The sequence below is a fragment of the Saccoglossus kowalevskii genome, chromosome 2 (assembly GCF_978046115.1).
Source record: "Saccoglossus kowalevskii chromosome 2, keSacKowa6.1, whole genome shotgun sequence".
In the NCBI taxonomy this organism is placed as follows: Eukaryota; Metazoa; Hemichordata; class Enteropneusta; family Harrimaniidae; genus Saccoglossus; species Saccoglossus kowalevskii.
In genome coordinates, this window is record NC_140642.1 from 40433899 (window position 1) to 40578077 (window position 144179).

At 34.1% G+C, this 144179-nt stretch overlaps 1 protein-coding gene across 2 annotated transcripts; it reads left to right on the forward strand.

Annotated features, from left to right (window-relative positions):
- The first annotated feature begins 1802 nt into the window (after positions 1-1802).
- Positions 1803-121305, forward strand: LOC102808232 (DNA repair protein RAD51 homolog 2-like). Of its 2 annotated transcripts, XM_085495546.1 has the most exons (13): positions 1803-1869; positions 3681-3798; positions 4450-4563; positions 11500-11610; positions 19052-19188; positions 19727-19846; positions 41437-41620; positions 71897-71972; positions 75904-76016; positions 77324-77399; positions 83938-84096; positions 117894-118634; positions 120562-121305. In XM_085495546.1, the coding sequence occupies exons 2-11, from the start codon at positions 3715-3717 to the stop codon at positions 84042-84044; spliced, it is 1122 nt and encodes a 373-aa protein (XP_085351672.1). In that variant the 5' UTR covers positions 1803-1869; positions 3681-3714; the 3' UTR covers positions 84045-84096; positions 117894-118634; positions 120562-121305. The 2 variants fall into 2 exon arrangements, with proteins under 2 accessions (XP_085351672.1, XP_085351667.1); XM_085495541.1 differs by lacking the exon at positions 117894-118634.
- Positions 121306-144179: the final 22874 nt, after the last annotated feature.

The following is a 144179-nucleotide window of genomic DNA, read 5'->3' on the forward strand; positions in this document are numbered from 1 at the left end:
GGAAACACTGTACACGCTTTGGGGGGGGGGGGAAAGCTTGGCCTGAGGGCATTCCCGAATGCACAACAAATCCTTTTTGGGGATGGTAACTTTACATGTTTAGTCAACTTCCTCTTTCTGGTAGCAACAAAATATATTTACTTGTGTAGACATAAAAATCAAAAGCCAGAATTCATGGCATACAAAAGATATGTAAAATATTTCCTGGAGATAGAGTACTTCATTGCTGTCCGACGGAATAAGTTGACTTCTCATAAGAAGAAATGGGTAAATTTTATGAAAAATGTTACTCAATCCACTTCACAATATGTAGATTAATTGCAATTTGTAATGTACAAACCAGGTATATAAGATGTTAATTTTAGTGCAAACTCCAATAAAAGTTTATAAATACAAAAAAAAAGTGTAACAATGGTAATCTACCAGTATCCATTCTTACTGCAATGTTGCTTGATCTGTTATTCACATTTAGAATGTGCCTACAGAATCTGAGGTGGACTTTTTCAGTTTCTGTCTTGTCCCAGTTTTTGTTCGTACATACTCGCCATATTTCTCCCCCATATGTTAATATTAGTATTTGTGTAGTCTCAAGTAATATTGTTTCTATTGTTATATATTATAGGTGCTTGTGCCCTTTCTGCTCTCCTTGCTTTTTTTGCTAGTGTTGACATTGTTAAGTCCATAGACCCATTACTATTAAAATTAACACCCAGATAGGTGAAGTTTATTGTTTTCTCAATTATATCATTTCCATACCTTATATTTAGCTTCTCTGTATTGTAACTATTTCTATTAAATATAATTGATTTTGTTTTCTTTATGTTTACTTGTAATCCCCATTTGTTTGCATACCTATGTAGACAATTCATGGAATTTTGCAGTCCATCATTACTTTGTGACATAAGGATGATATCATCTGCATATAACAGACATGGAATTGGTGTGTTATGTAATTGTGGTGGAAGACTGTCTTCTTTATTCAATTCGTCAATTAAGTCATTAATGTAGATATTAAATAGCGTAGGACTTAGTGGAGAACCTTGTTTTACACCGTTTTCCAGCTTGAATGTCGGGGTTACTTTATCTTCAAGTTTGACTACACATATATCATCGTCCGCCTGCACGATGTTGTTCCGTTCAAACATAGTGAAGTGCTTTGCCGAAAGGAACATTCACATTCAATATTCAAGATGACGGTATATATTAAAAAAATCATGGCAAGTAAACAAATATTTATCATTATGGAACGGATGAAACGTCGTTTCAGTTGTAATGAAACTATTCCCACAACGATGTTAACATAACTATAACAAAATACAACTGCCAACAGGATCAGTAATTAATGCGACGATGAAGAAACAGAAGATGAATTTCACCATGGTCACTCAGTGACCGTGATTCCACTGAAAAATATCTGGTCGCATTTATGTGTCAGCATCAGAATAACCAAGACGAGAAGGGAAAATGAACGAAAATAATATAAAAAAATGGAAAGCCAAATTTATTAAATGCAACTTTCCATCAAGACAGCAAAATCTAATCCGATAATATTTGGTAATCGTAGTCCTAAATAATTATTAAAAATAGCTAGACGTTTCGAGCAATGGCTCTTTATCGATAGCATAGAAGAAACGTCTAGCTACGTCTAGCTATTTTTAATAGTTATTTAAGACTACGATTACCAAATATTATCTTGTATATATCATATTTATCAGTCCGAGCAGCGTTTATTTATTTATAAACATCTAATCCGAATATATCTAAGAATAATACCCCCCCCCCCCCCGGCATCATTCCTAACGTTGTGAAGAGCGCCCACACTCACCGGAAATGAACAGTTGTTGTTATCCGGCGTGGAATTCTGGCACGGTAGGCAATACTAAATGTTTTCGCTTTCAGCATTAACTTTTTTGTTTCGTTGTAAAATTGCATATCAACTATAACTTCAACTGGTGCAAAATTACTATTCACACCAAAGTACACCGCTACAAGACGGCGGCAATACAGTTTATGATACAATGTAGTGGGTATTTTAAAAATAATGGCGGATGTTTTAAAACTTCGTTTGAAGTTGATGAATTGCGGTGTTGATGTGAACTAGTTTGCACATATCCGTTGTTGTAATCTGCTACTCTCTTTAAGTAGATGGTAATTGACGTTTTAATTCAACGTTCGTGATATGTCTGCTATGCTAACTCCAGCTTCGAGGGGACAGGTGCAAAATAACTAAATAGTGCGATGCATGTTCTGCAGTGTCCACCGAACTCTACCAGATTTGAACTCGGCCAGCGGTAGGAGTCGGCCGATTTATGTTGGGTGTTAGGGACGACGTCAAAAGATCGATGTCGGATAAAAAACTTAATTCCTTTAGTTTTTTTTTCAAACCCCCCTACCCCCCACTGAAACTTAATTGATAAATATTGGTCATGGCGTCAGACTACATTCACTATTAAATACAAATTGATAATTGGACAGTAGTATTGCATAGCAGTTGGTTGTCGGGTGGGTGTAAAGAGAGTTTACAAATGCACCTCATTTGACGCACAGATTTACACTAAAACCAAACTATTTTTCTTTTTTTTTCCTTTTTCGGTTAATTCTGTCCATGATTGGATAGAACTACAAATGCTCCAAGATTTTTTTGACTTCATTAAAAAATAAAATCGTTTTTGTAGGATGGAAACTTTTTGAGGTCAAACCCCCCCCCCCCAAACTAAAGGAAATAAATTTTTTATCCGACATCGATCTTTTCACGTCGTCCCTTCATAGTCTGCAAGTGTTGTTATTTTCAGTCACATCATGGTAAAAAAAATGAAATACTGAACGATGTTGTCGATTTCAGTGATGCAGCAGTGCTGTGTCCTATCACAGTAAAAAATAAAATACTGTACGATACACAAGCACCAGCATTATTCGTGTTGTTTTTACATAACAGAGCCAGCCGGTCACCCATGCAAAGTCTGGTGATTTTTTTTCTGTAAACTTGTGTCACTGACCACTTCACACACTATTTGGCGATTACAACTGGCAGAGTTTGACTATTTTTATCTGGCTTTTTAGAATCTGGTAGAGTTGACTGTATTCTGCAGTGCAAACCCCATGATGAACAGCTTTCTTTCATTCTTTGTCACCACAAGCGCCTATGGTACCCACATCAGATAACGCTGTTTGTGTTGACACCTACTTCTTGCTTCTAAACACTGCAGTATCTCTAGGATGCCTTGTTTCAATGTGTAAAGTGAAATATCCTGACAATCAAATAAATTATTGTGACTGAACACAATAAGACACGTCTAACGATGACACAATTACAGTGTGTATCATGGACGACTGACATACATACGATGGATTTACAAAGTCTGGTCAAAATATGTATAGATTCAATCGATGTAAAGCACGAAACAGTATATACCGGTACTACACTTTCTATGGTTAAATACATTTTTTATCAAACATCGGAGGAGCTGTTCACTCCCATAGTTGTAGTATACAAGTATGTGCTGCTGATTTGACCCCTCCACACATTTTTGCAGTCTGCCAAAAATTCAAATTTTAAGCCAAAAGGTTGATTTTTTTGGGGTGTAGTTTTTTTGCTATCTGTTGACCACTTCCACCCAAAATACAGTTGAGTACCTGACCCCCAGGTGTGTATACTAAGATGTATTTCTCACTTTTACCAGGGATGAAGAGAAAAAATAAGATATAATACATGTCATGGCCAATAGGAAAGTGAAACGATTAAAACTAGACAGTATAATTATAAAAAAGCTGGAAAAACACAATGTATCTACATGCAAGGTAAGACACCTAATAGTTCAGAATGAGATACATGCATTCATGGTTCATTTGACCTTTAGATATACAAAATATTTTATTAACCTGTTAAAAATCTTGGTTCCCATTAATAGAATGTAAAAATTATGTTCTGTCATAACTATATCAAAACTATGTTGATACATACCAGTACTGTAAAACATGTTTAAACAGAACTCCAAAAGGATCAAATTATTTTTATGCATTTGTCAATATAAAATTAAGCGGTCACCTAAATAGATAACTGATAACAGCATATTAAAATATAAATAATCAAAATTACCATGTATTTGCACAAAATTCAGCCAAAACTAAATATATACCACATTTGCTTTATTAGTAAAAAATGAATGTAAACTAAATCATAGATTCAAGATACAATTAGTAATGCAGTTATTGGTTTATGTGTGTTTCTAAATGAGTAGATATGGTAGAAATTTGGTGATTAAATACAATTGGGACAACCACAATTTTGGTAATTTATGGCCTTGTATCTAAAATCAGTCCTATGGGGTTCAAATTATCTAATCCTGGTTGGAGTGCACGTAACAGGTTGGCACATCATTTTGATTCATGTTCAAACTTAAAATTAATGACTTGTCTTTTGATTACTGTCTATATGTATGTTTTCCATAGGATGTTTTGAATAAGACATTTCTAGAATTACTGAAGATCACAGGAGTTAGTTATAGTCAAGTGAATACAGTGTTACAGACTGCAAGTATTTCCTGTGCGCCAAAACCTATATCGGTAAATATGAGTAGTATCTTAACTTTTATTTGCTGGTTCTATATCCTGATGACATTGTTGCTCCACAGTTGATAGTTGTGTGCATTATTATTTCAACTATTTCACAATTATCATAATCAATTCTGTTTTTAATTTGTTTAGGATTTAGGCAAGACTCAGATACGTAATTTTGATATTCTCTGTATTAGTTCCTTTCAAAACAATGTCCATGTGTGTGTGTGCTTGCATAATTAATGTTGTGAGGACAAACATACAGATATATACCAAGGACTATAAAAAACATCCTTGGAAAACATAATTTATATTAATAGTTAGTTCAATTATTAATACATTTGTTATAGCTTAGGGTTAGTAAAGGGGGAATGTATGGTACTGTTTATATTAATATAATTGTACCATACCTACCTCCTTTACTAAACATTTAGAAACATTTCTATGTTAAGTCATAGGATATTCAACTTTTATTTAATTAAACTAAAATTAAAACACAATTCTATTTAGAATTGCAGTGTAATTGAGTTTAATTAGAGTCGCGTTATAATCCAAACATAACAAAACTATATTAAAAGTTAATTTAACTACCAGGTATATATAAAAGTTAATCCAATGACAACATAGCAATACAAGTATGTGTATATAGTACAATCAAGACAATTTAAGTTTTGTGACAATTTAAGTTTTGTGACAATAAGATTGAATACTGTAACATTAAAACTTTAAACTTGGAATTTGCAGTATTTCACGATGCACAATGAGTGAAAGCAGTGAAACTATAAAACATGAACTCTTTATTTCAAATACATTCAAATATATGAAACATTATCTACCTGTCAAAAAGATAATGTACTGAACATGACATTTGTTTATAGAAAAAAATATTCTTTTTTATTTTTACAGCATAAATACTGCTTTAAAAATATTGGGCTACCAGTGATTGATCTTGTAAAAAAAAAAATCATAAGAAGTCTTTAAATATTTGTGACTTGGGTTTTTAAATTACATATGTACTTGTACACTATAAATTTCTGCATGGCACTTATAATAAATATTTCTTAATTCTACCTGTGAGGGCAGTCTTTTGAAAAAAACATGCAGGTAGGTTATATCCAGATGCCTATTACAAATGTTCTGCACAAAAGCTTTTTTCAAATTTTGTAAAATGCAAAAAAAATTCAATTTTCAGGAAAAAGTAAAATAAAAGCGTTATGACAATATTAACAATAAAATATAAAATTAAAGCTGCAAGCAGCATCACAGGGGCCCAAGTATACATGCCATTAATAATGTCAAATGATACACATGATACACAATTAGTTTGAATGATTAGTACCATGAGGTCGAAATGCAGTTGGTTCCATATATTTATTTGAGATATAAAGGTTATTAATATATGGTCATCTGTTATTTTAATCAAATCTCTTGTTCAACATAGTCATGATAACACAGGATTCATCATTCTATCTACAACAGTGCTTGAGTTATAACAGTTATGATTATTAATGAGGTTAGAAGCCCCCACCCCATGCAGTTGGTTCCATATATTTATTTGAGATATTAATGTTATGAATATTAATGAGTTCACATGACCATAAATGGTCATCTGTTATTTTAATCAAATCTCTTGTTCATTGTTGTCATAACACAGGATTCATCTTCCTAACTGCAAAAGTGTTTGAGATACAACGATTATGCATATTAATGAGCTCACATGACCATATATGGTCATATGTTATTTTATTCAAATCTCTTGTTTAACATCATCATAATAACACAGGTTTCATCTTCCTACCTGCAACAGTGTTTGAGATATAACAGTTATGCATATTAATGAGTTCACATGACCATATATGGTCATATGTTATTTTAATCAAATCTCAGGTTCACTGTTGTCATGATAACACAGGAATCATCTTCCTAACTGCAACAGTGCTTGAGATATAGCAGCTATGCATATTAATGAGGTTAGAAGCCCCCCCACCCCATGGGCGCGTAGCCACATGACCTAGCCATGTGCCATTAAGGGGAAAGAATGTATCTAAACAGTAGAATACACGTACAAAATTTTATTCCAATCGGACTAATACAAAACATGTAGTTGCATAATTTCAATTTTCACAAAATCCAAGATGGCGGCCAAACCACGTGACTTATCGAAAATATATTATTTTTTCCATATGGAGTTGACGCCAGGCATGGTAAATATAAAAACATCTAGTAGATTCGTTGAATCACCTCTGAGAAACAAATGCCCAAACTTTTGGTCAATTTTCCTCAAAATCCAAGATGGCGGCCAAACCATGTGACTGATCTGAAATCTTTTATAGGTTTCTGAAAGAGATTGGTATAGAGATGCCATGTAGCAATATTGAAAATAATCGCTCACGTGTGGCATGAGTGAAAAACTACTTCCTGTTGAGAACAAATCCAAAATGGCGGCCAAACCACGTGACCAATCATAATGAATTTCTCAAATCTAAATCTGCTCCATATGTAGAAGCCAAGTACTGAATATGAGAACATTTTACTTGGCGGTTCTGAAGAAGAAGATTTTAAAGTGTTTTTTGCCGTTTTTAGAAAAAACAAAATGGCGGGAAAAGTCACATGACCGCTAAAGTTTTTATTTCTGATATTTATTACACATGAGTTGTACTATATACCATAAAAAAATCTAGATGCCTAGACCCTCAGAAAGTGGTCAAACAACCACTTCCGGTTTTATTTCAATCCAATATGGCTGCCAAACTAATTGGCCAATCAAAATTCTGAAAGCATGTTGCACCAGTTCATATTAGAGACTATCAATATAGAGCAATTTCAGACTATTTGGTTCAGTGGTTTTCTCAAACGGCTTGACGAAAAAAGTTACGGAAGAAAGAAGAAAGAAGATGAAGAAAAAACTGAACAATAAGAATAGGGGCCACGCCCTACAGGCTTGGGCCCCTAAAAACATTGAAACAAATTGATTTAGGATAAAAAATTTGCCAGAATTTTTTTTCTGGGCCTTTGTCATTGCCAGGATTGAATGTGATCAGTGTGCTCTCTCTGTAATGAGATGTCCTGTAGTAGAGTGATGCAACTCATGTCATTGATGCAACAGTTGAACAGTAAATCATGTATTGACATATATCTTAAAAACAATCTTACTTTAATAACTTGTGAAATTTATAGTTTGGAAAGGAAATCTGGGGCAACAACATTTTAGCTTGCCTTCAGATATCACCTACAGCCACATGCAGTACCCGGTATTAATTATTTTAGCCCCTGACTGGACACAGTCCAGGGGCTTAAAGATCAAATTACCAGTATGTTCATCAGTTTGTTCATTTGTCAAAAGCATTTTCGAGTTTTTTTAGCTCCACTGTCGAATTTGTCGCACGGAGCTTATCATATAAGTGATTGTCATCCGTCGTCTGTGCCAACTTTTTAGCTCCGCTGTCGACTTTGTCAAGCGGAGCTTATCATATGAGTGATTGTCCGGCGGCGTCCGGAGTTGTCCGTGTCAATGTTTTACTTTTTCGACTTCTTCTTGAATGCTTTGATACTTGGTGTATATGTACCTTGGGTAGACCTCTCTTAGATTTGTTCATTTCATGATGAATTCTCTAATTTTGGTGAATATTTTTGTAATTTTTGGTAAAAGTGATATTTTTGACTTCTTGTTAAAAACTGCAAGTCCAATTGCTTTGATATTGCATATATAGATACCACATGTGGACCTTTTCAGATTTGTTCATTTTGTGATGATATCTAAAATTCTCTTATTAGCTCCGCTGTCGACTGTGTCGAGCGGAGCTTATCACATGAGTGATTGTCTGTCGTCCGTCGTTCGTGTCAATGTTTTACTTTTTCGACTTCTTCTTGAAAACTACAAGCCTGAATGCTTTGATACTTGGTATATATGTACCTTCGGTAGACCCCTCTCAGATTTGTTCATTTCATGATCATATCTTCAATTCTCTAATTTTGATGAATATTTTTGTAATTTTTGTAAAAAGTGATATTTTCGACTTCTTGTTAAAAACCGCAAGTCCAATTGCTTTGATATTACATATATAGGTACTACATGTGGATCTCTCTCAGATTTGTTCATTTTGTAATGATATCTTTAGTTCTCTAATTTTGGTGAATATTTTTGTCATTTTTGGTAAAAAGTGATATTTTCGACTTCTTGTTAAAAACCGCAAGTCCAATTGCTTTGATATTACATATATAGGTACTACATGTGGATCTCTCTCAGATTTGTTCATTTTGTAATGATATCTTTAGTTCTCTAATTTTAATGAATATTTTTGTCATTTTTGGTAAAAAGTGATATTTTCAACTTCTTGTTAAAAACGGTTTTACCGCAAGTCCAATTGCTTTGATATTACATATATAGGTACTACATGTGGACCTCTCTCAGATTTGTTCATTTTGTAATGATATCTTTAATTCTCTAATTTTGGTGAATATTTTTGTCATTGCTTTAGGTGTCATAGAATGATTTTACGTGGCCCGGTACTTTTCTGGATTCCCCTGGACAATTTGCTTTGTTATGCAAGGCGTGATAATGTAAAAGTAGTTTACAATTACCAAGTACAAGATGGTAGCCATCTTGTACACGGCTTAAAATTAAATAAAGAGTCAAGTTGAGAAAGTTTCCTGCAAATCAGGGAGAAAATAGACTTCCACATCCAAACGATTCGTTGGGGTAACATTAAGCCAACCGCTAATAAAATTCTACCTCATTCGTCGTTTTTGTGTGAACAATCCCTTGTATACGGAACACTTCATTACACGAAAAACATAGAACACTTTTCCTGGTATATTTAAAAGCAAAATCGCCTGTAAGACTGATTAGCTCAAAAAGTATGATGACCATCCCCTACTGTTATATAGATTTTCCCAGAGTAGGCATGACCACAAGACAGCGCCAGGGAGATTAGAAAGCCAACTGTTTAGTCAAAACCCAAGCAGTTAGCCAATTCGCTAGCAAGTTTTCAAATTGGCTGCCCCAATACTTTTGAGATTTGCTGTAAAAAACCCAAGTCCGATTGCTATGGTGTTACACATATAGGTACTACAGATAATCCTCTCACAGATTTGTTCATTTCATTATATCTTCAATTTTGATGAATATTTTTGTCATTTTTGGTAAAAAGCGATATTTTTGACTTCTTGTTAAAAACTGCAAATCTGTTTGCTTTTATGTTATACATCTAGGTACCTCAGGTAGACCTCTTTCAGATTTGTTCATTTTCTAATAATATCTTCAGTTCTTTAATTAAAATGTGCATTGCTAACAGCATGGCTATCTTAGCCGAAAGGCTGCTTTTTCCAAACTTGATATGTAGTTGGTACATTATGATAAACGTTTTCTATTTCGATCAAATTTGAAATGACCATACCTGCATTTTATATGTGTAAAGTATTATCTCTGAGTTGCACACCTATTTTTAATGAAAATCTGTGATTCTCATGTTTCTTTGCATAATTCTACTTGCACCTAAAACTGTCCAATTTAGTACATAGACATTTGTATTGTAATTTGATCTGTGTGGGCTGACATAGATATTATCAGGGGGGATTGGCACGAGAGGGCGCCATCCGATCTGAATGGAACGTTTCAATGTCAGTCATTCACAGCCCATCGTCAAAGCAACAACGCCCCTTTTATGAACATATGAAATAACTTCAGCAATTTCTTTACAGAACAAACCTAAAAAACATTTCATAGAAAAATACACGCTCTAAAATTATGTCTATTGCAAAACAATTCATCCGAAAGCCAGTTTGACGCCACAATTTCTTACTGGAGCCCAAGTTCTATGCATGATTTTATTGCGTTCGAAAATTTTTCCATTTCAAACTGCATGCACACACATTGTGATTTCTTGAAATGCATACTAATTAGGTAACTTGTCACTGATAAAAGCCATTGAAAACATTTTGAGCAATAGTACTAGAGTGAAATATAAACGTGCCTCTGTATTCTCTATGAATTTCGTAATTTGCTATGATCAGGGTAAAGAATAAACCTGTGATTACTTTCAACAGTTTGCTGGAGTCTGATCAAAAACAAACAAATGTCTTTACATTAGTTTTTCAGCTCGTAATGATAGAATCAATCAATTTAAAACTATCATGTATGCTATAGGATAGCATTTTGGCACAATTTTACTGAAAAGACGAGTTTTTCATTGCTCATGAATATTACTTTATGCAAATAAGATGATTATTTCAACCAATCGTGTCATGTAAACCCTGGATATTATAGACTGAGCACATACATGTATGCGTGAATGGCGGCGTTTGATTAGATAACAAAAAATAATTGAGAGCAAAACATAAACTAAAATTCAGAGTTCGATTCTAGTAAGTGTGGTTGTCATAATTACGACATCATGTTAAAAATTACTTTGTTGCAAAACAATGACAGTCCAGCCCAGATTCTTATTCTCTAAAAAAATCAGAGGTGTGAAAACGTCACTCAACACCAATCACCAAGCAATTCAGAAATTTAGACAGTGAAATTGAAAACAAATAGCAGTGTGTAAGTGCTATGTAATTTCCTGACTGACCGGAACTTTGGTTTCTGTGTCACTAGCAAAATTATTGCTACCTCCTACATAACACTAAATAAATGGTCTCTACAAAACAATAATCAGGATCGCAAAAAAGTTAAATCATTTGAAACAACTTCAGAAACATCTATAATTTTAATGGTATCAATACATGACACAGTATAATAAAGTATGGCGCAAGAGTATGTCTTCCTCTCATATTTTGACAATTGGTGGCACACTTTCACCTCAACATGTCATATATCTAGAATTTACTGGGTATGAGTAATATAATTTTTTGAGAATCGTACAAAGTGCATTTGGCCCACTTGGGCGTTTGGGGTATGATTCTGGAAGGCTTGAGGTAATACTGAGATTATTGTGACATTTGCAGGCATTGGATTTACTACAGCAGGCTGAAGAAGAAGCAGCATTCATGACAACATCTTTCAAACAACTAGATGAAATATTACATGGTGGTCTCCCTACTAGCAGTATTACAGAGGTAAACATATCAATGTCCACACTGTCCTTGTAGTAAATTGGAGGTTGGTGACCTTCCAACAGAAAAACATCTGTGGCTTGTTGTGTAGTGTTGAAAGAATTTCAGATTTTTCTTGACAGCTGCTTGATGGAACATTACTGCCTTCTTTTAACTCTGGTATTTAATGGAAAATCAAATCTCAGTGCAAAAACTGAACAATGTCTCACAAAACAATTTGTTTCAGTAATATTCTATTTTTGTTAAATTTTCCAAATAGTCTAAGTATGGTATAAATTAAATTATTTTGTTGTTGAAGTTAAATGATAATTTCAAATCATCTCCTAAGTGTACCCGGAGACCTTGTGATAATACATATATCATGATATTACTACATTTATAGGAAATATTTGGGATTTTACAACTTGGTACTAACTAAAAAATACCTAAGAGCTTGTTCAACCATTCAGAATTTTACCCATTTAAGATGCAAGATTTTAGCAATAGTGTATGCGTATTTTGTGTTATGCCCAGTATATCTTAAAGCAGCATAAGGGAAACAGATGACATGTGACTCAAAATGGTCCCATTGGAAGGGGATATAAGCATGGGCATAACTATTATGTAATACTCTTGCCCACTTCAAAAAATGCTACATGGTGACTGTAGCTGCTAATGTCTCACCAGAAAATAATGTCCACTGAGTGGATAATCTGTGTGTGTAGACTGTAGCTTCTATTATATCACCAGGAAATAATGTCCACTGAGTGCATAATCGGTGTGAGTAGACTGTAGCTTCTATTGTATCACCAGGAAATAATGTCCACTGAGTGGATAATCGGTGTGAGTAGACTGTAGCTTCTATTGTATCACCAGGAAAAAATGTCCACTGAGTGGATAATCGGTGTGAGTAGAATGTAGCTTCTATTGTATCACCAGGAAATAATGTCCACTGAGTGGATAATCTGTGTGAGTAGACTGTAGCTTCTATTGTATCACCAGAAAATAATGTCCACTGAGTGGATAATCTGTGTGTGTAGACTGTAGCTTCTATTGTATCACCAGGAAATAATGTCCACTGAGTGGATAATCAGTGTGAGTAGACTGTAGCTTCTATTGTATCACCAGAAAATAATGTCCACTGAGTGCATAATCGGTGTGAGTAGACTGTGGCTTCTATTGTACCACCAGGAAATAATGTCCACTGAGTGCATAATTGGTGTGAGTAGACTGTAGCTTCTATTGTATCACCAGGAAATAATGTCCACTGAGTGGATAATCGGTGTGAGTAGAATGTAGCTTCTATTGTATCACCAGAAAATAATGTCCACTGAATGGATAATCTGTTTGGTGTGATAAAATTGAATTACCATGACTCTAGAATCTCAGTCAGTATACAAAAATTGTTGCATGACATGTGCATTTTGAGTAACTTGATTCAAACTCTAGATGGCGCTGTTTGTGAATTATATACTGTACCCTTATGTGAAAATTTCATACAATACTGTTTTTCATACTGCTGAAAGTATTGTATCCAAACAAATTAGTGGTGGTCTGAGAACAACCTGGTACAGTTTAGTATAATTGTAAATTATGGTATATGTGAATTGACAGCTAGGATTAGGCAGTTTTATTGTTTTATATGATAAGTCTTTTTAAGAACGTTTTTGTTGACTCGCCTGTTCTGCAGCACTCTCTATGGTAAATATGAATATGAGTATCATGAATTGTAAGCTGCCATCCATGCTAGCTTTACGATCTGACAAGTTCCACACAACTATAATATGCACATGACCATGATGTGACCATGATTTTTTTGCACAAGTGTGCACAAACTTTACTCTTTTAGAAGTGTTCCACTCCCATGTTTCATACTGTTACTGCATATCATAAATAATTACCGGATTCTGCCGTCAATTCACCCTGCGCCTTTAAACAGCAGTTTGAGTTTTAAAAATATAAAATGAGACCAAGACATTTTTCGGCAGTTTTTTAAGGTGTTGTATTAATTTTTCATGATGCTTAAAAGTTTCACTGTAGTCATTGACGCCCATCCAAGAGTATGATGTTTATTGCGACTAGCGTGAATGGGAAAGTTTGTTTCGACAATGAGCTGTTATCACTGTAAACAATCTTAAATTATTCTTCAAATGCTCAGTTTATCTTTTGACTATATTTTTTATTAGCTCCGCTGTGTGATTGTCCGTCGTCGTCCATGTCAACCTTTTACTTTTTCGACTTCTTCTTGAAAACTACAAGCCTGAATGCTTTGATACTTAGTGTGTATGTACCTTGGGTAGACCTTTCCTAGATTTGTTTATTTCATAATGATATCTTCAATTCTCTAATTTTGGTGAATATTTTGTCATTTTTTGTAAAAAGTGATATTTTCAACTTCTTGTTACAAACTGCAAGTCTGATTGCTTTGATATTATAATAGTAATAATAATTTATTGACACAACATCGATATAGTACAATAGGCAGTATGGCCACTAAATACAACTATTAACTACATTTAAAATAGAATTAACATATTTGGTGTAAGGTATCATAAGATGAGTATCCAAAGCACTTAACAAATAAATGAATTTAAATTCTTGATTTAGTTTTTCAAATTCTGGAAAGCTAATATTGTGAGAAAAAAAAATTTCTCTATTTGATTTAATATCTGAGTTTGAACAGTTCATAACATAGTGTTTTGCATCACCCACTTCAGATGAGTCGCACAATTTGCATATTCTTTGTTTTTGATGGATATTATTGTATCGCCCTTTCTCAATTGGCAAGTTATGAAATTCTTAATTTTGTAATTGCTGATCTTATTTTATAATTCAAAATTACTTTTAGATAATTTTCAAATTTGTAATTTTTCTTTACCAGTAAGTATGTCTTTAATTTGTTGCCAACATTTTGATTGTTGTCTTTATTGAGTTGCATTCATTATTATATGTATCTTTAAGTTTATTTTGAATAATTCTTTTTATGTTTTTAGAATTTAGATTATTAGCTTCCCAGAGTTTGTTACATTTAAGTATTTCTAATATGTGTTTTATAAAAGTTTCAAATGATTTCTGTCCTTGTTCGTGTAGATCCAGTTCATTTTGTAAAGCTATCTTTGTCAGAATCGGGGACTTTCCATGTGCTATCCTTGCCCAGTAAGAGAACACGTTAATTACCTCCAAATGTATGGGGTATCGACCTAATGCACCCTGTGATGCAATGTTTGAGCTTCTCCTGTGGACTCCTAATGTATTCTTGCAGAATTTTAAATGTAGTTTTTCATATTCCAAATTGTCATTTGTGATTGATTTGAGTGTCCCTTTGTGTTCGAAATTGTTGATGGTATAGGCACCCCATATTTCACTCTCATATATACAAACTGGTTTTACCATGCTGTCAAATAAATAACATAGTGTGTTAAATTGGGTATTGGCATAAATATTGAATTGTTGTCTAATTGAAAAGTAGCTTTTTTGTGCTTTCAGAGTCAATGATTTAATGCAGGTTTTGAAGTTACTATTTGAGTTAAAATTGATTCCTAAATATGGTAATTGATTGTCAATCTGTATCTTTTTATTATCAATATAGAAACTCTCTGAATTATCAATTAGTGTACCCATCTTCCAATCTAACACATGATTTTAACTCCTTATACATACTGTTGATGACTTTGAAGAACTTGTCACTCACCCCATTTCTGTACATTTTGTAAAACAGTTCATTCCTCCAAATTGTATCAAAAGCTTTTGCCAAATCCACAAAACACATATAAAGAGGCTGTGATTTTTTAATAATTTTGCCATTTTTTCTAATTTTGTTATGGTTATTCATAATAGACTTGAGAACAAATACATGATCAGAGGTCCTGCAGTTCTTAAAGCCAATTTGATATTTAGATATAATATTATAATCATTAAAGAACTTGTTTAGCCTGTTATTCAGAATAATTGAAAACAATTTTCCTAAACGGCTCGTTATTGTTATACCTCTATAGTAATTGAAGGATCATCTTTGTTACCTGATTTATATATTGGTACAATATATATCCTTTACTCCAAAGGAATGGGTATTTTTCGCCTTGTAGTACTGTATTAAATATTTTGAGTAAATGATGTTTAATGTACATGAAACTGGATTTTTTCATCTCGTTTGTAATTTTGTCAAATCCACATGCTTTTCTATTTTTCAATGTTTTATTTGCCTCTTTGACATCCTTTTCCACTATTGGTTTATCCAGTGTCATGTTGTGTACTTTATCTTTCCTCTTCTCTAATTCTTCTAATTTCTTTATAATTGAACCTTCAAATTTGTTATCATAGTTTTGATCATTTGTAGAATTCAATTTTTTATAAAAATTAAACCAGCATTCCGGAGTTATCAAATTGTCCATACTTTGTTTTCCTGATTGTTTCTTATTGAATGACTTGATCAGATCCCACAAATCTTTATTGTTACAATTTCTGTCTTTTAGATGAGCAATTTTTTTCATAATTTGAAACTTTTGTTCATTTTTCTTTTTTTTAATCATTTTTCGTAGTTTTTTCGTTGTCTTATAGTATACCTGTCTCATGTTTAATCCCTTTGGATTTGCTTTCATCACTTTCCCTAAACAATTAACTTCATTTCGTAGTTCACTACATGTCTTATCAAACCATGGTTTATGTTTGCGTTTACATTTGGATGCTGATATGACCTTCAGTGAAGATTCACCAGCACTCACTAAAATATGTGTTAACTTATTTATGTTACAATTCAAATCTATGCTATTATCATTCATTTGATTAATTAATGAGTCTAATTCTAATTTAATATTTCCGCTACTTAATATGTTTTGAAATAAGCCACTTGATCTATCACTCCAAACAAATTTATCTACTAAATTTTGTATCTTATGTTTCATATTACAAACCTTACTGGTAGTTGTCTTCAGACTTATAATTAGAGAAATATATATATATTAAATATATCAGTACTACATGTAGATCTCTCTCATATTTGTTCATTTAATGATGATATCTTCAATTCTCTAATTTTGATGAATATTTTTGTTATTTTTGTTAAAAATTGATATTTTCGACTTATTGCTTTGATACTATACATATTGTTCATTTTCTAACAATATCTTCAGTTCTTTAATTAAAATGTGCATTGCTAACAGCAGAGCTATCTCAGCTGACAGGCTGCTTGTTTGAAAACAAATCATGCCTCTTTCCCATCAAAATCCAAGCCAAAAAATCTTACAACAACATCGGCAAATTTCTTCTGTCCTGTGCACAATAACATTAACATATTTAAATGGGCTATGGTAATTTGAACATGTTGGCATCATCCATCATTTTGATTGTATTGTATTGTATTTAAATTTTAGGCAGTCTACTTTTTAATCCAGCAAGAAAAAATGTATAAAATTTTAGATTAGCATCTGCAATAGTTTTAGGTGGTCCAACTGCCGGCATTGAAAGTCGGCATAGGCGGATTTTTCAATGAAAATACAAGTCCCCCAAAAATATCTGATGATAAATTTTTTGAACCCCAAATAAGGGCCCATCAGGGCGATTCTTCGGATGGGCGAATTTATGTTAATCCCACATATATTGAAACATTGAACTGCCAAATATTTTCCTCATGGTGCCAAGCTCTTTTCAAGCTGTAATTTTGTCTAAATTTTATCTAAATTTAAAGTTAATTATACCATTTGTGAGTGTGACACTTCGGAAATGTTTCAACATCTTGACATACACTACATTGATCCTGAAAACTGCAGACATTCGCAGTTATTCTCTTATTTGGAAGGGTTACCAAGCATGATACCTAACATTCACTTGTCTTTGTTTTTTTAGTTTGCATAAATACAATATAAACATATAAATGTCATTTTTACATCAAAATAAGAGTTTTGTATGAAATTACTCATTGCCAATAAATTAGGAAAATTACATACACAGATAAAAAGTAATGTTATTTATTACTAGATCTACTTAGTATGTGCAATGTTTGTATTACAGACTAAGGTAATGTATTATTGCATGTCAAACATTATATTCAATTTATAAGCTTATACAATGTAGCCAGCTTTGTCATTGACTTTTGTTTCTAAACATTATTTATTTCTGCATACCAATGTTCTCATTATATATTTCGTTCTTCAGGTTACAACTCTTACATTGAATTGTGACAGCTTCCAATGACCCTTGACCCCTAACAGAATTTTTTCCCATGATTACCACATGTTGAGTTGTTTTCTTCCCACACCATAGCTGTGGTATGTTTCCTCTTTCTTGTTAGCCTTGGGTGGGTGACACAACCTGCTGTTTGTAGACTCATTTCTGTATGTATGTATTATTAATTCTATTTTTATGCATAGGACTTATAATTACCTTGTTTTACATGGCAACATTTTATTGGAGCCCAACAGCTCAGAGCCAGCAAAAATTTCTGCAAACCATGCAGCTAGAACACAGTTTGGCTCTAAAGATCCTAAGGGTTGAACTCAAAATAGAATTGAGCCCTGACATGGCCCTGGCCCAGTAAATGATAACCCAGTATCAAGGGTACTATTCCAGCTCTACTATAAACCACAAGTGTATAAATGCAGAAAATCTCCTGTTAATTGCTGGTAGGAAATGTTGCTGTGTAAACCTAGCAGTTAATATCTAGATATCTTGTGCCAATTTAATAAATAAAGAAATCAAAATTGCATTCCACTTGTGTGTTTGACAGACGTTAGTTTTCTGGTAACGCAATTATATTTCATATTAAAAGTTTAAAGTTGTTATGATATACTCGACACTATCAATTTGTGCAGTTCGATAACTTGGGCATGAAATTCCACAATAGTCTGTGACTCACTCTTTTGATTGAAGACCCCAACATTTTGCGGTTTTCCCTGAATTGCGATTAAAATACAAATAAATATAATGTGCCTTTCCTGTACAGTAAATTGATTATCGTTTTCACTGTTCTCTCTGTATACATGGCAGGCAGAGCTGGTTTACATTACACAATAATGATCATGAAATAAGATCCTTATGGAATGTTTATATACACAGCTATATTTCTATCTTCCCCTAATTATTAAGTATCAACCACCCATATTGAATTTCCAAATTACATAAAGTCAACCAGCCATGGTAAAGGTTTTCATTGTGTAATTGTCTCCAAGACAAGATAGGGGAAGACATTTTTGTAACCATTAAATTGACTAATTTATTTAATTTCACCTATGTTAAAGTTTCCTATAAATTCATATTGCCCAAAAATTGGAAAGGCTAGAAATATAATAAATGAGAATATTTCAATTATTTCAAATGTCAGAAATGTAACAATCTTTTTTACACCGCTGTTGACAGTTGTTTTGTTTATAATCCTGGAATTCTAACTCCTGTTTTAACTCTACATAAAATACCCCGTTCTCTATACAGTTAATATCATCATCTGATACAAACTTTTTATTTGGTGTTGTAGATTGCTGGACCTGCTGGTTGTGGTAAAACCCAATTAAGTATCTTATACTGTGTCGAGGCACTATTTTCTGCTTCTACAGATGGCAAAGATGCTAGTGTTATATACATTGATACAGAAGGTGCATTTTCTGCTGAAAGGTTAGGTGAACTTTCTCTCTTTCTTTTCAGTTGATTTATAGCAAAGCTTTAATTCTTGGTTACTTTCCTTAGGAAAATATGAAGTAAGCTAAAAGTTTACCTCGAAACAATGCTATCCACTAAGACGTAGCAGCTTTTGGATTTATCATTGCTGGGACTAGAGGTGTAGCCATGTGCCTTGATTTCAGTAACAGTATGATGTATCAAACCTTTGACATTTTGTATTTTTCTAATACCCTAATGTTTGATTCACCCAGTATTTCAATAATATTGATCAAAAATTATAAACAATATCATTATACATTTGTTTCATCCATAATTTGTTATGTTATGAACACACAACAAATATGTACATTTTTGATAGAAATGTCAGTGAGAGACTTAAATTAAATAGCGCCCTCTATCGCCAGATAAGAAGTACTGTAAATAATTCTGCTTTTGACAAGAGGCCACCTGCTAATAGTTGATTATTAAAGATGTGTGTTAACACAAACATGATTTGTGTTTGTAACCTTGTTTCTTATTTTCCTGTCTGTAGATTAGTTGAGATAGCCCAGTGCAGATATCCAGACCATTTCTCCACAAATGAGGCACTGATTCATTTAACCAACCATTTGTTCATTTATCTAGAGACTACATGCAGCAGTCTTCTAAAAAGGTATATACACACTCTGGTAGATGCAATTGTTGCATCTCTATGTTAGGCAAAGAACAACCAAATCTCTGTTTCTCATTGCTGCCCACCTGCACCTGGAACATTTTTAGTCTTTTGGTTCAACAGCTGTGTGGATCGATATTTCAGAAACTATTTATTTCCTTTTTTAAACTGGGTGGGATAATAGCAATGAACAAAAATGGAGGTAGATGCAAATCGTACAAGATAATATACATTTTGTGAAGGTTGGCCTTTCTGCTCGTCGAATATTAAACACTTGGGTGAGCACACACAAGTACATGAATGCATGAAGTGTAGATTTTCAAGTATTTTTCCCTGCATAATTTAATTTCCAGTGTTATAAAACTCTCTCTCGTCCATGCTTTTGCATTTTTGGACTAACTAGTCAATATTTACAATTCTGGTGTTGGATTGTGGGCTGGGAATCATGTTAGGCTAAATAAATTACAGTTACAGTATTTCTGGGTACTTTTACATTGAAATAGATACTTGGTAGCCCCCCTCCCCTTACACTGTCTGAATATTACACTAAAGTGCCACACAATCCCAATACAGTATCTTTTCTCCTACGACTGCAAAACAAGTACATAAACATGGATGTTGCATTTGTGCCATGGACTACCAAACAACAAGCCATCATTTCTTCCAGCTGTATGCAGGAGTGTACACAAATAAATGCCTTGTCTCTGCTATACTTGAAACATTAAGTGGTTAACCATAAAAAAACCTAGGGGATAGATTTTTAATTCACTACTGCATAACTGTCCCAAAGAGTGATTGTATTGTTGTTGTTGTTGTAATACAAAGTACAGTGTAGGACATTTGGCAAACTACAAAATTAAATGTGTAAGTTCCTGGTCATTACTAATGGAAAGAAGTTTAGTTTTCACAGTGAAAATGCCTTTCATTGAAATAAAAAATTCAGAGTTAGTTAGATCCACCATTTTTTCTAAGCTATATCAACAACGACCCTAAAAAAAAGTCCACCTTCTTATATAATTCCATTGATATGAGAAACTGATTTTTTTTTTCTGGACTAAACTGTGCTGAGATTCTGTAGCGAATTATTAGTACCAGATTTAATGTATTTTCATTGAATATTAATTTCCGTAATACTTGATTAATTTATGATTATCCCTTATGGTCTATGTCATGTAAATGTTTGCACTTGATTTAGAACTGATTGACCCAAACAACTATTTAGATTTCATTACAAATTAATATTTCAAACCACTTAGTATAAGTGTCTGTTCAAATATTTGAATGAATTAACTGTCATGATACATCTTTTATGTCTATATTACATTAGCACACCTGCAAACTCGTTTTACTTTCCACTTAGTATTTTGGGTAATACATAAACAGTAATTGACACTGTCCATTAGTGATGTATACATCATACTTGGTAATACATAAACAGTAATTGACACTGTCCATTAGTGATGTATACATCATACTTGGTAATTCATAAACAGTAATTGACACTGTCCATTAGTGATGTATACATCATACTTGGTAATACATAAACAGTAATTGACACTGTCCATTAGTGATGTATACATCATACTTGGTAATACATAAACAGTAATTGACACTGTCCATTAGTGATGTATACATCATACTTGGTAATACATAAACAGTAATTGACACTGTCCATTAGTGATGTATACATCATACTTGGTAATACATAAACAGTAATTGACACTGTCCATTAGTGATGTATACATCATACTTGGTAATACATAAACAGTAATTGACACTGTCCATTAGTGATGTATACATCATACTTGGTAATACATAAACAGTAATTGACACTGTCCATTAGTGATGTATACATCATACTTGGTAATACATAAACAGTAATTGACACTGTCCATTAGTGATGTATACATCATACTTGGTAATTCATAAACAGTAATTGACACTGTCCATTAGTGATGTATACATCATACATCATACTTGGTAATACATAAACAGTAATTGACACTGTCCATTAGTGATGTATACATCATACTTGGTAATACATAAACAGTAATTGACACTGTCCATTAGTGATGTATACATCATACTTGGTAATACATAAACAGTAATTGACACTGTCCATTAGTGATGTATACATCATACTTGGTAATACATAAACAGTAATTGACACTGTCCAGTAGTGATGTATACATCATACTTGGTAATACATAAACAGTAATTGACACTGTCCATTAGTGATGTATACATCATACTTGGTAATTCATAAACAGTAATTGACACTGTCCATTAGTGATGTATACATCATACTTGGTAATACATAAACAGTAATTGACACTGTCCAGTAGTGATGTATACATCATACTTGGTAATACATAAACAGTAATTGACACTGTCCATTAGTGATGTATACATCATACTTGGTAATACATAAACAGTAATTGACACTGTCCATTAGTGATGTATACATCATACTTGGTAATACATAAACAGTAATTGACACTGTCCATTAGTGATGTATACATCATACTTGGTAATACATAAACAGTAATTGACACTGTCCATTAGTGATGTACACATCATACTTGGTAATACATAAACAGTAATTGACACTGTCCATTAGTGATGTATACATCATACTTGGTAATACATAAACAGTAATTGACACTGTCCATTAGTGATGTACACATCATACTTGGTAATACATAAACAGTAATTGACACTGTCCATTAGTGATGTACACATCATACTTGGTAATACATAAACAGTAATTGACACTGTCCATTAGTGATGTACACATCATACTTGGTAATACATAAACAGTAATTGACACTGTCCATTAGTGATGTATACATCATACTTGGTAATACATAAACAGTAATTGACACTGTCCATTAGTGATGTACACATCATACTTGGTAATACATAAACAGTAATTGACACTGTCCATTAGTGATGTACACATCATACTTGGTAATACATAAACAGTAATTGACACTGTCCATTAGTGATGTATACATCATACTTGGTAATTCATAAACAGTAATTGACACTGTCCATTAGTGATGTATACATCATACTTGATAATACATAAACAGTAATTGACACTGTCCATTAGTGATGTACACATTATACTTGGTAATACATAAACAGTAATTGACACTGTCCATTAGTGATGTATACATCATACTTGGTAATACATAAACAGTAATTGACACTGTCCATTAGTGATGTATACATCATACTTGGTAATTCATAAACAGTAATTGACACTGTCCATTAGTGATGTATACATCATACTTGGTAATACATAAACAGTAATTGACACTGTCCATTAGTGATGTATACATCATACTTGGTAATTCATAAACAGTAATTGACACTGTCCATTAGTGATGTACACATCATACTTGGTAATACATAAACAGTAATTGACACTGTCCATTAGTGATGTATACATCATACTTGGTAATACATAAACAGTAATTGACACTGTCCATTAGTGATGTATACATCATACTTGGTAATTCATAAACAGTAATTGACACTGTCCATTAGTGATGTATACATCATACTTGGTAATACATAAACAGTAATTGACACTGTCCATTAGTGATGTATACATCATACTTGGTAATACATAAACAGTAATTGACACTGTCCATTAGTGATGTATACATCATACTTGGTAATTCATAAACAGTAATTGACACTGTCCATTAGTGATGTATACATCATACTTGGTAATACATAAACAGTAATTGACACTGTCCATTAGTGATGTATACATCATACTTGGTAATACATAAACAGTAATTGACACTGTCCATTAGTGATGTATACATCATACTTGGTAATACATAAACAGTAATTGACACTGTCCATTAGTGATGTATACATCATACTTGGTAATACATAAACAGTAATTGACACTGTCCATTAGTGATGTATACATCATACTTGGTAATACATAAACAGTAATTGACACTGTCCATTAGTGATGTATACATCATACTTGGTAATACATAAACAGTAATTGACACTGTCCATTAGTGATGTTTACATCATACTTGGTAATTCATAAACAGTAATTGACACTGTCCATTAGTGATGTATACATCATACTTGGTAATACATAAACAGTAATTGACACTGTCCATTAGTGATGTATACATCATACTTGGTAATACATAAACAGTAATTGACACTGTCCATTAGTGATGTATACATCATACTTGGTAATACATAAACAGTAATTGACACTGTCCATTAGTGATGTATACATCATACTTGGTAATACATAAACAGTAATTGACACTGTCCATTAGTGATGTATACATCATACTTGGTAATACATAAACAGTAATTGACACTGTCCATTAGTGATGTATACATCATACTTGGTAATTCATAAACAGTAATTGACACTGTCCATTAGTGATGTATACATCATACTTGGTAATACATAAACAGTAATTGACACTGTCCATTAGTGATGTATACATCATACTTGGTAATACATAAACAGTAATTGACACTGTCCATTAGTGATGTATACATCATACTTGGTAATTCATAAACAGTAATTGACACTGTCCATTAGTGATGTATACATCATACTTGGTAATACATAAACAGTAATTGACACTGTCCATTAGTGATGTATACATCATACTTGGTAATACATAAACAGTAATTGACACTGTCCATTAGTGATGTATACATCATACTTGGTAATACATAAACAGTAATTGACACTGTCCATTAGTGATGTATACATCATACTTGGTAATACATAAACAGTAATTGACACTGTCCATTAGTGATGTATACATCATACTTGGTAATACATAAACAGTAATTGACACTGTCCATTAGTGATGTATACATCATACTTGGTAATACATAAACAGTAATTGACACTGTCCATTAGTGATGTATACATCATACTTGGTAATACATAAACAGTAATTGACACTGTCCATTAGTGATGTATACATCATACTTGGTAATACATAAACAATAATTGACACTGTCCATTAGTGATGTATACATCATACTTGGTAATACATAAACAGTAATTGACACTGTCCATTAGTGATGTATACATCATACTTGGTAATACATAAACAGTAATTGACACTGTCCATTAGTGATGTATACATCATACTTGGTAATACATAAACAGTAATTGACACTGTCCATTAGTGATGTACACATCATACTTGGTAATACATAAACAGTAATTGACACTGTCCATTAGTGATGTATACATCATACTTGGTAATACATAAACAGTAATTGACACTGTCCATTAGTGATGTATACATCATACTTGGTAATACATAAACAGTAATTGACACTGTCCATTAGTGATGTATACATCATACTTGGTAATACATAAACAGTAATTGACACTGTCCATTAGTGATGTATACATCATACTTGGTAATACATAAACAGTAATTGACACTGTCCATTAGTGATGTATACATCATACTTGGTAATTCATAAACAGTAATTGACACTGTCCATTAGTGATGTATACATCATACTTGGTAATACATAAACAGTAATTGACACTGTCCATTAGTGATGTATACATCATACTTGGTAATACATAAACAGTAATTGACACTGTCCATTAGTGATGTATACATCATACTTGGTAATACATAAACAGTAATTGACACTGTCCATTAGTGATGTATACATCATACTTGGTAATACATAAACAGTAATTGACACTGTCCATTAGTGATGTATACATCATACTTGGTAATACATAAACAGTAATTGACACTGTCCATTAGTGATGTATACATCATACTTGGTAATACATAAACAGTAATTGACACTGTCCATTAGTGATGTATACATCATACTTGGTAATACATAAACAGTAATTGACACTGTCCATTAGTGATGTATACATCATACTTGGTAATACATAAACAGTAATTGACACTGTCCATTAGTGATGTATACATCATACTTGGTAATACATAAACAGTAATTGACACTGTCCATTAGTGATGTATACATCATACTTGGTAATACATAAACAGTAATTGACACTGTCCATTAGTGATGTATACATCATACTTGGTAATACATAAACAGTAATTGACACTGTCCATTAGTGATGTATACATCATACTTGGTAATACATAAACAGTAATTGACACTGTCCAGTAGTGATGTATACATCATACTTGGTAATTCAGAAACAGTAATTGACACTGTCCATTAGTGATGTATACATCATACTTGGTAATACATAAACAGTAATTGACACTGTCCAGTAGTGATGTATACATCATACTTGGTAATACATAAACAGTAATTGACACTGTCCAGTAGTGATGTATACATCATACTTGGTAATACATAAACAGTAATTGACACTGTCCATTAGTGATGTATACATCATACTTGGTAATACATAAACAGTAATTGACACTGTCCATTAGTGATGTATACATCATACTTGGTAATTCATAAACAGTAATTGACACTGTCCATTAGTGATGTATACATCATACTTGGTAATACATAAACAGTAATTGACACTGTCCATTAGTGATGTATACATCATACTTGGTAATACATAAACAGTAATTGACACTGTCCATTAGTGATGTATACATCATACTTGGTAATTCATAAACAGTAATTGACACTGTCCATTAGTGATGTATACATCATACTTGGTAATACATAAACAGTAATTGACACTGTCCATTAGTGATGTATACATCATACTTGGTAATACATAAACAGTAATTGACACTGTCCATTAGTGATGTATACATCATACTTGGTAATTCATAAACAGTAATTGACACTGTCCATTAGTGATGTATACATCATACTTGGTAATACATAAACAGTAATTGACACTGTCCAGTAGTGATGTATACATCATACTTGGTAATACATAAACAGTAATTGACACTGTCCATTAGTGATGTATACATCATACTTGGTAATACATAAACAGTAATTGACACTGTCCATTAGTGATGTATACATCATACTTGGTAATACATAAACAGTAATTGACACTGTCCATTAGTGATGTATACATCATACTTGGTAATACATAAACAGTAATTGACACTGTCCATTAGTGATGTATACATCATACTTGGTAATTCATAAACAATAATTGACACTGTCCATTAGTGATGTATACATCATACTTGGTAATACATAAACAGTAATTGACACTGTCCATTAGTGATGTATACATCATACTTGGTAATACATAAACAGTAATTGACACTGTCCATTAGTGATGTATACATCATACTTGGTAATACATAAACAGTAATTGACACTGTCCATTAGTGATGAATACATCATACTTGGTAATACATAAACAGTAATTGACACTGTCCATTAGTGATGTATACATCATACTTGGTAATACATAAACAGTAATTGACACTGTCCATTAGTGATGTATACATCATACTTGGTAATTCATAAACAGTAATTGACACTGTCCATTAGTGATGTATACATCATACTTGGTAATACATAAACAGTAATTGACACTGTCCAGTAGTGATGTACACATCATACTTGGTAATTCATAAACAGTAATTGACACTGTCCATTAGTGATGTATACATCATACTTGGTAATACATAAACAGTAATTGACACTGTCCAGTAGTGATGTATACATCATACTTGGTAATTCATAAACAGTAATTGACACTGTCCATTAGTGATGTATACATCATACTTGGTAATACATAAACAGTAATTGACACTGTCCATTAGTGATGTATACATCATACTTGGTAATACATAAACAGTAATTGACACTGTCCATTAGTGATGTATACATCATACTTGGTAATTCATAAACAGTAATTGACACTGTCCATTAGTGATGTATACATCATACTTGGTAATACATAAACAGTAATTGACACTGTCCAGTAGTGATGTACACATCATACTTGGTAATTCATAAACAGTAATTGACACTGTCCATTAGTGATGTATACATCATACTTGGTAATACATAAACAGTAATTGACACTGTCCATTAGTGATGTATACATCATACTTGGTAATTCATAAACAGTAATTGACACTGTCCATTAGTGATGTATACATCATACTTGGTAATACATAAACAGTAATTGACACTGTCCATTAGTGATGTACACATCATACTTGGTAATTCATAAACAGTAATTGACACTGTCCATTAGTGATGTATACATCATACTTGGTAATTCATAAACAGTAATTGACACTGTCCATTAGTGATGTATACATCATACTTGGTAATTCATAAACAGTAATTGACACTGTCCATTAGTGATGTATACATCATACTTGGTAATACATAAACAGTAATTGACACTGTCCAGTAGTGATGTATACATCATACTTGGTAATACATAAACAGTAATTGACACTGTCCATTAGTGATGTATACATCATACTTGGTAATACATAAACAATAATTGACACTGTCCATTAGTGATGTATACATCATACTTGGTAATACATAAACAGTAATTGACACTGTCCAGTAGTGATGTATACATCATACTTGGTAATACATAAACAGTAATTGACACTGTCCATTAGTGATGAATACATCATACTTGGTAATACATAAACAGTAATTGACACTGTCCATTAGTGATGTATACATCATACTTGGTAATACATAAACAGTAATTGACACTGTCCATTAGTGATGTATACATCATACTTGGTAATTCATAAACAGTAATTGACACTGTCCATTAGTGATGTATACATCATACTTGGTAATACATAAACAGTAATTGACACTGTCCATTAGTGATGTATACATCATACTTGGTAATACATAAACAGTAATTGACACTGTCCAGTAGTGATGTATACATCATACTTGGTAATACATAAACAGTAATTGACACTGTCCATTAGTGATGTATACATCATACTTGGTAATACATAAACAGTAATTGACACTGTCCATTAGTGATGTATACATCATACTTGGTAATACATAAACAGTAATTGACACTGTCCATTAGTGATGTATACATCATACTTGGTAATACATAAACAGTAATTGACACTGTCCATTAGTGATGTATACATCATACTTGGTAATACATAAACAGTAATTGACACTGTCCATTAGTGATGTACACATCATACTTGGTAATACATAAACAGTAATTGACACTGTCCATTAGTGATGTATACATCATACTTGGTAATTCATAAACAGTAATTGACACTGTCCATTAGTGATGTATACATCATACTTGGTAATACATAAACAGTAATTGACACTGTCCAGTAGTGATGTACACATCATACTTGGTAATTCATAAACAGTAATTGACACTGTCCATTAGTGATGTATACATCATACTTGGTAATACATAAACAGTAATTGACACTGTCCATTAGTGATGTATACATCATACTTGGTAATTCATAAACAGTAATTGACACTGTCCATTAGTGATGTATACATCATACTTGGTAATACATAAACAGTAATTGACACTGTCCATTAGTGATGTACACATCATACTTGGTAATTCATAAACAGTAATTGACACTGTCCATTAGTGATGTATACATCATACTTGGTAATTCATAAACAGTAATTGACACTGTCCATTAGTGATGTATACATCATACTTGGTAATTCATAAACAGTAATTGACACTGTCCATTAGTGATGTATACATCATACTTGGTAATACATAAACAGTAATTGACACTGTCCAGTAGTGATGTATACATCATACTTGGTAATACATAAACAGTAATTGACACTGTCCATTAGTGATGTATACATCATACTTGGTAATACATAAACAATAATTGACACTGTCCATTAGTGATGTATACATCATACTTGGTAATACATAAACAGTAATTGACACTGTCCAGTAGTGATGTATACATCATACTTGGTAATACATAAACAGTAATTGACACTGTCCATTAGTGATGAATACATCATACTTGGTAATACATAAACAGTAATTGACACTGTCCATTAGTGATGTATACATCATACTTGGTAATACATAAACAGTAATTGACACTGTCCATTAGTGATGTATACATCATACTTGGTAATTCATAAACAGTAATTGACACTGTCCATTAGTGATGTATACATCATACTTGGTAATACATAAACAGTAATTGACACTGTCCATTAGTGATGTATACATCATACTTGGTAATACATAAACAGTAATTGACACTGTCCATTAGTGATGTATACATCATACTTGGTAATACATAAACAGTAATTGACACTGTCCATTAGTGATGTATACATCATACTTGGTAATACATAAACAGTAATTGACACTGTCCAGTAGTGATGTATACATCATACTTGGTAATACATAAACAGTAATTGACACTGTCCATTAGTGATGTATACATCATACTTGGTAATACATAAACAGTAATTGACACTGTCCATTAGTGATGTATACATCATACTTGGTAATACATAAACAGTAATTGACACTGTCCATTAGTGATGTATACATCATACTTGGTAATACATAAACAGTAATTGACACTGTCCATTAGTGATGTATACATCATACTTGGTAATACATAAACAGTAATTGACACTGTCCATTAGTGATGTATACATCATACTTGGTAATACATAAACAGTAATTGACACTGTCCAGTAGTGATGTATACATCATACTTGGTAATACATAAACAGTAATTGACACTGTCCAGTAGTGATGTATACATCATACTTGGTAATACATAAACAGTAATTGACACTGTCCATTAGTGATGTATACATCATACTTGGTAATACATAAACAGTAATTGACACTGTCCAGTAGTGATGTATACATCATACTTGGTAATACATAAACAGTAATTGACACTGTCCATTAGTGATGTATACATCATACTTGGTAATACATAAACAGTAATTGACACTGTCCATTAGTGATGTATACATCATACTTGGTAATACATAAACAGTAATTGACACTGTCCATTAGTGATGTATACATCATACTTGGTAATACATAAACAGTAATTGACACTGTCCATTAGTGATGTATACATCATACTTGGTAATTCATAAACAGTAATTGACACTGTTCATTAGTGATGTATACATCATACTTGGTAATACATAAACAGTAATTGACACTGTCCATTAGTGATGTATACATCATACTTGGTAATACATAAACAGTAATTGACACTGTCCATTAGTGATGTATACATCATACTTGGTAATACATAAACAGTAATTGACACTGTCCATTAGTGATGTATACATCATACTTGGTAATACATAAACAGTAATTGACACTGTCCATTAGTGATGTATACATCATACTTGGTAATACATAAACAGTAATTGACACTGTCCATTAGTGATGTATACATCATACTTGGTAATTCAGAAACAGTAATTGACACTGTCCATTAGTGATGTACACATCATACTTGGTAATTCAGAAACAGTAATTGACACTGTCCATTAGTGATGTATACATCATACTTGGTAATACATAAACAGTAATTGACACTGTCCATTAGTGATGTATACATCATACTTGGTAATACATAAACAGTAATTGACACTGTCCATTAGTGATGTATACATCATACTTGGTAATACATAAACAGTAATTGACACTGTCCATTAGTGATGTACACATCATACTTGGTAATACATAAACAGTAATTGACACTGTCCATTAGTGATGTATACATCATACTTGGTAATACATAAACAGTAATTGACACTGTCCATTAGTGATGTACACATCATACTTGGTAATACATAAACAGTAATTGACACTGTCCATTAGTGATGTATACATCATACTTGGTAATTCAGAAACAGTAATTGACACTGTCCATTAGTGATGTATACATCATACTTGGTAATACATAAACAGTAATTGACACTGTCCATTAGTGATGTATACATCATACTTGGTAATACATAAACAGTAATTGACACTGTCCATTAGTGATGTACACATCATACTTGGTAATTCAGAAACAGTAATTGACACTGTCCATTAGTGATGTATACATCATACTTGGTAATACATAAACAGTAATTGACACTGTCCAGTAGTGATGTATACATCATACTTGGTAATTCAGAAACAGTAATTGACACTGTCCATTAGTGATGTATACATCATACTTGGTAATACATAAACAGTAATTGATACTGTCCATTAGTGATGTTTACATCATACTTGGTAATACAGAAACTGTAATTGACACTGTCCATTAGTGATGTATACATCATACTTGGTAATACATAAACAGTAATTGACACTGTCCATTAGTGATGTATACATCATACTTGGTAATACACAAACAGTAATTGACACTGCCCATTAGTGATGTATACATCATACTTGGTAATACATAAACAGTAATTGACACTGTCCATTAGTGATGTATACATCATACTTGGTAATACATAAACAGTAATTGACACTGTCCATTAGTGATGTATACATCATACTTGGTAATACATAAACAGTAATTGACACTGTCCATTAGTGATGTATACATCATACTTGGTAATACATAAACAGTAATTGACACTGTCCAGTAGTGATGTATACATCATACTTGGTAATACATAAACAGTAATTGACACTGTCCAGTAGTGATGTATACATCATACTTGGTAATACATAAACAGTAATTGACACTGTCCAGTAGTGATGTATACATCATACTTGGTAATACATAAACAGTAATTGACACTGTCCATTAGTGATGTATACATCATACTTGGTAATACATAAACAGTAATTGACACTGTCCATTAGTGATGTATACATCATACTTGGTAATACATAAACAGTAATTGACACTGTCCATTAGTGATGTATACATCATACTTGGTAATACATAAACAGTAATTGACACTGTCCATTAGTGATGTACACATCATACTTGGTAATACATAAACAGTAATTGACACTGTCCATTAGTGATGTATACATCATACTTGGTAATACATAAACAGTAATTGACACTGTCCATTAGTGATGTATACATCATACTTGGTAATACATAAACAGTAATTGACACTGTCCATTAGTGATGTATACATCATACTTGGTAATTCAGAAACAGTAATTGACACTGTCCATTAGTGATGTATACATCATACTTGGTAATACATAAACAGTAATTGACACTGTCCATTAGTGATGTATACATCATACTTGGTAATACATAAACAGTAATTGACACTGTCCATTAGTGATGTATACATCATACTTGGTAATACATAAACAGTAATTGACACTGTCCATTAGTGATGTATACATCATACTTGGTAATACATAAACAGTAATTGACACTGTCCATTAGTGATGTATACATAAACAGTAATTGACACTGTCCATTAGTGATGTACACATCATACTTGGTAATACATAAACAGTAATTGACACTGTCCATTAGTGATGTATACATCATACTTGGTAATACATAAACAGTAATTGACACTGTCCATTAGTGATGTATACATCATACTTGGTAATACATAAACAGTAATTGACACTGTCCATTAGTGATGTATACATAAACAGTAATTGACACTGTCCATTAGTGATGTACACATCATACTTGGTAATACATAAACAGTAATTGACACTGTCCATTAGTGATGTATACATCATACTTGGTAATACATAAACAGTAATTGACACTGTCCATTAGTGATGTATACATCATACTTGGTAATACATAAACAGTAATTGACACTGTCCATTAGTGATGTATACATCGTACTTGGTAATACATAAACAGTAATTGACACTGTCCATTAGTGATGTATACATCATACTTGGTAATACATAAACAGTAATTGACACTGTCCATTAGTGATGTATACATCATACTTGGTAATACATAAACAGTAATTGACACTGTCCATTAGTGATGTATACATCATACTTGGTAATACATAAACAGTAATTGACACTGTCCATTAGTGATGTATACATCATACTTGGTAATACATAAACAGTAATTGACACTGTCCATTAGTGATGTACACATCATACTTGGTAATTCAGAAACAGTAATTGACACTGTCCATTAGTGATGTATACATCATACTTGGTAATACATAAACAGTAATTGACACTGTCCATTAGTGATGTATACATCATACTTGGTAATTCAGAAACAGTAATTGACACTGTCCATTAGTGATGTATACATCATACTTGGTAATACATAAACAGTAATTGACACTGTCCATTAGTGATGTATACATCATACTTGGTAATACATAAACAGTAATTGACACTGTCCATTAGTGATGTATACATCATACTTGGTAATACATAAACAGTAATTGACACTGTCCATTAGTGATGTACACATCATACTTGGTAATACATAAACAGTAATTGACACTGTCCATTAGTGATGTATACATCATACTTGGTAATACATAAACAGTAATTGACACTGTCCATTAGTGATGTATACATCATACTTGGTAATACATAAACAGTAATTGACACTGTCCATTAGTGATGTATACATCATACTTGGTAATACATAAACAGTAATTGACACTGTCCATTAGTGATGTATACATCATACTTGGTAATTCAGAAACAGTAATTGACACTGTCCATTAGTGATGTATACATCATACTTGGTAATACATAAACAGTAATTGACACTGTCCATTAGTGATGTATACATCATACTTGGTAATACATAAACAGTAATTGACACTGTCCATTAGTGATGTACACATCATACTTGGTAATACATAAACAGTAATTGACACTGTCCATTAGTGATGTACACATCATACTTGGTAAATCAGAAACAGTAATTGACACTGTCCATTAGTGATGTATACATCATACTTGGTAATACATAAACAGTAATTGACACTGTCCATTAGTGATGTATACATAAACAGTAATTGACACTGTCCATTAGTGATGTACACATCATACTTGGTAATACATAAACAGTAATTGACACTGTCCATTAGTGATGTATACATCATACTTGGTAATACATAAACAGTAATTGACACTGTCCATTAGTGATGTATACATCATACTTGGTAATACATAAACAGTAATTGACACTGTCCATTAGTGATGTATACATCATACTTGGTAATACATAAACAGTAATTGACACTGTCCATTAGTGATGTATACATCATACTTGGTAATACATAAACAGTAATTGACACTGTCCATTAGTGATGTATACATCATACTTGGTAATACATAAACAGGAATTGACACTGTCCATTAGTGATGTATACATCATACTTGGTAATACATAAACAGTAATTGACACTGTCCATTAGTGATGTATACATCATACTTGGTAATACATAAACAGTAATTGACACTGTCCATTAGTGATGTATACATCATACTTGGTAATACATAAACAGTAATTGACACTGTCCATTAGTGATGTACACATCATACTTGGTAATTCAGAAACAGTAATTGACACTGTCCATTAGTGATGTATACATCATACTTGGTAATACATAAACAGTAATTGACACTGTCCATTAGTGATGTATACATCATACTTGGTAATACATAAACAGTAATTGACACTGTCCATTAGTGATGTATACATCATACTTGGTAATACATAAACAGTAATTGACACTGTCCATTAGTGATGTATACATCATACTTGGTAATACATAAACAGTAATTGACACTGTCCATTAGTGATGTACACATCATACTTGGTAATACATAAACAGTAATTGACACTGTCCATTAGTGATGTATACATCATACTTGGTAATACATAAACAGTAATTGACACTGTCCATTAGTGATGTACACATCATACTTGGTAATACATAAACAGTAATTGACACTGTCCATTAGTGATGTATACATCATACTTGGTAATACATAAACAGTAATTGACACTGTCCATTAGTGATGTATACATCATACTTGGTAATACATAAACAGTAATTGACACTGTCCATTAGTGATGTACACATCATACTTGGTAATTCAGAAACAGTAATTGACACTGTCCATTAGTGATGTATACATCATACTTGGTAATACATAAACAGTAATTGACACTGTCCATTAGTGATGTATACATCATACTTGGTAATACATAAACAGTAATTGACACTGTCCATTAGTGATGTATACATCATACTTGGTAATACATAAACAGTAATTGACACTGTCCATTAGTGATGTATACATCATACTTGGTAATACATAAACAGTAATTGACACTGTCCATTAGTGATGTATACATCATACTTGGTAATACATAAACAGTAATTGACACTGTCCATTAGTGATGTACACATCATACTTGGTAATACATAAACAGTAATTGACACTGTCCATTAGTGATGTATACATCATACTTGGTAATACATAAACAGTAATTGACACTGTCCATTAGTGATGTATACATCATACTTGGTAATACATAAACAGTAATTGACACTGTCCATTAGTGATGTACACATCATACTTGGTAATACATAAACAGTAATTGACACTGTCCATTAGTGATGTATACATCATACTTGGTAATACATAAACAGTAATTGACACTGTCCATTAGTGATGTATACATCATACTTGGTAATACATAAACAGTAATTGACACTGTCCATTAGTGATGTATACATCATACTTGGTAATACATAAACAGTAATTGACACTGTCCATTAGTGATGTATACATCATACTTGGTAATACATAAACAGTAATTGACACTGTCCATTAGTGATGTATACATCATACTTGGTAATACATAAACAGTAATTGACACTGTCCATTAGTGATGTATACATCATACTTGGTAATACATAAACAGTAATTGACACTGTCCATTAGTGATGTATACATCATACTTGGTAATACATAAACAGTAATTGACACTGTCCATTAGTGATGTACACATCATACTTGGTAATACATAAACAATAATTGACACTGTCCATTAGTGATGTACACATCATACTTGGTAATACATAAACAGTAATTGACACTGTCCATTAGTGATGTACACATCATACTTGGTAATACATAAACAGTAATTGACACTGTCCATTAGTGATGTACACATCATACTTGGTAATACATAAACAGTAATTGACACTGTCCATTAGTGATGTACACATCATACTTGGTAATACATAAACAGTAATTGACACTGTCCATTAGTGATGTACACATCATACTTGGTAATACATAAACAGTAATTGACACTGTCCATTAGTGATGTATACATCATACTTGGTAATACATAAACAGTAATTGACACTGTCCATTAGTGATGTACACATCATACTTGGTAATACATAAACAGTAATTGACACTGTCCATTAGTGATGTATACATCATACTTGGTAATACATAAACAGTAATTGACACTGTCCATTAGTGATGTACACATCATACTTGGTAATACATAAACAATAATTGACACTGTCCATTAGTGATGTACACATCATACTTGGTAATACATAAACAATAATTGACACTGTCCATTAGTGATGTATACATCATACTTGGTAATACATAAACAGTAATTGACACTGTCCATTAGTGATGTACACATCATACTTGGTAATACATAAACAGTAATTGACACTGTCCATTAGTGATGTACACATCATACTTGGTAATACATAAACAGTAATTGACACTGTCCAGTAGTGATGTATACATCATACTTGGTAATTCAGAAACAGTAATTGACACTGTCCATTAGTGATGTATACATCATACTTGGTAATACATAAACAGTAATTGACACTGTCCATTAGTGATGTATACATCATACTTGGTAATACATAAACAGTAATTGACACTGTCCAGTAGTGATGTATACATCATACTTGGTAATACATAAACAGTAATTGACACTGTCCATTAGTGATGTATACATCATACTTGGTAATACATAAACAGTAATTGACACTGTCCATTAGTGATGTATACATCATACTTGGTAATACATAAACAGTAATTGACACTGTCCATTAGTGATGTACACATCATACTTGGTAATTCAGAAACTGTTGCTAAACCCTTCACTTGTATTGCTTCTACTCTTTATTACACAAATATGAATGATGAGGAATACTCTAAATCACTCAAATTTTGCAAAATATTCAGCATGAAAGCTCGGGTGGGAGGGGTGCGTTACCATTACTTAGGTTTCCATTCTTTATGTTGCAAACTGATTATGGCTTGTAATATTACTCAATCTAAATTGTATGTACATTGTGTACGTGACTAATTTTTCATCAGTTATGCGTTTTTAAAATATATACACCTAATTAGTTTTATGACTTGTGTTTGAATATTTATTCTCTTCAGCTACATGTAAATGTCCCCCTATCCCCCACCCCACCTTATGACTTATTTACATAATGATTTATAGTTTGCTTATTATTTTATGATTATATGAATATTCAATAAATAAAACAAATGCACGCATAGCATTTCAGTAGTTGAGCATGATAGTCTATCAAATACTGATATTCTACACCAACATTATTTTATGCAGTATTATACTTATTATTATGCTTAGTAGCTTCACTACATGTATGCTTAGTATTGAAAGATGCTCATTCGTCAGAATGAATCAACTGCCATCGATATTCTTTGACATCTGGTCTATTTTGTATCATTGGATTTCTATTTCTTGTTACTATGACGTTATATTGTTATACTATATTGAGCAGACCTGTGGGAATCAATCCACTTGATTTTGTTCCATTATGCTGGACTAAGTCTAAACCCTCATTCAAATTACTGTCTGTGGTACTTAGAGAATGAATTTGCAAACTCACTGAGTATGTTGAGTTACTGTACTATTTGCTTGTAATCTTTCATATTTATTATATTATTAGATTGTTGTTTTTGTCCAAAAAAAACATATATACTTTATATAGATTTAGAAGCTGAACACAATTCTTTAGCCGGCAAGTCGTTCCCTAATGGCATATTGACATTATTATTCGTGAATATTGCACTCAAATTCCAGATACTCTGTCGGGGATCACAACTTGGAACAACCTTGACCGGTTGCCCCTTCTATTCGTCATGTGTTTTAGAAAGATCAATGCTTTTTTAGCTCCGCTGTCGACTTTGTCGAGCGGAGCTTATCATATGAGTGATTGTCCTCCGTCGTCCGTGTCAATGTTTTACTTATTCAACTTCTTCTTGAAAACTACAAGCCTGAATGCTTTGATACTTGGTGTATATGTACCTTGGGTAGACCTCTCTCAGATTTGTTCATTTCATGATCATATCTTCAATTCTCTAATTTTGGTGAATATTTTTGTCATTTTTGGTAAAAAGTGATATTTTCGACTTCTTGTTAAAAACCGCAAGTCCAATTGCTTTGATATTACATATATAGGTACTACATGTGGATCTTTCTCAGATTTGTTCATTTTGTAATGATATCTTCAATTCTCTAATTTTGGTGAATATTTTTGTCATTTTTGGTAAAAAGTGATATTTTCAATTTCTTGTTAAAAACCGCATGTCCAATTGCTTTGATATTACATATATAGGTACATGTACTACATGTGGACCATTCTTAAATTTGTTCATTTCATGATGATATCTTTAATTCTCTAATTTTGGTGAATATTTTTGTCATTTTTTGTAAAAAGTGATATTTTCAACTTCTTGTTAAAAACCGCAAGTCTAATTGCTTTGATATTACATAAATAGGTACTACATGTGGACCTCTCTCAGATTTGTTCATTTTGTAATGATATCTTTAATTATCTAATTTTGGTAAATATTTTTGTCATTTTTGGTAAAAAGTGATATTCTTGTTAAAAACCACAATCATTTATGGTGAAAAATGATATTTTTGAATTCTTGTTGAAAACAGCAAGTCTCATTGCATTGATACTATGCATATTGTTCATTTTCTAATGATATCTTCTGTTCTTTAATTGAAATGTGCATTGCTAACAGCGGAGCTATCTCAGCCGAGGGGCTGCTTGTTCGTTCATTGGATAGCTTGAACCTAGTTGTAGGTGGTGGAATGGTTCATTGTGTTTTTAACAAGAAGTCGAAAATATTGCTTTTTACCTAAAATTACAAAAATATTCATCAAAATTAGAGAATATCACCAATTTTCGCCAATTTGTAATGCCTTACAATCATCATTTCGAATTTTTTGTCTCGTGTGAAAAGTAATTTAGTAATGATATAATTTTTTGGGGTTTTGTCAACAGCATGAAAAAAAACCATTGCAAAATTCAAAGAAATCTGATCATTTTTATTATTGGTAGCCAAATACCCTTTGCTAATAATGTGAACTTACACAAAATTCTTATCTAGCATTAGAAAGAGAGAGACATAGTAATGATAAATAATATGATGGACTTTCATAGCCCTGCCATCCTCTTATTTACAGATTTAGTGGTCTGAGCTTACTGCTGTTTGCTTGCATACACACATAGATGTTAAGCTAAAACACAGACACACTGGCTGCAGCTGAGCAATTTACTGTCAAAACCAAATGGTATAAATCACACTCATGGTGAAATATGATTGAAACTGTAATTTATATAGTAATGCAGTAATCTGTAAATGTAATAAGGTTATAACAAATATTTCTAAAAATTTAATTGTAACTTTTTATTTGTTGATAGCCTGTGTGTAGAGAAATAAATTTGTTAATGCCCAATCTGATAAAAACCTGATGTATTGTATGGTGTGTATTTTTTTTTTATTTTATATATTTTATTTTGTTAGTTCTTGTTTATTAAAATTATTTTGTAGTTTTTTTATTACATACAACTCTTATGTATTATTTTAACTACCGCTAAGCCTTGTGTGTAGCTGAAATAAAATATATGAAAATAATTAAATATACATACATGTATTTAAAAACCAATGAATAAAAATGAATAATTAAAGCCCAAACTAGAATCTAATGTTAATCAGATTGGTTATCTCCCTTTTCAAAAATGTAATTTGTGTATATAAATAAATGTTTTGAAAGGTGTTTACTTCATCATTCTTACTTTTCTGTGAAACAGAATCACTTTGTGATCAAATAGAATAATTTGTATATTTATCATTTACACTCATTTTTAATTAGTTGTTTCAATATTGTTAAAAATAAACATAAACCTTTTATAAACTAAAAACAACACTAGAAGACCATTTGACATTTGACCCAGCATATGAATACCATCACTATGGAATCAAAAACCCAAAACTCGTGATCTAATATGCCCATGTCCCTACTACCTTAAATGGATGATTTTATTTGTACTACCCCTGTATTGAAAATTTATATCTGAACGATTTGAATATTAACTGTTTTGAGTAAACTAGCTATGACTTGTATGCATGTCTTCCAGGGGGAATCTTTTAAATTTCTTTAAAAAAAACATTTATTCATACATAACTGAAAACAATTGTTATAAAAATGGTTTCAACTTACAGAAAAATTAAATCCAAAGCCTGAAGTAGCAAGGTTTCAGTATTTTCACTATGTTTTTATTTGTACATGTAGATTCCACAGTCTGGAAGAAGAAATTATTCAGAATAGAGTGAAGTTGATTATTGTTGACTCCATAGCCTCTCTGGTGAGAAAAGAATTCGATAGCAGTCTAAGTGGAAACTTTATACATCGAAGTAATATCCTTGGTAAACAGGCTATACACTTGAAGTACCTTGCTAAATCATTCAACATTCCAGTAAGTCAGTCAATTTGTAACTCTCACTTGGGAATGACTTTTGTATGGGATTCAGGAAACTGCAACAGTGCCACTAGCTCCTCAAGATGACATCATCCTCTTGTTTAACAGACCCTGTCTGAGTAATATGGTTCTTGCTTTATTTACCCCATTGCCACTGTTTGTTGCAGAATGGATTATTTCTGCAGTTATTTTGATGGAACCTTGTTAAGGCATAGACACTAGTATTATAAATGTATAGCAGGTTCTTCTATAATGTCTGTGGACTGTAATTAGTGCCTACATTTTACAGCTGTTGCCAAAAAAAGCTAACTATATTACTCTTTTTTTCATGGTAATGAGATGTTTATATACTCAGACTTGTACATTATATTTGTACGTATGCGCATTCAGAATATAAATGTTGTGATAGTACTGCATTGCTGCAAAATAGGAACAGTATGTTTGTTAATTTCTTCCTAATGTAAATGAACTCACAGCTTGTCTCCAGCCCTACGAACTGTTCAGGTCGTGTGAATACTTACTTTCAGCTCATGATTTTAAGTTCACATGTGTTTCCTGCTATCATGCTGCTTCACGTGTTTGTGAAAAAAATGCATAAAGATAGCAAATTTTAAAGACAAGTCATGCTTTCAAAATGTGAATAAACAAATAAAAAAAATTGCAGTCAGACGTCACTGCAAAGTAACTACAATTAAGATGAATGGTGCCATGCTTGTGATACTGTCAATAGGAATGTTCATAATTTGATGATTTATAGGCAATTCATGAGAAAAAAATTTTGCAAGGGTCGTTGTGAAATTAAATCAGTTTATGATCATTTCAGTTGCGACTCACTTGTGCAAGTATATTTTTCACTTGTGGCGAATATTCAGTGTTTTGCAGCAATCTTTTTTTCTTCCTTTGATGTGGTTTGAGGGAGCAATTTAATTATGTCTGACCCAGGAAGGATATATTTATTTGTGATGAATTAATGGCTATAATTCCACAATGAATCAGTGTGTGTTTAAATAGAATCACAACAAAACCTTAGTTGGAGATGTACATACTTCTGATTGAGAAATCATGATGATTGGTGATCAAGTGTGCTATACACATACCTTTGCTCTAAAAAATGAATATGAAATAATTTTCCAAGAAAATTTCATGTGACAAATATAACAAATATTGTAGTGCAGCTTTTCACAAATTTTTAATCCATAAATATATTAGCAGTGACATTTGATATGACTGAGAATTCATTGCAAACCTAGTCAACTAGTGTTGTACTGAGAATTCATTGCAAACCTAGTCAACTGGTGTTGTTCTGAGAATTCATTGCAAACCAAGTCAACTAGTGTTATACTGAGAATTCATTGCAAACCTAGTCAACTAGTGTTGTACTGATAATACATTGCAAACCTCGTCAACTAGTGTTGTACTGAGAATTCATTGCAAACCTAGTCAACTAGTGTTGTACTGAGAATTCATTGCAAACCTAGTCAACTAGTGTTGTACTGAGAATTTATTGCAAACCTAGTCAACTCGTGTTGTACTGAGAATTCATTGCAAACCTAGTCAACTAGTGTTGTACTGAGAATTCATTGCAAACCTAGCCAACTTGTGTTGTACTGAGAATTCATTGCAAACTTAGTCAACTGGTGTTGTACTGAGAATTCATTGCAAACCTAGTCAACTGGTGTTGTACTGAGAATTCATTGCAAACCTAGTCAACTAGTGTTGTACTGAGAATTCATTGCAAACCCAGTCAACTAGTGTTGTAGTGAGAATTCATTGCAAACCTAGTCAACTAGTGTTGTACTGAGAATTCATTGCAAACCTAGTCAACTAGTGTTGTACTGAGAATTCATTGCAAACCTAGTCAAGTAGTATTGTACTGAGAATTCATTGCAAACCTAGTCAACTAGTGTTGTACTGAGAATTCATTGCAAACCTAGTCAACTAGTGTTGTACTGAGAATTCATTGCAAACCTAGTCAACTAGTGTTGTACTGAGAATTCATTGCAAACCTAGTCAACTGGTGTTGTACTGAGAATTCATTGCAAACCTAGTCAACTAGTGTTGTACTGAGAATTCATTGCAAACCTAGTCAACTAGTGTTATACTGAGAATTCATTGCAAACCTAGTCAAGTAGTATTGTACTGAGAATTCATTGCAAACCTAGTCAACTAGTGTTGTACTGAGAATTCATTGCAAACCTAGTCAACTAATGTTGTACTGAGAATTCATTGCAAACCTAGTCAACTAGTGTTGTACTGAGAATTCATTGCAAACCTAGTCAAGTAGTATTGTACTGAGAATTCATTGCAAACCCAGTCAACTAATGTTGTACTGAGAGTTCATTGCAAACCTAGTCAATTGGTGTTGTACTGAGAATTCATTGCAAACCTAGTCAACTAGTGTTGTATTGAGAATTCATTGCAAACCTAGTCAACTGGTGTTGTACCGAGAATTCATTGCAAACCTAGTCAACTAGTGTTGTACTGAGAATTCATTGCAAACCCAGTCAACTAGTGTTGTACTGAGAATTCATTGCAAACCCAGTCAACTAGTGTTGTACTGAGAATTTATTGCAAACCTAGTCAATTGGTGTTGTACTGAGAATTTATTGCAAACCTCGTCAACTGGTGTTGTACTGAGAATTCATTGCAAACCTAGTCAACTAGTGTTGTACTGAGAATTCATTGGAAACCTAGTCAACTGGTGTTGTACTGAGAATTCATTGGAAACCTAGTCAACTAGTGTTGTACTGAGAATTCATTGCAAACCTAGTCAAATGGTGTTGTACTGAGAATTCATCGCAAACCTAGTCAACTAGTGTTGTACTGAGAATTCATTGCAAACCTAGTCAACTAGTGTTGTACTGAGAATTCATTGCAAACCTAGTCAACTAGTGTTATACTGAGAATTCATTGCAAACCTAGTCAACTGGTGTTGTACTGAGAATTCATTGCAAACCTGGTCAACTGGTGTTATACTGAGAATTCATTGCAAACCTGGTCAACTGATGTTGTACTGAGAATTCATTGCAAACCTAGTCAACTAGTGTTGTACTGAGAATTCATTGCAAACCTAGTCAACTGGTGTTGTACTGAGAATTCATTGCAAACCTAGTCAACTGGTGTTGTATTGAGAATTCATTGCAAACCTAGTCAACTAGTGTTGTACTGAGAATTCATTGCAAACCTAGTCAACTGGTGTTGTATTGAGAATTCATTGCAAACCTAGTCAATTGGTGTTGTACTGAGAATTCATTGCAAACCTAGTCAACTAGTGTTATACTGAGAATTCATTGCAAACCTAGTCAACTAGTGTTGTACTGAGAATTCATTGCAAACCTAGTCAACTGGTGTTGTACTGAGAATTCATTGCAAACCTAGTCAACTAGTGTTGTACTGAGAATTCATTGCAAACCTAGTCAACTGGTGTTGTACTGAGAATTCATCGCAAACCTAGTCAACTAGTGTTGTACTGAGAATTCATTGCAAACCTAGTCAACTAGTGTTATACTGAGAATTCATTGCAAACCTAGTCAACTAGTGTTATACTGAGAATTCATTGCAAACCTGGTCAACTGGTGTTGTACTGAGAATTCATTGCAAACCTAGTCAACTAGTGTTGTACTGAGAATTCATTGCAAACCTAGTCAACTAGTGTTGTACTGAGAATTCATTGCAAACCTAGTCAACTGGTGTTGTACTGAGAATTCATTGCAAACCTAGTCAACTGGTGTTGTCTTGGGAATTCATTGCAAACCTAGTCAACTAGTGTTGTACTGAGAATTCATTGCAAACCTAGTCAACTGGTGTTGTACTGAGAATTCATTGCAAACCTAGTCAACTGGTGTTGTCTTGGGAATTCATTGCAAACCTAGTCAACTAGTGTTGTACTGAGAATTCATTGCAAACCTAGTCAACTAGTGTTGTATTGAGAATTCATTGCAAACCTAGTCAACTAGTGTTGTACTGAGAATTCATTGCAAACCTAGTCAACTGGTGTTGTATTGAGAATTCATTGTAAACCTAGTCAATTGGTGTTGTACTGAGAATTCATTGCAAACCTAGTCAACTAGTGTTATACTGAGAATTCATTGCAAACCTGGTCAACTGGTGTTGTACTGAGAATTCATTGCAAACCTTGTCAACTAGTGTTGTACTGAGAATTCATTGCAAACCTAGTCAACTAGTGTTGTACTGAGAATTCATTGCAAACCTGGTCAACTGGTGTTGTACTGAGAATTCATTGCAAACCTAGTCAACTAGTGTTATACTGAGAATTCATTGCAAACCTAGTCAACTAGTGTTATACTGAGAATTCATTGCAAACCTAGTCAACTAGTGTTGTACTGAGAATTCATTGCAAACCTAGTCAACTAGTGTTTTACTGAGAATTCATTGCAAACCTAGTCAATTGGTGTTGTACTGAGAATTCATTGCAAACCTAGTCAACTAGTGTTATACTGAGAATTCATTGCAAACCTGGTCAACTAGTGTTATACTGAGAATTCATTGCAAACCTAGTCAACTAGTGTTGTACTGAGAATTCATTGCAAACCTAGTCAACTGGTGTTGTACTGAGAATTCATTGCAAACCCAGTCAACTAGTGTTATACTGAGAATTCATTGCAAACCTGGTCAACTGGTGTTGTTCTGAGAATTCATTGCAAACCTAGTCAACTAGTGTTGTACTGAGAATTCATTGCAAACCTAGTCAACTAGTGTTTTACTGAGAATTCATTGCAAACCTAGTCAATTGGTGTTGTACTGAGAATTCATTGCAAACCTAGTCAACTAGTGTTATACTGAGAATTCATTGCAAACCTGATCAACTGGTGTTATACTGAGAATTCATTGCAAACCTGGTCAACTGGTGTTGTACTGAGAATTCATTGCAAACCTAGTCAACTAGTGTTGTACTGAGAATTCATTGCAAACCTAGTCAACTGGTGGTGTTCTGAGAATTCATTGCAAACCTAGTTAACTGGTGTTGTACTGAGAATTCATTGCAAACCTAGTCAACTGGTGTTGTACTGAGAATTCATTGCAAACCTAGTCAACTAGTGTTGTACTGAGAATTCATTGCAAACCTAGTCAATTGGTGTTGTACTGAGAATTCATTGCAAACCTAGTCAATTGGTATTGTACTGAGAATTCATTGCAAACCTAGTCAACTAGTGTTGTACTGAGAATTCATTGCAAACCTAGTCAACTAGTGTTATACTGAGAATTCATTGCAAACCTGGTCAACTGGTGTTGTTCTGAGAATTCATTGCAAACCTAGTCAACTGGTGTTGTACTGAGAATTCATTGCAAACCTAGTCAATTGGTGTTGTACTGAGAATTCATTGCAAACCTAGTCAACTAGTGTTATACTGAGAATTCATTGCAAACCTGGTCAACTAGTGTTGTACTGAGAATTCATTGCAAACCCAGTCAACTAGTGTTGTACTGAGAATTCATTGCAAACCTAGTCAACTAGTGTTGTACTGAGAATTCATTGCAAACCTAGTCAACTGGTGTTGTACTGAGAATTCATTGCAAACCTAGTCAACTAGTGTTGTACTGAGAATTCATTGCAAACCTAGTCAATTGGTGTTGTACTGAGAATTCATTGCAAACCTAGTCAATTGGTGTTGTACTGAGAATTCATTGCAAACCTAGTCAACTAGTGTTGTACTGAGAATTCATTGCAAACCTAGTCAACTAGTGTTGTATTGAGAATTGATTGCAAACCTAGTCAACTGGTGTTGTACTGAGAATTCATTGCAAACCTAGTCAACTAGTGTTGTATTGAGAATTGATTGCAAACCTAGTCAACTAGTGTTGTATTGAGAATTGATTGCAAACCGAGTCAACTGGTGTTGTACTGAGAATTCATTGCAAACCTAGTCAACTAGTGTTGTATTGAGAATTGATTGCAAACCTAGTCAACTAGTGTTGTATTGAGAATTCATTGCAAACCGAGTCAACTGGTGTTGTACTGAGAATTCATTGCAAACCTAGTCAACTAGTGTTGTATTGAGAATTGATTGCAAACCTAGTCAACTAGTGTTGTATTGAGAATTGATTGCAAACCGAGTCAACTGGTGTTGTACTGAGAATTCATTGCAAACCTAGTCAACTAGTGTTGTATTGAGAATTGATTGCAAACCTAGTCAACTAGTGTTGTATTAAGAATTCATTGCAAACCGAGTCAACTGGTGTTGTACCCCTGTACCATTGTGTTCTTGTATTCTCATTACTATACAGCACTTACTATAAATACACATTCCTGATCGTAAAACAGACATTACTGCCTACAATAATGCATTACAGATGTAGAAATGCTTGCACTTCATTTCATGATCAAGGCCTAATAACTTCATCTTTAATTTGAAGTGGTTTATAACACAACAGACATAGACCCAGATTTAGATACTGGTACAACAGATGTGTTTTGGGTCTCTATATTATTTTACTATACCAGTTTTAGTTTTAGTTGATCTTGTATTGTAAACATTCATGTTACCTTTGACAGTTACAAAAAATTATAGAAAACATGTTTCATATACAAACCATGAAGTTGGACTAAATATGATTTATATTATCTTGGTATATGTGTCTACATTTGTAAGATAATTCATGGGGCAACATACATGCAATTTCTATTCAAATTCAGGCAAACAGGCTCTTGTGAGATCAGTTGAAAAATGGACCCTCCCCCCTTTCTGTCATGAGCACACTCAGTTATGTGAAGGCACCTGGGAACATGCTCAAGAACTTGAGACTCGTCTAGTCGTCATTGGATTGATCACAGCTGATAAAAATAAATGTTATTTGATGATGAGCTTCATTCTCTGTTTGACTTCAACATGAAACACCATTTATAATTATGCACATTTGGGTAAACTTGTCAAATATCTGTAAATTTCTCTATGAATGGCAATGTACGTGTTAATACATACTGAATCCTGAATAAATTACCATTTTGTGTGAACAGAATTGGATATTTGTTTTGATGTCTATGTACTCTGGGAATTTCTTCGACACAACTCAATGAATTTTACCACTATGAGAGCGTCTGGAATCAAAAGGTGGTCATTTGGTGGTCATTTTATTTTAAAAAATGCAGTTCCAGAGCCATATTTTTGACATGTTTGACAGGTCATGTAGAAACTTAACAGAAGCTTCATACATCATGTCACACATATGCACATGAAATACTCTTGGGTGTTACCACATGGCCAATCATTAGATTACTTTCTACATTGTTTTAATGTTGTTGTTTATGTATGCATTAGATGTGGTCAATATTTTGACAAATATGATGGTATAAATATGTGCATAATGCAACTATTTATAACTAGACTCGTGTACACATGCCTGTACTTTGTCCAAACTGATTACTGCTATATATGAGCAAACAATTGCATTGTGTACACATGATTTGACTATACAAATTGTAAAATAGTTGACTATTTCTCAAAAGCTATTCAACCATTGATTAAGTCAATATATGGCGTTTAGTTTCGGTATCATGTGCTAATATTGTCCCAGTTCATTGTACAATCAGATGTCTCGTTCATAGCTAATCATGCTGTAATTACTGAAATTGTTTTCCAAATATGCATGATTTGGAACTTTGCAAAATTCTAAAATAGTTGCATTTCTAATAGTTCATTTGTTTAAATGCACAAGACAATTACTTCCAACCTAATTGGAAAGGATATTAAATGCAAACGATCCATTGGCCTATGACGAAGCTAGGGATAATTAACAAATCATGGTGGCCTAACAACTTTTTGTATTTAGTATGATAGTGAATGTATTTTTAGCAGCTTTCTAAAATTGGTTCCTATTTAAGCATTCCGGTGAGACACTCGGGTTAGGAGAGATTCAGATTTCACACAGTTGTTCACATTCAATATGTAGTCAGTTATAGCATTTTCAAAGTGCATATGCCAAGACTAATCATGGTCATTCTAATTGTGTAAACAGAGCCAATCTATATTTAGATGTATATTATTATAATTCCTGATTAATAATTCTATTTTTGATGAATATACATATCAGTTATGGATACCAAACAATAATAAAAGTCTTGTATTATAATTATCTGTAGTCTCTGTGATAAGTAGAAAATGTATCCATGTACAAGCACACACAGGCTCACCCCCACCCCCCCCCCCCACACACACACAAAGAAAAGACTGCCACATCATTGTTAAATTTATTTAATATTTTTGCTACTTGGAATTTGAAAAATTATCATCACCATTCACAGATCAATATTCATAACATCATTTTTTTTTCAATTTTTTTTCCAAAACTTTGATCAAGAATTTTAGCCAAAAGTAAAATATAAACATTTGGACCAAAATTATCAACAACAAAAAAATTGTAAAAATGTTCATCAAAATTTAGGCAGTAAAGAAATATAGTAATCAAAGGATTAATGGTTTTTGTGAAAACCCCTGCTGAAATTTGCAAACATTTTACCAGTCATGAAATAAAACATGTTTGTTTACAGAAAATGTGAGACCAGAATCCCAACTTGTAAACATTGAATTCACTCGAAACCAAGTAGTTTTGAAAAGCAGACTGAAGCAAAATTCCTAAACAGAAATACATGATGGGATTTTAGGATGTCTAAGACATGATATTAGCAGGAAAATCCATGGCCATGATTATATTACTAAATAAATAGAAATAGGAAATAATTAATAGACTTGTTTACTTTGCCAGGCTTCACCAAATATATTTGAGTAAGGAACTAAACTATGCCTAAACATGGATTTCATTTGTTGCAGGCCATTTCAGCAGGACTGTATCAATTTTGTATGACACCAAATTTGACCTGACATGGCCTCACATGTTATTTGTTTATCCAATGTCTCAACTTGATTATTCTCCATCATGCTGTATACTGCTATCGTTTTTGGAGATTAATTTCTGAAAATTCTAAAATGCAAACAGTGAAAATATTTTGCTTATTTCTTTCTTTCTATTGGTATGCAGCTGCTGCCAATCTATTATATTGATGTAACTCATTCCTATGGAATATTCATATAAAGAATCTCTCATGCACACAATACGTGATGTTGTATATCGTTATTCAAATTTATTTTGGGTTTATGGTTTTACATTACCAGCTTGCACAATGTTTAATATCACCATTTTCCAGGTGTCTTAAAAAGATGGAGATGTTTTCTTGATTACAAAGAAATGTTGAGACATGGCAATTTACTGTCCACTTGACTATTACAGCCATCTATTTTCAAGGTTGCTGTAGGCATATATTCTGATTCAGTCTAGTAGCCAATCTATTATACCACAATTCCCACAGTGAACTAGTTTAGGTGTGTTAGTGATGACACTGGCATATACATATACAGTGCCGAGTATAAACACAAAGCAGATTGTCAATTGGATATTAAGTGTTTACTGGCACCATTTAGCTTGAACATTTTGCAATGACTTTAGGGTTTACATTAAATATTATTGTAGTTGTCGAGTATGAATCACCAACGGGAAAACAGGGAATTGGGCAAAACAAGACAGGAAACAAAACAAGCAGCCTCTCGGCTGAGATAGCTCCGCTGTTAGCAATGCACATTTCAATTAAAGAACAGAAGATATCATTAGAAAATGAACAATATACATAGTATCAATGCAATGGGACTTGCTGTCTTCAACAAGAATTCAAAAATATCATTTTTCACCATAAATGATTGTGGTTTTTAACAAGAAGTTGAAAATATCACTTTTTACCAAAAATGACAAAAATATTCATCAAAATTAGAAAATTAAAGATATCATCATGAAATAAACAAATTCGAGAGTGGTCCACATGTAGTACCTATATATGCACCCTAACACAGCAATTGAACTTGTGATTTTTAACAAGAAGTCGAAAATATCATGAAAAATATGGTGAAAAATGATATTTTTGAATTCTTATTTAAAACAGCAAGTCCCATAGCATTGATACTATGCATATTTTATGCATACTACATGTGGACCTCTCTTAGATTTGTTCATTTTGTAACGATATCTTCAATTCTCTAATTTTGGTGAATATTTTTGTCATTTTTGGTAAAAGGTGATATTTTCCACTTCTTGTTGAAAACCGCAAGTCCGATTGCTTTGATACTACATCTATGCATATTGTTCATTTTCTAATGATATCTTCAGTTCTTCAATTAAAATGTGCATTTCTAACAGCAGAGCTATCTCATCTGACAGGCTGCTTGTTTACAAAGTTGAAAGAGATAACATGGTAATTATCAAAATAAGTAGGAAGTAGGAAGCATTATGGAGTTCACTATTAACCAAAATTGCCTTGAATTTTCTTTTGCAGTGGCATTTTTTTTGTTTGTTTTTTTAAAGACTATCAGGGATTTCACACAGTAAATAGAAATTTGTACAAGTGAACAAAAAAAGTGGGTTCATAAACTCTGTTTAATATTTCTTGAATACAAATTTATTACTATTGTACCGGTATAAATTATCATCTTAATGCTTTCATTTTAACAATGAAAAACTGACTGGGTCACCAGACAATTTATTTTGAGAAATAAGTGTTTGAAATGTCATAGTAAAATTATTTTTTCATATCTCAAATTTTTTTCTGTGAATAGGATGAAAAAGTCACAGAGCAATAATATTATTATTGATATGAAGTCCAATATTGTTAAAAGGATTTTAAAATATAATGTAGTGCCAGTGTTTAGTAACATGCTCAGTAGTTCAGAAAATTAATTCTGCTCAAACTGTTGACTTGTGAGGAAAAAAACATATTAACCTACATCAATAATCAATAATAAAAATAGATGATCAAGCTCTTGTTCAAGTTTGAGGCTGGACTTTGACCCTTTCACCTTTTACTAGTTTCAGCAGCTGGGTGAATCAATTAAATATATATATCGGGTACCGTATTTGCTCTATTAGAAGCACATCTACATAGAAGCAAGCAATATAGACCTAAGTTGCATTTATTGTAAACTGAATCATTAAAATATTGTTCTCTCTGATCATAGACACGCATCATTTATTTACAAAAGTGCATCTGGTTTTAATAGAGCAAATACAGAGTGTGTCTGATTGGCTACCCAACCCTAACACTTAACAGTCAGACCAATCAGAGAGTCGCTTGTTTGTTGACTATCAAATTCTGCCTTGTATATATATACTTCAACTAAAATTCTGCTTACTTTGTGCATTTCAAATGTGAAATTATATCTAAACTTGGTGCACAGACAATTGTGTTGATTGCTTTACATAGACACACACATGTTATACTGGACATAAAGCTCATTGTGTACAACTTATGCACAGATATAAATTGTGTACAAAATAGAACACTTACATGTGTATGCTGACTCTATTTATCATAAGAATTATTAGTACAAGGAAAGAGAGAGCTGTGACGTCCTCACTAGCATGTTATTATCAAATCCATTTTGAGTCGTCTTGTCATCAAGAGTTGAAAATTTTTCAATGACTTAGCTTTCACTATTGTTATGTAAGATGTTATTATCTAAACTTGCACTAAGGATAAACTAATTTAACTAATTTAGGGTGTTAGGGATGGACTAAAATTGCTGGTGGGTGAAACTGTGAAATATTTTTTTAAATAAAATTTATTCTAAATTAATTATTAATTATTCTTTGGTTATCTTAAAGTAATGTGTAAAACCAGGAAGTGGCGTCTGTTCTCTGTCCCACTCTGTCATCAAAAAGCAATTTTTTTCTCTGAGTTGAATATTATCAGATCTTTATGATTATCTTTACCATCAGTAATGATAATGCTGTTTTGAAGTCTTTGTAAATAATTATGCTTTTAAATATGATCTGATGGCAGAAAGTGAAATGCCTGACCTACTGCACTGTGTAAAAACAAAACAAATATCCATACATCAGCCTCCATTGAACATTAACTTAAATAAATACAAAAGGCACTGACAATAATAATATTCCATGTTCTGAAAAAACAAAGCAGCTGCTGAAATAGCTTTAAAAAATAAAAAAAATAAAACTCTAATCATATATATTTTTGAAATGTTTTTCTGGGAATTAGAATATGATGTTTTTTCAAGGAGGGAATTCTGAAAAGTATTTAGTTACTCTTCTTCAGTATCCTGGCTAATTATAGTAGAGTGTAACTATGAACGACATCAATACCTGTTTATAATATCATTCTCTGGACAGATGAAAAATTCAAATATATCCATTTCTATCCCCACACATTCACATTGCATGGAAACCTTTCTGGTTGATTTTTTTAAAACCAAAACAGACATCTGATTAGCATGTAGAGTTGATGAAGATTTGATGACCACAATTGAATTTAAAAAATGACAAAGGCCATGCTTGTCGTCACTTATTGATTTTCGTCATCTGTTTAAGTTGCAATCAATTTTCATCTAGAGTTGTTTTTTTCATCAAGTCTACCTTGTAATTTGTATGTAGCATGGGAGCTGAAGAGACAACAAAAATGATTTCTTTTTGTGTGTGTTTCATGTATCATAGCATATAGATACATTCATTTAGATGGGAAAACAATTCCAGCTGAACATGACAAATATTTATTGTACAATTTATTTCTTGTAGTACTTGATTGTCTGTCATTTTACTATAAATATTTAACTTACAATTAAAATCTGTTTTAAAAAACGTCATGGAAATTTGATTCTTCTGTTTGTGTTTAAGTGTGTTGGAAATTTATTTTTGTCTTGCACCTGTTACCATACTAAGTGGGTGATAGGACAAATTAACCGGTAGATTTAGTTTTATAATCTTATCATCACATGCTGGTAATACTAATACCAGAGTAAAGGTCTGAACTTTATTACATACTCTACCACCTATTACACCCATACCTAGAGATCATCCACACATGCGTTGCCATCAGTAATAATTGATTTTTTCTTTCAAAACATATACGTACACAATGGTTACTATGCTTTAAAAATATTCTTCAATTTCCTGTTTGAGTTATTTACAATGCATGATACCATAGTAACGGTAATGTTTATTACTAAATTAAGTAAAATATCTATTTTGTATAAAAAGATTCTTTTATTATCGGTGATTTGTATTTATTTATTTATTTTAATTTCATAGTACCGGGTATGAAATGTGAGACGTAGTTTGATAGTAGGATCATATCCACCATTTCATGAGTGATCAATACTTGCAGACCTGAACTTGAAGGAAAAGATTAACATGTTATCCATCTTGTCAGTGAACATTTTATAACATATTTGTTGCCAAAATATTCAAATTTTCTGTCATTTTAAGTATTAATTTTGTTTTCATACAGCAGCCCGGTGTGTGTTCAGTTGCATTCCTGGAAACTGACAACAGCTTTGAGTCATTATTTATATTAATATAATCATATTAATATATAATTATAATTTCATACAAGTTGTTTTGTACAGCTCTGTTTTAAACAAAGGAGATAAATCATTGATGGGAATGGCATAATTGAAACTACATTTTCTGTATCCCAAGGTTTGTCATATTAAACATGCCACTTTACCCACTTAAACCATAAATTGTCAATAACATACTGACACACAAATCTGTGGCAGTCATGTGTTGTTAAATTAATGAAAAATAATTGCCATTGTTCTAAAGTGACATGCATTCTGATGTATATTATTATTAATAAAAAAATAGTTCTGCATTAAACATTGGCAGTAATTACTACTCTTTAAATGTGGCTTGGTATTTCCAGTTGGTTATATTATATTCTCACACAAATAAAGGGAACAGAAAAATGCTGATTCTTTTCTCAAAAACATTGCAATGTTTTCTTGTTTTTATGTTTAATTTCCATTAAAATTGTATTTTAATTTGATATTTCACATCGCATTAGACTTGAAACATGAACAATTTTTCAGGTTTTTAGAGATTCATTCCTATTGTACACATGGTATAGAGTGTTGTCACATCAATGTCTGCAATTGGTTGCTTCCTACAATGACTATAATTGGATTGTTTCTCTATTCATAACTTTATACCTAGACATGATAATTTATAACATCAAATTGAAATAACCTATGATTTTACACTTTCATGAAGAAATAAGTGAATAAATGATTTACCGGATAACTAGCTTTACAATATACCTTGCTATCAGAAATACTTGTTTAAACAGAAAATTGTTGCCGTGGAGAATTAAAATTGTAATTAAGGCTAGTTTAAAGGGAGAATAAAGAAAACAAGGCAGCAAAATTAGTTTTTGTAATTGTTTGATCTTTAATGTAGTTAAAAAAAAACACCCTGACATGGCTTCTTTATCCTGCCAGTAAATGTGTTAAATAAAGTTGTACAGAATGTAATGCAAAGTAGAAAATATCAGCATAGTGAATTCAGATAGATTCTTACAACTAATCGTGAGGCGTTAGTTTTATGTTGTGAAATGGGGCATTTTATCTTCCAAAGTGTGATACGACTGAAAATAATGCTACTTAACTATGAATTACTTGGTAGATTATACTTAACTGTCTGTATCATGAATAGACATTTTCAGTGGTGTCATGGAATCTATTATCCTTGTATCTACAACAAGAGAGACATGAGCTGATGCCCTCTTAAATCATGTTTTGGCATCCTCACAAAGGCACATGAGTACGTAACTATTGTTATTTACGTTGTCATGAATTTCTGTTATTTTCTTCAACTGTATGATCCAGACTGTCACCACTGCTATTGCTATTGCCACATGGTTCCACCTCAATTAATTGGACATTGTCAGCTTGCTTAGTTCTTGCTTGGTAAAGAAGATCACAACAGTGTATGAACTCTTCAAAATCAACATGCTCTGGGAATTCCAAAGAGACATGTTGTTGGAACACACTTAGCCGGTCCTCTTCTAAGCTGTCATCATCCAGTCGGTCCAAAGAGCTGCAGTACTCCACAAAGTTTAGTAATCCATCTTCATCGATGTCACTTTTGATAAATTCAAAACGAAACTCAGCCAGATGTTCCACCCCCCATCGGGGATATTTTTGACAAAGTCTTTTGAAATCTGCCCTATGAAGTTTTCTTTTAGGAAGTAAAGTCATACGTCTTTGAGTTCCAACGTCCTGATATATTTGGTTGTTGATCTTCTGAAATGTGGTCAGCTGATATTTAACCACCATTCTGCGATTATTAATAACCCTTCGGCGCCCAGTGCTTGTGAAATGTGTCTGTGGTTCGTATAAAATTGGTTCAACAACCACTGGAAAGCTGGGCTTCACCCCCATACTGGAGAGTTTTCTCCAACATTCTTCTTTGACATACTCGGCATTCCAGCAAAGCTTAGAAAACATACCCGGCTGAACAGTGTTTATGTGTCGTTGATGTAGAAAACACTGTAATGCTGAAAACAACTATGGTTATGTGCATCATGTCAAAATCTTGAGTCCAACAGTAATTAACAGTCTATCTTCTTTCTTTAGTTTGTGACGTGTTTGAAAGTGTGTAGTTACTACGCAGTAGACACAGTGAAGTGAAATCCAATGCCAAGCTGCCATTCTAATATTTCCATAGCAGATGGCAGCACTCTGGCACAGTTAATCATCATGCAAGTCCGCACACAGGAAAGTAGTTAATCCAACAGTGTAAGAGACAGATACTCCACTTAGATAGAAATTCTTTGCATTAAAAGAAAACACTGTAACAATGGTGTTGTCTGCTGTTCACTTGCATGTATCTACACGTACACACACATTGAATGGTCAGCCTGTACTAAACTATGTAAAACAGCTGCAGTACTCTGTAATTGAGATGAGGTCACACACACTGCACACTAGGAGAGCTCCCTAACTCAATCAAACCTGTACATAACATTGATCTGTTTTCCCCTGGCAACCAGTATTTGTTATCGATACTGCTAAGCTAATTGGCCATCCTTATCAACATAAAGGCTGTGCTTTCCTTCTAGGAAAAAACACTTAAAATGGTAAAATGAACCTGTATGCCAACAAAAAGTTTATTTTTATACGTGATAACAGTTTATCTATCATTTGATCATAAATCATCTACTAATAATAGAGGAGAGGAAGTGTATGTAGGCACACTGTAGCATATTCTATTACTGTTACTTTTACACTATCCAACATTATCGCTGATTCTCTGCTTTTCACAATAATTAAATTGATAAATGTTGTTAATCATTCATTTTTGTAAATTGTTTTTTGTTTTCAATTTCAAATCCATGTGACTGAATACTAATTGTTCTGTTTATGGTAGAATTCACATAATAAAAATAAATACTATTGTGTAATGAAATAGAATAGAATTGAATAGGTAAATAGATTGGAACCATGAAGGAGTTTAGTGAATGAATATACTGAAACAATAGAATGCTCTAGAATGCCATAGAAAGCAATAAATGAGAGAAAAGAGCATCAGAAAACTTTTCACTACAGTGGTTGCTATTGTATTTATACTACTATTAGAATGGGCCACTAACAAAAGTAAACATTGTCATGCATGGCAAGTTGGATCTTCAGCTACCTCCATTTACTTGTAGTCAGTTATCACACATCTTAATTACTAAAAATAGTAGTGTGGGCCAAGAAAATGGTTGAGCTTAAAATATCAACTCACTCGATTTCAATAATTGGTGAAAGTATTTGAATTTTGACTTAACAATCTCAATTTTGTCAAAAAAAATTTAAATTCTACCCACGGTGTGAAAAGGTTGTCTCTTTGTATGAGTATACTTTCCACTCTTTGTAAGTAGACATACTTGAGGCTGCTTTCAGTTACAGTTGTTACCTGTGAAAGCACTCGACTGGAATAGATTGATGATTAGATTTAATGTGTAACCTGTTTATTTAAAGAGATTGTATACTATACAACAGACTGGTTGTAGTTATTTCTCTCATTAATGTTACCAAGTAGACCACATTGTTTGGCCAACTCACCAGTGGGAATTTCTATTATTATATAATCTTTTTGTGTTGTATGAATTCTAAACCTTGGATGATAATGCAGGTTATCTTTCCTTGTGTCCTTTACACCTATGTGATCCCAGAGATAATGTCATGTTTGATAACTTCATTTTTATGACATACTGGTACATGTTTTTCCCAATATGAATTTCTGTGCTTATTTATTATATAGTTAATTTCTGGAATTACTAACAAATAAGTTTTTAATGTGAATTCGCTGTTACCGTCTACTGTTTTAAGAGTGGGACACATTTCTGATCAGTGTACGCATAATAAATTAAGAACAGTACATTTAGTAAGTTAATAAATATATATAATACATTTGTCGGATACTTACAATGGTAATTGAAAATAAAAACACTTCCTGATTTTTTAAGACCTAATACTGGTGCCGCTGCACGTATGACCTAAGCTGGGGATTGGGCACCAGATGTTTTTGATCCAGACTGATATCTGACCTGGAAATTAATTGCCGGTGAATATTATTGCTAGTATATTTCACAAAATATATACCCTCGGTAGCTAAGAACCCCAAATTTATTGCTAAAAAAATCAAAATAATTATATCACGCTTATTATTACCTGTACTTTTATTTATTCTTTTCTTGGTAGTTGCATGTGTATTCAGTTGTTTCACAATCCGATTCAACATGGTTGACTGACTTTATTTGCTCCGTTTAGTCATGTACTTATTGTACATACTGATGAAATTGCATAAAACTTGGTACATAGAATATCATGAGACTCAGATGTGCAATAATTGTTTTCCAATAATCTGTTCTGGCCCCACCTTAGACATGACTTGACCTATCATGTTACACGTACACATATACAGTTTCAAAATGGACCATTTGCGACCATTTTAGTTGTGAAAATGCACCAAGATCAAGCATTCGGTTCTACCATTCTTGTGCCAGATTTTGAGTCTATATAGATGGATATTTTACTTATTTCATCTACAAAGTTCGAAAGAGGGCTTATAATTTGACCTCTGTCCATCCTGAATTATATATCAGAACTCTGTGGACCAAATCTGTTCATTATTTGCATGTGCCTAGTACTTTATCTAGGACATGTGTACGTATGATTTACTGACTTGATCCAAGATGGCTGTCTGGTAGCCATTTTGTTTTTTGTAAATGTGGTATCAAATGCATGCTTTGTCAGTTTTTGTTCAAATTTGGTACATATATTATATATGTTAGAATACACATCTACAACTATTCAATTCACGATTGGATAAAAGATGGCCGACTGGCATCCGTCTTGTTTTTTGAAAAATGTTGGATAGGATTTGTTAATTTTCATCAACAAACATACAATCATTATACATGTTGAGATACATTAGTTTCACAATCGGATCAAAGATGGTTGACTGCCTGTAATCTTGTTTTTTGACCATACTACTATATCTCCAAACTACTACTAGTATATACATGAGCCTGGACCAAGGCAATTCAGTTTGGATACAAAAAAATGCATAAATAGCATATCCTGTGTAATTTCTGACCATATAATATGATTTTGAAAGTCTAATTTAATACATATAATTTCTGTTTATGCCAATTATTCACTCTAAATTACTAACTATGCTTTTGGTCCATATTACTAAAATTTTGGCATGAATAACATTTACCCCAACTCCAACGGGGACTATATCATTAACAATATATATGGGCTCCCAATTTTATGAATAAAAACCTTAGCGGTCACATGACTTTTTCTGTCCTGAAGCATAACTTCTCATGAGAAAAATAAAATAATTTTCATCAGTCACATGGTTTAGCTCATTCTCCTTCCCAGAGTTCCTTGCGGTTAGATTACAGAAAGTATCTCTGCCACCACACACTGCCACACCACAAGACTTTTACTACGCGTATCTTTTGCGTATTTTTTTGTTATTAGAGGGCTCTCGTGTTGATTTATTCCTACTGAAAAACAATTTTTAAAATATTTTATCGATTGCTGATACTGATTTTGCCATAAATGCACTGCCAAGGATGAAATAGTTATAATTTACAAAAGAAAATAATTTCATCGCGGAATAACGGTTACTAAGGTGTTACTCGGCTCATCAAACTGACTGCCAGGTCGATTGCCAGACAAAGAAATATAAAAAAACGATGGCACTTAGGGGTATTGACGGCTAAATCGTTCTACTGTCACACCGTTTGTGCTACAGAGAAAAAAAAAAAAGCTTCTAAATTTGAAAACGATCAGTATATGCAAACAACGCGTACGGGTTCGAAAATCGAACACCTGCATGGCAATGTTTTGGTGAGCGTCTTTGAAAGTAGTACCACTGTGACGCATCGACCAATCAACGACAAGCATAAGATCACGTGGTGGCAGAGATATATTCGTAATAGAACTCTGCCTGAGAGATTGGGCTTAGCTGCCTTTTTGGAGTTTTGGCAAATATGGCAAAAATTTTGGGATTTGTTTCTCACATAAGTACCAATTAAGTAATCAATTTAACTTGATATTTTGTGTGCAGCATGTATGAACTAAGCTTCTTAAGAGAAAAATAAAATGTTAGATTTCTGAAAATAATGGCCACAAATTAGAGAATCTGCGACTCGTGAATGTTTAACTGATCAATTTGCTATTTTGCATGTAGCATATATGACGAAAGCATCTTGTGAGAAAAATAACATGCATATTAGTGAGTACCTAGAAAGACGTATTCTACTGTCAGCTTTCAAACTTGAACCCAACAAAACTGCTTTGTAGCTTTAATTTAAGAATGAAAATGCAAAACAAAAAATCGTTCTGGATAATTCAAAATCCTGATGACCTTTATGGTATAGTACAAAAGTAAGCTAGGGCAACCAGCTGTTTTTGATCCAGACAAATATCTGACCTGGAAATTATTTCTATTATTGTAGGTATTTTTTGTGTTTTTCTTACTTTAATATTAGCACTTGACTATGTTCAATTTAAAAGAATTAATATCAATAAATTTATTATAATAATTTCTGACTATTCTTTACTTAATTTATGTTGCTGTCATTTTTCTGATTGTAAAAAAAAGCAGCGTCTTTCATCTCAATGAATACATAGTGTAAAAACATTAATTTTCATTCATATTTAATCTCTTTATTTAATCATATTTACTAAATTTTTTGTTCTTGTGAATTTAATTTTTAACAATTTGACTTATCACTATAAATAACGAAATTAATCCCAAGTGAATAATTAATGCATTTACAGTATATATTCTATTTCATGTCTTACTATAGGCATTAGTGGTGGGTGTTACTATAGGCATTAGTGGTGGGTGTTACTATAGGCATTAGTGGTGGGTGTTACTATAGGCATTAGTGGTGGGTGTTACTATAGGCATTAGTGGTGGGTGTTACTATAGGCATTAGTGGTGTGTGTTACTATAGGCATTAGTGGTGGGTGTTACTATAGGCATTAGTGGTGGGTGTTACTATAGGCATTAGTGGTGGGTGTTACTATAGGCATTAGTGGTGGGTGTTACTATAGGCATTAGTGGTGGGTCTTACTATAGGCATTAGTGGTGTGTGTTACTATAGGCATTAGTGGTGGGTGTTACTATAGGCATTAGTGGTGGGTCTTACTATAGGCATTAGTGGTGTGTGTTACTATAGGCATTAGTGGTGGGTGTTACTATAGGCATTAGTGGTGGGTGTTACTATAGGCATTAGTGGTGGGTCTTACTATAGGCATTAGTGGTGGGTGTTACTATAGGCATTAGTGGTGGGTCTTACTATAGGCATTAGTGGTGGGTGTTACTATAGGCATTAGTGGTGGGTGTTACTATAGGCATTAGTGGTGGGTGTTACTATAGGCATTAGTGGTGGGTGTTACTATAGGCATTAGTGGTGGGTGTTACTATAGGCATTAGTGGTGGGTGTTACTATAGGCATTAGTGGTGGGTCTTACTATAGGCATTAGTGGTGTGTGTTACTATAGGCATTAGTGGTGGGTGTTACTATAGGCATTAGTGGTGGGTGTTACTATAGGCATTAGTGGTGGGTCTTACTATAGGCATTAGTGGTGGGTGTTACTATAGGCATTAGTGGTGGGTCTTACTATAGGCATTAGTGGTGGGTGTTACTATAGGCATTAGTGGTGGGTCTTACTATAGGCATTAGTGGTGGGTCTTACTATAGGCATTAGTGGTGGGTCTTACTATAGGCATTAGTGGTGGGTGTTACTATAGGCATTAGTGGTGGGTCTTACTATAGGCATTAGTGGTGGGTGTTACTATAGGCATTAGTGGTGGGTCTTACTATAGGCATTAGTGGTGGGTGTTACTATAGGCATTAGTGGTGGGTGTTACTATAGGCATTAGTGGTGGGTGTTACTATAGGCATTAGTGGTGGGTGTTACTATAGGCATTAGTGGTGGGTGTTACTATAGGCATTAGTGGTGGGTGTTACGATAGGCATTAGTGGTGGGTCTTACTATAGGCATTAGTGGTGGGTGTTACTATAGGCATTAGTGGTGGGTCTTACTATAGGCATTAGTGGTGGGTCTTACTATAGGCATTAGTGGTGGGTGTTACTATAGGCATTAGTGGTGGGTGTTACTATAGGCATTAGTGGTGGGTGTTACTATAGGCATTAGTGGTGGGTGTTACTATAGGCATTAGTGGTGGGTCTTACTATAGGCATTAGTGGTGGGTGTTACTATAGGCATTAGTGGTGGGTGTTACTATAGGCATTAGTGGTGGGTCTTACTATAGGCGTTAGTGGTGGGTGTTACTATAGGCATTAGTGGTGGGTGTTACTATAGGCATTAGTGGTGGGTCTTACGATAGGCATTAGTGGTGGGTGTTACTATAGGCATTAGTGGTGGGTCTTACTATAAGCATTAGTGGTGGGTCTTACGATAGGCATTAGTGGTGGGTGTTACTATAGGCATTAGTGGTGGGTGTTACTATAGGCATTAGTGGTGGGTGTTACTATAAGCATTAGTGGTGGGTGTTACTATAGGCATTAGTGGTGGGTGTTACTATAGGCATTAGTGGTGGGTGTTACTATAGGCATTAGTGGTGGGTGTTACTATAGGCATTAGTGGTGGGTGTTACTATAGGCATTAGTGGTGGGTCTTACTATAGGCATTAGTGGTGGGTGTTACTATAGGCATTAGTGGTGGGTGTTACTATAGGCATTAGTGGTGGGTCTTACGATAGGCATTAGTGGTGGGTGTTACTATAGGCATTAGTGGTGGGTCTTACTATAAGCATTAGTGGTGGGTCTTACGATAGGCATTAGTGGTGGGTGTTACTATAGGCATTAGTGGTGGGTGTTACTATAGGCATTAGTGGTGGGTGTTACTATAAGCATTAGTGGTGGGTGTTACTATAGGCATTAGTGGTGGGTGTTACTATAGGCATTAGTGGTGGGTGTTACTATAGGCATTAGTGGTGGGTGTTACTATAAGCATTAGTGGTGGGTGTTACTATAGGCATTAGTGGTGGGTGTTACTATAGGCATTAGTGGTGGGTGTTACTATAGGCATTAGTGGTGGGTGTTACTATAGGCATTAGTGGTGGGTGTTACTATAGGCATTAGTGGTGGGTGTTACTATAGGCATTAGTGGTGGGTCTTACTATAGGCATTAGTGGTGGGTCTTACTATAGGCATTAGTGGTGGGTCTTACTATAGGCATTAGTGGTGGGTCTTACGATAGGCATTAGTGGTGGGTCTTACTATAGGCATTAGTGGTGGGTGTTACTATAGGCGTTAGTGGTGGGTGTTACTATAGGCATTAGTGGTGGGTCTTACGATAGGCATTAGTGGTGGGTGTTACGATAGGCATTAGTGGTGGGTGTTACGATAGGCATTAGTGGTGGGTGTTACTATAGGCATTAGTGGTGGGTGTTACTATAGGCATTAGTGGTGAGTCTTACTACAGGCATTAGTGGTGGGTCTTACTACAGGCATTAGTGGTGGGTCTTACTATAGGCATTAGTGGTGGGTCTTACTATAGGCATTAGTGGTGGGTCTTACGATAGGCATTAGTGGTGGGTCTTACGATAGGCATTAGTGGTGGGTGTTACGATAGGCATTAGTGCTGGGTGTTACGATAGGCATTAGTGGTGGGTGTTACGATAGGCATTAGTGGTGGGTGTTACGATAGGCATTAGTGGTGGGTGTTACGATAGGCATTTGTGGTGGGTGTTACGATAGGCATTTGTGGTGGGTCTTACTATAGGCATTAGTGGTGGGTGTTACTATAGGCATTAGTGGTGGGTCTTACGATAGGCATTAGTGGTGGGTCTTACGATAGGCATTAGTGGTGGGTGTTACGATAGGCATTAGTGGTGTGTGTTACGATAGGCATTAGTGGTGGGTCTTACTATAGGCATTAGTGGTGGGTGTTACTATAGGCATTAGTGGTGGGTGTTACTATAGGCATTAGTGGTGGGTGTTACTATAGGCATTAGTGGTGGGTGTTACTATAGGCATTAGTGGTGGGTCTTACTATAGGCATTAGTGGTGGGTCTTACTATAGGCATTAGTGGTGGGTCTTACTATAGGCATTAGTGGTGGGTGTTCTTTCGGAAGTTTTTGGATGGATATTATTTTACACATTGTCCAGAGTTCAATAGTCATGACGATTAATTTCTGAATGCCTTTGTAATGATTGATTGTATGAAGTATATTTCTTGTTTATCCAAGGTTTCTTAGTCTACATATGTTTGTGGCATCTATTTGTGACCTGTATTATATGTATGTACAGTTGGTAGCTGATTGTGCTGTTCCCAGGGATAACTTGTATCAATGTGTGTTATTGGCCTACATGTATAACTACTACTTTATGTTTAGTCCCCACTCGGAATTGATGTCTGTCAGACGCCATCATATCTCACAAATGTTTGGACCGATTAAGTTCAAACTTCACATATATCATATCGGACATACTGGTATGCACTTGCATTTGTTTTATGACCAGCAAAAACACTACATTGTATTGTGGGTATAAGAATGACTGGTGCCCTGAGTCACATATTACTGTTCTAATGTCCATTACATATTTCTGACATTGATGTTCAATTAACTCAATCAAAGTCAGTTTTTGATTGGTTGATTACAAATGTCATCAATATTTGAATTCCAGTTGTCCGGAGATATTTCCAAGCATTTAGTTATACTGGCCAATGAATGAAAAGTATTTTACTTCACATTGTTTAGCTTTGACCAATGATAATTACTTATTACAGCTGTGTACTTTTAACAACGGACAAATGCCAGCCATGCCAAGGGACACTGGCCATTCTTTGACCAACTTATGTATACCATCAACCAAACCTGACACATGCTTTAACAGCCGCAACTTGACAACAGCCTCAACTTGACAATTGGTAACAGCCATAAAGCCATTGACAACACCAGCCAGTGAGATCAGCCATATGTAGTTAGTCAGACCCGCCAGTTTTTGCAATAGCCATATGCCATTGGTAGCTCCTTGACAACAGCCATATGCCATTGGTAGCTCTTTGACAATAGCCATATGCCATTGGTAGCTCCTTGACAACAGCCATATGCCATTGGTAGCTCCTTGACAACAGCCATATGCCATTGGTAACTCCTTGACAACAGCCAAATGCCATTGGTAGCTCCTTGACAACAGCCATATGCCATTGGTAGCTCCTTGACAACAGCCATATGCCATTGGTAGCTCCATGACAATAGCCATATGCCATTGGTATCTCCATGACAATAGCCATATGCCATTGGTATCTCCATGACAATAGCCATATGCCATTGGTAGCTCCTTGACAACAGCCATATGCCATTGGTAGCTCCTTGACAACAGCCATATGCCATTGGTAGCTCCTTGACAACAGCCATATGCAATTGGTAGCTCCTTGACAACAGCCATATGTCATTGGTAGCTCCTTGACAACAGCCATATGCCATTGGTAGCTCCTTGACAACAGCCATATGTGAAATTTATTCTGGAATGTATAGGAACAAACCCAAGATGAGAATTGGAGCAGGGGTTATCTTTTCTATACTGTAAAGGGGGTAATTATTCACTGGGTTTTAATTTAGCTTATTTCGCTGACTGGAAAAATGCGCTAAATTAAAACACAGTAAATATGTAAAATTTAGCATAGAACACATTATCTAAATGACGAAACCGTGAATTTAAAACCCACTGAATATGCCTGAAATGGTAAATCAGTGAAATTTAAACCCAGTGAAAATTAGTCATTTTACAGTAGTTGAAATTTCAATAAGTTTTGTTAAATTAATATAGATATCAGTTTGTTAAATCTCTTTTGTAGTTGTTGCTGTTTTGTTTTTTTGTTGCGAGTATTTACCCTCGAGATACTGCAAATTAAAAAGAAATTACATGGCTTCCTTCAATACATTTTATTCCTTGCTATGAATAGATCATTGTGTTGTGCATATGCACCATCAGCTCAAAAGCAGCTGTACAAATCCATCTACTTACACATGAAAATGTCATTTACGTCACGTACATATTGATGTGATGATGCCAAGGAATCTTGTGTTTTTCTGTCAGTTGTGGCCTCTCTATCTCTCAGTGAATCTTAACTCCTGGTTTATTATCCCATAACATGTGGTTTGATGTTATTTACAGTGATGGGAAAGTTTGCAACTGTGATCAAGTGCTTATGATGTCAAACTAAGAAAACATATATGTACATACATCAAAGCTTCATATTACTTCATTATATTTATAATGTTAGACAATTCTGAGTTTTATTTATGATTTTAGTTTGCTTGGTATTTCCAGCTTATTTTGGGTATTAAATATGTGTATTGCGCACTATTGATCACATATATCATATTTATGTGGTATACTATAATGGCTATATGAGAAGTGCATATATTTTACATCAAACCGACAAGCTGTATGAGCCAAGACCGGGGATTTTTTAATGCTGTAAAATATTTTATTTTAGCTAGAATTAATTTTTGCTGAAATGATTTTTTGGGTGTTTTGTATGGAATATATTTTTACTGATTTCTGACCAGTTGAATGTGAAATATAGGAAAAAAGGTATATTCGCTGGATTTTATTTTCACTGAATCATTCCTTATTCCTTCTAAGCGAAAATAAAGTATTTCACAGTAGAGTAAGTACAGTAAGGTCCAAGTACAAATATGTAATAAGACAAGTCATCACAAGTGTTGTATGTGGTACATATTGAATCACGATTTATAATATTTTTTTATGTGTACTGGTGTGATAAGTGATAATAATCCCAATTTGATCACGCCATGATCACATAATCACAGGATGAAATCACACAATGATCACATAATCACAGGGTGAAATCACGCCATGATCACATAATCACAGGATGAAATCACGCAAATCACATGTGTCCGTGCATGTGTGCGTGTGTGCGTCCATGCGTGCGTCCGGACTTGTATCTTAGAAATGCCACGACCAATCACAATCAAACTTCACACATACATCATACATGATATTATACATATACCCTTCAATTTGTTTCACAATCTGATTCAAGATGGCTGAATGGCGGCCATTTTTATGCTAAAAATCATCAAAATCAAGCATTTCTCGGCTGTTTACAGATGGATTTGTTCAAACATGGTATACATTAGACATTATAAGATTTTGATGCACATCATTTTGTTTTACAATCTGATTTAAGATGGCCGAATGGCAGCCATTTTAATGTTAAAAAATCATATTCCTGACATGGTTATATTCCAGCTATATTACTATAAACAAAACTATGTATTTTAAATTTGATAACTAACAGGGACTATGCCATGTATGGCTTGTGCTATTTCGGTATTACATGTTTTTGAATTTTTTTTAATATGGTAATAATCATTCCTCACTAATTATATGATTTATGTTAAATCACAGAAAGGATTTATTAGACAGGGTTCAAGTCTGTCAATGAAACTTGTTTGACTGACTGGTTTTGCTAGTATACATACTTATTCACAAAGTGTGTTTTGAAGTTGTTTTGAGTATGGCCAAAATCTATATCACTTCTGTTTACCCAATCGAACCATTCCAGCATTCATGAGAATACATTTGATTGTTTGTTATCACCATGGATACAGTACTCATTTCACTCAATCTCCCACATTTCACTTTTCAATCACTCGTTTTCCACATGCCTTGGTAACGGCTCTTCAAATTCGCCAATAGCATAAACCCAGAAGTATGCTTGACAGAAGAATTGCTTGACAGAAGAATTGCTTGCCCAATTTACTTTTATATTCATACCACCAAAACATGATCTGAGGTTTACATTAAATGTTTACATTGCTAGTACCAAATATTTATAATGCAGACATCATACATACACTGTGTTAATACTCACTTAACATATATTGCAATGAACAGTAATGGATTCGGTACACATTGAGACACTGAATATAAATAGTAAAATAAACTTGAATAGCAACAACAAAAATTGTAAAAATTCTCAGCCATGGTGGATATTTGGTGGTTGATTCAAAAATAAATTTCACATATAGGTCATTGGAGTGACACATTACCATTACTTAGAGGGGAGCATAACCTGCATTTTTTGTTGATTTTTTTTATATTGTTTATTCCACATATTAGCACATACAAAAACTACCTACACAGCTGGGAAAAGAAATCTGGTTAACCAATAATTTTTTAGCTACATATGTATTTGCATATTTATATGTTATTACTAAAAATACATATTATGTTGCATAACTAATCATCATGTAATTTTAATGCAGTATTATCAGTACATAAATTAAATATAGCTGATGCGCCTTTAATATCAGGATTGTAGATTTGAGAAAACAAATTTACAGCATTGTCATCCTGTAAAAAAATCTGCTTCAGAATTAATGATCAATGCGTGAGATATATGGGTCTCATATAAATAAAGATGGTGACTTTGACTGTTGCGCAGATCAACGAGTACAAAATGAGACGTTATCAAATTTTAATTAGATATTGTTTTAGGTGATTGGAAGGTATCAAAGAAGTCGCCAGTGGTAATTTGCGCAAATCGTGCCTAGGTCAAAATTCATACTTGTGATTGTGCTTTGGATTGTGGGAAAAATCAATGTTTATCAACACAAATGTTGCACATGCGCAGTGTGAAGACCTCCACCCTTTGAATCGGATCAAAAAAGTTCATGTACCCAGTGTGAGGGAAACGGCCAGAGTAAAGCAGATTATGGTATTCAGAAAGACTCAATCCTGTGACTCAACACAGATATGCTCTCAGTATCATAGCAACCAATGTATTTGAAACTCTCTTATGTATAAAATAGAAAACTAGCTGGAAATACACAGAATTACACAAAGGGATGGACCTAATAAGTTTATTTTCTTCAGGGTTTGTTAATGGCTTATAATTTATAATTTTGCTTCTATAAATTCTTGAAGTATGTCATAAAAACATCAAAGGGATGGTATTTTCATGTGCAAAGTTGATTATTTTTTTATGATGCTCTGCTTCTCAGGCTACACTTGAGTTTAGACAATGTAGACACTGAGTCTACCAACTCTGGATAATGTATTGCCTAACAGTTTCATGAAAGTGTCATTAACCAACTGTGACCTGACATTTTGTTTACCTATTCAGTCAAGATATATGTGGGTATTGTAAATATGTTCATGCTAGACATGCTCTTACCATAAGAAAGACTGATTACAAAGTTAATCAAACCATAATTCCCTCACATTACTTCTGGATAATGTGCAGCCCACATGGGATGAGTTTTGGCTCATACTTCAGTGATTATATTTTTTTACCTATCTCAAAATGTGTTTTTTTTCTACCGGATGTATCTTAACCAATAATGGTATAACATGTGTGCTGACAGTTATAATCCACATACAATATGATCATTGGCCTCAAAAGGTGAAGGTCAATTTACCATAGATATACATGCTAACTGGTATGACCTGTGAGTGTACAATTATTAGTACAGTAATTATTTAGCAAACTGCTTGTACACATTAGGGGGTGTCTCTAAATTCATTAATATATGTATACACAAAATTGCCATATTTAGTTGTTTATCAAAGTGTCATCCAATTATGATTATGGCCAAAATTGTGGTCATTTTTTCCTTGCCAAATTCTATTTTTTTTTGTGGGTAACCTAATGTGCATACTCCTATGTACCCATATAAATATTAAAATAAATAATAACTTTAGTATTAGACTTATTTCATTTTCAATAAAACATTGTCAAATGCTTTTCTAAATTGCTTGAAAAAAAAATGTCACTTTCGTTAATATAAATTGCAAGTTCTTTATTTTGGTACTTTGGCGTTCGGCTCCACATACCTACATGTATAAAGTTGTTTTCATTGAAATCTGTGTATATTGTCGAATTTGCATAAATTAATCTATTTTTAGCTTTTCCACAGATATCTCAGTAACCACAATGAAACTTTATGCACAAGAGCTGTGGGTTATCTATAGAAGTGCTTAGTGTTGAAACTGTGCATATTAATTACCTATTTTAACTGTTCTCAAATACCACTAGTCAGATCTCAATGAAATTTGTTGTTCTCAGGATAAAAACCATGCTTATTGATTCAACCTAATTTGCATAAATTAGACAATTTCTGATATATACACTTGCCACATAAGTACTCTGAAATAAATCACACAATCACAGTTTACAGTGTCAATACCATAAACTTTAATACTGAGTGTTATTTTCATATTGTACATCTCAAATAGCGGATCTATATTAATTGCCAGGATTTTTGTTTGAAAGGCTAATTTTAAATTTTGAATTAATTTTTCCATGAAAGCTTTCATCAACTTTTGGTCTTGTATGCCAGCCTTTAAATCCATCATCCTGATTTTCAAAAATTTGTTTAAACATTGGTATTGTTTTCTTTTTCACCTCTATGTACCGGTAGTATTTGTCTATATATCAGTTTATATTCCCTGACTGTTCTCTTCAAAATGCACTGTCACCTTCGTTCTCATAAAACTTCTTTGACTGGTCTCCTAGTGTGTTTTCAATGTTTAGCATCGCTTGATGTCAGATATCTGTAGGGTGGAGCACTGTATAAAATGTCAAAGCATTTCAAAATTCAATTAAAGTTTATCTAGAAATATCACAAATATTGAAATATAAGATTCAATTATCTTAGAATTTTAATAAAACTGTTATCAACAGGTTTGCAGACTACTAATATGTCCTTAATTTATCATTCTCAGATAACCTCTGTCATAATCTGAGCTCTGTGTAAAATCTATTGATAAAGAATCAGAAGAATTATTATCTTTTTTCCGATATAGTTCAACTTTAGTCTGTTGCTGTAATCTTCTTGTCAAATAAGGTTTGATTATACATGTATTGTATTTCCTTTATTTTTATTCAAAGGTTGTAGTAACAAATCAAATCACAACAAGAATGAGATCTGTTCAGCAACAATGCACATCCTCATTGCAAACTAGATGTGAGTAATTATCTTTATTATCTGCCAACAACCAGACTTTAATTGTAATATTAAAGATAACTTAAATTTTTGCTCTTATTAAGGTAGAGATGCAGGTTCGTGGACACTTGGGAGTGAATTTTTTTTTTGCTTTTTATTATCCAGATAGTCTTGGCTATAGACTGTTAAAATTTTGTAGAATTGTGAATAGTGGAAAATACTCAAAAAAAACGATTTTAAAATATAGATAACAGGTGCAAACATTCTCTATTTTGAATGCTTAGCAAGATTTAGCAAGGCTGTACATAAATAATCAAAAAGAAACATGGTGAAAAAAAGAAATGACGGGATCTCCATATTATGCACTATATTTAACTTTTAACAAAACGATAATACATTTAAATTTGGAACTGTTACAGCTATTTTAATTATGAGCATCAGCAAACTTCTTACTGAGTGAATTGTCATGCAAATTAGCCATTATCTCAGCTTCTTTTTTGTGCACATCCCAGAACATTAAAAAAAATAGCTCCTAGACACTTTGACCTTTTGTTTTGAATGATTGACAATGTATTTATCTTCAAAACGCTGTGGGGCATTGTTTTTGGTTGAACAGTGTTACAACAATCGTACAGATAACTAGCCTGGGTGTTAATTTATGCAGAAACGTAAAGTAGCGAAATTCGAGCTGCTGCCCTGCAAAATTGACAACTGGTAGACAGTTTTCAAGAAGGCACTTTCTTCATAGTAAACAGATGTACCCATAAATCAATTTTGACAGGAAACAGAAGCATGGTTTAGGAGCTAATTTTTTTTAAATAACTTTTGACTAAAAAAGCAAATTTTTGTGCATATTTCAAACTACAGTGTCCATGAAAAAAAAATACTAACACAATTTTAAAATTCATACAATAAGCTTTCCGAAAATATATAGTTTTGTGGACAATGTAGTATATGCGCTTACGTAAATAACAGATGGCTCTATATCCAAACTAAGTCATATTTCAATGATCCAGTATACAAAATTGCAATGTTTGTTTATGTACTTTGTTTGATGTGTTTTTTAATAGAGCAAATACGGTATATATGAGAAAAGGGGAGGGTCATTTTATAGTTACCATTCCCAAAGTTATGTCTGTAGAATGCTTTAAAAGGTTGTTATATTATTGTTTATACCTCAACACTATTGGTTTTATTGACCCCACTTAGCCTATTTTTGACCCACCCTCTACACATTGAGATACCCTTATCAAGTGGTTATGATTCCAGTGGGACTCACTAAAGTGTTACAAAACAGGCAGTTTGTGAACTGTTGGTTTAACTAAGTCATATTCTAGTACAGTACCATCTCGCTATGTTGGCTACTATGTCTTACCTGCAGGCTGCCACAGAGATGGCTCATACTGTAAATTTCGGTCATCAAACTTGCATTAAAGGGACATGTGCTGTGATTTTTTTTTGTGGAGTGGGGGGGGGTCGGTATTTTTCACTCTTTATAATATTGAGGTAAAAGAACCTTTTAGTTTGTGGTATTATTTATTTAATCTTTTAATATCCATTTGAATGGATGACAATGGATACAATGCTCAAAAATACCAACTAAAAAACAAAAACAAAAGCCTGCTTATAAATGATAACACCATATTTATTTTATTAGAAGCACATCTTCAATATAAGTGTAAATTACCCAAAATTGCATTTATTGTACTGTGGAAAACTTTATTTTTGCTGGAATTAATTTTCGCTGAAATGGCTTTTTGGGCGTTTTGCTTGGAATGTATTTTCACTGATTTTTCATGAGTTTAATGTGAAATATAGAAAAAAAAGTATATTCGCTGGATTTTATTTTTACGGAATCATCCCTTCAGCGAAAATAGCGAAAATAAATTCCAAGCGAAAATAAAGTATTCTACAGTATTCTGAATCATTGAAATATGTCTTATTTTGAGCATACAAACACCTGTTATTTACATAAGTACATGTGTAACTAAAAATTTTAACTTATGTACATTTATTTGATATCACAAAAGTATGAGAAAAAAAAATCTCTATGATACTTCTATTCAAATTTCCAATTAGAGTAACGGATATGATTAAATATAGTTGAATTTTCTCAATTCTGGTGCTTGTTCATTTCAATCATTTTTTGTGTGTAAATTGGGTTGAAGTTTTTATTAGAAGTGCCATTTGGGCAAGCTCCTTATTTCTTGTCTGATTGAGTTTTTGCTGTTGTTTTTGACTTCCGAAGCACAAAAGGGAGTCTTTGCAGCTGCCCTGTCTGTATGTATGTATGTATGTATGTCAGTTTTTTGTTCCACCGTTATCTCTAGCCTGACAAGTTGGCGTAGGTGGCGCCCTGGACTGCTGCGATCCCCACCAACGTTGGTGGGGATCGCAGCAGTCCAGGGCGCCAACTTGTCAGGCTACCGTTATCTCAAGAACCACTAATCAAATTTTGATGAAACTTGGTACATAGATGCTCTGGGATAATGCGCAGAGTTGATAAGGTTTTGGTAAAAATCCATGAATATTAATTACCTAATTTGCATAATAATTAGCTGATTTTTAGCTGTTCCACCGATATCTGAAGAACCACTCATTGGATTTTGATGAAACTTGGAACATGGATGCTCTGAACTTTTCGGCTTTTCAACTGATAATCTCAAGTACTAATCATAACATTTCAATAAAACTTGGTACATAGATGTCATATGGCACTTCACAGACCTGATAGTTTTTAGAGTAATATCAGTACATATTAATTACCTAATTTGCATAATTAATTAATTTTCAGCTTTTGATATTTCAAGTAGTAATGATTACATTTCAATGAAACCTGGTACATAGTTACTGTGCAGAAACCTAATTAGTTTTGGGTAAATATTTGTGCATTTTAATCACCTTATTAGCATAATTAGTTAATTTTTAGCTTTTCACCTGATATCTCAAGTACTAATCATCACATTTCAATGAGACTTGTGACATAGATCTTCTAGAACTATGCAGAGACCCAATTAATTATTGAGTGAATAATTGGGCATATTAATTACCTAATTTGCATAATTAATTAATTTTTTGCTGTTGCATGGCTGTTGCACTGATGTCTAGAGAACCACTCATTGGATTTTAATGACACTTTTAAAGAGTACTCATCATCACATTTCAATGAACCTAAAACTATACACCATATTAGGTTTTGGTAAATATTTATGCTTCTTAATCACCTAATTAACATAATTAATTAATACTGGTACATGTATCTCAAGTACTGATCATCACATTTGAATACAATTTGGAACATAAATGCTCTAGGACAATAGACAGCCTGATTTTGGGTTAAAATCTGTTCATATTAATTCTCTAATTAGCATAATAATTCATAATTGTTTGGTTCTAATCACATTTCAATGAAACTTGGTACATAGATATTACATTACGCAGATCTTATTAGTTTTACACTTAAATCTGTTCATATTAGTTACCTTATTTGCTTAAGCTTTTCCATCAATATCTTAAGTTCAAGTAATTAAAATTGATTTTTAATGTGTCTCCAGTACTCTCAGCACACAGGAGTTCTTTCTAAGCTTTCTTTGATTACATTTGTACTTTCGCACATTATTTGCCAAGTGTTAAAATCTGAAGATCATTAGACAAGGACACAAGATAATATTTCAGGAAAGATTAATGGCTATTTAAAATTTCATGTCAGAATTACCTTATCCGTGTAAGTCAATGAAACTAACTAGAATCATTAAATTGATATTCATTGTACATGTACATACACTTTTTATAGCTACCGGTATCTGCCGTTTTCAAAACATTGAAACTGAAAAAATGCTTAATTGTGCATCACGTCTATAACGAACAAAAACTTTGAAATATGAAAATATTAGTTATTAGTACTTGGCAATGATGTGTGTATGGTAATATAATGATGTTATTTTCTCTCTAGTTAATGATGTTTTAGACATAGATGGGTATGTTACAGCTGCACTTGGAGATAGCTGGACTCATAGTGTTAATACTAGACTTGTATTACAATATGTAGATCAACAACAAAGACAAGTGAGTATATTATTATAATTAACTTCCTGACACTGTCAGAGCTGTGCTCTATAAAACCATCTGCAGATGTTTATTAAATATTATGTCTCAATTCAGTGATCATGAGATCCTATACTAATACTTGGCACTAAGGGCTTTTTATGGGATAGCTGGATGTATTCCAAAGTAAAGAGGTATACTATATGTAAGTCAGTAATATATTGTATCTAACAGCTATGTTTTCAACTGATAGTTTCTGAATAATATATTGTATCTAACAGCTATGTTTTCAACTGATAGTTTCTGAATAATATATTGTATCTAACAGCTATGTTTTCAACTGATAGTTTCTGAATAATATATTGTATCTAACAGCTATGTTTTCAACTGATAGTTTCTGAATAATTACTGTGTATACTGGTACATACATGTACTATTTTCAATTTTCACATGACAGCGCCCTCTAGAGTACAGATTTCTCTATTGAGAACAGTGTTATTCCCCTGCCAGCAGGAATTACTGAGAGGAGTTAGTCATCCATTGTATCGATTATTACAACTCCGTCCCCTAAAAAAAACGAATAAAATTCGTGGAATGAATTTTATAGAATAAATGAAGCAGATGTAAAACTATTTGTTTTGATACATTGTGTTTTATGAATTCCAGTAATATACTGATTTATGGTATGTTATATTCCATTAACAATGTAACAACTTTCTTTAAGAATTTTGAAAATAGAAAAATTGTATGCTTAGTTTAGGTGTAGGTATTGAATGGTATTTGAAGAACTTGCTTAATGTTTGTCTTGTATTGTCTTTTCTAATATTCTTGTGACTTTCAGAATGTTGCGTGATTTTTACCTTGTATTTTGTGTTTGCCTTGTCTCACTTGCTTTGCAAATGTCCACAGCATGCTGTGATGGGAAAGACCATATCACATGGCATTATGGATAATTATGGGATAGTTTTGACTAAATCCAACACTACTCCATCAATCACAAAGCATATCTACTTGTACACCCTGAGAAAACTATCCAACAATTCACTATATTTTTCTTTTTGATATATATATTCCACATCCATGGACACACATACACACACACACACAGGAAATGAGATCTTCAGTACTTATCAAATATTCAAATGTGGTTTCATGCAAAACGATATTTTGACTTCTCTGAAACCATTAATTTTCAAATATGTAATAAGGTCCCATCTAGTTGCATCATTTACATGGCTGCAGTATTTGTTTTCAAGAAATAAAAAAATAAAGAATTTATTTATCTGTATTTATTTATTATATATTATACATTATGCTTTTTTTGACAGATTGTTATCGCCAAATCACCTATTGCACAAGTAGCTAGTGTTAATTATGTTATTGAAGATAAAGGACCAACAGAAGGTAAGTAATCATCACTTGTCCTGTAGAGATGTTTTTCTTTAAAGCAACACTGACTATGCAGTGCACTTAGGTCCAAAGTGACATGTACAAAATACATTGTGTGCATTTAATTAAAAGTGTCTGCAGACTATTGTACTTGATCATTCAAAGGCAGGTGGAGTTTAATAATTAATTGTTGTTGAGTTTCTCTAAACACACAGTAATGAGTGAGTAATTATTTATTCAGAAAAAATACAGTATGTTGATACTTTTAAATTAAAAAAACAAATGTGACAGCAATCCACAATTGGCCTTAGAGGGCGCTATGTGGTATATCATGTTATGTGCCTAGCAGGATATTTGGTAACTGATACTTGAGTAAATCAGTAAAATTAATGAGGTGAGGTCATTAAAGGGCAAGACACTCCCACTGCAAGGAATAAGGCTGTTTTTAATTGTAGTCAAGACAGTTTATGGTTCAAATTACCAAGTTAGCAGTCATGCCTATGGCATCTTTCCAAATGGATTGACAGGGCACAAGAACTGCATGTTTGGTCTACTTCCCATCATTGTTATCACTACACATTATAATTGTTATGTTCAGTAATTTCATAAAGGTCGGATCAAGTCTGATTCTGTCTTGGCGCATATTATATATATATATATATATAGGTGTTTGTAATGTAGCGCTGCGTTGGTGGGAGACTCCATGCCACAGGGCCTCTCAGAAGTAGACATGGATATACTCTACTCATATTGTAATTGAATACCATGTTTATATTATCAGATGAGAAAACCCCTAAATCTCTGGCAGATACTCCTGAGGGAGCATTTCTAGGAAGGCCAGATTGTGAAATAGTATCTGATGATTTTAATTAAATCTCTGTGTATTGTCAGGATCTGTAGCTATATGTTTAAACTATTTGATGTACTCGATTTGTCAACTTTCAAGTAGGCATTGATTTTTTTTTTCCTTTTTCTTTTCATTTTTAAATAATAATTAAAAATTGAATAAGGTGTATGAACATTACAAAACACCACTATTGAAGAAATCTATATAATTGTTTTTACTGGGAAATTTTTCAAATTTAGATTAGAGGAATTAATATAGAAACATCAATATCCAAATTTTCTTCTTTCTTCAAAATTAATACTTTTACATTCAATTATTTACACTTTATCACATAGTTTAAAATATTACAACCAGTTTAGTTTTGATGAGTTGCTATGACAAATCTGCTGTGGATTCTTGAATTTGTCATTTAATTATTTACAATGTTTGATGGTTTGATAATAAGTTGTATTTATAAACATAAATAGGATGTAAAAAAAATAAAAAACTTTTACTAACTTTATCTCAAAAGAATTAAATTATTTAAATATTAAAGTTGAAATTGAAGATAAATATGATTGTAAATAGTGTTCTTGTGTGAATTGCATTCATTTTTGTGATTTTCTTGAAGATTTGTAGATGTTGATTTTTGTAGAAATTTGTCTTCATGAATGCTATTAAATCATAAAAATTGTTAGCAATGAAAAATAAACCGTAGATTATCCCTGTGAGGGTGAGACTTACCCCTACTGTAAATGGTATATTCAGTACTGAAAATAGTGTCAGTCAGTCATAACAAACTCAGTGAGCTGAAAACTTAGTGCATTGCCTCAAGGGGTAAAAACACTTTGTGAAATAGGAGTTAAAGGAATTAAAACTCCACTTTACATTAAGGATTAGGTAGTGCTTATGTACTGTATTAGTTCACATCCATCAGTAAACCACTAATAATAAGCCAATGAGGTGTCATCTTGTTTATTACAGTGATTTACGGTAAATGATTGTTTACTGTCTTGAGAAATGATTGAAAAACATATTGTATTTAGGGTTGGAGAACAAATATTTTCAACAAAGCTACTTTGGCAAATTGTTAGTCCCCGTTTGGACGTAGTCCGAAAACGGGGACTTATGTTTTGCCCTGTGTGCGTCCGTGCGTCTGTGATCACCTGTATCTCGAACATGCATGGACCGATTAAGTTCAAACTTCACTCATACATCACACATTATATGGGACATATGCACATGCATTTTTTTCATGATCCGATTAACGATAGCCGAATAGCGGCCATTTTAAGGCCGAAAATGCATAAAAATCGCATTTTTTCACCATTCCGGACCCGGATCTCAGTTATGCATGGACGGATTTTGTTCAAATTTGGTACATACATTAAACATAATAGGACCTTGATGCACGTCATTTTTTTTTTGGATCGGGTTTGAAATGGCCGACTGGCGGCCATTTTGTTTTAAAGAATTCAGTTCTGGATCCGTATCTGAGACATGCCTGGATTGATCGAGTTCAAACTTCACACACACAAGTACATCATGTCACAAATATGTATGTGCATTTGTTTCATGATCTCATTAACGATAGCCAAATGGCGGTCGCTTTAAGGCCGAAAATGCATTGAAATCGCACACATTTTCACCATTCCGGACCCGGATCTCAGTTATGCATGGACGGATTTTGTTCAAATTTGGTACAATGTGTTGTACATATGCAGGTGCATTTCGGTCATGATCTGCTTTGAATGTACATGTCACTCAAATATGAACGGAACAGGGACATGTCATTGACAATGACTTGTTAAGTATGTTTTGACTCTTGATATGAACCTACGAATTATCATGTGGTCTGGTCGAGACACACTGCCGAAAATATTGTATAGGACTTAATTATTTTACTGACACTGAAAAGGGTAAGCAAGTTACTGAATTGATCATTGCGGTTAGAACACCGAAAATATCTCTGCCACCATACACCACGATTTTGTGGTGAAATGTGTTTTGATTTTATTAGAGGGTTCTCGTGTTGTTTTATTCCTACTGGTAAACAACTTATAAAATAAGTTATCGATAGCTGATAATGGTTTTATTTTAATGATTTTAAGAAAAGATTAAAATAGTTACAAGTTACAAAAGAAAATAATTTCATGAAATAATGTGGTTACTAAGGTGTTACTAAGTTCTTCAAGCTTACCATCCTGCCGTTTGCCAGATTAAGAAATATAAACAAAGGAAAGCATTTGCAGTATTGAAAAATAAGTGTAAAAGTGAAGCAAGTAAATAACACCGAATAAATGGCGTGGTAAATCAAAGTCGACATGTTCTGCATGACTTGTCTTCCCTTGGCCACCTGACCACCACGGTTCATAGTATTGATGGCTAACTCATCCTTCTGTGGACTGTCTAATCCTACTGCCACTCCGTTTGTGCTACAGAAAGTCAAAAATGAGCTTCTCACTTTGAAAACAGCCAGACTCTACAAACATCACAAACACTTTTGCTGGGTTCAACAAGAACATGACAGTGTTTTGTTGGACGTTTTTAAAAGTAGTACCGCTGTACATGTCAATCAATCATTGACAAGCCCACTGTGACACACAACCAATCATTGACAAGCCCACTGTGACACGTCAACCAATCACTGACAAACATAAGATTGTTTTGTGGCAAAGATATATTTGTAGGAATAGAAATCCTCATTAAAGATTGTAAATTGATATTTCATTTTCGGGGGGGGGGGCAATGTTTAGACACGATTATGAAAGATAAGTATTTTATACTGGCTTATACAAATTAAAAAAAATCATTGATTTACTGCTGTGATAATTTGCATAATTAAATGATATGTGTTTAATTATCTCATGCATAACAGTGTGATGAAATGCAGGATGGATAACAAATACATGTCGAATAATTAGACATCACATCCTGTCATACTCATTATACACACTACCTAAATCCTGCAGGTTTGTATACGGCCTCATAACTACAGTATGTACTTAAAAATGGAACATGTTGGCATGCTTATGTGTTGGTTAAAAATTAAATAATGTTTGAGCAAATATCCAGACTCGCTACACAGCATACATGAGGCATTCTGTGAAATAGAACACAATAGCATCAACAAAATTAGCATATAGGTATGCATTAAATGATATAATTATCTGTATTTGGTATTATGTCACTTTGCCATTTCACTTTTTTGAGCTGCGGAAATGTGCATATGATAAATATGTTGAATTGATACAAGTTATCACTTGTTGTCTGCTGACATCAACCTAAAAGAAAAATATATTTATAAAAATATAAATAATCTGAACTATTTGATTATCAATGTACTAGTTTAGTTGTCAACTTTAAGCGTTAGTCAAAGTATATAGTTTTAGGTTGGATCATTATTATTAGTTTCAACTCTTAAAATGGACCAGTATATTTATTTGTACTCGTCTAGATTAAGTACTAGTAAAAAAAAAAAACTTGTTTTCAGCAGATGCGGGATGAAATAGTGTAAATTATGAAACTTGGATTATGCGTATAGCAAAATGGTTTCTTAAATGTTTAGAATTTATGAACTCTGTTGGCAGTTACTGTCTTCTGTTTAGAATTTATGAACACTGTTGACAGTAAATGTGTTATGTTTAGAATTTATGAACACTGTTGACAGTAAATGTGTTGTGTTTAGAATTTATGAACACTGTTGACAGTAAATGTGTTATGTTTAGAATTTATGAACACTGTTGACAGTAAATGTGTTGTGTTTAGAATTTATGAACACTGTTGACAGTAAATGTGTTATGTTTAGAATTTATGAACACTGTTGACAGTAAATGTGTTATGTTTAGAATTTATGAACACTGTTGACAGTAAATGTGTTATGTTTAGAATTTATGAACACTGTTGACAGTAAATGTGTTATGTTTAGAATTTATGAACACTGTTGACAGTAAATGTGTTATGTTTAGAATTTATGAACACTGTTGACAGTAAATGTGTTATGTTTAGAATTTATGAACACTGTTGACAGTAAATGTGTTATGTTTAGAATTTATGAACACTTGACAGTAAATGTGTTATGTTTAGAATTTATGAACACTGTTGACAGTAAATGTGTTATGTTTAGAATTTATGAACACTGTTGACAGTAAATGTGTTATGTTTAGAATTTATGAACACTGTTGACAGTAAATGTGTTGTGTTTAGAATTTATGAACACTGTTGACAGTAAATGTGTTGTGTTTAGAATTTATGAACACTGTTGACAGTAAATGTGTTGTGTTTAGAATTTATGAACACTGTTGACAGTAAATGTGTTGTGTTTAGAATTTATGAACACTGTTGACAGTAAATGTGTTATGTTTAGAATTTATGAACACTGTTGACAGTAAATGTGTTATGTTTAGAATTTATGAACACTGTTGACAGTAAATGTGTTATGTTTAGAATTTATGAACACTGTTGACAGTAAATGTGTTGTGTTTAGAATTTATGAACACTGTTGACAGTAAATGTGTTATGTTTAGAATTTATGAACACTGTTGACAGTAAATGTGTTATGTTTAGAATTTATGAACACTGTTGACAGTAAATGTGTTGTGTTTAGAATTTATGAACACTGTTGACAGTAAATGTGTTATGTTTAGAATTTATGAACACTGTTGACAGTAAATGTGTTGTGTTTAGAATTTATGAACACTGTTAACAGTAAATGTGTTATGTTTAGAATTTATGAACACTGTTGACAGTAAATGTGTTATGTTTAGAATTTATGAACACTGTTGACAGTAAATGTGTTATGTTTAGAATTTATGAACACTGTTGACAGTAAATGTGTTGTGTTTAGAATTTATGAACACTGTTGACAGTAAATGTGTTATGTTTAGAATTTATGAACACTGTTGACAGTAAATGTGTTGTGTTTAGAATTTATGAACACTGTTGACAGTAAATGTGTTTTGTTTAGAATTTATGAACACTGTTGACAGTAAATGTGTTATGTTTAGAATTTATGAACACTGTTGACAGTAAATGTGTTGTGTTTAGAATTTATGAACACTGTTGACAGTAAATGTGTTTTGTTTAGAATTTATGAACACTGTTGACAGTAAATGTGTTGTGTTTAGAATTTATGAACACTGTTGACAGTAAATGTGTTTTGTTTAGAATTTGTGAACACTGTTGACAGTAAATGTGTTATGTTTAGAATTTATGAACACTGTTGACAGTAAATGTGTTGTGTTTAGAATTTATGAACACTGTTGACAGTAAATGTGTTGTGTTTAGAATTTATGAACACTGTTGACAGTAAATGTGTTGTGTTTAGAATTTATGAACACTGTTGACAGTAAATGTGTTTTGTTTAGAATTTATGAACACTGTTGACAGTAAATGTGTTGTGTTTAGAATTTATGAACACTGTTGACAGTAAATGTGTTTTGTTTAGAATTTATGAACACTGCTGACAGTAAATGTGTTATGTTTAGAATTTATGAACACTGTTGACAGTAAATGTGTTGTGTTTAGAATTTATGAACACTGTTGACAGTAAATGTGTTGTTTAGAATTTATGAACACTGTTGACAGTAAATGTGTTATGTTTAGAATTTATGAACACTGTTGACAGTAAATGTGTTATGTTTAGAATTTATGAACACTGTTGACAATAATTATATTGTTGTGTTTAGAATTTCTGAATATTATTGACAGTAAATGTATTGTTGTTAGTTTCAGATTCATTGATAGTTTATGACAGTAGAAGTATGCCATTATTGGACACAATTAAAGTACAACATGATGCCAATGGTCACCAAATACCATATGAAATATTATAGAAAATACAACTAATAAAACGTGATGATCCAAGGAATTGTCAACAGTTACGCAGTAAGTACAAGATTATATTATTGATGTTTATGAAAGTGAATAGAGTGTGAAGGGGGTGGAGTGGCTGAGCTTGGTCTTTTGAGTTTCTCTATACTTTTATATGGTCCAACTGTAATGTGAGTGTCTCATTAGTTGAATTCATGTGGTTTTTCACATCATATTGTAGAAATGTAATATTCCTAAGATAACCAGTCAAATGTCTATTCAACTGAACATGCTCTTGTACATATTTTTAAAGTAAAGTATTTAATATGCCATGGTTCAAAAATTTCAAACTGCCTTGTCTTAATGCAGTTTTCAGCCTTTTATAGGTTTCCCATATCATTAAGTATCAAGTTGTAAGGATACAACTTTTTGCAAGGGATGTTTTTATTTCAAACTGTTAAAAATTTGATTTGATTTTCAGAATAATCGACTGTAGATTTGTGATTTTAGTGAAAACCAAAATTAATGATTTGAATTAACACATTTATAATGACTCAACTGAGTCAACTTTTGATATATTTTTTTATAATTTTAAACTAGAAAAGATGTATATTTACAACTTATGGTTGGCTCTATGTGCATATATTGTGGTCTATGGAGACTTCAATTGTAATACAAGAGTTAATCAGCAATACACACAGTTAAAGCATTTATAAAGTTGAAATGCAATTTTAAATAAATCTGTTTGAATGTTTTTAAGTTTACTAACAATATCATATCATCATCCTTAGACAGATCTCTTTATGAGGAGTGATATGATATTACAGAATGTGATATGTTCTATTTATAACGTTGGTATTTGTGAGTATGACATTGATGGGTAGTAGATGTACATAACCTGCAATGGACAACTTAATTGAACATACATTGATTTAATTAAATAGTTTAATTATCTAATGGATCTATTACTAGTTGCTGGTGTTATTAAATTAGATCTCAATATATGGTATATGCTGTCAAATGTCTTGTGGTATTTAACTTCATTATTGTCGTTCCAAACATAGGGCAGAATTTCCCGTCCTGATTTCTGTATATATTTTGTAATGTCAATATTTTTGACTCCCATGTGCAAGGCACACAATAAAGGCATGTGTGTGTTTGTCTGTCTGATCCACTGATATCTCAAGAACATTATGTTGGTTTTTTTATGAAACTTGATGCATAGATGCTAATGCACAGATTTGATTAGGTTTTGGTTAAAATCAGTGCTTATTAGTCCCCGTTCGGACGCAGTCCGAAAACGGGGACTTATGTTTTGCCCTGTGTGCGTCCGTGCGTCTGTCCGTCCGTGATCACCTGTATCTCGAACATGCATGGACCGATTAAGTTCAAACTTCACTCATACATCACACATTATATGGGACATATGCACATGCATTTTTTTCATGATCCGATTAACGATAGCCGAATAGCGGCCATTTTAAGGCCGAAAATGCATCAAAATCGCACATTTTCACCATTCCGGACCCGGATCTCAGTTATGCATGGACGGATTTTGTTCAAATTTGGTACATACATTAAACATAATAGGACCTTGATGCACGTCATTTTTTTTTTTGGATCGGGTTCGAAATGGCCGACTAGTGGCCATTTTGTTTTAAAGAATTCAGTTCTGGATCCGTATCTGAGACATGCTTGGATTGATCGAGTTCAAACTTCACACACACAAGGTACATCATGTCACAAATATGTATGTGCATTTGTTTCATGATCTCATTAACGATAGCCAAATGGGGGCCGCTTTAAGGCCGAAAATGCATTGAAATCGCACATTTTCACCATTCCGGACCCGTATCTCAGTTATGCATGGATGGATTTTGTTCAAATTTGGTACATACATTAAACATAATAGGACCTTGATGCACGTCTTTTTTTTTTTCGGATCAAGTTCGAAATAGCCGACTGGCGGCCATTTTGTTTTAAAGAATTCAGTTCTGGATCCGTATCCGAGACATGTCTGGATTGATCAAGTTCAAACTTCACACACACAAGGTACATCATGTCACAAATATGTATGTGCATTTGTTTCATGATCTCATTAACGATAGCCGAATAGCGGCCATTTTAAGGCCGAAAATGCATCAAAATCGCACATTTTCACCATTCCGGACCCGGATCTCAGTTATGCATGGACGGATTTTGTTCAAATTTGGTACATACATTAAACATAATAGGACCTTGATGCACGTCATTTTTTTTTTTGGATCGGGTTCGAAATGGCCGACTGGCGGCCATTTTGTTTTAAAGAATTCAGTTCTGGATCCGTATCTGAGACATGCTTGGATTGATCGAGTTCAAACTTCACACACACAAGGTACATCATGTCACAAATATGTATGTGCATTTGTTTCATGATCTCATTAACGATAGCCAAATGGCGGCCGCTTTAAGGCCGAAAATGCATTGAAATCGCACATTTTCACCATTCCGGACCCGGATCTCAGTTATGCATGGACGGATTTCATTCAAATTTGGTACATACATTAAACATAATAGGACCTTGATGCACGTCTTTTTTTTTTCGGATCAAGTTCGAAATGGCCGACTGGCGGCCATTTTGTTAAAGAATTCAGTTCTGGATCCGTATCCAAGACATGTCTGGATTGATCAAGTTCAAACTTCACACACACATGGTACATCATGTCACAAATAGATATGTGCATTTGTTTCATGATCTGCTTAACAATAGCGGAATGATGGCCATTTTAAGGCCGAAAATGCATCAAAATCACGTATTTTCACAATTCCAGAACCGGATCTCAGTCATGCATGGATGGATTTTGTTCAGATTTAGCACAATGTGTTGTACATATGCAGGTGCATTTCGGTCATGATCTGCTTTGAATGTATATGTCACTCAAATATGAACGGAACGGGGACGTGTCATTGACAATGACTTGTTAATTACCTAATTTGCATGATAATTAGCTCATTTTAGCTGTTCCATGACTGTTCCACTGATATCTAAAGAACCACTCATTGGAATTTAATGAAACCTGAATGCTCTGGGACAATGTGCAGACCTGATTAGTTTTGGGTAGAAATGCCATGCATAATAATTACCTAATTTTCATAATGATTTGTCAATTTTCATCTTTTCCACTGATATCTCAAATACTAATCATCACATTACAACTTGGTACATATGTCATAAGACAATGCACAGACCTGATAAGTATTGGATTAATAATTGTGCATATTAATTACCTAATTTGTATAATTAGTAAATTTTCTGCTGATGTTTAAAGTACTAATCTTAACATTTCAACTTTGTACATTTGACCCTGTGACCTCTATTTGCTATTTAATAGACCTGATTAGTTTTGGGTTAAAAATCGATGCATATTAATAACGTAATTTGCATATTGATTAGCACATTTTTGGCATTTTCATATGTTTCTCAAGTACCATTCAACAGATTTTGATGAAATGTGGTACATAGATGCCCTAGGATAATGTGTTTGGGGTTGAAATCAATGTGATATAAGCAATGTTGCTGATAGGGGACATGCAACTGGTGCTATAATTTTGTCTGACAAGATATATGACCAAATATCAAGTCATATATGGTAATTATTTCATTTCATATTAAAATTGTTAAACTATAGCTACTTGAACCCTTCTCCCCAGATCATTGCTTGCAGTTATATTTTTAAATGATGTACTTGCTCTAATATAAGCACATGTGCTAACTTCATGCCTCCAATATCTTCAGCACACAGGGGTTCTTTCCTAGCTTTCTTTGATTAATGTTGAAGATATCAAGGTTTGTTACTGGTAATAATAAAGAATAAAATTTAAACAGCAATTAAGATTTGGTTCTGGCCAAATTAAAGTATACATGTTTTTTTCTTTATTCTTTCATTGCATAGAAAATTTATTTTAAAATTTGCGTTTTAACATTTTTGTATGGGTATTTATTTTTTCATATCTGCAAAATAGATAAAGTCAGTTGGTGAATTTCATAACCTAACATTTCTCAGTTATAATTTAAAGTATGTAAAAAACTAACAAAGTTATAGAAATTGAATAAAGTTTACCATGGCACTCAAAAATACAGTGTAGAACCACAATGGATAAGAGGGGGAAGTTTTAGAGAGTGTATGTGGTTCTACTACATTTATTCAGATGCTCACTTGGCCAACATTTTGTTTAAATGACAACCAAATTACATAGACATAGATAGATTCTTTGAATGTATTTGTGGACAGCTTCTTTAGCGTTTAGGCATAGAAACAATAAAAAGCTGCTGGTCAATTTGTTTTCTAAAATCAATGCAGGCGCATGCTTTTTATTTGGAAATTGTTTTTTAATATTGAATTTTTTATGAGAATAAAATTAACTTTTGCTTTTTCTTAAACTATAACTTAAAAGAAATGACATGTGCACACATTACCCCCCCCCCCTCCCTCCCCAATTATGCTAAACTCTGATGGGACTTAAATACAACACTATATGCATGACTGAGTTGAGATATTTGATATGTATGCTCAAATCACAATCAGTTTGTCAGTGTATAGATATCTAAATGCGAAAACAAAGTAGTTTTGATCAATGTTGATAAAATAATAAATATTTTTTCCATTCATTTTATACTAAATTTTTTATATAAAATGCCCATATACAGTTTTATTATTATTTTTAAGTTTAATCTGTTATATTGTTTTAGTGATTCACTGTAGTTTAAAGGGCTTAATCAACTCATGTGTCATTTTACATTTACAGTAATACACTTTAATACTGAGAATATGAAATTGATCTGTTGTTGGTGACCTTAATTTAGTGGAAACTATGTTATGAGGACATTATACAGAATGTCATGCATTTCTCTTGAGTGACTCATTGCCTACTTTGAACTTATGGATGAGATATTTAGATGAGTTCATGATAATCTAGATAATATTTACCATTTACATCAATGATAATAATCTTAAGTATATGGTCTCCATGGCAAATTTGCTGCAGCAATAAGTCACTGAATTTATGAAAATAATATACCAACAAATTGTTGAAAACAAAAGTAAGTAGGATACAGAATGTGTTTTTCAGCAAATCACTTTATATTTGACTGGGATTTTTAAAGCAGTGACTTTAACAAAATGTCATCCTTATCATGATTACTGTCTGATTCACAGTACAATAGTAGAAATAAGGCTGGTGGTGAGAATTACCTTTGTGAACCAATAACATTAAATGATTGAATTGACAAATATTTTTACTTAGATATTCATATCATTAAAAAGGTCTCAAAACAGGTGGGCTGTGACAAAATCTGTCCACATTCAGGAGATTAATACAAGTTTTACTCTCTATAAAAAGCACTGTATGGTTAACTTTATAACCGATAACGAACTGTCAAAATATAAAAGATAAATTTTGAATAATAAATATTGAGATAATTTTTATTGTACTTGATACATATGTCATTTTACATTGTTAAATTTTTCAACTGATGATGGCCTTAAACAAGTTGGTCTATGTTTTTTTTTTATTTCCTGATGAAAATAACATGTCTTTGTTGATGTAAAAATTCAAAACAGGGATATGGATATGTTCAGTGAAACTACTTAAATAAGTCATTTAATGTGTCATAATGTTATTATGGCATGAGTCACCTGACCTATGTAAACTAATACATACAACAAGTGTTCAAGAATCCCATAACATTGGACTATATCACTCACCAGGGTCACTTCCGCAGGTTCAACTTTCATGAAAGTGCATTGGTACGTTTTTAAAATTCGCATTATTCATCAATTGTGCCACCAGTTGTGTATGTTTCTTCTGTCTATAAATATTGTCTTTCATTTATAATTACAATAAAAATCACATAGTTTAACAAGGAATCATATAAATTCTAGATTTTTTCTATCTGTTGATCATGATAAACTTATTGCCATGACAACAGTGATTGAAATGATTAAACATGAAATGTTATCTGTAGAGAAAAGATGCAATTGTTGTCTGTAAAAATATGATATCCTTAACTAGGAAGTAGTTCCTGGGAGTTTTATGTGTGCATTTTCTGCTAATTGTATTTTAAAATTTCTTGCATGTAATGTAATGCATGGTGTATACAATGTAAATGGGCCAAATTCGTAAATGTAAATCTGTAAGTCTCAACCTTAAATTTAAGAATTTTTGTCTCTAAATTTCATCTTTCAATCTGGAAATTTGTACTTAAAAACTCATAATTGATTTTGAAATTGAAAGTTAAAATTGTGAAATAGTCAAAGAATAATTAATCATCAAGATTAAAATTTATTTAACAATAGGCTCATTTGCATAATTAATTGATGACACTTTCAATTATCCAGCATACAGATGTTTTGAAGGAGCAAGTACTGTATGGTAGAGATGTAATTTGATACCTATGTATATGCTAAAGTTTTCCCTGCTGACAGAGTGCATGTGAAAAGTGTGACCCACATAACAGGCTGTATCACATATGTTACATTCATCTCACAGCTTGTAGCAATTGCCTGGCATGTTGTGCCATTTTGAGGTGAAAATGAAATGAGTTGGCTGCTAGCTAGCATAATTGCCTTCACTGGTTCACAGTTGTGAGCATGTCTGTAAACATTTACATACATACACAACAACTTAAGTTTTGTTTTGATGTTAATCTGTTTATTTTTTTTTTCCTGATTCTTACTGACAACTCGATTACAGCCTGGATTTTTTTTTTCATAGTCATTCTCAATTCCTGTTAGGCAGCAGATGTGGAGCTAATGGTATGACTGACTGTTCGTCTGTTCGTTGTCAACTTTTTGTAAATGAGACTTCATCTTAAAAACTATCATTTGAGCTGCTTTTATATTGTGTCTGTAGGTGCCCTGGGGTGACCTTATTCCAATTTGTAAGTCAACCATTTGGATGAAAATGGGGACTTATGGATTGACCTCTGTGTGTGTGTGTGTGTGTGCGTCAATCTGTCTGTCCATCTGCCCGAGCCTGTATCTCACATTCCTACTTCATATAGACATATATTTTAGCATACATATGCATGTCTATTTGTTTTATGATCTGATTCAAGATGGCCAAATGGTCGAAGATCTCAGTTCTATATGAATGGATTTTGATCAAACTTGGGAGACCTTAGTGCATATCATTTTGTTTTTCAGATTAGATTTAAAATTGCTGATCGGTGGTCATTTTGTTTTATTGAATGTGGTTCTGGAGCTGTATCTCTGACTTGTCTTGACCAATCATGTTTAAACTGTGTATATACAACATACATTTTGTCGCTCATATGAATGTATATTCAAGATGGCGGCCATTTTAATGTTGAAAATTCATCAAAGTCAAGTATTTATTCCTTTCTGAAACCAGATCTTGGTTGTGTATAGATGGATTTTCATCAAAGTACATACATTGCACATTATGGGACCTTGATGTACCTCATTTTGGTCAAACTTCGCACATGTGCTCAATAATATATCAGACAGTCTGATTCAAGATGGCCAATTGGAGGCCATTTTAATTTAAAAGTTAAAAATGTATCTAAATCAAGCACTTCTGTTAGACATTGTGAATAATGTTTTTGACTCCCATGTTCAAAGCACGCAATGGAAGTCTTTGCAGTTAAGTTAGCCTGTCTGTATGTGTCATGTTCGCTAACCAAGGAACAATTGTTTTGGGTCACCCCTCCAAACTAACCCTTGACAGATTGAACCACTGCAGTGTGTATTTAATATGCACCCTTAATGACAAGGTGGGGAGATGCTACAATGAGATGCTAGAGTTTCTGACAGTTTCATTACTTTGTTAAAACATGGTTAACATAAATATTTGTCACTTTGCTGATGAAGTATGCCACAAACAGCCTGCAACATTGGCATCAAAAATTGTGGAAAACTGGGTGAAAAAATGGCAAACGGCCAAAACTATTTAGAGACCTTACTAATTTGGGGTAATTACTAGTACAATGTATTTGTGCATATTAGTGCATAATTACCATTTTTCAGCTTTCACACTTATGCCTCTAGTAGTAATTATTCCATTCCAATGAAACGTGGTACGTAGTTGCTTTAGAACAATGCACAGACCTGATTAGTTTGGGGTTAAAAGCTGTTCATATTATTTCCTAGTTAGCATAATTATTCATAATTTTTTGGTTCTAATCACGTTTCAATGAAACTTGGTACATTGGTCTGTGACATTGTGAAGACCTAATTAGTTTTACACTCTAATCTGTGCATATTAATTACCTGATTTGCACAAAGTCACTAAAAACATCACGGGGACTATGTCATTGACAATGATTTGTTCATCATGTCATTTGTTTGTTTCATTGAACCAATTAGGACATGTTCATTTTGTGACAATATCAATATTCTATTTTGTCAAACTATTTCAATTATCTGATGATTTCTCTGCCTGACCTGGACAAAATTTGTATTCAGTGTTAATTTTTGTTCTACTCTTGGCTCATGGTGAGTGATGATTAGTCTATGACTCCACAGATGTCTTGAGAAATCTATTTACGCAAAACATTTTTACTGGAGTCAAGTCAGTAAAGACAGCGTTAGGTCTACCTTCACCACCGCCGACAGTAGTATCGTCTTAGGTCTACCTTCACCACCGCCGACAGTAGTATCGTCTTAGGTCTACCTTCACCACCGCCGACAGTAGTATCGTCTTTAATCTATGGGCATTCTATATGCTTGGATAAAACTCAGAAGCCGTAAAAGATAATATGTTCAAATTTGCTGTTTTGTTATCTCAGGCCGCGCATGTAGTCAAGGAAAGTTGATGAAATTCATTGACAAGCTATCTACACCACTGCTTTCCTCACCATACATGTTTGACAGGAACCTTAGTGTAGCTCCATCCACCTTAGAATCCTACTCCACAGGTTGCCATGGGTGGTGTTTTAAATCAATGGACAATGAGAAAGTGAGGATGACTTCTAATATTATGTAAAGGGTTTTCTAAGTAAGGGAGAAAATATTTCAATGATATAATATTCAACTGAATAAGGAAATGTTTCTGATAGTTCACAGCCACCCTTTGTTTTTTAAATGATTTTCCCTCAATATTTTCTAGAACAACTGTGTTAAGTAAACCTGCCCACTCAGTTCTCTTACAAAGATGCATACTGGGAGTTGTTGAGCTCCTGCAAAAAACAGCGTTACTGGTATTATGAGTTGATGACACACTGTTGTAATGTATCCACACAAGAAACACAAGATCAAGGCAGTAACAGGTTTATTTTGGTTACGGAGCTTACAAACATGGCGGGCATTTCCAGGCGCAGACGACACTCGTTAAGGGGGCGTCTCAAATGACTAACTGTGATAAGGTCAAGGGTCATCTCACAAGTATAATGAAAAGTGAATATACTACACTTCCCCTTCCTTAAGCTTTTGAATACATACAAATGCTAGTTGTGTGCATAAGAGTTCTGCAATTTGCCTTCAATAAGAACTTCAAAAATTACAACAATATAAATAACAATTAACCTAACTAGAGGGGAGAGGTTTTCCAGCACAAATCACCCTCGCTAGTGAATCTTCAGCATTCACCTTCCCTGCTCTGATTTTGCTTTGAAATACAAAATTAAGGTTGCTCAAACATTTTTTTTTTTTTTTTTGTAACTTCAAAGTAAGAACACATTACTGACTGTAATAAACATTTTACAAATCTAAACGTTCTGGTGCTCTTTTAATTCGAGTTGAACGTCGTAACTCAACAGGTTTTGGTGTACTAGGTAAATTTCCTAAATCTGATGATTTTGGAATTATGCTATCAGGGATTTTGGGTACACCAATCTGTGTAGTGGTTGGAATAAACGGAATCACTACTGACTATTTCACTATCACTATATGAATCTAACTTGGTATCAGCACTAAGATCTAACACTGACTTTCTGAGATGATCTGCATGGCGTCTTATTGTGCATCCATCAAGTAATTTAATTATAAAAGAAGAACCTTCATTTCCAATGACTATGCCATTTAACCAACGTACACCAGATTTAAAATTCTAAGCAAATACGGTATCTCCAATAGAGAATTCTCTCCCTTTCGAGTGTGTATCATGCCATAATTTCTGAGTTGTCTGTGCACGTCGCACTTTCGCTGCTTCATCAGGTTGAAGTAGGTCAAGGTGAGTTTTCAACTTTCTTCTACACAGTAATATGTCTGGTGACTTTCCTGTTGTGGAATGTGGTGTAGTCCGGTATTTGAGTAAAAATTGTGATACTCTGGATGCAATACTCCCCTTATTCAACTTCTTCATCCCTTCCTTAAATGTTTGTATAGATCGCTCTGCCAAACCATTGGATCCAGGATGGTATGGTGCGGAAGTTATGTGTTTAACTCCATTCGCTCGCATGAATGTCTTAAACTCATGGCTGACAAACTGTGGACCATTATCGGATACGGCTGTAGATGGTAATCCATGCTGTGCAAACACAATACGTAGTTTCTCTACTGTAGCTTCAGCTGTTGTGGATTTCATCGGGAATACTTCCATCCATTTTGAATATGCACAGGTGATGATTAGAAACATTTGATGAAGAAACGGTCCTGCGTAATCAATATGTATGCGATCCCATGGTCCTTTTGGGTATTCCCATGGATGCATTGGTATAGGTGCGGGCAATTTCGCATTAACTTGGCAAGTACTGCATTAGCAAACAGTAGTCTCTATTTCATCATTTAGATATGGCCACCATACATAATTTCGAGTGAATGCTTTCATGTGAACTATTCCTGGGTGCGATTCATGTAACATTTCTAGTATACGCGATCGTCCTTGTGGCGACACAATGACTTTACTGCCCTATAGAACTATGTCATCTTGAACACTCAATTCGGATTTATGAACGAAGTATGGTTTGAGTTCTGGCTCAACGGATTTCTCGTAAACTGTATTTGGCCAACTGTTAGTAATGAATCTACGAACTCGTGATAATACTGGATCACGATCTGTCCATCGTTTGATATCCTCTGACGTTACAGGTGATGTGTCTAGGAATTCCATCAGTAACACGGTATCAGTAGGTATAGGAATGTTGGACGGTTGATCTTGCAGTGGTAATCGACTCATAAGCGGATAATGTGAGATTCCATCATTGGACTCGCGATGATGTCATTGTTGGGACACCTTTTGCTTCATTAAACAAGGTTTGCAACGGTTTGTGATCATTTAGAATTTCAAAATGTCTACCAAACAAGTAAGAATGAAACTTCTTCACTCCAAATATTACCGCTAGTCCCTCTTTCTCTAGTTGAGAATAATTCTTCTCGGCGGGTGCTAATGTGCGTGATGCGAAGCTAATCGGTTTCTCACAACCATCTGGCATTACGTGAGAGAGAACAGCACCGACTCCGTAGGGTGACGCATCGCATGCAAGTATCAATTCTTTCGTTGGATCGTAGTGAACAAGTACTTTCGAAGAATTTAACAATCTCTTAGATTCGTTAAATGATTTATCTTGCTTCACTCCCCAGTGCCATTTAGTATTCTTGTTCAGAAATATATGCAGTGGTGCTAACACGGTTGACAGGTTGGATACGAAACGACCGTAGTAGTTAAGAAGTCCCAGGTACGATTTTAATTCAGTTATGTTACGCGGAACAGGAGCATCCATCAACGCGCGAACTTTACTTTCCAGTGGATGTAGGCCCACTGCATCGATACGGTATCCGAGATACTCTACTTCTTTCGTTTGTAAAACACATTACTCTTTTCGAGCACGAATTCCAGCTTCAGACAATTTATTCAATACCGAAATTGTGTAAGTGTTCAGCTTCTGTCTCTCCTGTGATCAGAATGTCATCAATAAATACACATACATGTACATGCGGAATTCCTTGTAGGAGACTGTCCATACACTTTTGCCAAATCGCTGGAGCTGATGATACTCCGAATGGTAAGCGATTATATCTGAAAAGTCCACGGTGTGTATTTATTGTTGTGAACTCCTTAGATTTATCATCTAGTGGCAGTTGTAAGTAGGCATTACTTAAATCAAGCTTAGTGAAAGTCTGTCCACCACTCAGGGTTGCATAAAGATCTTCGATTCGTGGAATCTGATACAAGTCGAGTTTCGCAACTTGATTTATGGTTACTTTGTAATCTCCACAAATACGTATTTGACCGTTACCTTTCAATACAGATACAATAGGTGCAGCCCAATCAGAAAACTAAACAGGTCGATTACACCTTCCTGTTGAAGTCGCATCAATTCAGATTCTACCTTATCCTTCATCACATACGGTACAGGACGTGGTTTAAAGAACTTCGGCTGGGCATTAGGATCAACATAGATTTTCCCTGTCACTTTCTTGACAGTACCTAACACATCCTGAAATATATTTGAATACTGTTTTATCAGTGATTCATGAGCCATAGCTACTTTAACATGACAAGTTTCTGCCCATCTTAACCGAAAGACTTTCAACCAATCACAACCTACTAAATCAGGACCACTACCTTCTACAATTACAATAGGTACATTTGCTATCTGATTATCATATTTAACATCTACATTAAGAGTTCCTACAACTTTTATCTGTTCACCAGTATATGTACGTAATACTGCATGTGCATTCTGAACAATTGGAATATTAGCCAATATTGTGTCATAAGTCCCTTTACTCATCAATGAAACAGATGCACCAGTGTCTATTTGCATTTTAACACACTGATTATTAATTATAAAATCTGCCTCTATGGGGTGTACTTTCTCATGTCCTGAACTAACGTTAAACATTGTATAGGAAGTGTCATTAATTTCTGAGTCTTCTTCCACTATGTTAGTGACATGTTGATCATTTCGTTTCACTGTTGGTCTACCTGTTTGCTTCTTACTTCTACATGCTTTGGAGATGTGCCTTATTTTCCTACATTCATAGCACTCAGCATCTTTGTAGCGGCAAACATCAGGCGAATGATTCTTCCCTAAACATCTGAAACACAGCTGTGAATTTCCAGCTTGACTACCTCTACGAGTTTGACTATTGTTGCCATGGTTACCACTTCTACCAGATTTTCTATACTTCCTTCTATTTCTCTGTGGGTGGGTTTCTTGTACTTTATGGACCTTCTCTTCCCTCCCCTGGGGATTTATTACGGATTTCATTGACTGTATGTCAGTTGCATTTTTTGCTGCAACCTCCATTCCTTGCGCTAGCTCTATGGCTTTCGCCAGCTCCATGGCTGCATTATGTGGGTAATTGTTATTTGTATAAATTAACTTATATCACTAAAACATGTGCCATGCTGCTGATTTAATCCACAGCCGTGTACATTCAATTGGATTTAAATCTTAAATATATCCATAATTGTTAAAACTGGCACTGATGCCATAATGGGATTTTAATCAATGATATTGGTCTGATAAGTATGTCTTGCAAATCATCCATATTTTGTTCTCGCTAAAACAAGTTACACTAGTGTAAGTTGCAACTCGATAATTCAAAAGGTAAAGATATCATAATATTATGTTCACACCAGTACTTCTCACAAGATCATAAATATGGTGACCAGTGGATCATGGTACTGATTCATAGATAGACAGTGTTTCAGTTGATATATTATCTTTTGTGTCATTTTTCATTTATTTTTCATTCAACACTTCATCATGTTAAATATAATACAATATACATACCCCAGTACATATAAACATGTTCAATGCCAGCAGCATATCTCTTGTTTAAAAAGTCATATAGGTATGCAGGTAATACAGTATAGTATAGAGCCCAAAGTACATTGTTGGCAAAACTTATCGTAGTTTTAAGCCCCTTCATTTTTGAGTGACTTGGCTAAAAATCAAATCCAAGACATGCAGCGTTCACAAGTTATACTAATCAAAACCTGACGTATTTCGTTGTTTATAGTTTATTATTGTCCTATGAATTCAAGAGGAAGGACCTCGTAGGGATACAGAAAACAACTTTTGCTTTGAACACAATTTTGCCAAAAAACAAAATTTTAACTTACAAAACTAATGTGAATGGTCATTGTGTGATAGCGTTTTATGCTTTCATGTCACATAATAGTTAGTACTACAATCTCAAAGTTGTTTAAATTTCACTATGTTAGTGTGACATGTTCACACATATCAAGCTTTACTGTCATCAAATATGACTGCATGTAGCTATTCATATAGGTGACCGTCAGTCATGTGCTTAAGGTCCTGCATCAGCTTCTGCTACAAATGACTTCTTATTGAAAACTACCAGCCCAATTGCTTTAATACTTGGTATTCAGCTACCTTGGGTGGACCTCTATTAAATTTGTTCAATTACAACAATATCTTCAATTTTCTATTTATTTTTTAAAGTTTCTGTCATTTTTGATAAAAATTATATTTAATATTGACTTTTTGAAAAACTACTACCCGGTAGCCCAGTTGCTCTGATACCTATTATGTAAGAATCTTGGTCGGACCTCTGTCAGATTTGTTCATTTTGTAATGATATGAACTCTTCTTTTTAGCTCCGCTGTCGACTTTGTCGAGCGGAGCTTATCATATGAGTGATTGTCCGTCGTCTCCGTCGTCGTCCGTCGTCCGTGTCAATGTTTTACTTTTTCGACTTCTTCTTGAAAACTACAAGCCTGAATGCTTTGATACTTGGTGTATATGTACCTTCGGTAGACCTCTCTCAGATTTGTTCATTTCATGATCATATCTTCAATTCTCTAATTTTGGTGAATATTTTTGTCATTTTTAGTAAAAAGTGATATTTTCGACTTCTTGTTGAAAACCGCAAGTGCAATTGCTTTGATATTACATATATAGGTACTACATGTGGACCTCTCTCAGATTTGTTCATTTTGTAATGATATCTTTAATTCTCTAATTTTGGTGAATATTTTTGTCATTTTTGGTAAAAAGTGATATTTTCGACTTCTTGTTGAAAACCGCAAGTCCAATTGCTTTGATATTACATTTATAGGTACTACATGTGGACCTCTCTCAGATTTGTTCATTTTGTAATGATATCTTTAATTCTCTAATTTTGGTGAATATTTTTGTAATTTTTGGTAAAAAGTGATATTTTCGACTTCTTGTTGAAAACCGCAAGTCCAATTGCTTTGATATTGTACTACATGTGGACCTCTCTCAGATTTGTTCATTTTGTAATGATATCTTTAATTCTCTAATTTTGGTGAATATTTTTGTAATTTTTGGTAAAAAGTGATATTTTCGACTTCTTGTTAAAAACCGCAAGTCCAATTGCTTTGATATTACATATATAGGTACTACATGTGGACCTCTCTCAGATTTGTTCATTTCATAATGATATCTTTAATTCTCTAATTTTGATGAATATTTTTGTAATTTTTGGTAAAAAGTGATATTTTCGACTTCTTGTTGAAAACCGCAAGTCCAATTGCTTTGATATATTATACATATAGGTACTACATGTGGACCTCTCTCAGATTTGTTCATTTTCTAATGATATCTTCTGTTCTTTAATTGCCATGTGCATTGCTAACAGCGGAGCTATCTCAGCCGATAGGCTGCTTGTTAATGAATCAGCTACTTGAAAACTACTAGCCTGATTGCTTTCAATCTTGGTTGAACCTTAAACAGATTTCTTCATATTAAAATATAACCCCAATTCTCTAATTTTAGTAAATATTTTTTTAGCTTTGCTGTTAACTTTGTCCAGCAAAGCTTATCATACGAGTGATTGTCCTCCGGCATCCTTGTCAACCTTTTACTTTTTCGACTTCTTCTTGAAAACTAGAATTCTTATTGCTTTGATACTTGGTATATATATACCTTGGGTAGACCTCTCCTAGATTTGTTCATTATGTGATATCTTCAATTCTCTAATTTTGATGAATAATTTTGTGATTTTTGGTAAAAAGGGATATTTTCGACTTCTTGTTGAAAACCGCAAGTCAGATTGCTTTGATACCATACATATAGGTACCTCTCAGATTTGTTCATTTTCTAATGATATCTTCAGTTCTTTAAATGTGCATTGTTAACAGCGGAGCTATCTCAGCCGTCAGGCTGCTTGTTTTAATCCAACCTGCTCTGTACTATGGGTCAGATGGTTTTTCTGATAATGCATTACAAACAGTGGAGCTTTATCAGCCAAGAGACTGCTTCTTCTATGGTGCCTACATACATACATGCCTATTAAAAGAACAGTCACAATGACGTTCTGAGAAAAAGATTTTCTAACCTCTGTAACTAATAAGAATGGTGATTAAACATGCACCAGGACATGACATTTTCATCCCTGCATAGTGTACTCACAAATATCCTGTTTAATTCTATGGCTTTCTGTTTTATCAGATTCTACTCTATTTATTCTATTCTGTGAACTATACATTACAGTTACATCTTAAAACTAACAAATTAATTTTCTAGAATCTGCAGGTACAGTCTTCTGTCCAGGTTCTTGTGCTCCTACCCAAATTAATTTTCTAGAATCTGCAGGTACAGTCTTCTGTCCAGGTTCTTGTGCTCCTACCCAAATTAATTTTCTAGAATCTGCAGGTACAGTCTTCTGTCCAGGTTCTTGTGCTCCTACCCAAATTCGCCACTACCTGATAACAAATTTTAGATTAATTATTCTCTAGGGCTTTTCTAATAAATAAATTGATATCATGTATGTACTGTATCACAAACAAACACTGTTAGGTGCATGATGTCCTGGGTGTTCTTGTTGATAACAATAGAATGCATAATGACCATGCTGCACAATTTGTATCATTGACTGCAAAGTTGATAAAAATAAATTGAAAAAAACACATGGATAAGGGAAAATATTGATGATATGTGAAATGGATGGAGTCCTGTGTACTGGTGTGGGTGTAAATATTGTCCCTCTCTGGTAGGGGGCTGTTCAATTATTCCCAGTCAATATTATGACTGCATTAAATCTGAGTCTGTCAAATATGTACACTGTAAGTGGCTTGTAAAGGTTACTGAGTACACAGTTGTGGGGGGATTGTATTGTCCAATAAACGGAAGTGTCTATACTCTTTTGGTTTGTATGACATTAGTGCTGATAGACTTGAGAGGTGAAAATCAAACAATACAAAGTCTTTTTCATTGACTCTGATATTATTTGTCTGTTTTCCACATGACAAAATATCTTGATTTTGTTAGTATATATCACACTACATGGCAGAGGCTATATAACCTAACCCTGTATTGTTATAAGTAGCAGGATGAATGCAGATAAAATCCTAGTTTTCTAAGTTTCCTACACTCATATCTGTACTGAATTGAATCGTATTTTAGGTAAACATGTAGATGTATGTATGCATCTTGGTGCTGCATTAAACCCTCTCTCTGCCCATCCTATATTAACTTAGGTCAGAAATTAGAACTGGTAACCCTCTCTCTGCCCATCCTATATTAACTTAGGTCAGAAATTAGAACTGGTAACCCTCTCTCTGCCCATTCTATATTAACTTAGGTCAGAAATTAGAACTGGTAACCCTCTCTCTGCCCATCCTATATTAACTTAGGTCAGAAATTAGAACTGGTAACCCTCTCTCTGCCCATCCTATATTATCTTAGGTCAGAAATTAGAACTGGTAACCCTCTCTCTGCCCATCCTATATTAACTTAGGTCAGAAATTAGAACTGGTAACCCTCTCTCTGCCCATCCTATATTAACTTAGGTCAGAAATTAGAACTGGTAACCCTCTCTCTGCCCATCCTATATTATCTGTAAAGCGGATGAACAACTGCCTTCTACTTCATCTCAAATCTTTGATACAAAGTTATCAAGATAACTCTTATCAGTAGGTTTGAGTGTTGGAAAAGTCACAGGAAAAAAACTCTATATGACATTTCAAGTGGTATACACAAGTTTTGGCCATGAAAACTTTATTCCAAAAGTCGTAATTGTAAGGTTGTAATTGCTGACTGGTGTGTCATTTCCTGTACAGTAAAATTGTGATGTTAGTTTTGTTTTGTCTTTCATTTTCCCCACCCACTATTATTCTTCCATGACTTGCTTTCCTGGTCTATGTATTCAGGTGTTCGTCTAAATGTGCACATGGACTACTGGTAATCAAGTTCTTATGTAAACCATAACAACTAAGTTATAAATGTGGCAAATATCCACCACATAATTTTGGCCAGCATTTCTAGCTCTGGACTTACCAATGTGCATTATATACATGCATGCTTTATCTATTTAATTTTTGTTATCTTCACTTAATAATAACTTGATCATTCATATTCAAAGGCAGCATGTCTTTTTGTGTACTATTATAACTTTTAAAAAAAAATTGTGAAATTTTGGAGCAGTTGTGTAGGATCACAAAACACACAATGGCATTAAATCTTCAAAACGCTGAAATTCCTAATCAGTGAAAAATTAAGTAGTTTACAGGATACTCTGTGTGAACAAGAAACAATTGTAGTATAGTATATTTTATTTGACACTAAATAATATATTTTGGTACATTATCTGCGGTCAAAAGACATTAAATATAATAAAACACAAGTACACACACGAGACAAAAGAAAATACATAAAAGACATAAATTACTTATAGTAAAATACCTTTAGCACAACACATGGTTGAAAAGTCTGGGTTAAAAAATTCTGGCCAAAAGTCCCATGACCAAAACTTTGATGTACTAAGTGAACATGGAAGGTTCTTTTTGTTCAGAAATTTGTAGGAAAGTGAATGTTAAGTAAGATCCTTGAAAAAGATCTGCAACAAAAATTTGTATTAGTCCCCATTTGGAGCTTTATCTATGTTGTGATATCGCCCAACTTCAATCTGAAGTATGTGGGCACATATCCACAGTTTAGTCATAAATGATCTGTGGATGGGTTTTTTAATAATTTCAGGGTATTTTTCAAGTGCAAAATAAGTTTTCAGCTGTCTGTAGGTACGAAGTTTATTTTTGTGATTAGTGCCTTTGTCATTATGCATTGCTTCTGTGCAGTGTTTTTCAAACATATTTTTTAGTTTTTTTTGTAGCTAATGGGATAATACTGTTTTTTTCGCAAACAACACTAATTTCTAAAAGGTTCAGTAATTTTGTTATGTCTGTGGTCCAATTACTGATGTTTTCTTTGTCCAAAGTTTATAGGCCTCAGAGATCAGTGTTTTCATCCATATGTTTTATTTTCAGCCAGTAATTAATCATATGTTTGATGCTTGAGATGTACATGCTTTATATTAAGCAATTTACTTCAAACTTTATACATGAACAGTACTTCTCAGCAGACACTCGCACATACACTACTTCTGTCATCCATTCAAAAATGGCTGACCATTTTAGTTGTCAAAAATTACTAAAATCAGGTATTTTGTCCTGAACAGATGTTAGATATGGTACATACTCTTGTGCCAAAATAACATGTCATTTAGTGTGTTATTTTTCTATTACATAGTACAATGGGAATTCTTCCACACCAGCCATGTCATATATGCACTATCGATAGATGGGTGAATTACATAAGGCAAAGCAATTTTGTATATCCTCGGGAGCGAACATCCAAGAATTTCCACCACCTGGCAAGCACAACTGGTGAAAACTGTACTTTGGGCTCGTTGTTGAGAATCTCCTGTACTTTGGGCTAGTTGTTGAGACTCTCCTGAACAGTGTATCAATACTACCCTTAAATGTGCAACATTGAAAACTGTACTTTGGGATAGTTGTTGAGACTCTCCTGAACAGTGTAACAATACTACCCTTAAATGTGCAACATTGAAAACTGTACTTTGGGATAGTTGTTGAGACTCTCCTGAACAGTGTATCAATACTACCCTTAAATGTGCAACATTGAAAACTGTACTTTGGGATAGTTGTTGAGACTCTCCTGAACAGTGTAACAATACTACCCTTAAATGTGCAACATTGAAAACTGTACTTTGGGATAGTTGTTGAGACTCTCCTGAACAGTGTAACAATACTACCCTTAAATGTGCAACATTGAAAACTGTACTTTGGGATAGTTGTTGAGACTCTCCTGAACAGTGTAACAATACTACCCTTAAATGTGCAACATTGAAAACTGTACTTTGGGATAGTTGTTGAGACTCTCCTGAACAGTGTAACAATACTACCCTTAAATGTGCAACATTGAAAACTGTACTTTGGGCTCGTTGTTGAGAATCTCCTGAACAGTGTATCAATACTACCCTTAAATGTGCAACATTGAAAACTGTACTTTGGGATAGTTGTTGAGACTCTCCTGAACAGTGTAACAATACTACCCTTAAATGTGCAACATTGAAAACTGTACTTTGGGATAGTTGTTGAGACTCTCCTGAACAGTGTAACAATACTACCCTTAAATGTGCAACATTGAAAACTGTACTTTGGGATAGTTGTTGAGACTCTCCTGAACAGTGTAACAATACTACCCTTAAATGTGCAACATTGAAAACTGTACTTTGGGATAGTTGTTGAGACTCTCCTGAACAGTGTAACAATACTACCCTTAAATGTGCAACATTGAAAACTGTACTTTGGGCTAGTTGTTGAGAATCCCCTGAACAGTGTAACAATACTACCCTTAAATGTGCAACATTGAAAACTGTACTTTGGGCTAGTTGTTGAGACTCTCCTGAACAGTGTAACAATACTACCCTTAAATGTGCAACATTGAAAACTGTACTTTGGGATAGTTGTTGAGACTCTCCTGAACAGTGTAACAATACTACCCTTAAATGTGCAACATTGAAAACTGTACTTTGGGCTAGTTGTTGAGAATCCCCTGAACAGTGTAACAATACTACCCTTAAATGTGCAACATTGAAAACTGTACTTTGGGCTAGTTGTTGAGACTCTCCTGAACAGTGTAACAATACTACCCTTAAATGTGCAACATTGAAAACTGTACTTTGGGATAGTTGTTGAGACTCTCCTGAACAGTGTATCAATACTACCCTTAAATGTGCAACATTGAAAACTGTACTTTGGGCTCGTTGTTGAGAATCTCCTGAACAGTGTATCAATACTACCCTTAAATGTGCAACATTGAAAACTGTACTTTGGGATAGTTGTTGAGACTCTCCTGAACAGTGTAACAATACTACCCTTAAATGTGCAACATTGAAAACTGTACTTTGGGATAGTTGTTGAGACTCTCCTGTACTTTGGGATAGTTGTTGAGAATCTCCTGAACAGTGTATCAATACTACCCTTAAATGTGCAACATTGAAAACTGTACTTTGGGATAGTTGTTGAGACTCTCCTGAACAGTGTATCAATACTACCCTTAAATGTGCAACATTGAAAACTGTACTTTGGGATAGTTGTTGAGACTCTCCTGAACAGTGTATCAATACTACCCTTAAATGTGCAACATTGAAAACTGTACTTTGGGCTCGTTGTTGAGACTCTCCTGAACAGTGTAACAATACTACCCTTAAATGTGCAACATTGAAAACTGTACTTTGGGATAGTTGTTGAGACTCTCCTGAACAGTGTAACAATACTACCCTTAAATGTGCAACATTGAAAACTGTACTTTGGGATAGTTGTTGAGAATCCCCTGAACAGTGTAACAATACTACCCTTAAATGTGCAACATTGAAAACTGTACTTTGGGATAGTTGTTGAGACTCTCCTGAACAGTGTATCAATACTACCCTTAAATGTGCAACATTGAAAACTGTACTTTGGGATAGTTGTTGAGACTCTCCTGAACAGTGTATCAATACTACCCTTAAATGTGCAACATTGAAAACTGTACTTTGGGATAGTTGTTGAGACTCTCCTGAACAGTGTAACAATACTACCCTTAAATGTGCAACATTGAAAACTGTACTTTGGGATAGTTGTTGAGACTCTCCTGAACAGTGTATCAATACTACCCTTAAATGTGCAACATTGAAAACTGTACTTTGGGATAGTTGTTGAGACTCTCCTGAACAGTGTATCAATACTACCCTTAAATGTGCAACATTGAAAACTGTACTTTGGGCTAGTTGTTGAGAATCCCCTGAACAGTGTAACAATACTACCCTTAAATGTGCAACATTGAAAACTGTACTTTGGGATAGTTGTTGAGACTCTCCTGAACAGTGTATCAATACTACCCTTAAATGTGCAACATTGAAAACTGTACTTTGGGATAGTTGTTGAGACTCTCCTGAACAGTGTAACAATACTACCCTTAAATGTGCAACATTGAAAACTGTACTTTGGGCTAGTTGTTGAGAATCTCCTGTACTTTGGGATAGTTGTTGAGAATCTCCTGAACAGTGTATCAATACTACCCTTAAATGTGCAACATTGAAAACTGTACTTTGGGATAGTTGTTGAGACTCTCCTGAACAGTGTATCAATACTACCCTTAAATGTGCAACATTGAAAACTGTACTTTGGGATAGTTGTTGAGACTCTCCTGAACAGTGTATCAATACTACCCTTAAATGTGCAACATTGAAAACTGTACTTTGGGATAGTTGTTGAGACTCTCCTGAACAGTGTATCAATACTACCCTTAAATGTGCAACATTGAAAACTGTACTTTGGGATAGTTGTTGAGACTCTCCTGAACAGTGTATCAATACTACCCTTAAATGTGCAACATTGAAAACTGTACTTTGGGATAGTTGTTGAGACTCTCCTGAACAGTGTATCAATACTACCCTTAAATGTGCAACATTGAAAACTGTACTTTGGGATAGTTGTTGAGACTCTCCTGAACAGTGTATCAATACTACCCTTAAATGTGCAACATTGAAAACTGTACTTTGGGATAGTTGTTGAGACTCTCCTGAACAGTGTATCAATACTACCCTTAAATGTGCAACATTGAAAACTGTACTTTGGGCTCGTTGTTGAGAATCTCCTGAACAGTGTATCAATACTACCCTTAAATGTGCAACATTGAAAACTGTACTTTGGGATAGTTGTTGAGACTCTCCTGAACAGTGTAACAATACTACCCTTAAATGTGCAACATTGAAAACTGTACTTTGGGCTAGTTGTTGAGACTCTCCTGAACAGTGTAACAATACTACCCTTAAATGTGCAACATTGAAAACTGTACTTTGGGATAGTTGTTGAGACTCTCCTGAACAGTGTAACAATACTACCCTTAAATGTGCAACATTGAAAACTGTACTTTGGGATAGTTGTTGAGACTCTCCTGAACAGTGTAACAATACTACCCTTAAATGTGCAACATTGAAAACTGTACTTTGGGCTAGTTGTTGAGAATCTCCTGTACTTTGGGCTAGTTGTTGAGACTCTCCTGAACAGTGTAACAATACTACCCTTAAATGTGCAACATTGAAAACTGTACTTTGGGCTAGTTGTTGAGACTCTCCTGAACAGTGTAACAATACTACCCTTAAATGTGCAACATTGAAAACTGTACTTTGGGATAGTTGTTGAGACTCTCCTGTACTTTGGGATAGTTGTTGAGAATCTCCTGAACAGTGTATCAATACTACCCTTAAATGTGCAACATTGAAAACTGTACTTTGGGATAGTTGTTGAGACTCTCCTGAACAGTGTATCAATACTACCCTTAAATGTGCAACATTGAAAACTGTACTTTGGGATAGTTGTTGAGACTCTCCTGAACAGTGTAACAATACTACCCTTAAATGTGCAACATTGAAAACTGTACTTTGGGATAGTTGTTGAGACTCTCCTGAACAGTGTAACAATACTACCCTTAAATGTGCAACATTGAAAACTGTACTTTGGGATAGTTGTTGAGACTCTCCTGAACAGTGTATCAATACTACCCTTAAATGTGCAACATTGAAAACTGTACTTTGGGATAGTTGTTGAGACTCTCCTGAACAGTGTATCAATACTACCCTTAAATGTGCAACATTGAAAACTGTACTTTGGGATAGTTGTTGAGAATCCCCTGAACAGTGTAACAATACTACCCTTAAATGTGCAACATTGAAAACTGTACTTTGGGATAGTTGTTGAGACTCTCCTGAACAGTGTAACAATACTACCCTTAAATGTGCAACATTGAAAACTGTACTTTGGGCTAGTTGTTGAGACTCTCCTGAACAGTGTAACAATACTACCCTTAAATGTGCAACATTGAAAACTGTACTTTGGGATAGTTGTTGAGACTCTCCTGAACAGTGTAACAATACTACCCTTAAATGTGCAACATTGAAAACTGTACTTTGGGCTAGTTGTTGAGACTCTCCTGAACAGTGTATCAATACTACCCTTAAATGTGCAACATTGAAAACTGTACTTTGGGCTAGTTGTTGAGACTCTCCTGAACAGTGTATCAATACTACCCTTAAATGTGCAACATTGAAAACTGTACTTTGGGATAGTTGTTGAGAATCTCCTGAACAGTGTATCAATACTACCCTTAAATGTGCAACATTGAAAACTGTACTTTGGGATAGTTGTTGAGACTCTCCTGAACAGTGTAACAATACTACCCTTAAATGTGCAACATTGAAAACTGTACTTTGGGATAGTTGTTGAGAATCTCCTGAACAGTGTAACAATACTACCCTTAAATGTGCAACATTGAAAACTGTACTTTGGGATAGTTGTTGAGACTCTCCTGAACAGTGTAACAATACTACCCTTAAATGTGCAACATTGAAAACTGTACTTTGGGATAGTTGTTGAGACTCTCCTGAACAGTGTATCAATACTACCCTTAAATGTGCAACATTGAAAACTGTACTTTGGGATAGTTGTTGAGACTCTCCTGAACAGTGTAACAATACTACCCTTAAATGTGCAACATGTATAAATTTGGTTGTTCAGGGTCGTCTCATAGTTTGTGCTGTTTTCACTGGCTCTTATGACCGGCATTCTGAAGCAGCTCGCACTGACCCCATAGAATTACATAGTACAGTAATAGAATGTTATGTGATGTGGCTCCGCCCTTGAAATAGTAAAAAACACTGATAAATGTTTTGTGTGTTTTATATTTTACTCACTTTATAACAAACAAAATAATTTTATTTCCACATTTACCGGTATTATGCAATAGGGGACTATGCATTTTTAAATGCCTGTTTCTTTAGGCTGATGAGGACTGCCTAGCTGAACTTAGACTTTGGAATATTTAGCATAATTACCACATGATGTGTACACCAAATGCAAGCATACATTGTATTTTTTTTTTATCAACTAATAATATTCATGCTTTCGCCTGCTCAAAATCAGCAGATTTTGTTGGAGTTGTCATCTGGTTGTAGGGGGCCCTCTTGTGTTGGATTTTAGAAAGGTGTCATACAGGTGTGTTCCATTGCTTGGCAACCGTCAACTGGTTACTATATGTACTCTTCATCTTGCGCTTAGAAATGGTGGAATTGCATTAAAATCGTTGGTTTTACGGCTTTAAGAAGGAAGTGAATGTCAAAATCACAAAAAGGGAAAATAATTAACTTCAATTTAGATATACACTAAATGTATTTAAATTGAAAAACTAACAAGGCCATGCATGGACCCTCAAAGGCATTTTTCCATATCATAATAAGAATTTGACAAGTATTATGTTAATGAGATTGATGCATTGGTTCATAGTTGACTTGACTGTGATGACATATAGGTAGGTTAATTCTATTATGTTAACATGAGCATGATGGTAGCACTGCTTGTTATCTTTTCAATGTTCATAATTTTGTCTTACTGTATGTATGACAACTATACTGTGCTCTGTGCTCATTAGAGGGGCACCTTCCAGTTAAGATTAATTTCACAACAAATTTACTTTCTGGATTAAAATAACAATGGATAACAAAAGATAGATTAACATTGTAAACAACATAAACAATAGTGTCCCATGATTCTTTGGTGCAATCCATGGGATTGAGCGGGTCCCCTTTAACAAGCATGTTTTCTGCCATCAATTGAAGCAATTATAATCCTGCATTGTTTATGTTGGTCCCAACAAATAAGCTTATCTATTGGCTGAATTGAAAACCCATTAACACCAGTGTAATCTTTAATCTTGGTGTTAATCTTTATCCCAGCTTAATCAATTTATTTAAAGTCCTTGCTAATCAATATAATTTAGGCCAATAATGATCAATATGGGTGAAATGGCTTCTTAGTTCCAGTGATTGATGACTAAACCATGTAGGTATATTTATTACTATTCCAGACAGTATTAATTGAACTCTGGTTTGTCAACCACTAGTTAATATGTTACTTTAAAATGTTGGGGTTGTGTGTGGGAGACTCATACTGGTATAGCATTTTATTCTTGCTGCCAGAAGCTTTCCACTGGGATTTATCAAACGTCATTATGACCACAAAATCACAGTAAAATATCACTGTGTCATAATGTTGCATCAATTGTACACATACACAATCAGTTTTTTGTCTAGAAATTTAAGCATTTTGTTTGGGTATTTCCTGTATTGTTAAGTGTTGTTTTTATGTCTTCAGAATTTATAACTTTGTTCATTCATCAAAACTTCAAATATGGGGTATGATAGTAATAAAAATTTTATTCTATGGGAATTTAATATTTTTTTTAAATAATGCAAGCTATATTCACTATATTGACTATATTTGCATTCTTGAGTACAATGGAGTTATTGAATTGCCCCAAAACAGGCATAAAATAAGGTGTATGGTAGATTATAATTTTGTTCTGACCTGGACCTGGAAGGGTTAACAGGTCGCTTGCTGTCGCTGTTATATACCATATTTGCTCTATTAGTAGCACTTGTGTGAATAATTGAGTTATTTCTGTGGTCAACTTGAAAATAAGTTACCATATAAGATTCAGAATACAAAAAAAAACTATTTTGGGTTTATATGTGCTTCTTGAAATGTGTTGCTAATAAAGCAAATACAATACCATTCATATCTGGTAAGGTGACATGCTGGGGTGGGGTGGGGTGGGGTGGGGGGTATTCAATCTATTTAGTAGTATCTTACATTGTGGCTAACCACATATCTTGTTAGTCAGACTGGAGCTGATGAGATTAGATGAGATTTGTAGTATTTGAATTACTACCATCTTCAGGCTACTGTCAGCCTCAAGGCATGATATATGCTGACATGGTTGCCCCACTGTCTGCTATCTGACCGCTAACTGACTGTAAACGGGCCTACATACCTTTGTAGAAGCTAGGGAGTACTAACACTGGTACAGGGGGGGGGGTCTATGGTAAAAAAGCCACCAAACAATAATATGTGTTGAATTGAAAATAAAAAAACAGATATAGACGCTCTATTTTACATAACTATTTCATAAACATTTTTTAATAAATTTTACTAATTGGGGTAAGTTTTGTAAAAAAAAGATTTCCATGACTATTTTACCATAACTATTTTGCTATGTATCTTCTGTGATTTTTTTTATTACTTTTGAGAAAAAAATATTTGATAAACTGAGTAGCTTCTGCAAAGATTTCAACTTGTATGAGAGACAATGGTAAAAATGTGTAACATTTTACTTGAGTAACCTCACTTTTTTAATATTTCATTTGCAACTAAAGGGGAGAACTTTATAATTTCTGAGTATCATATTCCTTATCCCCTCCAACCTCCAACCTCCAACACTCCAAGCTGTGCATAGCAACAGGTGGAGATATCTTGTTAATAGTTATTGCTCAATAAAACTCTTGTTGAACCATATTTTGTTGTAATTTATAAGACTTATTAGTGATGACTGGGCCTGGTACAAGATATATAAAATAATGGTCTGTTAAAATAATAACACACCAATAAGTTAGTGTATCTTGACCGGAAGTTGTATGTTACATGATTTTATTATCCTGTCCACACAGGATGGAAATTCAATACTGTTATTTGATAGCGTCAAAATATATTGTAATAATAATAATAATATCATGATGTTTATCTGCTTTCAATAATTACTAGAGAAAAAAAGACTGGAGAGTTGTTATCTTTCTGTACAGTTTTGTCATAGTGACTGTGGATTAGAATTAATTACCATAATTATTTCACTTATATGTATTTTTTTTTTTACTGTAAGCTGATGGGATGAAAGATTTTGTACATAGTTTTGATGACTTGTATGTGTTTAAGCAAATACATGTCTGTTCCAACAAATATATCACTACCTGTTGTCTATTTACTGTGATTAATATAATTAATGATGTAAGTCTGATTGTACAAGATTACATAAAATAGCTTTGGTTGAATATTTATTTCACCATGCTCAACTTGAACGTGGTTATTGTTGTTTTCACTCAGATATCAACAATTGTTATGGAAATATATAAAAACATTTATCTCGGAAGACTTTTCGTTATGTTCAAATCCAAAGAAGACATTTTCAATGATTTGATAAGCATTTTGAAGTAGTTGTTTCTTTTCTTCAATCACTGCCAATTTACAAACATTATTGATACCATTCCAATTGATTCAAAATTATTCAATCAAGTAATATAAGTAGTACAAGTATTATCATCACTACAGTTGTGGCACAGATCGTTTTAGATTACAATGCATATTCATTTTCTTGTAGTAGAGAAAATTGTCGTGACAGGTCAAAGGCCACACTGACCGTTGTAGAATTCTATAAGGTTGGTATTCAAACACCAAGCATTGTGATTGGTCAAGTTATTTTCAAGTGTGGTTTAAAATTTATAAATATTTCAATATAAAACACATTCATGTGTTTATGAAATGTAGTGTATGTCATTATGCATGTAATGGTGAGTATAATTTTTCACTTAGTACAAATCCTAGAGAAATCTGTTGGAGAAAAAACAAATACTGTAAAGGGGTTAATTATTCACTGGGTTTTAATTTTGCTTATTTCGCTGACTGGAAAATGCGCTAAATTAAAACCTAGTGAATATGTAAAATTTAGCAAAGAACACATTATTTAAATGATAAAACAGTGAATTTAAAACCAACTGAATTTGCCTGAAGTGGTAAATCAGTGAAATTTAAACCCAGTGAAAATTAGTCATTTTACAGTATGACTTGTTAAATGAATTGAAAATTGACCAGTGTCTCATAATAATAATACAACGTAGCTCCTGTGTACTTGATGACTACTCAGTTTGCCTAGACTTAAAATGCCTTTATTTTCAATCCTCTGCTTAAAACTATGTTTGTTTACTGTGTTATAGTATAGCACTATGTACATATTGACGTTGGTAGTATCACAAACAAACACCTTGACAAAATGTGCCCAGCTCTGATATCTGTTTGTTAGTTGTGTACTGGTATGCGCATGTACTCCAGTCTGTTGCACCTTTTGTAAATCAGATTTTCCACTTGCCACCAGGTTTTTGTTTGCTCTGTGCGTCACAGCATCCAGGAGTTACTTGAACTTTGGATGTAAAGCGAGAAGGAAACGTTTGTTTTTTTTGTCCCTAGATGACAAAAAATGCTGTTGTTTGATTTGGGCATTGAGTTTAAATATTAAACCCTGTGTGACTCCTACTGCCAGTCATCATACCAAATTAGTAAGGGGTGACAACCATTTCAAATCTGGGGGGTATTTTTTTCTTGCTACTGTGTGATATGTATTTTTTGTTTGCACTCGTTAAAATTTGATTTTGTGCATTTTCTGTTAACTCAACTTGATTATTATTTTTTTTCAAGAAAAAGTAAGTTTGAAAATACACCTTCCTCCCACAATAACTTCAAATGGTGTGACCCTAAATCAGGTTGAGCTGACCTATTTGGACTGAGTGTTTTAATACATTGAAATCCCCAGTAAACTAATACTAGTCCTGGATGAAAAGTTTGTTATAATGTAAGGGTAAACCTGTTGTACCTACCTCCCCATTATCCCCTCCCCTTGATTGGCTGGGCTAATGGTTTGGCTGTTCCATGGCTGTTCTGACAATGGGTGCCCCCTATGTTATTATCGTATAGGGTTGTAATTAAGTAGCGTTGTTCTAACTGCAATTTATGTTTGGTTGATATAAAGAAAACACATTTTTACAACTTTACTATATCAGAGAGAATAATTCTCCAATTTTAATTCTTATTACCGTAGTTCGTAAATATTTGGGAGAACTAATCTTATTTCTATGTATTACTAGATGTTATTTTATAAATTTGGTAGAGACCATGCAGTGTGTTGGAATGTTTTTTCTCCTCTAATCTATACAATGTCAGATTGAGATGATAAGCTTGTGTCAATTATTATAAAATGTAGACTGATACGTTAATCAGTCAGCTAAGATGTGCACGTAAACAGTCATTTCTTTTTATCTGATTACAAATTTGTATACCGGTATAGGGCAGTTATTATCAAGGAAGTATCACTGTTGTTGGCTCTTGTGCATCTGGTTCATGTGCTGATCATGGATCAGAGTAAAAACAGATCAAAAAAATCATTAAGGGGTCCCCTTAAAATCATGGGGGGGGGGGGTGATCATGCAATTTTTTTTCGCAGTGTCTTATCTGTCCATTTTTATTTTCTTGATTGTGCAAACAATTTTTCTTTGCAATGCCTTTTATTTTTTCTTGGTGTCCAGCTAGCATTTTTTTTTTATCTAACGAATCTTGCCACCATCTCTGTAGTTTTAAATGGTTGACATCCCCATCCCCACCCCCAACTATGTATTTGCGTGTCAACTTGAGCACTAAAATACACCTTGTCACCATTCCACCCCCAAAGCACATATGGAAATAGACATTATAATTTCTAGATATATTCTGTGTGTCTAAGTGAGGTGGTATATTAGGTATATGTGCAGAGCATATTAAGTAGAAAAGTGCACTTCTGAACTCATGGTACAAGGAATCTCACAGTGTTGATCAAAGCAAAATGTTTGCCTTGCCATGGTTCAGTGCATAGGTATCCAATTTATGACTTCCACAAATATTTGGTGTATTTTCCTACATGCAGGTATATGTATTAGAAATACCCACAGTAAAGTATGCTGAAAAACAAAATTACAAACACAGTATTCCCTCGTGTAATAGCATGTGATGGGGATCCCTATTACTTAGTTATAAAAAGGTCAAAACTAATTTGACCTAGCAAACTCCGTGCTATGGAACTGATTTGCTGTTGGTCTGTTCTAAATAGCTCTTGTTAGTGGGAAAGAAAACAAGGGAACACTGATGCATCAGCCTTTGCTCGGCTCTACTTGAAAAGTATTAATCTACAGTTTTGATCCCCTAAGAGATATTTAAAAGAAAAAAAGGATGTTGTTGATCATACCTTGCTTTACATTTTGCCCCTCAACTTAGTAAAAATTCTTGTATTATGTCAGTGGGAGTGGATTTGCTTTGGTCTGTGCCATTGTGTTTGGTCTCAGTTCACCGATTTACATCATAGAAATAGGCTGTGTAAAAGAATTTGATTAATAGCCTGTATTTTCAATACAGGGTGGATGTTTTGGAAATGTCAAAGGGTTGAATAATTAAAAGTGTTTGAAGTCCTATTCTAGGGTTTCTAGAAATTGAAAGGAAGTTGATTGTGGGTGTATTGGTATAAATCTGCTGATGGATACAGATTTTCAGGATGTGAGAGGAGGAGTCAGGACTGGGTACACTGCATGTGGCTGTATGGTTCATTGTCATCATTCAACAGGAAAATACTGATAATAGGAATGCAGTGGACCATAACTCCCACTATCCTGTCATCATGTATTCTGTGTTTAAAGGGATGTTATTTTCAGCTTGTGTGTGCATGCAATTTCAGGGTGTGCTGTATGTTTGCTTGAAAATATTTTACTGATCTTAAGAACCCATTCTCTACATGAAATAGAATTTGCTGGTTTAAATTTTCACAAGAATATTGGTGTTCTGTTATGCAGGGAAAGTTAAGAGGTGGAGTGATGGAAATAAGAATGAAATGCAGTGCAGGATTCAGAGGGGTAATTGAAAATGAGGATGAGTGGGATTGGCACAGTTTATTTTACATAATAAATTTACATATCAATTTTATAATCATCTGTGTTCTCTATGCCTGAATGATTTTGACTGGTTTAAATTAGGGGGTGTTTTGAAATAGAAGAGCAATTTTCTTAGCAGAACTTCAATCCTTTTTATTACTGTGCCTCTCCCTATTCTATATATAGCACTGTGATAAAGAGTGGTCTCAATCCATAGGTAATGAGTACTGGTCTATTGTAGGTCCTTACATATGCTTGGTGCTTCTAGCTGTCTAGTAAATAATCAGCAACTGTACATAAGTAAACATATTGTGGCAATAGGGGGCGGATCCTGGCTCAAACCATTTTGTTAAGGAGATGAGGTATACTGTATGTTGGTAAATTTCAATGCTGTGTTTAGTAATCTGCTGTGTCCCTAACTTTCTTTACACTGAATGGTGATGGTATACTATCTTTTCAGGTCAGTTATGGAGCTTTGTTTGTAATTTAAGACTGAATACATAACTGTTGAGTGTTTCTGACTAATATAAGTTATGCCATGTCGTAATCCCCTTTATTCTATTCATAGTGGCTTGAGTCATTCTGAAACTTCTAGTTGTATGTTTGTTTCTTCTCAACTCCACACAATTCAACATTCAACCACTATTTTGTGTTGAAGTTTGTTCCTGATTGCACTCAGTAAAGAAAAAGTAGGGTGCTTTGTTTTCATCTATTTACATAAAACCTTACGGGCTTCTTAGACTCAAATGCTAAGGAGTAACTGTCTGCTGGGTGCAATGAAAAATACTGCTTTTGATACAAATAAAATGTTGTACCTATACTCTATGGCTGCCTGTGTTGGTAGGCTAGCAATGTTAGTTTAATTACTCAGTGCTGTTCATTGCTTAGTGTGACTGGACATTACCATATACCCTTCCATTGATGCATATCAAGTATATTTCATGGTTGCCATCCCATGAGGCTAAGCTCAGACACTGGTTGCTTATCAAGGTTCACATTTTAATAATAGCTTGGAACTAAAAATGTTGTGGATGTTGGTTGAGGAGGTTGGTGGGTTCCTGTCATGCAGTTAATTTTTAAACAACTATGTACATCAACCGTCTCATCTTTTTCAGTCTCTGCTTGATAGACTTCCCTTATAAAAATGTCAGCCTTGTCTAGTCTATACCGTAGGGCTGCTGTAGCCATGCTGCACAGTCCTTGCTGGATGGACACTTTTTTGCATGCAAATTAGCACTGCAGCATGGATGCGGCTACTTGTCGCACAAATACTTGCAGCTTGGATGCCGCTACTTTCCACACAGATTATCTAGTTTTCAAAGCTTGCTGTAAGGATGTCACTACCACTGGTTCACTTCACAACATTACTATCTATTCCTACCTGTGCTTGAATTAGTACCAAAAATTGCCTCAAAAAAACACCTACTGTCAGTGTCTATGTAGCACAGGAATGACCAGTGCATGAGAGGCATTTCTGCTTTTGGTTATAGGGTTACGGTAGTTGTGTCTATGCTGCACAGAATTCAATTCTGCAGTACCAATGTAGCTAGCCGAACGAAGCTGCACTGATTTATAATTATATTTTCTGTGCAGTACACTGCCATGGCATGCCGCATCCATGCTGTAACTATGCCGCACTGCTTCTATTTTCATAAGGGTTTCTCTATAAACTGAATACTCCTGTTAACTGAACAGTTTTCTCGTTCCCATCATTGTTGACTTTCAAGGTGCCTCTATTTACTAACCAATATTAAACATACTTTATTAGTCAAGCAGGTTCTGTCTGCTACACTTGTAATGCTGATATCAATCAACCTATCAATTCAAACAAAACCTTCCAATTTTATAAATAATAGGTTGAACATTAGAAGCTCTGGGAAGGAGGGGGCGCAATTTTTTTGTATTCTCTTATTCAAGATGATATTGATGTAAACAGTTGTGTGCAAATGTGTGTATTTTGTTTTTATGTAATTGTTGTTTTCTCAATCTCTGTAGAGTCCCCCACCCTTATGTTCAGAATATTTTAATAGTGTACTCTGTACTGTCTACTACACAGTATAATATGACAACATTAGCCCAATTGATGTTTTTTTTTATTCTAAGGGTTGGGCAGAATTAAAATAATGAGCAAAATGAGTGGTGATGGCTATCTTGTGTCTGTGAATGAAGAGTAAGCAGATAAGAACGTAATCAATATGTATGTATAGTGATGAATTGAGGCTGTGTTTTTCATTGGGTGCAAAGTCTATGCAGAGTTCCCATTCTGATTATTATCAGTACTACAGTCACACCATGTGAAGACAAACCTAGGCATATCAGCGACAAGGTTTATAGCAAAGTTTGTTGACAGTGGGAAATGCTTAAAATCTATCAGCTGAGATGCAGTTACTGGCAACCAAAACTTTTTAAAGTCATGCAGTGTCATTTATTTCAGGTCATTGACCTGTCATTTATCACAATGTGTAGGTGAAGTATGTAGGTGAAGTACGAAGGGTTAAAAAGCGGCCAGTCACATGGGATACAGTGGAAAACTTTTTTTTTAATGAATTGATGATAAATCACCATCAGTTTTGCAGCCAAATCCCCAACAACCACTTGGTAATACTCAGGGAAAAAAGACTGACAGCGTACCTCCTTGATGCTGGTTTTTCCCATGTCTGAATTTCAGTTCAAATAACCAACTCATTTTTATATGTCTTTATTCTAGACACGATTTCTGTTTGCCCTACCACACTATAAATCAATGTGTCTCACCATGAACTAGAAGGAAATAGACATGGTCGATATGATGCTTTATATTTGCACTGCACTGTGAGCCAGAATCAACATTTTCAGACTTACAGGGTAACGTGTTGTTGAGTGTGTATGTCTTTTGCTTTTAAGTGTTGCAATCAACTCTAGTTTTGAATCATACATGGGGATTTGTTTTTTTTCTTTAGAGTACATTGATGTCAGTATATCACATCGCAGTGTGTGTGTGAGTAGTGTATGTGTATGTCACAGAATCCACTGTGTATACTGGTACTATTGATAATGTAAGGGGTCAGCCATTTGAATTTATGGGGGTGGGCAGAAAATATAAATATTGCAAGCTGGACACTAATAAAATAATAAAATACATGCAAGGTGTTGCAGGAAAAAAATGATGGCACATTGCAGAAAAATAAAAATGTATACAGTGAAAATGGTTGACCCCCTAACTAACCATGTGTACTCATGTTAGTACCTTTCTACGTAAAAACATCAGGATAACTGGAAAACTGTTGAGATATTTTTTTTGTTTGAACTTTTTTGGTTCTGTTGAATTTAAAACTTTTAAATTGGAAGATTGCCAGTGGATAATGTTACCAGGCAACCATCACCAGGTCACCTTTTTAGTTGACCTTGTTTGTAATAATCAACTAGGTGTAAACCAAATGTATGATTAGTGGTGATACCATGATACTTTTATTTTATCTCTCTTTCATAGCCTCTGTTTCACCCTTTGCTGTAATTTAGTATATGTATTTCCAACATCTACAGTACCTATCTTTGTACCAGTAAGGCTGGGAGTTCAGTGAAAAAATAACCCATGTGATGTAGTATTCGGCAATATTCAGCTCAATTGCCTAACATGTTATTGAAATAAATTATGAAAGGTTATATACTATAGTGTTATGTGTTTTATTAAGCTCATTAGTTCAGCTTATAGAGCATGATAAAGAAAATCATATAGCCTGGAATATCTCATTTTAATGTAATTTATTGCATCTTTTGGTTTGAAATCACTAAAACATATTGATATACGCTGATCATCAGTTTGAATGCTTATGACTCAGATGTTATTATAACATGTGTCATTCATGTGTACCGGTAGATAGACTAGGCATTGCAAATCATTTACATTTATGACAAGTTTCTTATAAACATGTATAAACTAGCAAAGATTGATTTTGAACTGGAGCATGTTAGCAGACAGTCAGCAACATTTTTAAGTAGTTGTATTTTTTTGTAGATTAGATCTGATGCAAAAAATTGAAAAAAAAAAAGCTTTTTCTTTACATTTACATACGCAGGGTCTAGTACAGTATGATTAGAATAAATAACCCTGTAGTCTCCCATAGAACAATGATATTACACAATGTCAACAATATTTTCATGTATGATTCTAACCTATTCTAAGTGTCATGAAAATTGCAATATTTTTTGTATGTGCTCAAAATCTTTGTACTGAAAAAAAAAATAGCAGTCAAGCTTATGGAAGAAATAAAAATCAGTTTTCAGTCAGTTTAAATATTAGATGTTTAATTTTATAGGAAAGAACCTGTGACGAGCATGTGCTGGTCTAGGTGTGTCTATGCTACGACACATAAACCCTACAACACACTAAATCAGTGTTTCAATGCTAGCATGTGATGGTGGGGGTGGGGGTGGTTTGTAGATTATGCAATTCAAAACAACTCGTAAATTAGTCAGGCTTCATTAAGTTTGTGCATATAGCAAGTGAAGTCAGACAATTGTTATGTTCAGTAGGTGTTTCATCTGCAAAAACCTATGCCTTGAACAGAGGGCAGTCAATTGCGTAGGTGGCCTCAAGTAGGCTTAAAAGAAGACTCCCTAAGTTTACTAAGAGTTGTGATGACTCAGTAGTGTGGTTTCACTCACGACACACAAACAAATGTGTATTGAATACATTTATTTAATAGCAGTATTGTGACACGCAATTGTATGCCACAGCCCATCCTAGTTGCTTAGTTCATTTGACTCATATGACATTTTCTTTTATTTTCAGCGTTGTGTTCAGCTAAGAATACCGGCACAAACAAGTTGGAATAGGTCAACTGAGCTGCAGTTGGTGAAACCTCATCTGTAGCCTGAATGAAAGCATTGTTCAATGCTTGGCAATACTGATCATGGCTTTAAAGTGTCCACTATCCACAGGTTGATGGATCATTTCACTTTGTGAGAGTGTTGTGTAATCACCATCACAATCCACCTCATTGAGTTTCTAGGCATGTACAAAATTATATCCGCTGCATGAATTCTTTGTCAAACTTTCTTAGAGCTGTTGTTGTTTTTGAAAAGCTATTTTCTGATTGGATATTGATTACCTGTATTTACATAAGTTGCCTTGTCTTGCTTTAAAAGAAAACTATCATGTTACAGTTCAGATGTAGGTCATGGTGTCTGATGGTTGTGTTATCTGTTTTAACTTTGAACCCTGGCTCATTACTGTATTACAAGTCTTGGTGAAAGTGTGGTACTAAAACTCTAAACAGTATGTTTGTGATCTCACAATTGTACACCATTTATGTCAAAGTCAAGTGACTTTATATTGTAGAACTGTATAGAAATGGTCACTGCTGTTGATTTCTGGGATTTTGACTGATTCAAAATTTACAATATTCATTATAGAAATGTGTTTTTTTGAATTTCTATGTATCGATGGGATGTATTTATTAAAAAAATTACACCAAATGTAATCCTCTCTCACTGTTGAGGTTGATAAATAAAAAGAACACCAGTTTAAATTGAATAGTCACTAAAGAGCTTTTGTCAATGTGTGCAAAATATGGGAGTTGTATTGAATTCAGACTGGGAAGGGAATTGCACATATTCTCATTGTTAATGTGTTTTGACAATTCTTTTTACAGTCAGTACCATTGTGATTTATTGAAATTGCCATGTACACTATAGAACATTAAATATATAGGTATTTTATCTATATAATAAGTGTCCTATCCTCTTTGGTGTTTGTCACCAAATGAGTGTAGCGACCTTGTTATTGTTATGTTCTGTTTTAATGGGCATTAATTACATGCGCTTCTGATACAGCAAATACTGTATGTTCTGCCCTATATGTGGTACCAAACACATAAATTGACATCCTGGATATCTGGATCAAATGTCCCAATCACTTTTGCATCTATTTGTGCAGCCTATTTAAAGTATATTTCTTGTATTGAAAATTTCATTGCTGCAATTTGTAATTAGTTTATGATGTTCCTGATTGCAAAGATGTATCTAGTTCTCAAGAAAACTACAGATAAATGGTGGCAATCCCATGAGACACAAGGAATGGTGACATCATCATGGTGACACTAAGTATTGGTCATGTAATTTGTTCTACCATATTTGCTCTATTAGTACCACATGCACTTACATAGGTTACTTTATAGTGTTACTATGGTCAAAATAAGTAATGTTTTAGTTATTCGATATACATCAAATCTGATTTTCAGTTTATAAGTGCTTCTAATGCAGATGTATTTCTAATAAAGCAAATATGGTAATACATAGGGAGTATTCACACGTTTGGTTGAAGAAAGGTGACATTTAAAACAATGAATGGTGACATAGCATGAGAGATATCTTTTGCGGTAAAAGACATTTGAACAAAAAAACAAGGAATAGAGTACATCCGCACTAAAACATTAGGAATGGTGAGATTTGCACTAAAACATTAGGAATGGTGAGATTTGCACTAAAACATTAGGAATGGTGACATTTGCACTAAAACATTAGGAATGGTGACGTTTGCACTAAAACATTAGGAATGGTGATGTTTGCACTAAAACATTAGGAATGGTGACATTTGCACTAAAACATTAGGAATGGTGACATTTGCACTAAAACATTAGGAATGGTGACATTTGCACTAAAACATTAGGAATGGTGACATTTGCACTAAAACATTAGGAATGGTGAGATTTGCACTAAAACATTAGGAATGGTGACATTTGCACTAAAACATTAGGAATGGTGACGTTTGCACTAAAACATTAGGAATGGTGACGTTTGCACTAAAACATTAGGAATGGTGACATTTGCACTAAAACATTAGGAATGGTGACATTTGCACTAAAACATTAGGAATGGTGACATTTGCACTAAAACATTAGGAATGGTGACATTTGCACTAAAACATTAGGAATGGTGACATTTGCACTAAAACATTAGGAATGGTGACATTTGCACTAAAACATTAGGAATGGTGACATCCGCACTAAAGCATTAGGAATGGTGACGTTTGCACTAAAACATTAGGAATGGTGACATTTGCACTAAAACATTAGGAATGGTGACATTTGCACTAAAACATTAGGAATGGTGACATTTGCACTAAAACAAGGAATGTGATATTGGTATTAAAACAAGGAATGTTGACATAGGCATTAAAACAAGGAATGGTGACATTGGTATTAAAACAAGGAATGGTGACATAGGCATTAAAACAAGGAATGGTAACATTGGCACTAAAACAAGGAATGGTGACATTGGCATTAAAACAAGGAATGTTGACATAGGCATTAAAACAAGGAATGGTGACATTGGTATTAAAACAAGGAATGGTGACATTGGCATTAAAACAAGGAATGTTGACATTGGCATTAAAACAAGGAATGGTGACATTGGTATTAAAACAAGGAATGGTGACATTGGCACTAAAACAATGAATGTGACATTGGAACTAAAACAGGGAATCTTGACATTGCCACTAAAACAAGGATAGGTGGTATTGAACTAAAACAGGGAATCTTGACATTGGCACTAAACAAGGAATGATAACATTGGCACTAAAACGGAATGGTCACATTGGCACTAAAACAAGGAATGTGACATTGGAACTAAGACAGAGAATCTTGACATTGCCACTAAAACAAGGATAGGTGGTATTGGAACTAAAACAGGGAATCTTGACATTGGCACTGAAACAAAGAATGGTAACATTGGCACTAAAACGGAATGGTGGCATTGGCACTAAAACAAGGAATGTGACATTGGAACTAAAACAAGGAATGGTAACAATCGCACTAAAACGGAATGGTGACATTGGCGCTAAACAAGGAATGGTAACATTGGCACTAAAACAAGGAATGTGACATCGGAACTAAAACAAGAAATGGTGACATTGGAACTAAAACAAAGAATAGTAACATTGGCACTAAAACGGAATGGTGACATTGGCACTAAAACAAGGAATGTGACATTGGAACTAAACCAAGGAATGGTGACATTGAAACTAAAACAAGGATAGGTGTCATTTGAACTAAAACAGGGAATGTTGACATTGGCACTAAAATAAGGAATGGTAACATTGGCACTAAAACAAGGAATGTGACATTGGCACTAAAACAAGGAATAGTAAAATTGGCACTAAAACGAGGAATGGTAACATTGGCACTAAAACAAGGAATGTGACATTGGCACTAAAACAAGGAATGGTAACATTGGCACTAAAACAAGGAATGGTAACATTGGCACTACAACGAGGAATGTTACATTTGCACTAAAACAAGGAATGATTAAATTGGCACTAAAACAAGGAATGGTAACATTGACACTAAAACAAGGAATGCGACATTGGCACTAAAACAAGGAATGGTAACATTGGCACTAAAACAAGGAATGTGATATTGGCACTAAAACAAGGAATGTTGACATTGGTATTAAAACAAGGAATGGTGACATTGGCATTAAAACAAGGAATGTTGACATTGGCATTAAAACAAGGAATGGTGACATTGGTATTAAAACAAGGAACGGTGACATTGGTATTAAAACATTAGGAATGTTGACATTGGTATTAAAACAAGGAATGATGACATTGGCATTAAAACAAGGAATGATGACATTGGCATTAAAACAAGGAATGTTGACATTGGCACAAAAACAGGGAATGTTGACATTCGCACTAAAACAGGGAATGGTGACATTGGTATTAAAACAAGGACTGTTGACATTGGCATTAAAACAGGAAATGTTGACATTGGTATTAAAACAAGGAATGGTGACATTGGCATTAAAACAAGGAATGTTGACATTGGCATTAAAACAAGGAATGTTGACATTGGCATTACAACAGGGAATGGTGACATTGGCATTAAAACAAGGACTGTTGACATTGGCATCAAAACAAGGAATGTTGACATTGGTATTAAAACAAGGAATGGTGACATTGGCATTAAAACAAGGAATGTTGACATTGGCATTAAAACAAGGAATGTTGACATTGGCATTACAACAGGGAATGGTGACATTGGTATTAAAACAAGGAATGCTAACATTGGAACTAAAACGGAATGGTGACATTGGTATTAAAACAAGGAATGGTGACATTGGCATTAAAACAAGGAATGTTGACATTGGCATTAAAACAAGGAATGGTGACATTGGTATTAAAACAAGGAATGGTGACATTGGCACTAAAACAATGAATGTGACATTGGAACTAAAACAGGGAATCTTGACATTGCCACTAAAACAAGGATAGGTGGTATTGAACTAAAACAGGGAATCTTGACATTGGCACTAAACAAGGAATGATAACATTGGCACTAAAACGGAATGGTCACATTGGCACTAAAACAAGGAATGTGACATTGGAACTAAGACAGAGAATCTTGACATTGCCACTAAAACAAGGATAGGTGGTATTGGAACTAAAACAGGGAATCTTGACATTGGCACTGAAACAAAGAATGGTAACATTGGCACTAAAACAAGGAATGTGACATTGGCACTAAAACAAGGAATGGTAACATTGGCACTAAAACAAGGAATGGTAACATTGGCACTACAACGAGGAATGTTACATTTGCACTAAAACAAGGAATGATTAAATTGGCACTAAAACAAGGAATGGTAACATTGACACTAAAACAAGGAATGCGACATTGGCACTAAAACAAGGAATGGTAACATTGGCACTAAAACAAGGAATGTGATATTGGCACTAAAACAAGGAATGTTGACATTGGTATTAAAACAAGGAATGGTGACATTGGCATTAAAACAAGGAATGTTGACATTGGCATTAAAACAAGGAATGGTGACATTGGTATTAAAACAAGGAACGGTGACATTGGTATTAAAACATTAGGAATGTTGACATTGGTATTAAAACAAGGAATGATGACATTGGCATTAAAACAAGGAATGATGACATTGGCATTAAAACAAGGAATGTTGACATTGGCACAAAAACAGGGAATGTTGACATTCGCACTAAAACAGGGAATGGTGACATTGGTATTAAAACAAGGACTGTTGACATTGGCATTAAAACAGGAAATGTTGACATTGGTATTAAAACAAGGAATGGTGACATTGGCATTAAAACAAGGAATGTTGACATTGGCATTAAAACAAGGAATGTTGACATTGGCATTACAACAGGGAATGGTGACATTGGCATTAAAACAAGGACTGTTGACATTGGCATCAAAACAAGGAATGTTGACATTGGTATTAAAACAAGGAATGGTGACATTGGCATTAAAACAAGGAATGTTGACATTGGCATTAAAACAAGGAATGTTGACATTGGCATTACAACAGGGAATGGTGACATTGGTATTAAAACAAGGAATGCTAACATTGGAACTAAAACGGAATGGTGACATTGGTATTAAAACAAGGAATGGTGACATTGGCATTAAAACAAGGAATGTTGACATTGGCATTAAAACAAGGAATGGTGACATTGGTATTAAAACAAGGAATGGTGACATTGGCACTAAAACAATGAATGTGACATTGGAACTAAAACAGGGAATCTTGACATTGCCACTAAAACAAGGATAGGTGGTATTGAACTAAAACAGGGAATCTTGACATTGGCACTAAACAAGGAATGATAACATTGGCACTAAAACGGAATGGTCACATTGGCACTAAAACAAGGAATGTGACATTGGAACTAAGACAGAGAATCTTGACATTGCCACTAAAACAAGGATAGGTGGTATTGGAACTAAAACAGGGAATCTTGACATTGGCACTGAAACAAAGAATGGTAACATTGGCACTAAAACAAGGAATGTGACATTGGCACTAAAACAAGGAATGGTAACATTGGCACTAAAACAAGGAATGGTAACATTGGCACTACAACGAGGAATGTTACATTTGCACTAAAACAAGGAATGATTAAATTGGCACTAAAACAAGGAATGGTAACATTGACACTAAAACAAGGAATGCGACATTGGCACTAAAACAAGGAATAGTAACATTGGCACTAAAACAAGGAATGTGATATTGGCACTAAAACAAGGAATGTTGACATTGGTATTAAAACAAGGAATGGTGACATTGGCATTAAAACAAGGAATGTTGACATTGGCATTAAAACAAGGAATAGTGATATTGGTATTAAAACAAGGAACGGTGACATTGGTATTAAAACAAGGAATGGTGACATTGGCATTAAAACAAGGAATGTTGACATTGGCATTAAAACAAGGAATGTTGACATTGGCATTACAACAGGGAATGGTGACATTGGTATTAAAACAAGGAATGCTAACATTGGAACTAAAACGGAATGGTGACATTGGCACTAAAACAAGGAATGTGACATTGGAATTAAAACAAGGATAGGTGACATTGGAACTAAAACAGGGAATCTTGACATTGGCACTAAAACGGAATGGTCACATTGGCACTAAAACAAGGAATGTGACATTGGAACTAAGACAGAGAATCTTGACATTGCCACTAAAACAAGGATAGGTGGTATTGGAACTAAAACAGGGAATCTTGACATTGGCACTGAAACAAAGAATGGTAACATTGGCACTAAAACAAGGAATGTGACATTGGCACTAAAACAAGGAATGGTAACATTGGCACTAAAACAAGGAATGGTAACATTGGCACTACAACGAGGAATGTTACATTTGCACTAAAACAAGGAATGATTAAATTGGCACTAAAACAAGGAATGGTAACATTGACACTAAAACAAGGAATGCGACATTGGCACTAAAACAAGGAATGGTAACATTGGCACTAAAACAAGGAATGTGATATTGGCACTAAAACAAGGAATGTTGACATTGGTATTAAAACAAGGAATGGTGACATTGGCATTAAAACAAGGAATGTTGACATTGGCATTAAAACAAGGAATGGTGATATTGGTATTAAAACAAGGAACGGTGACATTGGTATTAAAACAAGGAATGGTGACATTGGCATTAAAATAAGGAATGTTGACATAGGCATTAAAACAAGGAATGTTGACATTGGCATTACAACAGGGAATGGTGACATTGGTATTAAAACAAGGAATGCTAACATTGGAACTAAAACGGAATGGTGACATTGGCACTAAAACAAGGAATGGTGACATTGGCATTAAAACAAGGAATGTTGACATAGGCATTAAAACAAGGAATGGTGACATTGGTATTAAAACAAGGAATGGTGACATTGGCATTAAAACAAGGAATGTTGACATTGGCATTAAAACAAGGAATGGTGACATTGGTATTAAAACAAGGAATGGTGACATTGGCACTAAAACAATGAATGTGACATTGGAACTAAAACAGGGAATCTTGACATTGCCACTAAAACAAGGATAGGTGGTATTGAACTAAAACAGGGAATCTTGACATTGGCACTAAACAAGGAATGATAACATTGGCACTAAAACGGAATGGTCACATTGGCACTAAAACAAGGAATGTGACATTGGAACTAAGACAGAGAATCTTGACATTGCCACTAAAACAAGGATAGGTGGTATTGGAACTAAAACAGGGAATCTTGACATTGGCACTGAAACAAAGAATGGTAACATTGGCACTAAAACGGAATGGTGGCATTGGCACTAAAACAAGGAATGTGACATTGGAACTAAAACAAGGAATGGTAACAATCGCACTAAAACGGAATGGTGACATTGGCGCTAAACAAGGAATGGTAACATTGGCACTAAAACAAGGAATGTGACATCGGAACTAAAACAAGAAATGGTGACATTGGAACTAAAACAAAGAATAGTAACATTGGCACTAAAACGGAATGGTGACATTGGCACTAAAACAAGGAATGTGACATTGGAACTAAACCAAGGAATGGTGACATTGAAACTAAAACAAGGATAGGTGTCATTTGAACTAAAACAGGGAATGTTGACATTGGCACTAAAATAAGGAATGGTAACATTGGCACTAAAACAAGGAATGTGACATTGGCACTAAAACAAGGAATAGTAAAATTGGCACTAAAACGAGGAATGGTAACATTGGCACTAAAACAAGGAATGTGACATTGGCACTAAAACAAGGAATGGTAACATTGGCACTAAAACAAGGAATGGTAACATTGGCACTACAACGAGGAATGTTACATTTGCACTAAAACAAGGAATGATTAAATTGGCACTAAAACAAGGAATGGTAACATTGACACTAAAACAAGGAATGCGACATTGGCACTAAAACAAGGAATGGTAACATTGGCACTAAAACAAGGAATGTGATATTGGCACTAAAACAAGGAATGTTGACATTGGTATTAAAACAAGGAATGGTGACATTGGCATTAAAACAAGGAATGTTGACATTGGCATTAAAACAAGGAATGGTGACATTGGTATTAAAACAAGGAACGGTGACATTGGTATTAAAACATTAGGAATGTTGACATTGGTATTAAAACAAGGAATGATGACATTGGCATTAAAACAAGGAATGATGACATTGGCATTAAAACAAGGAATGTTGACATTGGCACAAAAACAGGGAATGTTGACATTCGCACTAAAACAGGGAATGGTGACATTGGTATTAAAACAAGGACTGTTGACATTGGCATTAAAACAGGAAATGTTGACATTGGTATTAAAACAAGGAATGGTGACATTGGCATTAAAACAAGGAATGTTGACATTGGCATTAAAACAAGGAATGTTGACATTGGCATTACAACAGGGAATGGTGACATTGGCATTAAAACAAGGACTGTTGACATTGGCATCAAAACAAGGAATGTTGACATTGGTATTAAAACAAGGAATGGTGACATTGGCATTAAAACAAGGAATGTTGACATTGGCATTAAAACAAGGAATGTTGACATTGGCATTACAACAGGGAATGGTGACATTGGTATTAAAACAAGGAATGCTAACATTGGAACTAAAACGGAATGGTGACATTGGTATTAAAACAAGGAATGGTGACATTGGCATTAAAACAAGGAATGTTGACATTGGCATTAAAACAAGGAATGGTGACATTGGTATTAAAACAAGGAATGGTGACATTGGCACTAAAACAATGAATGTGACATTGGAACTAAAACAGGGAATCTTGACATTGCCACTAAAACAAGGATAGGTGGTATTGAACTAAAACAGGGAATCTTGACATTGGCACTAAACAAGGAATGATAACATTGGCACTAAAACGGAATGGTCACATTGGCACTAAAACAAGGAATGTGACATTGGAACTAAGACAGAGAATCTTGACATTGCCACTAAAACAAGGATAGGTGGTATTGGAACTAAAACAGGGAATCTTGACATTGGCACTGAAACAAAGAATGGTAACATTGGCACTAAAACAAGGAATGTGACATTGGCACTAAAACAAGGAATGGTAACATTGGCACTAAAACAAGGAATGGTAACATTGGCACTACAACGAGGAATGTTACATTTGCACTAAAACAAGGAATGATTAAATTGGCACTAAAACAAGGAATGGTAACATTGACACTAAAACAAGGAATGCGACATTGGCACTAAAACAAGGAATGGTAACATTGGCACTAAAACAAGGAATGTGATATTGGCACTAAAACAAGGAATGTTGACATTGGTATTAAAACAAGGAATGGTGACATTGGCATTAAAACAAGGAATGTTGACATTGGCATTAAAACAAGGAATGGTGACATTGGTATTAAAACAAGGAACGGTGACATTGGTATTAAAACATTAGGAATGTTGACATTGGTATTAAAACAAGGAATGATGACATTGGCATTAAAACAAGGAATGATGACATTGGCATTAAAACAAGGAATGTTGACATTGGCACAAAAACAGGGAATGTTGACATTCGCACTAAAACAGGGAATGGTGACATTGGTATTAAAACAAGGACTGTTGACATTGGCATTAAAACAGGAAATGTTGACATTGGTATTAAAACAAGGAATGGTGACATTGGCATTAAAACAAGGAATGTTGACATTGGCATTAAAACAAGGAATGTTGACATTGGCATTACAACAGGGAATGGTGACATTGGCATTAAAACAAGGACTGTTGACATTGGCATCAAAACAAGGAATGTTGACATTGGTATTAAAACAAGGAATGGTGACATTGGCATTAAAACAAGGAATGTTGACATTGGCATTAAAACAAGGAATGTTGACATTGGCATTACAACAGGGAATGGTGACATTGGTATTAAAACAAGGAATGCTAACATTGGAACTAAAACGGAATGGTGACATTGGTATTAAAACAAGGAATGGTGACATTGGCATTAAAACAAGGAATGTTGACATTGGCATTAAAACAAGGAATGGTGACATTGGTATTAAAACAAGGAATGGTGACATTGGCACTAAAACAATGAATGTGACATTGGAACTAAAACAGGGAATCTTGACATTGCCACTAAAACAAGGATAGGTGGTATTGAACTAAAACAGGGAATCTTGACATTGGCACTAAACAAGGAATGATAACATTGGCACTAAAACGGAATGGTCACATTGGCACTAAAACAAGGAATGTGACATTGGAACTAAGACAGAGAATCTTGACATTGCCACTAAAACAAGGATAGGTGGTATTGGAACTAAAACAGGGAATCTTGACATTGGCACTGAAACAAAGAATGGTAACATTGGCACTAAAACAAGGAATGTGACATTGGCACTAAAACAAGGAATGGTAACATTGGCACTAAAACAAGGAATGGTAACATTGGCACTACAACGAGGAATGTTACATTTGCACTAAAACAAGGAATGATTAAATTGGCACTAAAACAAGGAATGGTAACATTGACACTAAAACAAGGAATGCGACATTGGCACTAAAACAAGGAATAGTAACATTGGCACTAAAACAAGGAATGTGATATTGGCACTAAAACAAGGAATGTTGACATTGGTATTAAAACAAGGAATGGTGACATTGGCATTAAAACAAGGAATGTTGACATTGGCATTAAAACAAGGAATAGTGATATTGGTATTAAAACAAGGAACGGTGACATTGGTATTAAAACAAGGAATGGTGACATTGGCATTAAAACAAGGAATGTTGACATTGGCATTAAAACAAGGAATGTTGACATTGGCATTACAACAGGGAATGGTGACATTGGTATTAAAACAAGGAATGCTAACATTGGAACTAAAACGGAATGGTGACATTGGCACTAAAACAAGGAATGTGACATTGGAATTAAAACAAGGATAGGTGACATTGGAACTAAAACAGGGAATCTTGACATTGGCACTAAAACGGAATGGTCACATTGGCACTAAAACAAGGAATGTGACATTGGAACTAAGACAGAGAATCTTGACATTGCCACTAAAACAAGGATAGGTGGTATTGGAACTAAAACAGGGAATCTTGACATTGGCACTGAAACAAAGAATGGTAACATTGGCACTAAAACAAGGAATGTGACATTGGCACTAAAACAAGGAATGGTAACATTGGCACTAAAACAAGGAATGGTAACATTGGCACTACAACGAGGAATGTTACATTTGCACTAAAACAAGGAATGATTAAATTGGCACTAAAACAAGGAATGGTAACATTGACACTAAAACAAGGAATGCGACATTGGCACTAAAACAAGGAATGGTAACATTGGCACTAAAACAAGGAATGTGATATTGGCACTAAAACAAGGAATGTTGACATTGGTATTAAAACAAGGAATGGTGACATTGGCATTAAAACAAGGAATGTTGACATTGGCATTAAAACAAGGAATGGTGATATTGGTATTAAAACAAGGAACGGTGACATTGGTATTAAAACAAGGAATGGTGACATTGGCATTAAAATAAGGAATGTTGACATAGGCATTAAAACAAGGAATGTTGACATTGGCATTACAACAGGGAATGGTGACATTGGTATTAAAACAAGGAATGCTAACATTGGAACTAAAACGGAATGGTGACATTGGCACTAAAACAAGGAATGTGACATTGGAATTAAAACAAGGATAGGTGACATTGGAACTAAAACAGGGAATCTTGACATTGGCACTAAAACGGAATGGTGACATTGGCACTAAAACAAGGAATGTGACATTGGAACTAAAACAAGGAATGGTAACATTGACACTAAAACGGAATGGTGACATTTGCACTAAACAAGGAATGGTAACATTGGCACTAAAACAAGGAATGTGACATCGGAACTAAAATAAGAAATGGTGACATTGGAACTAAAACAAGGAATGGTAACATTGGCACTAAAACGGAATGGTGACATTGTCACTAAAACAAGGAATGTGACATTGGCATTAAACAAGGAATAGTGACATTGGCACTAAAACAATGATAGGTGGCATTGGCATTAAAACAGGGAATGGTGACATTGGCACTAAAACAAGGAATGGTAACATTGGCACTAAAACAAGGAATGTGACATCGGAACTAAAACAAGAAATGGTGACATTGGAACTAAAACAAGGAATGGTAACATTGGCATTAAAACAAGGAATGGTGACATTTGCACTAAAACAAGGAATGTGACATTGTAACTAAAACAAGGAATGGTAACATTGGCACTAAAACGGAATGGTGACATTGTCACTAAAACAAGGAATGTGACATTGGCATTAAACAAGGAATGGTGACATTGGCACTAAAACAATGATAGGTGGTATTTGAACAAAACAGGGAATCTTGACATTGGCACTAAAACAAGGAATGGTAACATTGGCACTAAAACGGAATGGTGACATTGGCACTAAAACAAGGAATGTGACATTGGAACTAAAACAAGGAATGGTAACATTGGCACTAAAACGGAATGGTGACATTTGCACTAAACAAGGAATGGTAACATTGGCTCTAAAACAAGGAATGTGACATCGGAACTAAAACAAGAAATAGTGACATTGGAACTAAAACAAGGAATGGTAACATTGGCATTAAAACAAGGAATGTGACATCGGAACTAAAATAAGAAATGGTGACATTGGAACTAAAACAAGGAATGGTAACATTGGCACTAAAACGGAATGGTGACATTGTCACTAAAACAAGGAATGTGACATTGGCATTAAACAAGGAATAGTGACATTGGCACTAAAACAATGATAGGTGGCATTGGCATTAAAACAAGGAATGTTGACATTGGCATTAAAACAAGGAATGGTGATATTGGTATTAAAACAAGGAACGGTGACATTGGTATTAAAACAAGGAATGGTGACATTGGCATTAAAACAAGGAATGTTGACATTGGCATTAAAACAAGGAATGTTGACATTGGCATTACAACAGGGAATGGTGACATTGGTATTAAAACAAGGAATGCTAACATTGGAACTAAAACGGAATGGTGACATTGGCACTAAAACAAGGAATGTGACATTGGAATTAAAACAAGGATAGGTGACATTGGAACTAAAACAGGGAATCTTGACATTGGCACTAAAACGGAATGGTGACATTGGCACTAAAACAAGGAATGTGACATTGGAACTAAAACAAGGAATGGTAACATTGACACTAAAACGGAATGGTGACATTTGCACTAAACAAGGAATGGTAACATTGGCACTAAAACAAGGAATGTGACATCGGAACTAAAATAAGAAATGGTGACATTGGAACTAAAACAAGGAATGGTAACATTGGCACTAAAACGGAATGGTGACATTGTCACTAAAACAAGGAATGTGACATTGGCATTAAACAAGGAATAGTGACATTGGCACTAAAACAATGATAGGTGGCATTGGCATTAAAACAGGGAATGGTGACATTGGCACTAAAACAAGGAATGGTAACATTGCCACTAAAACAAGGAATGTGACATCGGAACTAAAACAAGAAATGGTGACATTGGAACTAAAACAAGGAATGGTAACATTGGCATTAAAACAAGGAATGGTGACATTTGCACTAAAACAAGGAATGTGACATTGTAACTAAAACAAGGAATGGTAACATTGGCACTAAAACGGAATGGTGACATTGTCACTAAAACAAGGAATGTGACATTGGCATTAAACAAGGAATGGTGACATTGGCACTAAAACAATGATAGGTGGTATTTGAACAAAACAGGGAATCTTGACATTGGCACTAAAACAAGGAATGGTAACATTGGCACTAAAACGGAATGGTGACATTGGCACTAAAACAAGGAATGTGACATTGGAACTAAAACAAGGAATGGTAACATTGGCACTAAAACGGAATGGTGACATTTGCACTAAACAAGGAATGGTAACATTGGCTCTAAAACAAGGAATGTGACATCGGAACTAAAACAAGAAATGGTGACATTGGAACTAAAACAAGGAATGGTAACATTGGCATTAAAACAAGGAATGTGACATCGGAACTAAAATAAGAAATGGTGACATTGGAACTAAAACAAGGAATGGTAACATTGGCACTAAAACGGAATGGTGACATTGTCACTAAAACAAGGAATGTGACATTGGCATTAAACAAGGAATAGTGACATTGGCACTAAAACAATGATAGGTGGCATTGGCATTAAAACAGGGAATGGTGACATTGGCACTAAAACAAGGAATGGTAACATTGGCACTAAAACGGAATGGTGACATTGGCACTAAAACAAGGAATGTGACATTGGAACTAAAACAAGGAATGGTAACATTGGCACTAAAACGGAATGGTGACATTTGCACTAAACAAGGAATGGTAACATTGGCTCTAAAACAAGGAATGTGACATCGGAACAAAAACAAGAAATGGTGACATTGGAACTAAAACAAGGAATGGTAACATTGGCACTAAAACAAGGAATGTGACATTGGAACTAAAACAAGGAATGGTAACAATCGCACTAAAACAAGGAATGGTAACATTGGCACTAAAACGGAATGGTGACATTGTCACTAAAACAAGGAATGTGACATTGGAACTAAAACAAGGAATGGTAACATTGGCACTAAAACAATGATAGGTGGCATTGGCATTAAAACAGGGGATGGTGACATTGGCACTAAAACAAGGAATGGTAACATTGGCATTAAAACAAGGAATGGTGACATTTGCACTAAAACAAGGAATGTGACATCGGAACTAAAACAAGAAATAGTGACATTGGAACTAAAACAAGGAATGGTAACATTGGCATTAAAACAAGGAATGGTGACATTTGCACTAAAACAAGGAATGTGACATTGTAACTAAAACAAGGAATGGTAACATTGGCACTAAAACGGAATGGTGACATTGTCACTAAAACAAGGAATGTGAATGTGGTAACATTGGCACTAAAACGGAATGGTGACATTGGCAATAAAACAAGGAATGTGACATTGGAACTAAAACAAGGAATGGTAACATTGGCACTAAAACGGAATGGTGACATTGACACTAAAACAAGGAATGTGACATTGGAACTAAAACAAGGAATGGTAACATTGGCACTAAAACAATGATAGGTGGCATTGGCATTAAAACAGGAGATGGTGACATCGGAACTAAAACAAGGAATGTGACATTGGAACTAAAACAAGGAATGGTGACATTTGCACTAAAACAAGGAATGTGACATCGGAACTAAAACAAGAAATAGTGACATTGGAACTAAAACAAGGAATGGTAACATTGGCATTAAAACAAGGAATGGTGACATTTGCACTAAAACAAGGAATGTGACATTGTAACTAAAACAAGGAATGGTAACATTGGCACTAAAACGGAATGGTGACATTGTCACTAAAACAAGGAATGTGTCATTGGCATTAAACAAGGAATGGTAACATTGGCATTAAAACAAGGAATGGTAACATTGGCATTAAAACAAGGAATGGTGACATTTGCACTAAAACAAGGAATGTGACATCGGAACTAAAACAAGAAATGGTAACATTGGCACTAAAACAAGGAATGGTAACATTGGCACTAAAACGGAATGGTGACATTGTCACTAAAACAAGGAATGTGACATCGGAACTAAAACAAGAAATGGTAACATTGGCACTAAAACAAGGAATGGTAACATTGGCATTAAAACAAGGAATGGTGACATTTGCACTAAAACAAGGAATGTGACATCGGAACTAAAACAAGAAATGGTAACATTGGCACTAAAACAAGGAATGGTAACATTGGCATTAAAACAAGGAATGGTGACATTTGCACTAAAACAAGGAATGTGACATCGGAACTAAAACAAGAAATGGTAACATTGGCACTAAAACAAGGAATGGTAACATTGGCATTAAAACACGGAATGGTGACATTTGCACTAAAACAAGGAATGTGACATTGTAACTAATACAAGGAATGGTAACATTGGCACTAAAACGGAATGGTGACATTGTCACTAAAACAAGGAATGTGACATTGGCATTAAACAAGGAATGATGACATTGGCACTAAAACAATGATAGGTGGTATTTGAACAAAAACAGGGAATCTTGACATTGGCACTAAAACAAGGAATGGTGACATTGGCACTAAAACAAGAAATGGTGACATTGGCACTAAAACAATGATAGATGGTATTGACATTAAAACAGGGAATGGTGACATTGGCACTAGAACGGAGAATGTCGACATTGGCACTAAAACAAGGAATGTTGACATTGGCATTACAACAGGGAATGGTGACATTGGTATTAAAACAAGGAATGCTAACATTGGAACTAAAACGGAATGGTGACATTGGCACTAAAACAAGGAATGTGACATTGGAATTAAAACAAGGATAGGTGACATTGGAACTAAAACAGGGAATCTTGACATTGGCACTAAAACGGAATGGTCACATTGGCACTAAAACAAGGAATGTGACATTGGAACTAAGACAGAGAATCTTGACATTGCCACTAAAACAAGGATAGGTGGTATTGGAACTAAAACAGGGAATCTTGACATTGGCACTGAAACAAAGAATGGTAACATTGGCACTAAAACAAGGAATGTGACATTGGCACTAAAACAAGGAATGGTAACATTGGCACTAAAACAAGGAATGGTAACATTGGCACTACAACGAGGAATGTTACATTTGCACTAAAACAAGGAATGATTAAATTGGCACTAAAACAAGGAATGGTAACATTGACACTAAAACAAGGAATGCGACATTGGCACTAAAACAAGGAATGGTAACATTGGCACTAAAACAAGGAATGTGATATTGGCACTAAAACAAGGAATGTTGACATTGGTATTAAAACAAGGAATGGTGACATTGGCATTAAAACAAGGAATGTTGACATTGGCATTAAAACAAGGAATGGTGATATTGGTATTAAAACAAGGAACGGTGACATTGGTATTAAAACAAGGAATGGTGACATTGGCATTAAAATAAGGAATGTTGACATAGGCATTAAAACAAGGAATGTTGACATTGGCATTACAACAGGGAATGGTGACATTGGTATTAAAACAAGGAATGCTAACATTGGAACTAAAACGGAATGGTGACATTGGCACTAAAACAAGGAATGTGACATTGGAATTAAAACAAGGATAGGTGACATTGGAACTAAAACAGGGAATCTTGACATTGGCACTAAAACGGAATGGTGACATTGGCACTAAAACAAGGAATGTGACATTGGAACTAAAACAAGGAATGGTAACATTGACACTAAAACGGAATGGTGACATTTGCACTAAACAAGGAATGGTAACATTGGCACTAAAACAAGGAATGTGACATCGGAACTAAAATAAGAAATGGTGACATTGGAACTAAAACAAGGAATGGTAACATTGGCACTAAAACGGAATGGTGACATTGTCACTAAAACAAGGAATGTGACATTGGCATTAAACAAGGAATAGTGACATTGGCACTAAAACAATGATAGGTGGCATTGGCATTAAAACAGGGAATGGTGACATTGGCACTAAAACAAGGAATGGTAACATTGGCACTAAAACAAGGAATGTGACATCGGAACTAAAACAAGAAATGGTGACATTGGAACTAAAACAAGGAATGGTAACATTGGCATTAAAACAAGGAATGGTGACATTTGCACTAAAACAAGGAATGTGACATTGTAACTAAAACAAGGAATGGTAACATTGGCACTAAAACGGAATGGTGACATTGTCACTAAAACAAGGAATGTGACATTGGCATTAAACAAGGAATGGTGACATTGGCACTAAAACAATGATAGGTGGTATTTGAACAAAACAGGGAATCTTGACATTGGCACTAAAACAAGGAATGGTAACATTGGCACTAAAACGGAATGGTGACATTGGCACTAAAACAAGGAATGTGACATTGGAACTAAAACAAGGAATGGTAACATTGGCACTAAAACGGAATGGTGACATTTGCACTAAACAAGGAATGGTAACATTGGCTCTAAAACAAGGAATGTGACATCGGAACTAAAACAAGAAATGGTGACATTGGAACTAAAACAAGGAATGGTAACATTGGCATTAAAACAAGGAATGTGACATCGGAACTAAAATAAGAAATGGTGACATTGGAACTAAAACAAGGAATGGTAACATTGGCACTAAAACGGAATGGTGACATTGTCACTAAAACAAGGAATGTGACATTGGCATTAAACAAGGAATAGTGACATTGGCACTAAAACAATGATAGGTGGCATTGGCATTAAAACAAGGAATGTTGACATTGGCATTAAAACAAGGAATGGTGATATTGGTATTAAAACAAGGAACGGTGACATTGGTATTAAAACAAGGAATGGTGACATTGGCATTAAAACAAGGAATGTTGACATTGGCATTAAAACAAGGAATGTTGACATTGGCATTACAACAGGGAATGGTGACATTGGTATTAAAACAAGGAATGCTAACATTGGAACTAAAACGGAATGGTGACATTGGCACTAAAACAAGGAATGTGACATTGGAATTAAAACAAGGATAGGTGACATTGGAACTAAAACAGGGAATCTTGACATTGGCACTAAAACGGAATGGTGACATTGGCACTAAAACAAGGAATGTGACATTGGAACTAAAACAAGGAATGGTAACATTGACACTAAAACGGAATGGTGACATTTGCACTAAACAAGGAATGGTAACATTGGCACTAAAACAAGGAATGTGACATCGGAACTAAAATAAGAAATGGTGACATTGGAACTAAAACAAGGAATGGTAACATTGGCACTAAAACGGAATGGTGACATTGTCACTAAAACAAGGAATGTGACATTGGCATTAAACAAGGAATAGTGACATTGGCACTAAAACAATGATAGGTGGCATTGGCATTAAAACAGGGAATGGTGACATTGGCACTAAAACAAGGAATGGTAACATTGCCACTAAAACAAGGAATGTGACATCGGAACTAAAACAAGAAATGGTGACATTGGAACTAAAACAAGGAATGGTAACATTGGCATTAAAACAAGGAATGGTGACATTTGCACTAAAACAAGGAATGTGACATTGTAACTAAAACAAGGAATGGTAACATTGGCACTAAAACGGAATGGTGACATTGTCACTAAAACAAGGAATGTGACATTGGCATTAAACAAGGAATGGTGACATTGGCACTAAAACAATGATAGGTGGTATTTGAACAAAACAGGGAATCTTGACATTGGCACTAAAACAAGGAATGGTAACATTGGCACTAAAACGGAATGGTGACATTGGCACTAAAACAAGGAATGTGACATTGGAACTAAAACAAGGAATGGTAACATTGGCACTAAAACGGAATGGTGACATTTGCACTAAACAAGGAATGGTAACATTGGCTCTAAAACAAGGAATGTGACATCGGAACTAAAACAAGAAATGGTGACATTGGAACTAAAACAAGGAATGGTAACATTGGCATTAAAACAAGGAATGTGACATCGGAACTAAAATAAGAAATGGTGACATTGGAACTAAAACAAGGAATGGTAACATTGGCACTAAAACGGAATGGTGACATTGTCACTAAAACAAGGAATGTGACATTGGCATTAAACAAGGAATAGTGACATTGGCACTAAAACAATGATAGGTGGCATTGGCATTAAAACAGGGAATGGTGACATTGGCACTAAAACAAGGAATGGTAACATTGGCACTAAAACGGAATGGTGACATTGGCACTAAAACAAGGAATGTGACATTGGAACTAAAACAAGGAATGGTAACATTGGCACTAAAACGGAATGGTGACATTTGCACTAAACAAGGAATGGTAACATTGGCTCTAAAACAAGGAATGTGACATCGGAACTAAAACAAGAAATGGTGACATTGGAACTAAAACAAGGAATGGTAACATTGGCACTAAAACGGAATGGTGACATTGTCACTAAAACAAGGAATGTGACATTGGCATTAAACAAGGAATGGTGACATTGGCACTAAAACAATGATAGGTGGTATTTGAACAAAAACAGGGAATCTTGACATTGGCACTAAAACAAGGAATGGTAACATTGGCACTAAAACAAGGAATGGTGACATTGGCACTAAAACGGAATGGTGACATTGGCACTAAAACAAGGAATGTGACATTGGAACTAAAACAAGGAATGGTAACAATCGCACTAAAACAAGGAATGGTAACATTGGCACTAAAACGGAATGGTGACATTGTCACTAAAACAAGGAATGTGACATTGGAACTAAAACAAGGAATGGTAACATTGGCACTAAAACAATGATAGGTGGCATTGGCATTAAAACAGGGGATGGTGACATTGGCACTAAAACAAGGAATGGTAACATTGGCATTAAAACAAGGAATGGTGACATTTGCACTAAAACAAGGAATGTGACATCGGAACTAAAACAAGAAATAGTGACATTGGAACTAAAACAAGGAATGGTAACATTGGCATTAAAACAAGGAATGGTGACATTTGCACTAAAACAAGGAATGTGACATTGTAACTAAAACAAGGAATGGTAACATTGGCACTAAAACGGAATGGTGACATTGTCACTAAAACAAGGAATGTGAATGTGGTAACATTGGCACTAAAACGGAATGGTGACATTGGCAATAAAACAAGGAATGTGACATTGGAACTAAAACAAGGAATGGTAACATTGGCACTAAAACGGAATGGTGACATTGACACTAAAACAAGGAATGTGACATTGGAACTAAAACAAGGAATGGTAACATTGGCACTAAAACAATGATAGGTGGCATTGGCATTAAAACAGGGGATGGTGACATCGGAACTAAAACAAGGAATGTGACATTGGAACTAAAACAAGGAATGGTGACATTTGCACTAAAACAAGGAATGTGACATCGGAACTAAAACAAGAAATAGTGACATTGGAACTAAAACAAGGAATGGTAACATTGGCATTAAAACAAGGAATGGTGACATTTGCACTAAAACAAGGAATGTGACATTGTAACTAAAACAAGGAATGGTAACATTGGCACTAAAACGGAATGGTGACATTGTCACTAAAACAAGGAATGTGTCATTGGCATTAAACAAGGAATGGTAACATTGGCATTAAAACAAGGAATGGTAACATTGGCATTAAAACAAGGAATGGTGACATTTGCACTAAAACAAGGAATGTGACATCGGAACTAAAACAAGAAATGGTAACATTGGCACTAAAACAAGGAATGGTAACATTGGCACTAAAACGGAATGGTGACATTGTCACTAAAACAAGGAATGTGACATCGGAACTAAAACAAGAAATGGTAACATTGGCACTAAAACAAGGAATGGTAACATTGGCATTAAAACAAGGAATGGTGACATTTGCACTAAAACAAGGAATGTGACATCGGAACTAAAACAAGAAATGGTAACATTGGCACTAAAACAAGGAATGGTAACATTGGCATTAAAACAAGGAATGGTGACATTTGCACTAAAACAAGGAATGTGACATCGGAACTAAAACAAGAAATGGTAACATTGGCACTAAAACAAGGAATGGTAACATTGGCATTAAAACACGGAATGGTGACATTTGCACTAAAACAAGGAATGTGACATTGTAACTAATACAAGGAATGGTAACATTGGCACTAAAACGGAATGGTGACATTGTCACTAAAACAAGGAATGTGACATTGGCATTAAACAAGGAATGATGACATTGGCACTAAAACAATGATAGGTGGTATTTGAACAAAAACAGGGAATCTTGACATTGGCACTAAAACAAGGAATGGTGACATTGGCACTAAAACAAGAAATGGTGACATTGGCACTAAAACAATGATAGGTGGTATTGACATTAAAACAGGGAATGGTGACATTGGCACTAGAACGGAGAATGTCGACATTGGCACTAAAACAAGGAATGTTGACATTGGCATGAAAACAAGGAATGGTGACATTGGCATGAAAACAAGGAATGTTGACATTGGCACTAAAACCGAGAATGTCGACATTGGCATTAAAACAAGGAATGGTGACATTGGCATGAAAACAAGGAATGGTGACTTCGGCATGAAAACAAGGAATGGTGACATTGGCATGAAAACAAAGAATGGTGACATTGGCATTTAGAAGTGGATGAACTGGATAAACTATGGACGTTAATTTTGTTGTGTTTTAATGTAATTAAGAGTTACTAAGAGAGAAATGCGAAAAATATATTATTGCTGGTACCAATCACTCAAAGTGTTTTTTTTTTTAAATCAATTAATCGTGTTAAACCTTAAATGGTTATTACTGGTAAATGTAAACATAAGTCAGTTATACGCTCGGGTCTCTGAAAACTGGCTGGAAAGTGTTGCATGATGGGACTTGGTCATATTCATATGAGATCTAGTTCGCGAATTGTCATTCTAAGTTGCGTGTGTTTGTTTTAAAAAGACTGTAATGTAAAGACAGACCTTATCTCGAAACGAGAAAGTTTTTTTTTCTCTCTCTTTAGAAATGGAGATGGCTTTGCTTCGACCATAAGGGGAAAATGCATGGTAATTTTAGTGTAAACTTGTGTTAATGTATTCGTGTTGTAGTGTGCACAGCAATCTTAAATGTACACGTGTAATGCACTGACACAGAATTCACCTTTATGGCCATCAAGGTAAAATACTCGTTAATACTGTTGTGTTGATAAGATACCAATGTCCCCTTTCAAGGTGATATTGGCCTTATTTATCACTCAAGTCGGACCCTCTTTAATGATTCCGGTCACACTCTCAATGTGCATTTATGCCTGTCAATTGGGGAGTACGGTCTTAAAATCCACAAATTGCAGAGCGATGGCATGCACGTGTTTTCTGCGAACTTGAGGAAATTTACTGTGTGTCATACGAGTTGGCCAAAGGAAACGGAGTATCAGTATTTCTAAACTGGACGCGAAACTGATAGTTCTCCCACGCTGGGTTTTTTTAGTATGCATTCACAGTCGACTATTGATGTGATCAGAATTACTATTATTCCCATTGTTGGTGTAATTTGACATGCTTGGTGGACA

What these genes read in the sequence shown, in the direction of transcription:
- LOC102808232 (XM_085495546.1), top strand. Translation starts at nt 3,715, where the DNA reads ATGGCCAATAGGAAAGTGAAACGATTAAAACTAGACAGTATAATTATA. An exon ending in GTGCGCCAAAACCTATATCG is followed by an intron (nt 4,564 to 11,499) that starts GTAAATATGAGT and finishes TGACATTTGCAG; the next exon opens with GCATTGGATTTACTACAGCA. An exon ending in GGTGCATTTTCTGCTGAAAG is followed by an intron (nt 19,189 to 19,726) that starts GTTAGGTGAACT and finishes TCCTGTCTGTAG; the next exon opens with ATTAGTTGAGATAGCCCAGT.